Here is a 137,365-nt window from a genome sequence, read left to right as displayed (position 1 = left end):
GACAGCCCCAAGTTACAAAAGTGGTATAAGATAACACTAACAAAATAACACGCATATAAAAATATAATCACTATTTAAATATTCTTCAATTTTACGTTTGATATGGTGAATAACATGTTAATTGGTATATAATTAGCATACATCAAACATGGTCGATATCGATTATTGAAACACTGGAATAAAAATAATTCCGAATTAATTATTTTATTAGTTATCACGAATAAGTGAATAATTCTTGTTATTTTTTGTATACCTATACTTATTATTATGCTCTATAAAATAATTACCTATAGGTAACCCCTGTAACAATAAAAATATTTATTGATTAATAAATGTCAAAAAAAATTATTTTTAACTTGTATTAAAATAGGTAGATTGTAAGTAGCTCCCTTATACTTACGTAAATCACCCACGTTCAATGCCAGTCTAGAGATATTATTAAGTTACACAGTACTCACTGTAGTGATTAATAGGTACTGCTCAGAGCAGTCAGAGCAAGGTTAGAAAAAATTTTTATGAAATTATTTATTTATATATATATTTGTATAAATGATATAATTATTATATATTGTATTTTATTTTTTGTTTTTATTCCTAGGTATATTCGATTTGTGAGGTTTGGTTTAATACCAAAGCGAGTTATTGACTTATTATTAAATATAAAGGTAAGAAACTAACAACATCATCTATATTAGTAGATAGCTTTGTACGTACGTAGGTTTTTTTTTATGATATTTTAATTATTTTTAAATGAGTTACGAGTATGACTATTAGTTATTACAATATAGTATTGTTGGTATTGGTACATTGGACTATAAGTTCGAACTTGCGTGTATAATAGTATAACAATATTTAAAAATGATAATAACTTGTTTAAAAATTTAAATTATCATAGTTTAAACAACAACATACAAACACAAATTAGATAAAATTCTTACTTTGAGTAAATTCACTGTAATATCAAAGTTAAAAGAATTAAATAAATCTTTTTTTTTTTCAAGTGCACATCTAGCTTACTCAGTCGCACTAATTATACAAAAATGTGCTTTAGAATAAACCCTGAATAATTTAAACTAGTGATAGGAATAATCGAATAATTTTAATAATCGAATGATTAGTAATCGATATATTTTTCTATTTTTCTATTAAGTTATTTTATTTTAAAATTAATAGGTAACAGAGAAACACTTCGTATTCGACTAATGCCAGAAATCGCAATGTTAATAATTTAACCCATCGTATACGCATTTTGTACGAACATTTTAGATTTATCGACATTACTTTATCTACGTAGGCCGTTCAATACTGGGGTTTTTTCTATTCCACAATAACGTATTTGTTATAAATACTTAACAATTGTTATCTTTTTTTATGTCTTTTTCAAATTATTTTCGACGTATATTTCAGTCAACTACCGTGTCTTCGTCCGATTATACGAAAAAAAAAATGTATAAAAACAAAATATTATATAAATAAGATTAAAATGTTTCCAAACAATGTTTGTATTAAAAATTATTTACTTATCCTTCATTGTAAGTAAATATATTTGAAAAACATTCTGTCGTATAAAGTATCCCGCCTGTTCGTATAATACATATTAGCACGCCTATCGAAAGGTTAAATATAATAATATATATATATAGGTACTACTTATTAAACATTTATACAATAGTCAGTAGTATACGGATAAGAAACATGACATGTTTATTTTGTCATGATTTTTATTTTTACTATTAATTTTATCATTCGATTATTCCCATCACTAATTTTAACCAAATTATGAAACTATTACCTGATGATAAATGTATAATGATAGATTAATATGTACTAAATAGTAGTAGCTACTTGAGCTACTAGATTAGTATTGTACTATTGTAGTATGCCCAAAATATGACCTACTATAGGAGATTCCCAGAGGTGTTCCCAATATTTTTTTTGAGAGTATACTAAGACTCTAGTCAAGGTGAAGATCCATGATTTAAACAAGGGAGGGTAGAATGATACAAATAGAACCTTTTTTTAAGTATTTAAAAATACTCATAAATCTTTTTAAAATAAAAGTAATAAACATGAATATTTAATAATATACAAATATTTTTACTGTGGTCTATAATTATAAAGGATGTGTTAAAAATATGAAAAAAAAAATCAAACTTTTAAAAAAAGCTTGAAATTACCTTTATAAGTCAATAAAATATGAAAATATACAAATACTAAAAAATTTAATTAAATAAATTGTTAAAAAATAATTTCTGCATCTTATTTTCGTCGTCTATTTCTTTTCTTTCTTTACCTCTAGGAGTGGAAACGGCAGAACGGTGATCTCTTAACCAAATTTTAATATAAGGTCTAGGATTAAAATCTGCAATTGAAGGGCCATTGATAGAGATGAACATCAAATCTGACACATTTTCAATGTTTAAGCTAGTCCTTAAATCAGTTATTGTCAAATTCATATCGGAAAACCCTCGTTCACAATCAGCTGTTGAAGTTGGGAGTATATTTAATGCTTTCATGAAACTAGAAAAAACATTTCTTGAACGGAAGTCAACTACACTTTCAAATTCAGAAAAACCTAATGTCCGTGATACTCTTTTAACTTCATCTTCTCCCTTTGCATCATTAATTGCTACTTTGAACACTTCATCAATTACCTATAAAATAAAAGACGATTTATTAAATATTCATTTATTCTGTTTAAATAATCAAAATATTGAAATAAATTATCAAAATAATAGTTTTTTTCTTTACCTGAATGTCTTCTAGCATTGTTTTATTTTTTGAGTCATCAAATAAGCGTTGACGCATTCTGTCTACTAAATTTTGCAAAAATTGTAACCTGTTAATCCCTCCTGATTTTGTCATTGTAATATTGACACCTTTGTTAATTCCTTTCTGAATAGCTTCTATAATTTCCTTTTCTTTTTCCCCAGGTTCAGCTTTCAGACTTTCTAAAATTCTAATCGTTCTATTTATCTCCGACTGGGCACGCATTAGAGTTGTTTTTCTGGACTGTAATATACAAGATAACATTGCAAGCTCAGAAAGAACATCGTAAAAAAGTCCAAGTTCCTCCAAAAAAGAAGAGGATTCTAATTTTTTTTTTATGCCATTTGATGTCACATCATGTGTTTTACTAACATGTAAATATATTCCCGGATAATTATTCCATATGGCTTTTATAGTTCGAAAACTGCTTGCAGACCAGCGTACATTCAAAACACGACCTATTTTTTTCATTTCAATGCCTACTTCAACACAAGATTTATCTAAACCCATTGAATTTTTAGGACTTTGATGATAGTAAGCGTAGAGTTTGTCCATTAGACTTTGGAAACGAGAGACTCCAGTACAATCTTTTATTACGTCATGTACTGAGAGTTCGAGGCGATGACATAAACAATGCCAGGTAAATAGATTCGGAATTTTTTCGCGTAGTTTAGTAGCAACTCCAGCTTTCTTACCCGTCATTACACTTGCTCCGTCACTGGCAAAAGCAATCCAGTTGTTTAATGCAAACGATGTTGATATCCCATTACATTCTAAACTTAACCAAATAGATTTTTCGATAGTTTCAGCATCTTGTCTATCTAAGTCAATCAGGTCTAAGAATGCTACAACCGGCGATTCTACGTCAAAATATGATGAAATATACAAAATTACTAGCTCGTGTGAACTAGTAGCACAAATGGCAGTATTAGTCGCATTTTTAGGTTTTTTTTCTCGGGGCATAAAAAAACTATCAAGTGTTCCGCTTTCACGTTTAAAATTCGAACTCATATTTTGATAAAAATTTAAATAACACTTTATACAGTAAAACAGATTAGGATAGTTAATTAAACTCAATTAAATAAATTAATAAAACTGCTCAAATAAAATGAATACGTTAGTAAATAATAATTAATAAAAGAATTAAGAACTTATTCACGGTAAACACAAACGGTAGATCACACAACGCACAATCGATTTATAAAAATAATAAAATGTTACAAGTCGGCGGTAACGGATGTACTGATTAAATTAATCGTGTTCAGAGTCAGACGCATTTCCATCATCTAACGCGATAGTTCGTTTCTTGTTTTCTGAGAATCTAATAATAGTTGTAAGATATAAGTGTCATATTTCCGTTATCAGCGTCATAAATAATAATTGACTTTCGTAGCATTTTCTGAGTAACCAAAACCAGTTTTTTTTTGTATATAATTTGAGAGTATACGCAGTATACCCATATTTCTGACAAAATATCTTGAGAGTATACGGCGTATATGTAGTATACCCTATGGGAACACCCCTGGAGATTCCACATTACCTCTTTTAGGAGAAATATAGACCTATACCTACGTCCTACACGTTTCAATGTATTCATAATTTAGAGGTTTTTTTACTTTTCTTCAATCATAATTTTGAAAACATACTTGAATTTATTATAAAGTTATTTTAAATCCTTCGAGTCGAAATTATATAATAAAATATCAACAGTATTTTTTTCAATTGACATTTTTAAAAATGCAAGATTTTTTTTCTAAATTCCAAGTAATATTCTTTTTTTTTTAATTAATCGATTTATTAATTTGGATAGGCAAATACCCCATGAGATGACAATGTAGTATGAAAAAATGGTCGAATAAAGTGTACAATTTACTAACTTTATTTCTTATACCTAATATGGTTATTATTTATTTGAATTATTTAAAAATACATTAATTACATCAATAGTTTTACATGACAATAAATCAATATGAAAATATTAATTAATTGTACACATTTGATATGAGTATTTCGATGATAATTCGTAAATTGGAACAGCATATACCTAAATAAAATTTAATTTTCTAGGACCAACTACGAGTCTACGATTAGGAACCAAAAAGTTTAGCTTAATAGTAAATTTGGACAATAAACCTCTCCATTTAGTAAATTAAAAATAAAAGAGAGATTTAACCTTATTTTTAGTATCTCCAAAAATTTTGTGCATAAAAGGGATAATAGTGACTGATCAGGGCCATATTTACCATTAAGCAAGATAGGCCTATGGCCTCCGTTTTAGAGGACCTCGGATTTTTATGAACCTTATTTTTTTTTTAGAGTACTACTAAATATAAGAAACATATAATATTTCAAAAAAATAAAATAATTAATCCTTATCAGCTTAAAATGTAAATGAAAATAGTAGGTACAAGAAATCTGTAGAGTCTACAGTGTAGACTGTAGAGATAAAAAAATATATAACATTATAATTATGTTTATGAAAATGTATAAGTAGGTAAATACTAAATTGTAATAAATTATGATTTTATTTTATACAATTCATTTGTGAAAGGGGGGCTATGGCTATATGCCTATATACGCTAGTGTTGACAATAAGGAGTCACATTTTTTATTTTGCCTAAGGCCACAAAATGCCTACATCAGGCACTATGACTAATAGAAAAGTGAAGTTAAATACCCCTAGGTAGATACTGAAGGATAAAGTTCTTAAAAAAAAAAGTGATTTAATAACTAATAAGTAATAATTAAGTGCTTTTAATGTATGCTTAGTGCTTACTGTTAAGAAATAGTATTAATAGGTAGGTACTAAACTACTAAGTAATAAGTAATAGAAGGTATAAGTAATTTACTAACATTATGATTGAATTTTACTTTTATTAAATTTAATGTTGTTATAATATTTACTAAAATTGTACTTCATTTTAAATAATTAGACTGCGTTGTTATTACTTTAATACATACTAAGATTTTTAGATAGCTACGTAAAATATTACTTAAGCAGGCATAATCTAGGTATTTAATGTTATTTTTTTTACACTAAATATATACTAACTTTATAATGTTATTGTTTTCAATAAAATAAAATAATTTAAAAGTTGAAATTGCACTAATATCAATACTAATTAGTAATTAATAAATACCTAGTAGTGGAACTTACACTGTGTATTGTCTATTGTGTAAAATAAACGCTTCATTTGCACAACTTCACATTTATTCTTAGTCTTGCAACAGTTGCAACATATACTTATCTTTCAAAAATCAACACACGGCATCATGTCTCGACCATTGCATTTCAGGGTACACTATAGAATTTTACTGAGTTTATATTGTTATTTTATATATTTTAAAATAATTTATAAATTGGTTGAAATTTAAGTATGGTATGAGGTATGAGGTTGTTTGGAATATTTATACAATTTTTGTAGACAGTCATTAGCTAAAGAAATTAGCTAAAAACCATGATGATCAATTTTAGTTTTAATATAATTATCTAATCAAAAAAAAAAAAAAAAACTAGAAACAAACATTACTGCATTAGGTATTTTGAAAATTACTTAAAACATTGTTTAATCATAACTCAAATAATTGTAAATAATATGTATTTTAGTAATACTATTATTAAATAATAATCTATAAACTACCCATACTTATCTACCTTGAAAATAACTGGTGTTCCTGCAGATATATTTAGTAACTAGTGAGCATTCAGATAAATAGCTAATGCTATTTTGAGAAATGACCTATAAATATTTCTCAAACATGCTAATGTCTACAGAAATGTTGTATTGTCTTCTATTCAACTTTTGAAAAAGTTTTAGTTTCACGAACAAATCTGCTTCGTATGTATAATATTCCTATATTCATTTTATAATTTATAATGTGTCATGTAAATCATGGTAATTATTTTCCACTGATAATAATTTTTATTGTTTTAATTTCTTAAAAAAACCATGTACAAAAAGTAGAAATAGGTACATTATAAATCATAATTCATGTATGAGACAACATTTAAAAACAATTTTCATTTGTTTAATATGTAGTAAGAGAGCCTGAGGACACTGTAGTATGTGCATTATTTAGTACTCACCCAACTATACATTATAAACCCTTACTGGCCTCTCAACATCTGTTTGTGTTCAATGTTTAATGGTTGAAAATGAAATATGCTGGCAGTGAATATTCATTAAGTAATGTGAAATTAAAGAGAAAAATTAATTTTGTTATCTATCTTTGCCTTTAAATTCAAGAACCAATTATCTGAGTACAGTTTTCTTCCAGCATTTTTCTTTTCTGAAACATCTTGATAATGAAATCTATCAACTAACTTATATCTGAATTTTTTAACATTACCTATCGGCTATCATACTATTTATATCTCCACTGGTATTCCATTGACCATTTGGTCCAGTTGCTTTTTTTTTAATCATCCTAAATGAATTCTATAAACCATGTTCTAAAGTTTTCTTCTCCAAGTCAACGCTTGCATCCTCCTAAGTCTTAAGTTATGAAAACAGTAAAATATTGTTTTTTAAGACTATAATATACTGCAATGGTAGTTTTAGGAATCAATTTAGATTAAAATTAAATTCTTATACACCTTTCTATATTATAGGTACCTATAACAAACATAAACATGTTGCAAAAAATAGCTATTAGCGACTATAGATAAATATTATAAGTGATATAGTATATGTTTATTAGCATGTCAATGATAGTAGCCGTCTATCAGTTTATGATAGTTTGTTTCCTAAAACAGGTTTTGACACAATGTACTAACATTATTACACTTAATATTACTAAATCTTTGTATACCCAGATTACTTGTTACATATGGCTTGAATGATATGTGATATGTTCATGTTTGTAGCATTGTGGTATTGAATCAATTGCACTATATACATTCACGAGTATATTTATGATCTTATTATAGCGTAATTAATTTATGCTATTTGTAACCTAAGTCGTGAAATTATAAATCGTATTACAATAAGAATTATATTTTTATGTAAATTTTAGATAAAATAAAAAACCAATAAAACGTTTGGTCCAATATTATACCTATCAGTAACTCAAACACAATTCTTTAAAAACATACAATGCATAAAAAAAAAAAATGTTCCTGTGCTATTAAATTAATTTATGTATTTAAAAAATAAAGTTTTTCATGTTTAAACATTGAATAGGTGTAAAATTGTATTTGAAGCTAGTCTCATATTGGCTTAGCAAATAATAAAGCTTACAATTTAATTTGTTTTTAAATTAATTTAACATATTAACAAATTATGCAAACCTTGTTATATGGTAACAAGTAACACTTAATATGTAAAACTAAAAAAAAAAAAACACATACAATTAAATTAAGTAGTAATAAAAACATATAACTAAAGGTATTAACAATTATATTGAATTTAAAACAGCAATAAAAAAAAAAAAAAAAAAAAAATTATAATAAATAAATAATAAAAATAATAGCAATATCTTAAAGATATTAAGGTATCGTAAGTTAAGTTGTAAAGTTATCTTTATTAAAATAATCGTATAGGTATTTTTACACAGTCTTAAAAAAATTTAAATAAAACAGGACGTAAAATAATGTTTAAAAAAATAAAACAATGATCATTTGTTAGTTACCTTCATGAAAAATTATCATTTAAATAAAATAATAAAATATAAATAAATAAATATATACTTTCAATTTAAAGATTTAAAAGATATTGATACAATTTATAAGCGGTAGACTATTAATGACACAGTGAAAACGTATTGGCATGATATGATATAAATATTGGTGAAGTGTGTATATTATATACTGATGATTTAATAATAAATACACTCATACCTGTGAATAAAAAATTAATAAATAAAATAACAATAACTAATTAACAAAAATATTTTAAGCCTGAAAGAAAATGTAACATTTGATTTATTTCACCTCTGATGATGAGCCATTTTTTTCTGAACTGTTGATAGAAGTGTTTTCGATAGAACTTTCAGTTTCTAAAAATAAACAATTTTAAGTAAATAATATTCATAAAATTGTGACAAGGAATTATCCCTAATTAAATAGTTTTGATGAAGTAAAAATATATTCATTAAATAAATAATTACTATTATTTTCAGTATTAGTAGATCCTATTGATTTTTCTTGAAAAGCATGTAGTCTTTCCCGATATGTCTGAAGTTCTTTACGTAAGTCTTCTTCCAGTTTACCATGTTTAGTAGTTGATATCTAAAATAGATAAATATATTATTAATTAAGTGAATACTTTCAACAATAACCATTTGAATATGGTTGTTTATTATTTATTCAGAGTACAGCATATGAAATATTGTGATTTTTTTTGATTTTTTACAGTTTCTTACCAAAAGTTCTGTAATTTGAGAATTTAAAGAAGCTACAATTGGTTTAACTTTAGTGAGCCGAGACAATTGTGTAGCATAAGCTTTATATAAACTACAATTCGAAGTTAAATTTGATGTTCCCAAGCTAGCAGCAATAGCATCGACATCAGTCATACTTAGCGATTCATTTAATACTGTGATGATTTCATTCCCTAAAATTTTAAAAACATTAAATGTTGTAATAATATTAAACATAAATTATTAATTATTAATATACCTTGAGACACTGCTGAAAATAAAATTTCATTTGGCTCGTCTGAAATGTTTTTATCTTGACCATCAGTTTTATTAGAGACTGATAAAGGCATTTTTAATATATCAGCAACTAATTGTAAACGTTCATTTAATGCTTCTTCAATTACTCTATTATTTCTTCGTAATTTTTCTATAAGCAACAATATTATTAGCATTATCAAATTCACATGTACCATTAATTTATCAATATTGCATACCAAGGTGTGTAATAACTGGTTCAGCTTTGAGTACAGAACTTTGTGACACCAAGACTTCAGATGGCTCAATTAGTGGACTTTTTTGAGTTTTGGATAGCACAGGAGTGCTGTTAGTGATTGTCAATGTTTCACTATTTGGAAAGTTTTCATTACCTAATTTAACAAAAATATATATAAAAAAAATCCTATTGATGTCAAATAAATTATTTTTATTACCATGTTTAGATGTATCACAATTATTAGAGTCTAATGAAGTGGATAACTGGGAACTATTTAAACTATTATTATTGTTATTATTAGGAGGTTCCGAACTTTCAGTCACCCTGAAATTATAAATGTTAAAACATAAGACTGTAGCATCATAAAAGCAACTTAATGTTACTTACGACTTTTTTTTAGTACCCTGTATTATGTCTTCGTAATCAATAACATGATGAGAGGTCTGTTCTTGTTTTTTTACTTTTCCTTCACGAGCTTTATAGGATTCAGTTGCTTCAGAGATATGTCGAAACCATCTATACAAAGAATTATTTTAAGTTATTATAAAAGACAGTAAGAGTTACATTATAATGACTTACGTTTTTCGTTCATTCGATGAAGTTGTTACTAAATCATATATCTGAGCACCAGCTAGTGATGTGTTTACTAAGAACATAGCTTTTTTGTCTAAATAAATTAAGTTTACAATAGTGAATAAAAATATATATTTCTTTAGTAAATAAATAACTTTTGATACTCACCCACTGCATTATGTCTGACTAAAGCTGTTGACATTTTAATAATTGGACTTAAAGTAGGAGTACGATCTTGAAAGCCATAATATTTTAAAACATATTTATCATCTACCTTGTTCAACAAAATAATTAAATCTTCTAACAATAACACATGTAATTCAATCATCTTTTGACGAGTTCCACCAATTCTTAACCACAGACCACCTTCATGAATTAATCTATGTTTTGTTAAATCTAAATTCTGCAATAAACAATAATAAAAATAAATAAGGATAAATTATATTGTACTTAAAATAAACCTAAATTGTTTTAAAATAATAAATTATATAATATATAACTATTAAATATTTTCTTCACCTTAAAGTCAACACTGAGAGGATGATCAACTTTTTCAAATGGAGAAGCATCTAACTTTTTTTGAATTCCAGATAATCTAAGTTGATCTTCTGCTTCACGCACCGCTTGATTTACATGGTTCAAAATAATTTTACTTCTTTCAAAGGATCTTTTGATGTTCAATAATTCTTCTTCATTTGATGTACATTTTACCAAACTTTCAAATAATAATGGATATTTAGTCAATCTAGAATTAAAAAAATAGATATATTAGTATTTATAAGTCTTGTGATGATGAAACAATAAGTAAAATTACCTAATCATGCCAGTAGGTAAAATATCTTTTAGTTGTAAACGTTTGCATACAGGATTACCCTCAGCTTCATTTAAAAATATATTTAATTTTGTATCTTTTTTTCTTTTTTCTTTTAAAGATTCTAAAGCTATTTGTTGTCGAGCACAAAATGTAGCAGCAGCTTTTTGAAATACTTCCCCAGCAGTTCCATCAAACTATAAATTAAACAATTAAATTTAAAAATATGAAATATCCTACTTATTTGATAATTAATTAATATTAGCAACTACACCAACCACTAACTAGTTACTAACAATTAATTATCAATATTAGTAAATATTAACAAAAATAAATATTTAAATAATTTAGAAAGGGTTTATTGTTTTAATATTATTAAAAGAAAAAATGGTTTAATGTATGAAATAATCTGTGAGCTTATTTAAATTGAATATTAAAATTAATTATTAATTTTAAATAAATAAATAAATACATACAGTGTTAAGTAAGACATGGCCAATATTTTGAACAACTTGATTATCTTTCCTGACTGCTTTCATGGCATTACAAAACTGAGAGTGTAATTCAAACATTTGTTCAAGGTTTGCAAATAATAGTTGAAGTTGGTCTTGTGGTAATACTTGCAGTTCTCTCATAGGTCGATGAAAAACATGCTCCAAAACTTTTAACCCTAAAAATTATACAAGTAAATTTAAATATATATTATATACACATATAATTCTATATTAACAAATTAATAATATATATTTTATATTTTAAGTAAAGATTTACCTCGAATATGAGATCTTTCAGTATGATAAAGTTCGTTAATAACTTCTTGACGTTTTTTCTCTTTAGATGATAACTGATCCAATATTTCAGTTGGAACATTACTAGCCCAATCAGGTAAATCTAATTCATCATCAGAATCACTATCTAAACATGATGTCATCTCTCCACCTTGTCCAATGCCTTCCAAAGATGTACTACGACTGTCCAAGCTTCTAGTTAAAAAGTAAATAAAGTAAGTTATCAAAGTTTATAAATTAAATAAAAACCAAACAATTACTTAGTTGATAAATTAGAATTTGAGGAGCTATCGGAACGTGTAAATGAAAACTGCATTTCGTGTTCAACATCACTAAAAATAAAATATAATTATTAATAATATATAAATTAGTACTATATTTTTGAATCCACTAACTTTTTATATTTTGAAGGCAGATTGGGATCACTAGTTTTTCTTCTTTCACGAATTTGGCGCTGGAAATAAAAAGTTAAAATTATAAATACTAGTAATAATAATATACAATTGAGTTAAGTTAATCTATTAATCTTAGTCAAGTTGCTGTCTCTATCTTTATACACAAATACAATAATTGTTTCAACATAAGAAATTTATCTTTTAAAGATTAAATTAATTGAATTAATATAAATCTAAACTTGATTGATTGATTAGAATATAAGATCAAAAACTTACAAAAAATATAATGTAACTGAAATATAATATAAAAAATAAATATATATATTTCCATACTTGTTAGTTAAAAAATATAGTATTCATTTAATAAAAACATAATGTTTTGATAAACTAGAATCTAAATATAGTATATAGAAAGAGACGGTAAATTTGTTATTAGTAATTATATATCTTGTAAATAAATTATTAAAAAATAATAATGAAAAAAAAAAATGTAACTTGTCTAGGTTTGAAATATATACCTTTTGGTGAATACGTTCTTTATAGCTTTCAGATCGGTTTATGGAGATTCCTGTTGGTTTTAATTTTGGACAGTGAGACCTAAAATATAATGTTCTTTATTATAGATAATATGTATTATGGTGTGAAAATAATAAACTTACATTTCTTCAATTGTACTTGTATCTCCTCTGTCTGATTTAAAACTATCATCAGCTTTAAAATGAAAACTACTACTACTTAAGCTTGTTCGATCTGAAAAAAACATTTTAATTTATTTAAATAAAAATAATATTTAAGTACAATTATTTAATAAACAGTGCCGGATTAAGACAGATCATAGCCCACTGTAAAAAAAAAAAAATGTGAAGTCTATGTGAAGATTTTGAAAAACATCATCAAGCTCTTTAGTTTTAATGATGACATTGTAAATGTCACTGAATTTTCAACTTATGTAAATAATTGTTCTTTAAAATGATGACAATCATCCAATAATACATCTGAAATTAGAATACCCGCCTGAAATTCTTTTGTAATAGATTGACAATTGTTTTTGATAGTTTGAACTGAATCTGTTTTGTTTAACACGGGGATACATCCAAAAATATTCAGAATCTGAGTAAGCTTCAGATCTAATTTTTAATTGAGTTGTTAAGGTATTAATAATGATATAAAATGTATTTATTTGAAAATTTGTTTTCCACTATGTTTAGTTTCTGATTTGGTTAGTTCATCAGCTCTTTGCCGTAATAAAATAATAAACACATAAGTTATTGTTTTTATTTAATTAAAGATTCAGAATTTAAATAACATAATTTTCTCTTTTTAATACGTTTTTTATCATATGCATATGTTATACAACCACACAATAAAATTGCTTCATTTTCTAAATTTTCAAAGTCATCTTTCAAATTATCCACATATTGTTTCAGTGAATCATATAATTTAACTACTGTTGATAGGTCAATAAGTGTAGATTGGACTTTTTTTATTGACTTTGTCGAATTTTGTTAAAAATAATAGCATAAGTTCATAAGCAAAAAAATAGCCCCCTTCTGACAGCCACTTTTATCTAGCTCTAGGCATGTGCTTAACCTGCCTATACGTTAATCCGGCACTGTTAATAAATAGTTAATGTAATTAGTATGTAATTGAATTGTTACCGGAATCTTTTTCAGGAAGGGCTCCAACTATGTCACCAGAATCTTCAGACTGTCTCTTTGATTTTTCAACTTTAACAGATTTAAATAAAATTAATTAATGAATATGTTAAATAAAACAAAAAAGAATTATTACTTTGAACAAAGTTCAAACCAGGTTTTCTTCGAGTTTCACGTTCTGGTCTAATTTTATCCATAAGTTTACTAATGCGATCATTAGCTTTATCTTTTTTTACTATTGGACCGGGACAGTTTTCATCCAAAACTTTCACACAAACACGATGAATATTTAAAATACAATCTAAAAATAAAATATGTTTATTTATAATATTTTTTAATCGACGTATTTTAAAAATAAATTTGATGGTAATAACATACTTGTGCATTGATAACCTTGTGGTCCAATTCCCCAAATAATTAACTGACAATGATTGCAATAAGTCACAGTGAAATACTGATGAGCCACAAAATGATGTCCTTTGTTAGTAAACTGCAAATAAAATTTGATTAATTTTACAATAATATTTCAAAAAATAAATAAAATATAATTACTTTTCGACATTTTCCTATAAGTTTAGCTTTAAGAGATTTTTCTTTAGAAACAAATGTAGGGCAGCGATCTAAAAGAGAACTAAATTGAGTTCCCCGAAGCCCAAATATTTTACTCATAACTGTAGCCAGTGCAGCTGCCATTGTAAATCTCCTATCATCTACAATCTCTTTGTCCATGTCCTCTCTGAAAAATAATATTAACATTAATCTAATGATATTAATATTACATCATGATAAATACTTACATAAATGGTTCCATATTAGGTATAAGAATCATTTCAATTATTTTCAATTCTTTAACTTTATCATTAATACTATCATCAAGTTGAAAATCGGGTGGGCCAAACAGAGTACCCAAACCAGCTGTTCGTCTATGACGAAAATCACTTAACTGTTCATTTAACTCTTCTTTGGCTTTCGTTCGAGCTTTCCAAAACACCTAATATAATGATTTGTTGTAAAAATTGGAATATTTATTATATTCAAATTTTTATTTAACTTACTTTACGTAAAATTTCTTCACGATCCGAATCTTTTTGTAAAATATCATCAATTTCACGAACAAGATTCTCTTCAATATTAGTCAGTCTCAACGGCTATAATAAAGAAATAATTTAATTAAATTTATTTTAAATACAAAATGAGTTTAAATATTATAAAACCGTACAGCACAAGGCACTAGAAAACTGGAATGGATTTCATATGCCCATTTTTTCATTTCTTTGGCATTGCCCTCTTTAAATAAATTTGTAACTAAATAGAATAACTATAAACATAAAATTTTATCAATTAAATTTTTTTCTTGAAGTTGTTTAATGATTTTTTGTGTACATACTAAAGCCGAGGGATCACTATTTGATATAACATAGTTTAAAAATACTGCTAGATGTGCATTATGTTCTACTAATTTAGTAAAACTTTTAAATGGGCCATGTTCTTCTAAATGGCTCTGGAAGAATAAAAGATTAATTACTTTAGAAGTATTGATATTTAAAAAACAAAATATAACAAAATACTTTTATAATTTTCAATCAAACTTACAGATTCTTGATCAGAAATTTCATCATCCTCCATTGAAATGATTGGAGTTTGAGTTAATTTAATATCTGAAGAATCAACTGAACATCGATCACCACCATATTTATTCTAAACAAATTATGCAATAACGTAACTGTATAAAAAAAAAACAACTAGTGATATTACCATTTCTATGTGTGGTTTATCACATGGGTTTGCTACATCAGGAGATCTGTTAGGAGAATGTTGACGAGGTGGTGATACTACATCCCAAGCTAATCCACCCTTGGAGTGTTTAACAAGATGCAAATCATTGAAGGATTCAGATAAGCTTAACTTTTTACTACCTGTAATTATTAATATACATTATGATTTATAACGCGTGCAATAAAAATACATCAATTCTAAGTTGATATAATATTTTCAGATATCGGATAATTCAACATATAATAAAATAATACAATTTATAAGATACAGCGATTTGGAGTAAGATTTTGGTTTTGCTGTAAAAGGTATGTATTTTATTTTAAAATATACTATGTTAATAAACTAATTCTAACTAGTATTAATTTAATGTTGGAATTTATTTTATTAAATTAATTTTATAAAAAGTAATTAAATATTACTGAAGCTATAGTATTTGTTATCCATCTTTAATTATTTGTTTCTAATATCTATTAAGATATTTTAAGTACTAACCTAATGGTTTACCTTCACTAAGTTGATCAGGATTTGACTTTGTACGTTGATGACACAATGAAAGGTTAGGAGAATCCTGTAAGAAATATTGATAATTAATTGCGATGAAAATTGATACACACAAATACAAGGATAATTTATTATACATTATCCAAATGATAAATAAAAATATATCAAATAGAGTTTAAGAAATAATAACCCATATACCTAAAAAAGTACTACTAATATTTAAGATCTAAATATATTTATAATAAGAGATTAATCTTATAAAAATCACATTTCAAACAGAACAAGAGAATACACACTCACATTTTTATAAAATTAACATGCAATATTAACAGTTTAAAAAAACTTATTTATATTTAAGTACCTACCTCCATTGGTTTTACAAGCATAACTTGTATTGGAGAGAAAACATATAGCTAAAAATGTTTTACCTAACATTGGTGTGATATTGGGTATTACTTTTAGATATGTATAATAATTAGAATATTATAGAGTAAAATAATTAGTAAAGTGGTTATTTTATTTAATTCAACCATACAACCATTTTAGTGTATTAAATTATTAATAGTACTCTTAAATCTGTACTTAATAATAAAATATTTTATTTTATGGTGTTGTGTTATATAAGCACAAAACGTTTTACATCATTAATTTATATATTAAAATATATACTCAGCCTTATGCAATAGTATTTGTACTATTTCCTACTCTAATTGGTAATAATCAACATTAAATAGTACATGCAGATAGAGCTTTTAATAAACATGGGGGTAGTGCAGAAATCACAGCGGATGATAGGCACCACTAAATTTCATTAATAAGTTAGACAGAGTATATTTTTATTGTATTCAAATTATAATAATTGTTGACTTAAAATATGAATTCTTTTATAAACAATTTTTATTTAGTGCATTTATAAGGTTTGTATGATTCAATTTAAATAAAATACCATTTTTAAATAAAATTTAGAATATGAAATATAATATGGGAATATTTTAAGGCATAATAGGCTATTAATTGTCTTAAACAATTATCGCGTACTTACAGTTTGACTATTGTTAACACCAGTGATATGTGAATTATTCGACTGCTTATCACTAATCAAAGGGGCCGTTGGATTTCTAGGAGGTAGTGGTGGTGGGTTTCTTGGTGGTAGTGGAGGAGGTTGAAGTGAAGATGCTTGTGCAACAATATTACAAAGCTGTCAACATAATAAATATGCATACGATCGTGTTAAACAAAAAAAAAAAAAGTACAAAACACGTAGAATTGGAAATAGGGTATTAAAGGTGTAAAAATAGAAAAATAGTTTGGGATGAAAAGGAATAGGATTAATATCAAAATAAATATCTTAAGCAAGTGCTAATATCAATTTAAAATAAAATTTATAGAATGCAGATATGTACATTTAGTTATACTTTTAGAGCCAATGACTCAACAAACAGCATACAGTGCTTTAAAAATAATGTTAAACATAATATTAATCTAAAATATTTTCTCAATATCATGTTTATTCTATCAATTAAATTAATTTTAAGATGAAAAAATGCATTATAAAATATTCTTTAATTTTAAATCCAACTAGGTAATTGTAGACACATATTGAATAGAATAAAAATGCAATGTAAAAAGGGACATTAAAATATCTTCCTTTAATTTATATTTGTCAACATATTTCTATGGCACTGGCAGAATGAAAACTGACAAACATTTTTTAAAACAACAAGATAAATTAATGTTTGTAAAACATGTTAGTACTTTCAATAATTTAAACACATATAGTCATCAAAACACAAACCAAAAACTAAAATTACTGTACACTTCAAACTACAAAATGCAATATAATCGCAAATTCTAAACACCATAAAAATACACATATTTTCAGTTTTAAATTATCAAAAATTTGCAGATATACTAAGTACTAAATTAATAGTCAACACCAAAAATTTAATATTTTAATTTTCTATAAAATAAATCATGCGACTGTATTTAAATATAATAATAGTCCCACTATATTACACATAACAACTATTAACAGTAGTATATTTAAAGTAAAAAATTGTACAATACCGGTATTTCATTGAACGTAGTTAATTGGTCTTGCAATGTTTTAACTCGACGCTCAGCACCAGTCAATTCTCTTTTCAATTTATAGTTATCACCATTGGATACATCTGATGATGATCTATGAAGTTCTTTTTTTAATACCTCTACATACCTCTGTTCTTTTTCTAACATTAATCTAAATGTTTGCCATCGTTCTAGTTCAACATGCCTCATTTGTTCCACCTTAACATTAAAATTATTATTATTTTTTAATTTCTTTTCTTTAAAGTTTTTCATAACAAAGATATTATCACTAATTTCAAATAAGATTTCTAAAAATAAAATAGAATACAAACAACACTTATTGTTTTGAACTTTTTACCAAATTCCAATCCAACGCCATTGTTTTTAATTTAAATAACAGTTTATATGATAAGTAATTAAGTACCATAGTCTTAAATGATTCATACTTGAATAATTAATATGAATACATTTATGTGCCATTCTTACATAAATAAATGGGTACTATATTTTAAGACTGGAAACTAAAGGTTAGTGTTAAAATTATTTTCATTCAAAATGTACCAACTTAGTATCTTAGACATTCATCATTTAAATACTTCTAAAGAATATAATACATTTAGGGAATTCAAATTAATAATTTAGCTTAAAATACATACATCAACAGGCTGAGGTCCTGTAATTCGATCACGGGCAGGAGCTGAATGATGGTGATGCAAAGGTCTAGTTGGTGTTACTGAGGAACACGGTGTTACTGGCGATACAGAAGAATTCATTGTTGGTAAAGGCAAAGGTGGTAATGTTAAATTAGGATTTGATGAATTTATAAACAAAGGCCTTTGTTGAACTGTTAATTCAACTTGGGTAGAAGCTGAAAATGGGGTACATAAAATTATCATACATTGGCCTTACATACATCTAAAAAGTATACATACATTTTATAAGTTCAACCACTTCTGTGTGTGTAGAATGTGTCACATTAACACCATTCACTTTAATGATTTTGTCACCACTATGTAAGCCTGCTTTTTCTGCAGCTCCACTTTGTTTAACAGATTGCACAAATACTGGATTATCTCCAGAAACTTTCATGCCATATCCTCTTTCATCTTTAACTACTAAAACAGTTAATGTAGTTGTAGATGGTAAATTTGATGGAGTATCTAGAGCCTCTGCAATCAAGGGTTGAGGTATATGTTCAGATGGCCTGTAATACAGAATATAATATTAGACTTGATGAATTTGATTTTGAAGATTTTTAATTAGGTAATTAAATAAATTGGATTTAATAAACGACAAAAATATTTTAAGAAATATATATTAAGTAAATAGATAACTATTTATTTACATTCATTTTTTTATTAACTTGAAATAATATGATTTTTTACTGCAGAGAATAGATTTATTTAAATTTAATTAATTTGAATATATTAAATAGTTCAGTATAATATTTCAAGAAAAAAATATAATTTATTATAAAAATGTAATCTTTTTAAATTTTTTTAATTTTAAGATAACATTTTTAGTAAATACAAATATAGTTTGGAGGCACTATATATATTTTTACTCATATTCAATCAAATTAATAATATAGTCTAATTAAAAGCCATTAACAAGATTCTAGTTACCATTTTTTTCTATATACATATATAAATTACCAAGTATTAATAATTATGTTGAAAACATACTGAGCATAAAAAAAATAACACATAAAATAATTCATTTATCATATTATATCCATAAAATCAAATTAATATTTAAGAATGATTCTAACTAGTATTATGTATTTAATTTAATGAAAATCTTAAGGTATTGAGAAAACTAATAGTCAACAGAAGTAATTCTGTAGGTAATTAGTTGTTATCAAAGTTTACTTAAAAAATAACTTTTATATAACATTTACATAGACATTTTTAGATATCTAATTAATTTAGCATGATAATTAGGATTGAAGGTCAGTTAAAACATACAAATATACAATAGTCAGTTATACTAATTTTATTTCCTGTTGCTAACTTATTATTACTATGTAAATTATAAAAATATATTTATTTCAAATTAAATTTTCTCTAACTTTAACACTACACTAATAATTTTTCTAATTTACAAATTAATATCACTGAACCTTATATCTGAAAACATTTTACAAGAAAAATTTAAATTATTTGACTTTCAAAATTATATTATTAATTTTTAATTTGGTAATACTTAAATATACCACATGATAGATCTACAAATTTAAATTTATTGAAATTAAGTAAATATAATAATAATAAAGATACATGCACATGCACCTGAACTCCAAATGCTACTAAGTAGGGATAAAGGGTAATAAAAACAAATGCAAAACATTACCATTCATGACTTTTTTTTAGCCAGAGTCCATCTAAATGCTTTGATATAACCTACATAACATTTTTCAAATTAATGTTGTTATTACTTATTAACAAGTGTTGATTAGGCTTATCAAATGTAAGTCATCAAATGAACAATTTACTAAAAGATTTTTTTAATTTCTTAGATAAAAGGATATTCTTTTTTTAAATGCCTACCTACCATTTTAATGAACATACATATTTATAATTATATTTTGTAACAATATGATAGAAAACAATCAACAAATATATACCATAATTCATAACTTATTTGTATTACTATTTTTTATTTATACATATTGAAATAGGAAATAAGATTCAAAATCTGTATTAAATTATGATGTAATTTGTAATCATTATAAATGATAAAATGAGGAGATATATTAAAAATAGGCATAAGTTGTAGAAATTAAATAGGAATGTCTTTAAGTTTTTTTACTATAAGATGAATTATTTTGTGAACAATTTTTATAGATTATTTATATTTACAATATCATGTTCAACTACACGGGCCTAGGTAACAGACACAGAAAAAAATAATAAAAATTTTATTTGGTATATTAAATATATAAATTATATAAATTGATTTATTTTAATTTTTAGTTATTAAAATTAATATTTATTTTGAAGTTAGTATTATATTTATGTATTTTTTTTAAATAATTTATCAATACAATCAGTGTAGTTTAATGTAATAGTATATCTGGGTTCTATATTTATTCATAAACGTAACATTGTAATGTTTTAACGAGGTTTTTTGTGTATTGGTTTTGTAAATGATTTCTACTAGTATGTACATTAAAATTAATACATTTTTTCTCTTTAGGTCGCAATGAATATGAGGTCTATTTTTATAATTATGGTTATTAATTTTATATCATATATAATAATTTCTAATGTTTACTTGTGTATTTATTTGTTACATTTTTTTTAAATTTGGCATGGGAAGCATTTTAATATATATATATATATATACTTATTTAGGATGTATTAATATGTCATCGCTAAAAATGAAACTTAATAATAGCTCTAAAATTTCTAATTTTTTTTTGTTTAATTTTCCGTTCTTAATCTACTCTTTGAGTAGCAGCTTTAGTATTTTTAATTAGCTTCAAAGCAAATATTGATGTGTATTGATTAATTTTACAAGGAAAACATAGTTTTCTTATTTTCAAGAAAACGTAAAGAAAATATGTTTTCCTGCTGTAGGTTTATTTTTAGAGCATACTAGCATACCCCAGCATCATATTTCAAATTATTTAAAGAATATACCTAAATCCAGATCCTAATTATAATAGATACATAATACAGTGTTTTGTCTTTATTAATAATTTTATTCTTAGCAAATTATTACTATATTAAAATGCAATAATCTTTATTTTTACATATTTTTTTTTGTTTATTTTAAATGCAATTATTGTACTAGAAATTAATTTACTTAGTTTGCCAATAATAAATTATTAAAATTTATTGAGTTATTAAAATATTTCTACATTTTTGTCATTAGTAACATGGAGGATATAGATGAATATTTTCATAATAAATTATAATACTGGTTACTCATATTTTTTTGAAATTTGTAAGTAGGTATTTAGACTTAAAGTTGCATGAAAAATTGGTTGAATGCTAATTTGTGTATTCAACAATATATGAGGGACATCTAATATTAATTTCATAATTAATCCTTAAAAGATCCCAAAAACACCAAGATATGTTTTGCATACATTTTTTGTTTTGTATCAATTTCCTATCTTATTTTTATTAGTTCCAACTTAGAAAACTTTACAAATCAACTTTTCATAGCCCCTCTCTCTTTTTGCCTGTATAAAAAATAAAACAGTATTAAAAAGTTAGTATCTATGTTATATGTTTAAGTCGTAAATAATAAATGTAATAAAATAAAAATTTGTAACATTGCACCCCACTCAATAGTCACATAGAAATGACACAATAATTTAGTCATTCCAATTTAGATTAATAGCAAATGTGTTGATTCTCTATATATTAATAACAATAACAATACACACATTTTTCATAATATATAAGAGTTAAGTAAAAGCAATTAGTATAATCATTAGTTATTATAAGTAGCTTTGGTTTGGACTGAACCAATTGAGTTAAGCCTCATAAAAAATATTTTCAATCCAAAACCATCAATATTTTACATATTATTTTAATATGTAAAATGTGACTGTATCAATATTAATTTATACAGTAAAAAAAACATAAATAAATAAAATAAACTAGGTAGAACATGTACATATACCAACCCAATCACATTATTTAATAAATAGATAAGATAGAATAATTATAGAAATAAAACAAGTGGAGATTTCCTAAATATATAAGTTCCTATATTATGTAGGTAATTTACAAATTACATGTTTCATTTCAACACATCTATATTTTCTTTTTTTACCACAATTTTAGAATAATTTATCATACTAAAATAAAGGGTCATAAATTATTTTAATGATTAAAACTGACTCAACTGCAAGGTTTACTTAAGAATTGATTATTATCTAATATTTCTAATTGAACATCAATTTGGGTATCTAGTATTTATACTATATAGTTATTAAGATATTAAATAAAATATCTATAGTAAATCCCTAGTCTTGAGTATGAAAAGATATGTACACTATATTTCAACATAATTTAAAAATCAGGATTATAGAATACAGAGATGTACATTGTGGAAATAGATACTCGGATAGAAGTTTTGAAACAAAAAATATTATTGATATTTAAATTTTAAATATACTCTAACTAGGTAGGTATATTCAACAACTCAGAACATAAATGTATACCGTATGTAAATAAATAAATATTAGTTATCTGTTACTCAAAATTAAACATTAATTTGACGCCAATAGTCTGGTAGCCAGAAACTTAATGTGATGAATTCTAAGTTATTTTTAGAAAATAACAAATGGATTCAATTGTTTACGTACAATGTAAACTTTGTATTTTTTTTCAGCATAGCTCATTTGCAAACCAATTTGTTTACCTTATCCCCAAATGCCCTAAATTATAGACTTTTAGTATACAAATTTATTTTACCTAGAAACATTTTAAAGTATTGAACATACTACCATTTAAATTTTCAATGCTTTCAAAACATTTTTCAGTAACTATTATCCTTTGAATAATGTAAGACAAGTAACATGAATCAATCATCAAATAATTGAATACTACTTAGTTTAACTACTCATCAATTATAAGTTATATCTTTCAATGTATAACAAATGAAATGCATTTCTTACAAACACACAATACCTACCTAAAGAATTTACTAAAGCAGACTATATAGTAAAATAGAAACTTAATGCCTATACATTTTGTTTAAACACATAAATAAATCATAAATTTAATGAAAAATTATATCTTTTTATTTTTCCCAGGATAATTAATACTAAATGCCTTACTACCTAAAATAGAGTAGCTTCAGTTTATCAAAAAATAAGTAGGTAGGTTTCCTATCCATAATTCTTATAACATATTTATTTTTTGTATTACTAAATTACATTTTTACTCATTAAGTTACTATAAAATGTTAAAAATAACAATTAATAAAGAACCTACTATAGGTGACATATTAAAATAATAAAATTAAGATAAGTTACCTAAACACAAATATGAATCAAGTATCAAAGTCAGTTAAGTGATTCTAAGTTATTGATGAATATCTGTTTAAATATTTTTTTGTTTATGCTCTGAAAATGTATTCATAACTTAAATAAATATTTCGATTATTACCTATTGCTTTTAGTTAATTTTACCTAACCTATACGAAGAACAAAATACGAGGCTACTCGTAAGCAGATGTAAATTAACATCTTAAGCCAATACTTACAGTAATATAATTACTTGAGTAGGTATCTATCTAAACTAAATTGATTGTTATCATAGCAAGGTTATCATTATATTTGTTCTACTTTAGTGACTTAGATATTTAATCTAAAATAATAATTTTGATTATGTCGAGTTTTATTGAAATGTTAAACAAGGATCATACAATGTAAAAATACTGTCAAAAGGAATGTTTCCTATAATACAGATAAATAAAGGCAACCGTACTAGTTTTACCCAAATCATTTTTTATATGCAAAGGTGTTTGTTAATATTTGAGAAATGAAACAAAGCATTGAAAAATCATGAACTCTTGATTGAAGTCCATGTATTTCAATCAAATTTGAATTTAAAAAAAAGTAAATTAACGGGGACGACAACAATAAAATATATATGTATATTAACAGTGAAATAGGTACTGAGAAAGTAACGCTGGCTAATTTGTAAACAGGATGTGCCGTGAAATGTATGACGAAAGAAGGCAAAATAGATAAGCAGATGGTTTCGTTGGGTCGACCTTGAAAATGAAGAAACACAAGCGGACAACTGGACGGTGAACGTTGGCAACGGAACTCGGTCGGCGGGTAAACCTCTGATCACGAGGCACCGGTACACCCAAGCGACTAAGCACAAAGGGGCGACCACGATCGAAAAGCGCCGGCGACGGGAGGACGTCAGCCGAACGACGCACGGTTAAGGCCATCGTCGAGTGGACGACAACGTTAGCGACATTATAACGCCAAACGCAACCAGTAAAGTAAACATAACGTTATTATTGTTGTAATTCATATTATAGGGCGACGACGGTCGCGGCACATACCTTTCGTTAGACGTGTGGACCGCCGCAGCCGAATGGTCCATGGCGGCTGTTCAAGACGACGGTGCACCCTCGAGGTGGAGGTGGCCAAGTGGTATGGCGGCTACGACGACGGCGACGGCGACAATCGGCCGGCGGATCATGTCGATCATGACGTCTACATGTCGACCGTCTTCGCATCGGTGTCTCGACGGAGTCTGTGGCTGTGTTCGGGGACCGCTACTGCATCCGGCGGAAAAGCGGGCTGCGCGATTATTTTGGCATCCGGTCCGTGAATGTATGCGAGAGCGACTGTGCAAGTGTGTGTGCGCGCGCGCGCTCGCGTGTGTGAGTACTCGCCAGTTACGTTCCCGTATGTGTGTACGTATGCGTGCGTGTGTGCGCGCGAAGCGAGCGAGTGTGTGTGTGACGCGTGCGAGCGAGATGCTCACGAAACGCGCGACGGACGACGCCGAATCCACTTCGGTAGGGTCGGTGCTTGATGAGGAGGCGGTGGTGGTCGGGGGAAATGCGTCCGGAAAGAAAATCGGGAAAAAAAAAAAAATCAAATCAACAAGTAACCGTCTGGCGCGCGCAACACACACACACACACACGACAATTATTATTATTATTATTATTATTATTATTATTATCGGTCCTGTCTATTATCACCGAGTCCGCGGACGGACGTAAACAACAACAACAAGATCGACGACGACAGTGATCTCGCCCGTCGAATTGGGATTTTATGTTTTTGTTATACCGTCGACGACGACCGTGTGTCGCACCACGGGGCAATATCCGCGTATATTATCGAGATGCGAAAAAATAAGACTGTAACGTTCGAGGTAAACGTCGTACGCGGCCGCCGCTCGCGCTCGTGCTACGGTAGTGTTGCCGTTGCCTGCTTGTGCTGTCGCTGTTGCGCGCCGGGGATGGAACGTGCCCAAACACAGCGGACGGCGGCGGTTGCGGCCGAACACTGCGCCGACGGCCGATCCCCACCACGGCGGCCGTCGTCGTCGACGACTACACAACGAGTACGCCACTACGGCGTCGGCGGTGAGGCGCGCGGGGCACCGGCCACTACTCCGTAAACCTACATATTCACCGCCGCCGTCACCGTTTGCGTGCGTGTGTGTATGATACGACGTCGCCCGCCGCGCAATTATAATTTATCGTCGTCGTCGTCGTCGTCGTCGCCGCCGCCGCCGCACCAGCACCGGCACCGACCGCCGTGTCCGCACCACCTGCAGACCTGACCGTCGCCGCTCCGACGACGCGCGACGTATAGGCGGGCGTGCGTGTGTGTGTGTGTGTGTAAGCGCGCGCACAACAACAATAATAACAATATTATTGTTATTATTATTATTATTATTATTGTGATGATTGGAAAATATTTTACGCGGGTTTTTCTCGTATCGTCTTTTCGACAAAATTTCAACCAAATATTACTATATATTTATTGAAATATACAATTTACTGCGTACAATTATTATTATTATTATTAATAATTCCCATACGCGTAACGTGTTGTATAATATATACAATAACGTGGGCACCACCTGCTAGTGGCCTAGGTGCAGCGTAGTTGGCCGGCACACTGGTAATCAGCGCGGTACGCTGATAACGTGCGCGCGACGGCATAAAACGAAAAAAAAAAACACGCGACGAATCACTATTATGATTATTATTCGTTGAAGATAAAAATAAGATTTCTGCTTTAATCGAAAACCGTGTCGCGCGGTATAACATGTTTGCGCACATTTGGACTCGCAGTCGCAGAGATTCTGTAATATTTTCACCACTCCTCACGAGCATTGTCATTAATTGTACAGTAGGTTAAACTTAGACTGTACGTTACCTCAGTTTTTATAATATTATGCCATGTACCTAAATTATTGTTGTTTTACTATTTGTAATTTATCTGTTATAATTTAGAAGTCAATAGTCGACATTTTTAAAATGCCGTAATTTAAATAATTTATGACTGTGTGAAACCTTGTGATACGGTTTTAAGCTTTTAAACCAACACGAATAAAAAAAAATATTCTAAAAATGTTATCACTTTAAAAAAGTTCTTACATAAATATTTGGTGACAATTTAAAGCCTCTAGGGTCATTTTTTTTTTTATAACAACAAAAATATCAGTTAAGTCGAAACTTATGTTTCTTAAATATTCCCGATTTGTAGTTTTTGATTAAATACTAGGAATCATAAATTTTAAATTTTAATCCCTTAAGACCTAATAGTAACAACTTGATCCATTTTGCTATCAGAACCATATTCAAAGCGTCATAAATTTATTGCTATATTCAGGATTTGAAAATCTCGTGGGCCTCAGAACACTTTCTTGTATACCTATACTTAGAAATTAATTTACCTCGACATTGTAGAAAATCGTACAACAGCGCTTTGTCTGGTAACTGCACATATCTAGCACGTAAAATATAATATTATACTTTTGAATATAAATTGTACATTACACAATAATGATACTTTCGACTTGGCGAAGATGATAAACCTTCAATAAAATTTACATTTAATGTACTTACTTTGTTAATCAATAATTTATTGCTAAATTAGTCTATATCACGGATCTTTTAGGTGATGTATTAAAATATCTTAGGCTATTGGTAATATGTTAATGAAATAATATAGTGGCAAGTGTCATTAATAAAATATAAATATCCAAAATCAATTGCAGCATTTTATTATACCTAAGTGTACCAAAATCCCGATTGCTTAGTGGCTAGTCGCTAGTACAGTAGTACCTAACAAACATTTGACTATCATTAGTTATTATAATTGGGAATTGGGATTTCGGAAAAAAATCCCAATGAAAATTTGTTAGGTATTCTGTTTTTCCATATGTTAGAAAAATATGAATTATTCTATTAATATTTTTTTTAAATCCTAGAAGTATGTGGAGTTTATAATTCCTATAGTGTATGACAATTGAATTTCGAAAAGATTTCAAGACAACTCGTGTTCCATGTACAATAACATAATATGATTATATATTATTTATATATGGAATAAAACTAAATGTGCAAAAATAAAAACTATAGTTAGTTATTAAAAAATATTTTTGTTGTATAAACTGTTTTATAATACCTACTTAGTACTTGTAAACTTACTTTCGAAATCAATGGGTATTTTAATAGATTGATGTTTTTTAGATACATTTTATTTTTTATTCCCTATGTCTTTAGAAAGTGTTTGTATGATTTTAAATAAAAAAGATAGGTAATCTTTAAAATTTAAATACTCGATGGTTTTTTTTATTTCACTAATAGTATGAAAAATATGTTATTAACATGTGGTCAGTATCTTTTATCTAATGATATAGGTTTTCACTTTAATTGGATATTTACAAAATAATCTATATTGTTACTTTAAATTATATTCGCTATATTTTTTTTTATTCAATTCTTTATCTGTGTTATCTTTTTTGATGTTTTGTATCGGCATTCATTAGAGACAATACGTATAGGCAGGTAGTCCTGAAATCGCGTGACTTCAATTCGAAACTAACTTTTATAGTCTAGTCCAATTAGATTATGTTTTATATACAACAAACTCTATAATAATAATATTTATGTACCTTTGATTGACGTGTGAACGATTAACAAAAAAGACTTCATAAACAGATCTTCTATTGATAAATATTTTAGATATAGCTATATTATTTACAATAATATAAAAGTCAGTACTTATTCAATTATTGTATTATTTTGTACTATTTAATATATAAGGTAGCGAGGAGTTAAATCGTTGATACGATGTCTAAATACAGTGTCTAATACACGATGTGGTTTTGAAATACCGTGTAATGTACCACACGCGGAGAAGGTAACTTTTTATAGGTATCTATAAGTTATTTTCAGCTCTATTTCGGGAAAAATCAAAATTATCTTTTGTCTCTAAGATAAACCGTAAAAAAATCATACATATTTAACTATAGTTCAACTACCTTACAGTAATATACTCCATCCGATCCGTAATTTTGAATTATATATTATTGTAATTTGTAATGCATTTAAATGTATGTAAATTATATTTAGGGTAATTTAATCATTTATTACTATATTATATTATTATATTAATATGAATAATATGTAATGGTTAGAAAATTGTTCTAACCTTTAATGTGTAGAATACATAAATAGACGGGAGGGGATTTTTTTAAACAACCGATAATTTATTATATACCTATAATACTAAAAACATCAATCATTCATCATAAATATTCGTATTTATATATTTTTTTATTACTTATCAGATATATTATAGTACTTTTTTCTCTGTTTAGAACCGACGACGACATGAGATCAGATTTCGCTACGCCATCGCGATATAGTACCTACTTAAATCTATTTATCATGAAAATAACATTTTTATATATTTTTATAGTTATTGTGTTTATTACAATATAACTAATTTGTTTAATTGCAGAAAAATAATGATAAGTAAACGTATTACTTATTTAATAAGGACTTGATTTGAAGTTATTAAGAGCTTTGATTAAGTCGCTTCTAACCCCCACCCTCTTATTTGCGCCAATGATAATAAACATTAACGTGGACCATTAATAATTTGTCGTTGACGATGCCAACTCCTCAAATGACCATGTATACTGTTTTACTGTTCTATTGGGCGTTATGCCCATTAAATAAATAAATAGATTATGGTACATAGAACTATGTACCTTTATGTAGCATTATGTACCTATTTGCATAATACAGTGGTATTTACAAGTGGTTGTTGAGAGGGGTGCTATAAAAAACTACTTAATACTAATTTATAATTTATTCTTTGAATAAGTAATTGAAAACTTTTTTTATTTTAATTAAATGACTTAGGTAGTAGTATAACAATTTATTATTATTTTTTTATTAAACATATAATAATATATAATATTAATAGCATATTTGTACTTTGTACATATTATTTGCCATCAATGGAAAGAATTGTGCTATAAACAGTAAATTTGTATTCCAGACCAGGGCCTTCACAAGGAGGGAGCTGATGGACCTTGAGTACAGGGGTCCGTTGAAATTTATTTGTAATTATTATAGTTTTATAAAAGGCCCGAACAAACATTTAGTGGGGGCCCTGTTCCAGGCTATAGATTATGATTTATTCACGTTTCTTACTTTTTCAGTCTGGCAAAGATTTTTAAAAAGATGGTATTTTTACCTGAGTTTAGTTACTTATAAAATAACTAAATAATATGTAATAAACTTATCATGTTTTTAATTTTTAAAACACTGGCACAACTTATAAAAGTACCTTGTATACATATATTTTATTTTTTTGATAAATATAATAAATAAAATAATACTTAAGCAAAATAAATCGTAAAAAGAATTTATTTTTTCACCTTATTTTATTCAATACCATAGTTTTAAGTAAAAAAAATATTTTAAAAATCTCTAAGACTAAAATAATATAAAAAATAAATTGTTAGTTTTTGTCCATATTTCAACCATACCAAATTTTAAATACCAATATGCAATATGCATATAACAATCTGTAATATAATGCCATCATTATACCAATAAGATCCGTAATTATTCAAATTTAATAATTGTTTTAATATAGATAAAATTCGAATATATATAGGTAATGTAAATAATGTGATAATTATTTTAAAATCGTATGCAAAACTGAAGACATAATAATAATTCGAAAGACGGTATTTCAATTTACACACAGAGTTCTGTGTAGAGACGTGAACACTGTAGACATTTTAAAAGTATTCAGAATCGTATTTTTATCAATAAAATTAAGACATATTGTTAGTTTAAACGGTAACTTTAATCATTAATTGGTAATCATATTTCATAACCACTTAACCATATGATAGATTAGTTCAATATTTTCAAATGTTCGATAGGTACATTATATTAAATCACACGGTTTGCGCAGAATATGGACAGGAATATTACAGTTGAATACTGCTTGAATTAATGATAATATTTAATAATTTGTACAATCTGTTTTTTTTTTCATTTTTATGTCTCATTATATATATGTATATATATTATATATACTATACATAATTTATTATAGTACTAATAATTAGGAAAATCACAAATATTTTTACGGCGTTGATATAGGCAAATAATATACATATTGTGAATTACAACAGAATGATGTTATATGTACTAATTAGCTATTTTCTTTTGTAGTGAAATCAATAATTATTGACTATTGTTAATTCCTCATACATGAAATAAAGGTGTTTTGAACATATTCATAAGACATTCCAAGAAATGTACACAAGTGGTTTATGTTTAATAGTTGTATTTTGATTATTTATTGTTCGGTATATGAAATAACAATAGGCAAATAGCAAACTGCAAACGATTAAACACTTACAAATTTGGTAATGTATTACTATATTAGGTATATTCTTATGTAATAATTAAAGCTAAATGTCAAACATCTTTATTTTAATTTAGTTTAAATCTAGTTTAATATTTTAATGAGATTGTGACTCCTAGTAAATAGAACTAATAGTAATAACTAATAACATAGTATATTATCATAGTTTATCCAATATGCAGCTACCTATTACATACGCTACTCAATTAACATGTTATATAATTAGCTGATTTATATACATTTTATTTAAGAATTTGTAATAAATTATGTTAACTGCTGTTTTTTATTTTTGTGCAGGTGAATATAATTTACATACCTAATCATAGGCGGAGCTAGGGGGCAGGGGGCTATAGGGGTTAAGTCCTCTTAAGTTTCCGATTAGCCCCCCAAATGTATACCCAAGTTATGAACTTAAAGCTTTGTATCACTATTCACAAAAATACTATTTGAAGGGCATAACAGTATTTTTGTATTTGTAGAAGTATTACAATATTATGCAATGCATTAATACATTTTAGTTTATTTGTTCATATCTGTATTGAAATATAATTAGTTACCACACGCTGAACGCTGGCTGATTTTTATTTTTATGTCTTAAGTGTTTTTACAATGCATAAATAAGATTATTTCTAACTAAATAGGAAGTTATTAATAATTATTTTAATTAAATAATTTGGGGCTTCCCCTCCTTTAACTCAATTTATCAAGCTTCGCCTTTGTAACCTAATATCATATTTCAATTGAATACAAAAGTTCCGCGACTTCGTTGCATTATATTTATTGATGTGTGTTATCGATCAAAAATTAATTTACTTAGGAACCAAAAGACGAACGGGAAATATTAGCGTATCACACGGGCTTTTGTATTTTAGAAATAACAATAATGGTTTCAACTAATAGTTTGCGTTAAAAGTTGTCACTCACTCGTTTGAAATAGATAGGAAAAGGATATGTTGTCTCTACTCGGAAACGTCAAGCAAATATTATATGTACATTAAATTAAATGAGACAATGCCGCCGCGTATATTGCAGAGTGCAGGTACCAAGTCGGAATAGATCGGAATCGAACGTGTTAAAACGGAACATGGCATGGCCGCATGGGGGCTATTCTTGAAATCATACAAATGGTATCCGTATACGGACGATTCGCATACTCGATTTCCGTATAAGGACGAAAAACGGTATTCTCGAGTTTTTATTTTCGCGTGTACGGAAATGTTTCTACGCGCACGGAAAACTTTCATGTAGTGACTACTGGATAAATCTATTATTGGTTTGTCTATATAACAATATAATTACAATAGTTCAGACGTTTCCAACACCGTGTAATTTTGATAAACGTTTAAACTATATACTATCTTATAAATTGCTAAGTTCTAAGTATTTCTTTCTGTAGGTTGAAGTGGTATGGAAACAAAAAATTAAGGTCAACGAAGACTATTGGGATGAGTATACGATAAGTAGTAAAAAATAAAAATTATATTTTACAAAGCCACTCATATCCCTTAAAATAAACCAGTTTTTCATAGCAAAAAAAAAAAATATTGGTTTTTTATACAATTATATAAATTATATTTACTGCTTAAATAGAAATAATTTTTTACTATAAAAAGTATTTTTAAAATAAACGGGTAATATCTAATAAAAATAAAACTACTTAGTATTTTATACTAATTATATAAGAAATCACAAGTTGATATTATATCACAAAATAATACATTATCTAAAATTCTAATATTAGTACAGAAATATGAAAAGTTAGTTCGAGGTCAGTCGATACCGAAAAAATGGTTAATGGTTGGATGGAACCACGACGAATTCAACATCATTATTTGTAACCAATAACTGAGTTCATCATTATTTATACACATTACGTCATTGGTGCTAAGCATAATACAAATAATACGCATATGAAGGGAAAATAGACAGTGTTGAGTTTAGATTCTTAAACAATATTCAATATCTAGTAGGAAAAAAGTTAAAAATTATTTTTTAATATTATAAAAAAAAAAATTCAAGCCAGTGACTAGCAAACTTAATAAAATGGTTTTTCGTGTCATCTATATGCAATTTATACTTAAACTTTAAATAAAATAAAAATATGTACGAGGTACGACTATAAAAAATTTTTATCTATACGAGTATACCTATAATAAATATTTTTTACAGTTTTATTATCACTATAGCATCGTTATTAGTTAAGTGTGGTTCACCACGCACTTCTTTGCGAGATTTTCAATTGTTTTTTTACTTTAGTGTTTTTATGAGTTGAAGATGACCTCTGACTACGGATGATACATTTCAAGCATTTCAAGGTAGGTACATAGTTTTTGCGGATAGTTATAGTGATTTTTAAAGTTGAATGTTTATCAGTTAGGTATTATTATGTATAGACATTAGGTATCTGCATAATATTATGTATACGTGCCGTGATCTAGCACCATACCACTCACCACAAGTATATTACTGTATAATACACCATACCTATGTATCTATGTAAATAATATTACATTTATTATTTAAATATAAAATGTGAAAATGTATAATACAATGTCTTTTCACATTATATATGGTAAAAATAAAATTAAAAAAATATTCGGTAGGCTTTGGAGGAGTGGTCCAATGTTTAACACATTAACACTGATAATTGCATAATGGGTCCACGTAACAGTGAGGCGCGTAGGTAGATCTAAGGACTATACAAGGTGTTCGATTTAAGTGTCTACATTTATTATTTTGAAAAGTTTTAAACTTTATTCAAATACTATTTTTACATAATTTGTTGTCATTGCAAAAACATTTTTTTAAGTTTTTTAATTTTATTAAATATGAATGGCAATAAATGTACATATTTATTTTCATATTCCGAAATAGAATAATTATCAGAGTATTTTAAAACAAAGAAATTAATTTTGAAGTTAATTAGTATTAAGTAATAACACTAATAACTAATAGGTACTAATAGGTAAGTTTAGATAAGCAGAGTAATGAACTAAAATTATGTAAAGTATTTCTGCTTGACGTGTACAATTTTAGTTTCGTGGATCCTTGTACATTACACCTAATTTGGCTTTAAAAATAAATAAATTGAATACAAAAATATTTTTTTCTTTTTAATTTTACAGATTACAGACTTAGGACTACCAGTATATAATATGTTAAAAATTATGGTTAGGAAATACTAAAAAACATAAAAAAATAAAATATTAAATAATTATTATAATAAAAATAATTAATCATTAATTTAATACATAATATGTATTTTATTGCAAGTTTTAAATGGTAAACTATTACTCTATTATTACAAAATACATGTTATTTTATAATTATAGTAAGTACATAACACATTTAAAAATACTTTAATATCAATAGCACTAGTTATTTGGAATTATAAGGCCATAATATGTTGGGAGGCTCTCCATATATATATAGGACATATAGGTATACCTATATTCCTAACGTAAAACGCCCATGCTTGGTATAGTGTAGTGTCTTAAAATTTGTACAATACCTAATAATGTAAAATGATTGTAATATATTTGAATGACATATTCAATAAAAAAAATCACTTTTTACAGTTTACTGAATACCAGTGAAAAAAAACTACACAATACATGCATCATTTCAAAAGCTGAAATGAAATGATGTTTAATCAATACGATTGAATAATAAAATGAGTATTCTTGGAAGTTCTGACACACCCATTCAAGCCATTACTTCACACTTATTAAAATCAATCAGAATTATGTTGGCAGTTGCATACGAGTTTATGCATTATACATATTATATATATTGAGTGGGCTATATCTCACTATTATTTTTGACATGGAAGTTAGAAAATTGACCTTTTTAAAATGTTCAATTTAGAATATAATATGTATAATATATATGTAGAGGTAGAATTGGTACATAAAACTTTTCGAGGTAATTTTTCTTGAAAAATGTCAACCGACAATTAAAAATAAGAAGAAAACATAAATACAATGTCTTTTGTAAATGTATATAGATAGGTATATATAGTACATACCTATATTAAACATAGAAATTAATAATTTACAGAAGGTAAAAAGTTCATAGTTCACTATGATTTATGGATGGCCCGACTGAACCTTTTGAATACGCTCGTAAGGTCAGTTTCAGTCAAGAATAAATATCTAATTTGTATATCCACCAATATTTTGTTATATCGGCACTTTAAAAGAACCTTTTGCGATTTTTACGTAGTGATGCAGCATAGTGATTAAAATTTTTGACCATAAAAGAATTCAACATTTTTATTTTTCCTATTCACTTTTATACTCACTATTCTTTAAAATAAATGTATTCTTTATCGTACATAATATTTAATTCTGTCTACAAAAAATATCATTTAAGTTGAAATTTAAATTTAATAAATGCATGAAAAAATAAATATCTACTTAACTACTAACCTATTAAAAATAATTATATTTTGAAAACAATTTTAATGAAATAGAATCCTGAATTTTGTTCATTTTTTAATTGGCACATTAAAAAAACTTCAATAAAAAACGTTAGTATAAAATATATATATTTGTTGACTTGATAAATATATGAATATAAGCATATATTATAGTGTTCATGTCAGTTTTTAAAACTTAATCTACTTTTTGAAAGTACAAATTGTAATATTATTATATAATATGTAATTATATAAAACCATGGTTTTTGATTATATCTTATAATAGGTTGTAAAAGAAAAAAATCTTAATTTTGTTACTCTACTGAATTTAGGAAATATATCTACTAAATGTACCAACATAAAAGCTGTTTTCCTTCTTTTCAGTTTTTTAAATGACCTTAGTAAAAAGACAATTTATTATACGAATATAGTGTCTATAGTTCACTAGTATGGCAGTTACTGAAGCTGTCGCGTCACTATTTTATTGTATTGATACTGTGTAGGTACCTACAGATAAATATTACGTCAATCGTCTCGATATTGACTATTATTGCGTGCACACCAATTGAAATGTTCCAGTTATATTGAGTACAATCAAACCCGTGATTGCTGCAGTGCATTGATATAATAGTCCGTGCGTGGTACCTAAACTGCGGAAACTTGAGCAAAAAATATTGTTTTCAAGGTTTACATGCTTATAAACATATATATATATACATATAATATATAATAATATATATATTAACGTATTTCTTAAATTTATAAATAATTTTATGAGCTCTGTACTCCGTGTTGTGAAACACGTCCGAATGTTTGCCAAGTGTTGGAAATAAATCAACTCTCGTTGCGTTTTCCACACAATTTAGTCGTAAAAATTAAAAATATGATAAGTGCATAATAAGACTTGCCCGCACGTTAAAATCTGTGCAATAGAACTGAAAATAAAAATATTATATTTATTATTATAATAAACGCCGTATTAATGTATTATACAATAATGAATAGCTTCTTCCTCTGTTTTTTTCCACTACCGGTAGAAGATTATAATTTATGTACGGTAGTCACTTTCTCTGTCTCTAAATATATAACTCTGTCTTTCATTATATTACCGCCTATTGCTTGCGCCGTCTACCGGTGACCTATTCCCGTGGCCGGGTGTGTTCCAAAAAAAAAAAAAAAATCGACTTCGACTAAAAGGGTAAAACGTATTGTATTCATCGTTTATTCGGTGGCGGCGTAACTGCGTAAGTATACAATATCGTCGCATATATACACATAATAATATAACAATGTATCATATACTCCCTTTATTATACCGTCCTCGCGGCTTTTAACCGGCCTCGTGTTTGACCTAATAATAATACGACGAATGTAGAAGTAGAACAAGACGTGAGTATTGTGTATATATAGTATATACGGCGTAGGTAGGTAAGTGCAGTGTATGTGTGTGTGTGTGTGTGTGTGTGTGTGCATACATTATATTATTATAGCTGTTGACTCGGCGTTTATGTACGTAGGTACACAATAAGGGAAAATATTAAATTTACATCATTTGCAGACAATTATTATACCACGAAGTTGCTGTACAGCCGATCACAATAATATATTATTGTCGTTGTATAGTATTATAACGTAACCTATGTTTCGCATGGTGTATTTATCGTGTAGGTACTCTATATAATATCGCGTTCAAATGTTTCATATATTGATATATGCGTCTATCACACAACTTAATGTAAAATAAAAAATAATTGATGAATAATTTGTTTATAATGTTTATATACGGTAAGATGTAAGCGCTTCGTCCGGATCTGTGTGTTTATTAGTATTAAATATAGATTATAATCAAATTTATTCGGGAAACGAGCGAGAACGGCAGTTGTCATGAATTAATAATAATTGTAAATACACATTAATTGTTTATATGTATGTTTACCCATTTACTGTAGGTAATTTCATCCCGTAAGATTAAATAATTTAAAAATTCAATTAGCTTAAAATAGCGTCGTAGTGCAGTGTACATATAGATAAAGCAAGTGTAGTATTATAATGTTGTTTTAGTAATTTTATTTGAACATTCCAAGAATCTCGTCTAATATTGCTAATTATTGCGTAGGATAAAATATTAAACTAATTACGTGGTTTTAAACTACCACGCAAGATAGTATATCAACTATTAAAAAAAATATGATGTTGATATTATGCTGTTTATTTTTGAGTACTCTTATTTTTATACGTTATAATTGTTTTCAATATAATATAGTTTTACTTATCTATATTTTTTTATAAAATGATTACAATTTGATTTGTTAGTTTTTTAAAAATATTTACTGTTAAATGTTAAGGTATGAAAAGTCATATTGGTTGATTTCATTATAATATATTCATAATTGTATAGATATTTCTACTATAGAAAAATTGATTAAATTATCCAGTGTTGTTTGCTCATGTATAAGTTTACAGGTGTACATTTAGATGCATAGGTATAAATTATGTTTAAGTTAAAGTATATATACATAGGTACTTCTTATATTAATACAAATTAGATGATGCAGTAAAGTCGTCAAACATGTGTGCATCACACGGTTACATTACAGCATCATGCTAAAATGCTAAACCGACGATATTGCATGACAATTACTATTTTAATTTATAATAGTGTTATTCTAAAAATCGTCATATATCTACTGTCATTAATTAAATGATAATTATTATCAGAGGTATTATTAGAGGTATTCCTACAATTTTTCAAATCTAGATATCCATTATCTTACAATACATTATAATTTCTAAATAATAATTTAATTAGACGTTTACTTACTTATTATATTATTACTACAAGGAACCTGTGAATAATGTATATATTATCTAACTTTGTGCGTCCTACCTCGAACTTTGTGTGCGCCGCGAAATCAACTCAAGATGAGGGTGGCTGCCAGGCCGAAGATCAAGATTCGTTTCATTACAAACCGCAGCACAATATTATATGCTAAAACGGACACAAAAAAAGTTGGTTATAGATCGAGATTCGTGACTAAAATTTTATCGCATTGCATAAAACTATATGTACATTCACACTCGTGGACGCGAAAAACGTATAATTACCGGACAATCGAGAATAATAAAACTCTACAGATGTGGACGACAAATTTCTGACCGACATCTAAACTTTCAGGCATACATTACAATACCGTGTGGTAGTATTGTATAATTTATTTTGTAGAATCTTGTATAACTTAAATTAAATTTTTTAAGGGTGCTGCAATAACGTCACACAGATTCATTATTTTTAGTATTTAAAACAATGTTACACATATATATATTTACCGATATTGATGGTAAAATGAGATTACATTTTGAAGGTTTTCGAGGGTTATACAAAATTGTACGTAATTAATATAATACTTCACAGAAATGAAACGTATGCTTTCGAAACTATGGATATTACCCTCGTCGGGTTAGGTTAGGCTGGGTATCTCGTGGGTTTAGAAGATAGAACTTAAGCAGATTTGTATTTCGTAGACCACTCTTTTCCTAACGTGTCCGTTTACAAATTATATAATATAATTACAAATAAACAGTGAGTTTCCATAAACTACTCACGGTTGTCTGTACGCTGGCAACCGAGGTATGCTCATAACTAGGTTTCCAGGTATGCGGTATATTCCAGCGACCGGATTTCGAGTAATTGTTCGTTTATTATCATGCGCCTTATTATGATTTAAATTTTAAACCGCGGTTTACAGCTATGTCGTCTGACGTGTTGTGTCCAAAAGCTGAGTTCGACCCAACGCTGAAAATGTCCTGGTAGATTATGGTTAGTGAATGATACCAAGATTACCACGGTCAATTTGCAGTACCTATACGATAAAAGCTACATGAAACGGTCAGTTTTACTTAGGGTCCGTCTCGTCATCGTTCGCGATTGCGTATGTACCTCTATATAATATGTATTATTGTTCATTATTGTGCATGTCGAGCACGTGAAACGAAATTTAAACGCCAAAATTTCGATTTATATTCGACTTTTGTAGCGTTTCACCTACGAGTGGGTAGTGATAATGTAGTGATGTATATAGTGACGAGAATCATCTCGACGAGCTTCTATACTACTTCCGGCGCGGCAAAAGCGTAGTCCGTTTTCCAAGGATTACACATAGAACTATTATCGTAAAGGTAAGATGCATAAATCCTATATTATTATATTATAATTCCTTACACGTATAAGTGTTGGGGAATATAATTACTCGCTAGATATAAATGTTAAATTCACGCTATTACCTTCCTTCTAATCTTAGGGGGGCTCACGAGGTCGTGTATTCGAGAATTTGATCAAGTATACATCGTATAATAAAACACTATTTTTTAGTAAGCATAATATTAATATGAAGTATAAAATAATCATGCACCTTACCTGGCTCGCAGCTGCACATATATTGTTCTGTAATATAGTAAGGTGACACAAATAAAGAAATCTCTGAACACATGAATCCAAATAAATACAACACTGATTTAGCTCTTTAAAAGAAGAAGGTCCAGTTGTCGCTCGTAGGATTCGGTGCTGAGAGGTGTTGTTGATGTGACTGGATAGCATGTACTGGTGAAAAGGATGACACGGTCGGTATGACCAAAGTGGCTGGCGGCATTATCAAAGGCCTCTGCATTTCCAAGAAAATAGCTTTCTCCTTGTCGGTAGACCCGATAGAGGCCTTTATTCAGTTTTCCCTTGTTTCTGGCGGCAGATGAGAAAATAATATATATTTTTTTATTGTTACAAACACGTGTTCATTTCTACGTGACCTTACAATGCGAATCATCCTTTTCACCAGTGATGTAGATTTATATTTATATTGAGAGTAATCATTGTATGCGCATGACAACCAGTCTATTTGTTTATTTATTATTTTTAAGTTGTTATTCAATGATATGTGAGCATAATATCATTAAACGTGTTTTAGATTTTTTAAATTAAGTACAATCAATTAATTTATTGTTTTTGGAAAATTACTACCATGAACCATATAGCGGGGTAATACCAATCACACATAAATATATTGAAATGCTTACATTAAATTATCGGTATTCCAACTATATGTATTTGTTTCCTTTAAAATGTGTGACATTTGGACAATAGTTAGATAATTACAAGTATCAACAATTATTATATTATTATAATATTTTTAAAAGTTTGAATCGAGGTAATGACAATGATAGCTAGTTAAAATTAGCCGTCATCATTCAATTAGTTTTTGCTATTATTCTCATATCACACTTTTTTTTACCTAACCTAACCTAACCTAACACATTTAATTTACTTAAAGATTATAATATTTAGGTGAGTTATGAACAGATAATCTTTGTAATATTTAGATGTAAATGAAACAATCAATATTGAAGAAAACTATAAATTCTTATCTTGAGATTATTTTTGAGTTGGATAAGTATAACATAATATATCAAAATTAATAATAAACCCTTGGCGAGAATTTTTTTTTTATTTTATTGAAAACTGGTAATAGGTTCTAATAACAACTCTTATCAATAGGGCACAGATAAAAACTCAAAATATGTAAATATTTATGTTTTATGGTTTTATTTTTGCCAAAACATATGTATTAAAAAACATGAAATATTTTATAAAATATTTAAAAAAATGCATTTACTTCAAAGAAATTCAAAAATATGTGATAAATAATAATGAATACATTATATTTTATGTTTTGAAACGAGCTAATTTTTAATCAGAATTGAGAAATTTGTATTCGAGGCGATTAACTAATTATATACGTATTATGTAAAACTAATTATAGAAAAAATCTAAAATTTATCAGATTTTATAACATATATCATTGGCAATCATTCTCCTATACGTTTTGCCATATATTATATAATAATAATAGGTTTAAGGTATATTGAGAATTATTGTTGCTTTGTATTGTATTATTAATTCTTAGCATTATTGATTTCATAATAGATATATCTATATTCTATAGTCATTAGTCATAATTCACATATAATCTATATACATATGTGTATGTACAGATTGTGAATATTATCTATTATATGCAGTCTTACTAGTTCATCGTGGTCAACTATAATTGTGTGATTGGGCAGGAATAGATGTATAGGGCGTAGACAGGGATCCAGTGCAAAAGTTGGTGTACAATTATTGTGCCTGCATACCCCTTATACGTATATTACATGATCAATTATTTAAAAAGAATATGATTATTTAAATATTTGTATCATTTTAATAAAATAGATAGGTACTTCATAGTTTTATCATAAATTAATAAAAAAAACTATTCTTCTTCTTCTTCTTCTTCTTCTCAGCTTACCGGTCCATTAAGGACCATTGTTGCCTTCAACAGGTCTTTCCATCTCTCTCTATTGTAAGTAAACTCAAATGTCATATTCTGGTCTATGGCTTTCAAATCCTTGGTGACTACATCGATTCATCGGGTCCTGGGTCTTCCTAGGGGTCTTTTTTTTTGTTCATTTTTTCCACAAGTATTTTTTTTATTAGTTGACCATCCGCTCTCCAAGTGTGTCCAAACCACTCTAGTCTTAATAAAAAAACTATAACGAATAAAAATAACAACTTATAAAAGATTAACTTTTTTAATTGATAATTCAAATTTGTTGTATAAATAATTAAACTTTTAAAGTAAGTAAACTTAAATATCCAGAATACAACTTTCAAACAAATTTGTAATAAAACTTGTGGTGGTTATTTGAAATCTAGGAATTTTTAGTACCCTCAACATCTTCTTTCTGTAAATTTGGGCAAAATACAATAGTACACCATATTTAGAAAAAAATAGTGTTTAGATAAAAGACATTGTAGCATATTCTACCTAATATAATATAAACTTAAATAGTAATCATTATATCAGGGCTCGGGACTTAAAGCATTTGCTTATTTTTATGGATTGGATTAAAACGTAGCAGAGTGGTATGGAAGTGTATGTCATGTTAAAACGTGTTCAATTATGAAATTTGAAAATGCTCTTTTTGTTTTTTTAACGATTTTTTAAAATATGCATTTTTCCAGTTTTTCTGATTATTTTTGCTTTTTTGATCAGTTTTTTTACTTTTTATGGTTTTATCAGAAAATTCCTCGAAAAATCTATAAAAAATAAGGCGAAATGTCTCGAAAGTGAAGTTTGATATTTTTATAATATAAAGATTTATTTTTATTTGTTACTTTTTAGTTAGACATTTTTCCTAATCATTTTGTTTCAATATTTTTTGTAGTCTTTAATTAAATTATTTTTAGCACAGTTAAAAATTATGTCTAGTACTCTAGTACCTACTTTATAATGTAAAAAGAAAGTTTTTTTTTTGATTAAATATTTTTTTTCAAATTTAAGTTTTTTAAATGTTTATTTGAGTGCTTATAATGATGTTTTTAAGTGATTTTTTAAGTGCTATTTTAAAGATTTTAAGTGCTATAGTCCCGGGCCCTGATATAATTATACACTAGCAACAATCAAAATATGTGTATCACTTTTTAATTATTAAAAATCATAAAATAGAACTTTTTTCTTTTTTAAATATGTATTATTTTGTTATTATTTAATAATTATTTTTTGTTTCAAAATAATCAAAATAATTAAGACATTATTTAATTTAATAACAATAATATGTATAGATTAATTAACGAGTTAAAAAATTATAGTGTTGTGCACCACTACACTTCAGTACTGCAGTGGGCAGGTCAATAATGCCATTTTAATTTCTAATGCCAACTGCCCAAATTGAGCTTGAATAATAGTGCGTTTTCACAAATTAAACATACTGCCGTGTTATGGGTTGCATCAGGGAACTGAGACATGGCAGGCCGTCGGTCATTCGTTATCCGCCGCCGTTATAATCGCATACTATTATGTTTCAAACGTTTTACTGGTGTATGTTGTTAAAACATCTTATCGTTAATGTTTACCAGCGCAAAAACGATAATTGTGCCACACCAATATTGACATACATACAATAATAGGTAGACGAGAAAAAAAGTGGAGGCTCCAAAGTACACCTTAGCTATACTCACGGAAGCCCCGTACCCGACTGGACGATTCCATTCGTACAAAGAGCAAACATTGCAGACATTATGTGCGTGTAGCTGGCATATATGTGGATATAATGCATATTTATAATATGTATGTTTTGACGTGTATGAGAACATTTGAAATAAATTATAACATAAAGAGCAGCGTATTTCGATAACGGAGCTGTACAATTTATTATTAAATATGCATAATAATATGCTGTACATACTTATATTATATACTAAACAATTCGTTTGTTACAAACGGCATATATAATATATATGTGATAAAATAATCTACGAGTGATCGTATTTAAAAAAAAACATACAAATATAATATAATGTCGGCAAACGGCCGAGCTGGTGATATCGACAAATAACGCGATTAACATAATAACATAATATAAACATCTGCAAACAATGACTTAGTTTAACGGTGAAAATATAAAATATAATCACAAGACGATAACGGCACACAAACGCGTATTATATTATTATTGTAATGATAGCGTGAACTTGAATAAAAAATAATTTTACAAAACAAATTTATATTAATTCTATCATCTTAATTCGCGAATAAAATAATAAACACGGTCCATGTATGTTCAAATACGGGTTCAATACAGCCTAAAAAATAATTTCACTGTTTCAAACTGAATTTTGTTGGATACGAAAATCGCATAATACCTACTTAAAATTAATTGTATTAGCAAGCATATTATGGCGGGCGTATTTCGTAAATTCCAATAATACTCTTTTAGTGTTATTATTTATTGGGGGTTTTCATGTGTATATATTGCAGTTGAAATATTCAGAATACCAATGAAATTATTGTATGAGTTTATGATATCGTATACGATTTTGGTATTTATTTTATATTTGATTTTGAGCTGAGATTTTACTCGATCGTAAACTTAATTTCTGATAAACGTATAGAATAATGTTACTTACGATAATAAATAAAGTCGAAAATCAAGTGTCTATTATAATATGCGTATCTTCTCGTTTACAATCATGCGAAAGGGTTTGCAAACCTTAACACACAAGCACATACGATTACATGTCGTGCTTGTTTTACACACAACGGTGTCAATACCATGATAGGGGAAAAATTAAAGTTTTAAATATACCTATTTTTTTTTTTATTTCTTTTGTCATAATATAATTTTGAAGTTTTAATTAGTAGGTAAAAATGTATATAATTATACTATTTGCTATAGATGGTACTAAAAATTAGATAATATTGATAATGAGAAGTAGCCATAATAGATTATTATACTTAATTATATGTTTTTATGTAGGAAAAATATTCGTAATTGTAGTTATTTCTCATTATTATTACCTATTCGTTTAGCATTATTCATTGATTTATCCTAGATCCAACAGTCTTTCAATATAATATAAAATTTTTAAAAAGTATTCAAGTATAAAATATATAAATAATGTGTGCTTGTTTTAAAAAAACTATAACAAACTAAAAATAATATTATTTATAAATACTTTCTAATAAAGTATTTTTTTTTATACATCCGTTACATAAATCATACTATTAACTACACGAGAATCATATACATTGTACGTTCACTAGCTCTTCTTGATCGACGTAAGACGTAACGTTGGATCGAAAGTTTGGTTATGGAATTAAATATAAGAACACGTCATCATCTATAAAATAGTCGCTCATTCTTCTGAAAGAATGTATTTTAGTTTACTATGTAACATGTATATATTTTTAAATTCAACAAAAATAGAGAGTATATCAATCAAAATGAAAAGTAACTCGAGTATAGATTGCATGTTCGTATTGTACTTATACCGCAAACGACGACGACTGATAAACATATCGAATAACCCTTTTACGAAAAGTCACGCTAAATGGGAACTTCTAGAGAGAAAATCTTTAGTGTTGCTTTTTGCTATAGTAATAATAATAAAATATCTACAAAGAACTTATCGATTAGCAATAAACTTTTCTGCCCTATCAGGGTTCTGCTGTGCATGAGGGGGGAGGGTGAATCGGTGAATGTTTGTTTAAGATTTTCAGATTTTCCGACGCCATACGTAGGATCATACGATTCTATTTGAGACGTATAAAATAATAATATTACCGGTCGTATAGCGCGTCGACGGGAAGGCGAAAATAGGGGAAACCATGACGGGTGTGGTGGGACAACGAAAACTCGAGCTGGCGGTCAATACCGCCCGCAAACGTGAGGTGACGTGATCACACCGTGCGCGTGGGCCCGGCTCCGGTCCCAGTCGATAACCGCGACGTCAGTCCGTGGATCGAATGGTCCGCGGCTGCAGCACGCGAAAGCCCGCTTGACGAACGCCGCGTTCACGCCCACGTCGTTCAGGCCATCGCTGACCATCCGCAAGTACCGCTTGGCGTTCGGCGAAAGCGCGTCATCAACGGCCACCGTCGTACCCGACCCTGCGGCCACCAGGTCGGCCGCCGTTACGCGATCGTCGCTGGCCCGCGCGCCGGCGCAACGGCTGTCGTCGTCTGTTTCCCGCTCGGACGAAGATGACGACGATCGCCGACTGATTTTGCTGACACTGCCGTCGTCCGCAGATGACTCACTGGCGGCCACCGTGACCGTGGCCGCGGACGACGGTGGATCGAATTTGATGTCGCTGACCGTCAGGTGCGTCTCGCTCACGTCTACCACCGTGTCGTCCAACGAACGGGTCTGGAAGAACGTGTTCCGCACGAACTTGAAAAACGGTATGATGACGAACGTGAACATGCGTTTTATGAACGCGAACGTCTTGCTGAACCATTGGAACGATTTGGACGGACCGGAACTGCCAGACGACGTGTCGTCCGGATCCGATTCGAACACCGCTTGTCGTTTGCTGTTAGTCTTTGTCCTCCTGGACGCGGTGGTCGCGTTCGTCGACAGCTTGACAGTCACATTGGTCGCGTCCACTGTTGTCATCACCGGTCCGGTTAAGTACAGACCATACGCTTGCCAACCGTTTCGGCATGGCGCGCTGTCGTCTCCCACTTGTCCGGTGCCATTCCCGTTCAGCTTCCACGCATTCGATGACATCGTCTGAAATTGGTCCAATATTCGTGTAAAAAGTTTTTTTGTTTTTTAGCAGCCAACACACAACCATTGACAGCGTACGCTATCGTGTCAACAGGCACCACTGCAGGAAGTCCATATATAATATTAAGTGAGATATGATACTAAGAGTTGAGGACCACTAGCTGTTAATTGTCATTATTGACTTACATATAGACTGCCATGTGTATTTTTTAAATTTTCATTTTATTTTCATATATGAGCGTGTTACTAAAACTTTTTGTTATTAATTGATAATAATATTATGATAATACAATTTTTAATTTGAAAATAACCTTAAAATAATATTGAGCTTTTAAGATAATTTTCAGGAAATGTCTATCAAATACTTTATTTTAATAAAATATAGTATTTTATTTAATGTATCAAAAACATTAAATTATTTATTTGTATTGAATAATAGGATCATTTATGATAATTGCCAAATTATTTTCATTTTGTTATTTTTAATGTGCGATGCAAGTGTGCATACTTTCAAAAGATCACTTTAAAATAATATGTTGGACGTAATTATTAGTTTATACTCTAGGTGGGTCTAACTCAAAAATATGGTCTAGAACCAAATTTTTTAATCATGTGTCGAATCGAACATTTCATTCAATATCAAACCGAACATGTTACGATCGTCGATTTTGTAAACGATACTAAGCTAAAATAATTATATGTTAGTCAGTTAGTCTATAAATAATTCAATAACACAAGAAATAATCGTTGTTCGGATAATAACATAGTTTTGATTATATTTTTATAATTTTAAAAAGGAATAGAATGAACATTCAATTCTACACTTAAAAAATAATAATATGCCTAAAATATGGGTGTATTTTCGTCGATAAAATAGACGTAGATAAAATAAAAATTTAAAAATAAATTTTTTTTTTTTGAAATATGAACAGTTCGCCTCTCCTCTAACCAATACCGGTTTTTTGTTATTTAATTAGCTTTTGGGGAAAGCTACATATAGAATGTTAGTAGTATTCTCAGTATTCTCCCAAAGTTTTAAATTTGAACAGTGAACACCTAACCTAATCCGGAATACCTATAATTAAATGTATTAAATTTGCTGTATATTATCTTATACACATATATATATATTAATATATTGTTGTACGATAAGGCTGTCACTTTGTCTAAGTATAGTCACAGAACATTAAAAGTATATTAAAAATATGACATTATCGCATAAAATAAGCTAACATCTATCAGGCACGCAAAGAAATTATAACATAATTTAATCGACATTTTATTGCTCGTAATTTTCATTGTCTTTATTTTTATTAATAATAAAATAAAAGTGTTTTTACGTTCCCTATTATATCGATAATTTTTTTTTGTTTAAACGTTATAAGATAGAGAAAATGTTACTAATCACCCGGGGTTTTCGTCTTTCCTAGTATCCTTAAATGCGTTATTGTGTCGTTAAATTACAATAAAAATTAATTAATTTGAGAGTAAATTGAACGTACATAGAGTATATGAGTATATATGATTTATTATTCAAAACTCATCTAACTCATTTAAATATTATCTAATATATTGATCAAACTATTATCTATATAAATATATAATAGTTATAATTAGTTATAATAATTAAAGTTAAGTTCAAAGGATATATAAATATATATACCTATATATATATATATGTATATTAAATCTGGTAGTTTAATTTATTTTTTCAGAAATAGAGAAAGAAATACAAAAAATAAAGATAAAAGCAAATCCGTACCGGAACAAATGGGTCACAAAAATGTGTACCACGTTGTTCCAGAAATGCCATAACCTAATGGTCTGTGTAGTAGTACGAATGATGAAGTTACGAGATAAACACATATTGGAACGTGTCGTTCCGTACACCTGTCAAATGAGTGTATAACTCTCTAACGTATTCGCGAGTTTATTAGTTCTCCTTTGTTGTTGTACATGGAATTCTATTATTTATCGTCATATTATTATATTCATCATCATAAAGTCTAACTACGCAAAATGCATTGTGTTTGTTTTGATTAATTTTATTAATTTAACGGACAATGTAAATTTGAAAATAAGAAAAACATGGGTTTACATACTTATAGGTGATATATACCTAATACTTCTACTATTTTTATTCTATAGGAAGTAAAATCATTTAGTTTGTTCGTAAACAATTGTTTTTTAAATCTCCGAAAAACAATAACTCTCTAAATTATTTGAAGGCAAGTAAAAGTTATTGATGCGTAAATAATATGCATTGATTAAAAAGTTTGATTACGTATTATATAATTAATGGTGTATAATGTTATGATGTTATTATAAATGTGTATATACTAGGTAGTATAAAGTAATGTAATATTTAAAAACCAGAAATTTAAATATTTAATCAAACAACCATATGTGACACAATTACGTTGCTTGTATGCAGTATATATGTTGATAAGATAAACAAATTAAAAAAAAGCTAGTGCGCAGCTGGTTTAGTGTGCGAGTTACTTGAGTTGCTGTTATTTATGCTGTGTTATTGAATTTGAAAATAATCAATAATAATAAACTAATACACGTGAAAAAGCGATTCTGATAAGAGTAGTATTGTATTTAAATTAATTTGTTTCAAACCTTCTCATAGGGTTTTCATATTTGCTTGTACATATTACAAGGATACTAAGAAACTAAGAAATAAAAAAACGACATTTCAAAATAAGCATTAATATTATGTATTTGTTGAAAAATATATTATTTTTAACCCTTACACTGCTATGGACGCACATACGCGTCCTATAATTTTAAAAATCAATAAAAGCTGTTATCAATAATGTGATAATATCATTAAATGGTAAATAATTAGACGAATCCAAAGAGACAATAAAAAAAATATATATGAAAATTATTAAAAAAGTTATAATCAAAAAAATTTATTTGATTTTCAACGGTTCCCAAATTGTCATTATTTGATTAACTGAAATAATAGTTCATTATCGAATATTTGGGAATCAATCACTAACTTAATTAACTAATATGTACAAAAGAGTTATTAGAAAAAATTTTTTTTTATTGATAGTTATTATTTGAGCTATAACAATATTTAAAACAATACGAAAAAAAATATTAAAAAATAAAATTTAATCCCAGCACAGTGCTGTGAACTGGGAAAAAATAATTCAGCAGGGAAAGGGTTAAGAAAATATATTAAAAATATTTTAATATATTTACCAGACATAAAAAGTCTGTATTATAAGGAATTTGTTTACAATGTATCTTTTGAGTATAATTATATATTTATATATCATAGAATTATAGAAATGTGAAAAATGCATGATAAAAAAAATGTTAAAACATAAAATATAATAGCTGTTATAAAGTACTAAGTACCAATTATATTTATTAAGTTGTTAACATTTCACCATTAGTGGATTGGCTATTTATTAATAAAAAATATTGATTGTGTGTAAATTTACCTTGCTTAGGTACCTAATAATACTTAACGTACAAAATGTACCTATACAAATATACAATCCACTCGTTGGTATATTAAGAAATATATAGGTAATATGTATTTAGTTTTAAATTTCAATGGATCTTTTTTAACAAATTAAATGTATAGTATCTATTTTTATAACTTTATTAGTAGTTTTGAAATTAATAATTTTATACTTTTATTTATTATTATACCATTATATTATTATTTTAGACACTAAGCTAAAAATTATATAAAATATAGAAATTATTTATTATATTTTGTACTGCATATTATTTTAAATCCTGTAATTGTATATTTATATGCCTGCATAAAATAACTTTTTAACACAATAAGACTTATTTCTTGTATTTGGGTAAAAGTTTGGTTTTTAATTATTATTGTCTATTTGCTATTAAAATAAATACAAAATCATAAATTATGCTAAATTAAAAAAAAATTGTCTTCTGTTAATAATATATAACATAATACCTTTAGTATAGGTATATTATTGTGTTATTATGAGATGGGACTAATATTGTAATACATTTTTAAGTAATCACTTGAACAAAATAAAAGTCCATTAACTAAAAGCGGGTAATAGTCATTAATAATTTACATCTGACAACGACGTAGGTGACACATCATGGATACATGCCAAATATTCCTAAGCGTTGCTCTCGATTATAGATACCTATTATGTCGAGCAATTTCGTTGATGAAAAACAAGGTTTAAAAATTGTTATTATATATTTATTGTTTTTTATTTTGTTTGTATCTAATATTGAGTAGATATTAGAAGACGTAAAAATCTAAAATTAAAAGCACAATATCTATGTATAATTTTTTTAATTGATTTTTTGGTCAATATAATTAATTGTTATCACTTATATTAGTTAACTATTGACTGGTATAATTTAAAATGTTACGAATATTGCTTTTAGTTTTAACTTTTGAGTGTTTCGTCCAAGATTTAATGTATGTATTTAAGTTTCTTATAAAACAATTATATACAAGTGGTATGTATGTTGCAGCCACTTAATAAAGTTGTTAATTTTTATGAAAAAAATAGATACCTTTTTTCATCATAAACATAATAATTTATACCTATTGTAAATATTATATTAATTATAAATATAATAAGTAGTTATTGTAATTGAAAATAAATTTATTGTAATTTATACAGTTGTATACAATTGTAAAAATAATCAATAAGACAACATCATCATTTTTAAAATCAAGCCAATTTAACTTTTGGACTTTTTTTACTATTTTAAATTGTTAATAATTACCTATATTATGAATTGATGATTTATTAAGTTAATTTAGTTACCCCCTAGTTTGTTATCTTAATTGGCCAAAATAAATAATATTTATTTGTTCAGAAAATTTTGTAAAAGTTGAATTAGCTACAGTTTTATAAATGTATATATTTATAATGTGTAAGTTTAATTTACCCTATTAAAAATTATTTTTAATACGTATTTTTTAAATGTATCAGGTATGCTTATATTTTAATTATTGTTAATGTATTAAACAATTATTGCGAATTTCTGATTGTTATAATTTATAGTACTTTGCCACTTAAACCACATAAAATCTATAATGCGTTCTTAAAATTTCTTATATATCAAAATGGTTATATTACACTTATTCATTTGAAATTTGAATTTAAAATGTATATTATTAAGTTTTAAAACTTTACGTGCTTTAAAACAAATAAATAAAAAATTAAGTATAAAGTCTAACCAGTTATTATTTCAATAGATAATATAGGTAATTTATAATTCTTACTACTAAATCAACCGCATTAAGAGCATTTTTTAAATGCATTTAAATAAAGACTTAAAAGTCTTTAAAAATATGTATTATAAAAAATGAGTTTAAAATTTATTTCTAAGAGCTTTAAGAGTTAATAAATTATATATCAAATCTATTTTTTAAACAATTTTTCAATAATAGTTTAAGTATTTTGAAACATATAATGTATTAAGTATTTTTAGATACGAGAACGGCGGACGACGAGTGTGGCATATCTAATATTATAATAAGCTGCCACTATATTGATAGCCCATTGTGTTTATGGTTAATTTATTACAACATAAAAATTAGTTTGGTAGTTTATGTCAAACTATATTTTTTAAAAGCTTTAAGAAAAATTAAATTTTTTAAAGTTTATCAAAAAATTCTAAATAAAATAAATATTGAAATTATTAACTAATAACTATCATATAATATATATGTTTTTATTGTTTTAATTTCCTGTTGGGAAAATTACATTTTAAAATATCAGAAAAAAATGATATTATATAAAAATACCAGGTATAATAACAATCAATAGACAATGAGTAAAGATGAATTCCCACTAGTGGCTTTTCCTAAAAATCAATAACCTAAATAACGTTTTAAAAAATAAAAAAATAACTAATAAAATAATTAATAAAAAAAACACAAAAAGAGTATATTATATAATTTTTCTCGTTATTTTGAACTATCTATTGAATACATTTTTGTGAGTCAATATTTAATAGCATAATGGGTTTTCAAATGTCACTTTAAATGTCGTTCTTTATCAGTGACGTATATTCGTTTTGACATATATTTAAATCGATTTGATGAAGTCTGTGAATGCTTTTACACTTGTCAAATTATTATCATGTCTCGAGCATAAAAACAGTATGATAATGATACATTCTTGATAAGATGTGTCGACGTAAATATATTCGTATTTTTACTATTTTGCAAAATTTTGATAGAACACAATATATCAAAACAATTTTTAAAATATTTTCAAGTGTTTAATAATTGGCAAAAACTGGGATAATCATTTTGATATACAGTATATCCTTAGGTTGAGTGTCCTTAGTCATTGAGTAAATCATTGAAATGTATGTGTTAAATTTATATTCAATAATTGCGTACGAAAAACGATTCTAAACGGAGACGTCATGTCGCAATTCATTTTTCTATTAGTATTTAAGAGAATTAACTTTTTCCAAAAATAAATCACATAGGTATATTACACAATAATAACTATTATTTTATTTCATATTATTAATAGCTATTGTTAACTCATAAGCCAATACCAACGTACCGTAAAACGGTATGAAAAGGTATCAAGTCCTTACGAATGAATATAGTTTGAATTTCATAAAAATAGATTAAATTGGTATTTTTTCAATTTTTTTGTTTAAATAATACTCAATTTTATCAAAATTTGAACTTCAAATGCTCATAATAATTAATGAGAATATACACTCAACTTTTTGTTTTATTTCTAGTAATAAAAACGTATTAACTTATAAGAAACTATGTATTACATCATTAAACTTTTTGGTCAAACATACATTTTATAAAAAAAATTATCAAATGCTATTTATTCAAACTTAATTAGTATTCCAAAATGGAACTACAGAACCGTAAAACAAATGATATAAATATGATGTTTTATCTTATATATGATTATATGCTGGTATCGATTTCAATCATGTTAGTGTTCAATGTATATAATATATGTCTAATATCTAAGTATGTTTAGTAATTACTAAAAGCTGTTCATGTTTTATTACGGGATATATGATTAAATTTTATTAGTATAACTAGGATTTGTATGCATATGATGAATATTTTATTGGTCGATTTTAATATTCAGCATATTTAAAATGTATATGTACCTATATTTAAACATTTTATAGTTTTTATATTTATAATTCATATTTCATAATTTAAAGGTCATATTTAGTTTTTTAATGATGTATCACATTATTTTGTATATTTAAAGTAACAAGTTTACGTACAATTTTGAGAAAATAAAAATAAATAGACTTAATAAAGACTACTAATTAAGTAAAAGCAAAAAGGATAAATTAAAGTCTACCCACTCAATTATTATTTTCTACCATATTAGTTTTCTTTCTCTATTTTGGTACTTTTTTTTTTTTTAAAAAATTATAATTAGTTATTAATTTATTAATTAATCAATAAACATTCATATAACTTGATTGATATTAATTTAAAACTAAAACCTAAATCATAATTTTGTAAATTTGCATATATTATATTGCATATATATCGGATTCCTATTTTACAATTTTTAATGCATAAACGCATATTTTTATGAACATATTTCGTAATTTTTTAATTTACTTATATAAGCCTTATAGACTTATAAGTTTATATATTTTTTTTATAAACGACTCTATAAATTATTATTGATTATTGTATTATATAATTATATTATTTAGATGATTGAAGATTTAAGTCGACGTCATTAATTTAGTCTTAAAAATGAAGAAGTAAAAAGAGGAGTACGTGGGAGTTGTCGGCAGTAAAATGTTGGCTTCATTGGGTGGAAATACTTCTTTTATCTAATCCGATTCGTTGTCTTGGCACGGTCTCAAGCATTCCGGTATAGCCCCGGCACACTTGAAGTTTGCGTCACGAAGGTTGAAAAAAATAAATACAGAAAAAAATAAATGGAACTCTCTCGTTTGCGCCTAATTATATATTTTAATCTGACAAATGGTTTTTAAAATATCGCGCTTAACAGGTTATAGCAGACTACGAGTACGTATGTATTTAAATAAATATAAATTTTAGAGAGGATTCGGATGTTGTTAAATTGGTAAATTTTTTTAAACATCACTCTTCAATTAATTTACAAGATAAGCTTGCAGAATTTGACAATATGTAGTTAATTAATTCAATTTATATTTTTAAAAAATTGTATTTTTTTTTTTTTTTTTTAATGCACTAGTAAATTAAATTTTTATACTATAATAGAAAATATGGTTGAATATTAAAATACAAAAGTAAAATTATAATAATATTACAATTTTAACAGTACATATTTTTTCAACAGTCTCTTATTTAAACTGTTTTCTGTCTTAAATTAAATATTAATGTCATATAATTATTGGTCTTTATCATTGGACCTATTGATGTTTAAAATTTAAGGAAAAACTGTAATTATATAAATATAATATTATATGACATAATATAGTATTACTTAAGGATGTTTATGAATTTGCCTAAATGCATTTTATATACATGCATCCATATTTTGATATTTTTTTAGTTTTAAGGCTTTTTGAAACTTATTATATATTTCAATTTTTTTTTATCATGCAATGTTATATTATGATAAATAATTTTGAAATATAATTGATATGTAAAATTTGTTTATTTTAGGCCCGCGCATAAGTGCATTATTACAATAGGTTTAGCTATACTTATGGTCTACAGGCACATAGATTGATTTTATTCTATGCTTATATAATAAAAACTTTTAGAGTGCATTTTTCGATATGTAAGTATCTATTTTATGCATATTTTAATATTCATATCGGCTTTAGTGTATAATATATTTCAATTTTGGCTTTAAATTAATGATTATTCAGGTGATTGTTACTCACGTTATTGCCGACTACAGGTATTTGTCCGACCGAATGGATTTTGGCGTTAACGAACGTTGCCCAGACGCCGGTAAAACCTTTCCACTGAAAGCACACGTGGTACCACTGTCCTCTGATTAATTGCATACCTTCCGATGCCACTAGGCGGTTTTTGATCGTCACTCTCATAGTTTCTTTGGGGTGCATGTGCATCCGCCACAACATTAGTGGTTCTTTTTTATTTCCTGAATGTAGATAATTAGATGTATTAAGTACACATTCCACGATATATTAATTCTATCCAGAATTAATTTCTGAAATATCTAAATTAATCTTATAGGTATTCAGGTGTCGATTTATTAAATTTATTCGAGTTTGAATTTTTTAAGAATATGTATATAGGGTATTTATATGATTTACCTGTAAGGCGTATTATTGTTTGCGTGTGGGTGAAATTTAACAGTTTTATCCACGTGCAGATCGTAAAATCCGTAAGATTGAATGATAAGTCTTCAAATTGCAAGTACTGAAATAATAAGTATCACAGATATTATTATATTATATTGTTAAAATTATATAGATTGTTCATTGGTAATTCTCGTGTATTATACGATGAAACAAAATAAATATAATTACTATTATATTTATGTACATAATACATATAGATGTAGGTAAATGCATTTTTAACAAATTACATTAATCTCGTTATCTATAAAAATATTTTATTGTTCATAATACTTCTCGTGACAATCGTCTACCACAATGTCCTGTCCTATTATAATATGACAAATGTATTTTTACAAATAATAATATTTTATTGCACAACCTTATCTATGTAGGCACCTATATAGTTATACTTAACGAATCGATTCATTTTCTGGATTTATGTTTCAGTTACGTATGTGCTCACACTTGTTGTCATTGTGGTAATTGCTATGTTGTTTAAAAAAATGTCAATTTCTTAGCACAGCTATTTATATTTTGTCCCATATCAAATTGAATATTACAACAAAATATAAAACTTCAAAATCACAACTAGAGTGGTGCAAACATTAACTAAATATCGTTAGTCTATAATATAATACGTAGAGCATAACAAAGGCTGTATTAAATAGGTATTAGGGCGAAGACCAAAATTCGAAATATTAATAATATATTATAATGTAAAATATTACTTTAATCTAAATTTTTTTATCATTGATAGTTAGTTATTTTTATATGCTTAAAATATTTAACACTTGAATGTATTGATATGTAAAAATTGTTTTATTTTTAATATTCATTTACTGATGAAATAAATAACTTGTATGTAGATTTTTAAGCGATTCAGTAAACATTATAATACTAACACTTGATATTATACTAAACGCCGTTTGACGTTATAAATAAATGTTTGTAAATATATTTTGTTTTTAAATAGGACGATTTATATATGAAAAAAAAATTAAAAATCATGTATTGTGGTCTACGGATATGTAAATATTTTCATTATAAACTAGATGGCTTTGAATTCTGCAGCTCATACTATTTCCCTAGATGTTGCCAACCCCTTCAAATATTTTTTCAAGTATGCTTTTTATATTTCATTACTCATAACAGCTAATATAATTTTTTTCCGCAGCAAGTATGACTCACTAAATAATATTTTAAAAACTTTTTTATACAGATTTATTATTAATGTATCATACATTATTATTTATTAACATGGCTTAAAAGAAATCATTACTATCAAAAAACTTTGTATGCTATAAAATCTACTCATAAATATTGTTTTACATTTATTTAGGCATCTATCAGTTCATAAATAATTTAATTATCAGTATATAATATATTTTATATCAACATAATATTAGTACACGGAGTACTAATATAAAATGATTTTTTTATAAATATCGTATATTCGTATGTGAATTTAATAATACGACTTTTCTTGGCCAAGAAAAGACGAGCTTTGTAAAGCTTTAAATCTGAATCCATAATTTGAGGTTACGGTGATTTAGAGCGTAATAAAAATTCGTATACAAATTTCACATGAAACGATATGCAAATGAGCTGCAATTTCATTTGCTGTTTAAACGCCAAGCTTCAAAATAATTTAGCATTTCAAAGTCGACAATAATTATATAAGAAAACAAAATGTCATAAACTTTAATCATTATTTTGTTAGCATATCTGGGTGGCACAGTCACACAAAGGTGTGTTATGTCTTAGTCCTATGTGTTTATTATACTATCCAAAACAATTTTATTAATAAATTAATTCTTATAAAATTTATTTCATTTAAAATATGTGTAAATATATACAATTTTTTTTATTATTAAAATTATATTGTTTTACATGGTTTTTATTAAGGTAAATGCATTTACTAGCAAACTGATAGGTATATTTGTTTCATCAAAACATTCAGTAAATAAAGGCCATCATTATAATATATTTTTTAAATGTTTGATTCCACGCCAAGTTATACATTAGGTCTTGGGACGTAAACAATAAATATAAATATAAACATAATATGTTAGTCTTTAATATTATAGAACAAAATATCCAAGTATAAAATTCAAATATATATTATTAGGTATTTATTTTCCTGGTTTCCTGGATTCTAATATTATTAATGTATGATTTGTTTAATTTTCAAAATAATTTGTAGAATTTGCCGATTAAGAATCTGTCGTACAAGGAATGTAAATAAGACTACTAGCTTTGATAAAATAATCGTAAAATATGTGTTCATTTTTAACGAATTGAATTTAAACCAATTTGTAAATCGTTTAAGTTGAGAAAAATTAACTATTTTAAATTATGTAATAATAGTGTGATTAAAATCTTATAAAGTAATATTTTTTTGTGGCAAAAGAGATTTATTATTATTTTTTAAATTAAAATTGATGTTAGTTAAATTATGATTATATTTGTTTAAGCACTTATAGTATTTTAAAACATCTCTATACTCATAAAATAGTCGTTTATACCGTTCAGGAATCTATAAAAGTAAAAACATTAATAAATTAATAAATTATATTAAAGTATATATGATGGACACGAATATATGTATAATTTAAATAATCGTTATATTCGTTGTATAGTTTTATTGTTTTAAAATTTTATTATTTTTGATAGGGAAAAAATCACAAGTATATAATATTATAGAGCCAACTGAATTATCGGCTGATTAAATAAAAATTAATTATCTTCAGCAAGCTCACTTGGATCGCATTGTTTGGTGTCATCTCGATCTTTGATGCGGTCAAGTCCAATAAACGATCAGACGAGACAGTGGCGGTGACAAAGTACACGAGTATGAACTTCAGTACCATAATGATATCGCGTCGCTAGGCTGATTGTATATTGTTCGGTTTTTCTTTCGTCTCTCCCGGACCGGTCGTACGCGATGTCGGAGCACACACTATCTCGAAGTCTGGTCGACAGTAGCCTCGACGGGCACACGTCCCGCACCCGTTGTCGTTATGAAACGCGCGATAGTATAATATAATACACATTATATTATTATTATTTAATAATAACGTTTTCGGTATTGGCATTATAACTGTTACTATCACTATTATTGTTATTACGATTTCCTCACCACTGCGCCAACCTACAGTACCTACCAATACCACCGCTGCCGCGGTGGCGTATCTGATCGCCAGTGCCCCGACAGAAGTGAAAGCGTTTGCGTGAGTTTTGATTTTTTTTTTTTGATTTTTTTTCTCTCTTCTCTTTATTGGTAAGCATATTATATAGGCAGGTGCGTATATTATAATATATTGTCACCGCGTTAGAACGTCGTGTGTATAGTATATTATTATACATAGGTACGCCCAGCGGTGTGCCTTTCTCGGATGATTATAATACACTAGTTAAACCAGCTATACATTAGAATACACATGGTTATTATTATTATTATTATTATCATCATCCTCGTACGAAGCATGCGTGCCACATGTTTAGTGTAACCGTATAGGTACTTGTGCGGGCAGCAGCCGTTTTCTTATTTTTTCCGAAAAACGAAATCCGCAAACTACATTGTATTGTTTGGGTTTTGTTATTTTTTTAGAAAAAAAAAAAGATATTTTATTATTTGTCACTAATTGTATAGCTATTATCGTGTTGACTGTAGAACGGGTTTCCGCTTGGTGTTTTAAAACATAAGCCATGCTGAAATTGTTGATAATAATATAATATATTATTTAGTGTAGGTATTATGCATAAAGAATAAAACAATATAATTATATTGTACATACGGTATAGACGGTATATATTATATGATGATGACAGCACCATGGATAAAAAAAAATGAGAACGTTATTTTTGGCCGTAATTAAGGTGTATATACAATTGGAATTTGAATCTCCTAGTCTTCTTGATCATACGTTTATATTAAATTATAATTTTGCATTTAATATCTATGGGAAAAACATAATAAAAATAATTTTTGAGTATTCTTACGGTTCAAATATTAATGTTTTGTTTAGCTGCGTTAAAATCAAATCTAACAACAACATTTAAGCTCTACCTAAAGGTTATATGTGTATACTCTATTGAATAATATATTATATATTGCAAGAGATATACCGTCAAAGACATTTAATTACTTGAACTCTTTATCTTTAAGTCTACGATATTTAAACAGAAAATGTGTTTATTTATCACGTGTACTTATATGTTATGAATTATTTTGATTTTTACTAGAACATAGAAACTATCAAACTTTTGATGGTTTTGAGTGGTACCTACTCAATATTTAGTGTATGTTGATTGTTGTAAAAATATTGAAATACCGTTAAAAAATAACGTTTTTTATTTATTATAAGCATTATATTATTGAAATTCAAAACTAATGATGACCTTTTGAAAGATATTAGTGTAGCCAGTGCTCCATTAATTGATAAAATGGTTATTAATACGATCGATATACTCCGTTTTTTGTCTGGTAGATTTCCTATTTACGGTCATTTCATTTACTCATAATTTTATATGTATATATATATATAAATAAATATATATATATATATATATATATATATAATACAATGCACATACTAGTAATAGTTGAAGGTCTTCGGATAAAATAATAAATAAAAAAAAAAAAATCAATGTAAGCTAAACAGTATTAATTTAATTATATATTGTTCGACGTTGTAGTTCATTGTGGTGTTCGTCATGGATAACAGTGATTCGGAAAAAAATAAGAAAATTGTGAGTAAAATAGTAATACAAATTATTACATTCGGATATTTTTATATTATGGATTCGCTAAGTATATTATTTTACTTATTATATAATTACATTTTTGATGGTCATGACATTAGAAAATATGAACGGCGAATAGTATAGGCAAATTTATTTACACATTTATTTAAATTTTCTTCATCATACTCCTAAAATGTATTTCATTAATATTTGTAAACTAGATACATATGTAAACAATAAATCAAAATTATTGTCTTGATTTATATAAACATTTGTTTGAGTTGGTTTTTTATAGGTTGTTGTAAAGTTGTAAATCACATTATAATATGTTATAATATACAACCATAGTTTGTTATTATGTTCTTTTATGTTTATACCAAAAGCTTTATTTTTATTTTATTATGTAAATATAGTAAGTACATTACATGGACTATACTCCTGTTTGTGTACTGTGTAGTCATATATTTGTTTAGGTATAAATTAATTTATTTGTTAGTAATAATTATGGATTTATTGTTGATAATATTTTATTGTATTTAAATAACAAAAGTAATATTTACACTAGATATACTGTTATACGGTGTTCATGATTTTTGCCTGTTCTTCATAAAAAATTTTTTGTATTTCATGAAATTAAGGTTGTTTATTAATTTAATTGACTCTTGATTAAAAAAATAGTAAACAGTAGGTATTAATTTATCGTTTATTTATGGTGAATTAAGAATCAGTTTTATTTTAAACTAATAGGTATAAATTTCACATTGCAATATACATACAATATTGTTAATAGTGTTAAAAGAAACATGTGTTTTTTTAAACATTTAAATTTGTTTTGCGACTTGTTTTTGGCCTAAATTCCATTAATTTTAGAGCTGCGTGCCAAAAATCTACATGTGAATAGCCCATTCTCCCTCTCATTCAAGACAAATACATGTAATTACTATTAATGAAGACATTATTGTTTTAATTAACATGGTAATTATCGATTTATAGTTATATTTATGTTTTGAAATTAATCGCAATCACAATAAAACATATTTGTTCTAAGAAAATTGTTTGGGTATATTATAGTAAAAGTGTTTTTAGAGTTGTACATAGGCAAAAATTGATTAGACTGAAAAATGGATATAATAATAGTTTATATAATATATCGTTTCCACAAATGTTTTTTGCAAAAAACCAAGAACTAAACAATAAATACTCCAAGATACTTAAAATTAAGACATAATATATAATTTAGAACTTATGATTTTATGAAGATACATTAATAAATTATAACTGTTTTTTTTTATACTGTTTTAAAATTTAAGTTTGCCTAAAATCTTATAACCAATGGTAATTTAAAAATTCTTAATATTTTTACCGTAATCGTGTTAATGTTTATATCAAATTTAAAAATAGATGTTTGGTATAATTGATTAATTTAAAAAATAATGTATTTTATATACTGATTTATAATTATGAATAATGATGATAATATGGTTACATAGTTTTATTTTTATAAGAATCATTATTTAACATAAAAGTCTAAGTTTTTAAAATTGACATATAGAACGCATTCATATAATATAGTCATCTCAATTGAATATGATACTATGACGCACTCGCCAATGCGATGTATATTTTCGGCTTTTGCAATTTATTTCGAAAACATTTCCACATATATTTTTATCAACTGAAAAAAAATGAGTTTTTATCGTATTATAATAATATAATATTCTATGATATTGATTTTTGGACTATTTCTATATAAATAAATAAATATTATTATATTATCGTGATTTTTATAGAATGAAGTTGACTTGGACGAAGTCTTGCCAATCATCGGAGAGTTTGGTCGCTATCAAAAGTTATTGTTATGGCTTGTCTGCCTGCCCGCATGTATACCGTGTGGTTTTGGAGCGTTCAACCAACTGTTCATGTCCGACGTTCCCCCACATTGGTGTTCCGAACCGCAGCTGTCTAATTTCACTGCGGAACAGAGAAAACAAATTTACGAACAAGTAAATCCAACTTGTTTAAATCTAGCGTTGAACATACGCGGACACAATATTATTATAATTATTGATAGTATGCAAAATATATTATACGAGTATTCTTAGAGTTCCGAATTAGGTTTATATTATCAATATTTAAAAGCAAAATAAATAATAATATGGATATTTTGGATGCAATAATACGCATGAATAGTATTAATCGAATATTAGCAAATTATTTGATTATTAATAAATTTAAAATTTTTAAAAATAAATTGTGGTATAGGTATACAAAGTACATAATCGTTCATTTTTGTAGTAATTTTATGTATGGTACAGAACTGAAAATTTTTTTTTCTATTAAAAATAAATAAATATAGGTATAAATGTATAATACATTTAAAATTTGTAAAATTAAATACAATTGGTAACATTTAGCGTGGAATTACAATAAATACTGTTTGACATGATTTTGTGACGTAAATGCCCTTGTAACATTAAAAATATACCTATATTATCCACTAAATAAAGGAATATAAAATTATTTTTTATACGCATAAATTGTGTATTTTTTTATCGACTGAAACATAACTTTGACTTCAAATGATATTATAATTTTTTACAAGTTTTATTATTATAAAATTATTATTTTAATCGGTTTATTTATCATGTTTTAATATTTGTATTATTAAATGTAAATATGTAATAAAACAAAATAACGTGATAATTATAATAATGTCACTATTGTGTTATATCATTAAATGAAGACATGTAAGCACATAGTTTGATCACAGCTTGAACCTCGAACGTGAATGGCTATCAAACGATTATACTTTTTCTTAATTCTAATTGCTAACCAAATCTATTGTTTAATTTTAGAAAGAAGTTTAATTTCTTTGGGTTTCTTAATAATTTGTCAGGTAATCGTTTTTGTGTATTTGAAGCCCATTATATATTGTGACGATCACAATGACGAAATATTGAGTATAGTTGATTAATTATAAATTTTTAGTTTAATGTGATAAACTAATACGTTGATTGGGCAAACTCGTATGTCTTGAGGATATGAGTGTAATGTATTGTGCACTTTGAAGTATTTTTCGTATGAACAATATGTGTGCAGCAATGGTTTTGCTTATCTCGTTGTAAACTTACACGTCATAATTTAATTATAGAGTAACGTAACTCAAATAAAAAATGGATGTATGCGGTATGCAGTTAATTGGACAGATGTCTTGGTGTCTTCTTCTGAAGTTCATGGAAATTTGGAACAGTTGGTAAATGAAAGTTGGCCGTTGGAGAAATGTAACAGTTGGGAATATGACACGAGTTTCGTACAGTCTTCAATTGTAATCGATGTAAGTAATCGAAATAAGTACATAGCATTTTTATATAGTTAATGATATAAGTAAGTGTACGTGAATTGAAACAATTTAAATTACAACACATTAAACTAATAAATAAATAATAGATTTATCGTTATCATGATATCTATATTATAATGTAACATTAGTTAAGAAGATATTAAATATAGATGGAGATTAGAACGTATGGCTATAAGAATTTGTGATGTATTGTGTGGAACAATATGTTTTAAAATTAATTAAATCATACGATTTTTTTATTTGAAGTTAATTTTAAAATTGATATGGTAAATATTAATAAAATATATTTTATAAAGATTATAAAGGATTTTTAAGTGATGGAAAAACATATACATCATAAAAACATAATCGTGGCTAAAACATGGAATTAATTATTAATTCAAAACACAATATTATGCATCGCAGTGGACTCACACACATATAGATACGATTGAATAAGACCGCAATGTTATAGTTCTTATCGTTATTATTATTTTTTTATGTTCTCGATACTCCATTACATAATAGCATTACAGTAGCCCTTTTACCGATTATCAAAGAAGTTCAATTAGTCAATTGAAAACATCGCGGCGGTTTATTAGCTAATTCCGTCCGATGAAATAATTACCCGTATATAGTATATAATATTATTGTATTATATTATTATTATTGTCGGTGCCACTTGAATGGAAAGAGTAATAATTAATTGGCTTTCTCGCTCAGAAACGATTACGGTGACAAAGTACACCGTGAAATTAGTCGGCGCACTACGATGCGTCTGTGCCAATCGTACCAATACGAGTTATTACGACTATATAACTGGGGAGCGGATATTATATTATGTATAGTAATAATAATAATAGTAATATGATATTATAATGTATGTTAACATTGTTAACCATACGATTATAATAAAGCTTAAAACAATCATTGAACGAGTTTTATTCTTTCAAAATATATAAGCGTTTAAATTATATATAATATATATCATACCTATCCGTAAAAGAAAATGAGTTTTATAATTTTCAGTATTAAAATATTATCAGTTGGGTACCTTTTCAATCATCCAAATAAATAGATGTTATAGATAAGTGTCGTAATTGAATGTACGATTATAGGCGATTTAAGCATTTGAAAGAAATGCAGTTAATCATTTAGGTTGAAAAATAATTCATTTATGTGAATTTTTTAAAAAGGTTTTTATGATTAAAGATATTAAAAATAATGATAATTATAATTCGACCATTATAATAAAATGCGTTAAGATTTTGTAACTTAAATAATTTAAACTTTGTTAGTGTTTTACTAAAACTGATCACAAAAATGTCCAATTATCTTTACTAGTTATTTTATATATTTTTTTTTTGTTAAAGAATCATCAAAAATATTGTTGGTTTATCAATTTTTATTTATTAAATAAAGTAACACACATAATTTCTCGGTTTGGTTTTATTTCACAGATTATTATTTTATTTTAATACTGTAGCATGTACATTGGATTTTTAGAATTTTTTGATAAAAACTAAATATGAATAGTTATAATTTAGTTGCAATTTTAAACATGTGTTAAGATCACTCTATTGTTATAACTTATAACTATAAATTAAATATACATTAAGTATAAAAAAATTAGTATTACTATTATTCTTAATTTTTATTATGTTTTATAATGTACGATTGCCCCAATCGCCCCGATAATGTTCAATTAATAGATATATTGTAAGATTTTAGTTCATCAATTCAAACCAACTCAATACGTGCATAAAATACAATGCATTGTAACGGCATTAGTATCAGTCTACATCATGCTGCATAGGATTATCTAAAATTTATAATGAAAATGAAAAAATAATGTAAAAAGAGGGTATAAAATGATAATATCTTTAACATTTTTACCTGTTGAAAATATCTTATGAAATAGTTAATATAATATGTACTCAACATTTTCTTAAGATCTACTTCCCATGATTTTGATTTTACATGTCAACCATATTAGTTATACTATATATAATATCTATTATTTATATTTATAATTATTTACAATTAATCCAAACTGCCGATCCGTTTAACGTAAGCACATTATATCATACATTATATATATTACATAATTATTATATTATGGTACCACGTATGTGTATTCGTTTTCCGTCATCAATACCAGTCGAAAACTCACGGAAAACCACTACGTTAAGGTGCGGTTTGAAATGTTAATGACACACGTCATGAATTGTAGTATTATAAATATATATATATATATATGGGTAAGTACAATAATATACATGTGATGCCGAGTGAGAGGCGTGTAACAACATGGTAGCGTCGGTCTGGGATTCATTGATGGTATAATATTATAATGTGTACCTACGTAATCCGGAAGGTTAACGAAGTGAAGCATAATAATATATAATATTATAATATCGACGGGCGACGGCCACACGCCTGTAATTTGTCATCCGATAGAGCGCGTAATAATATATTATTTTAATGTCATGCTTGTGTACAATTTGTATTCACTTATGCCGTAGGTACATAAGCAATTCGACGTAAGTATAGTGGTATAGTGTAGTATCTATAATAACATTATAATATGGTATAATATTATAGTTAGAGGTACGTGCCGGTGTATATGGAGGAAAAAAATACCACCGCCGACTGGTCGCACTATTACGCTTTCTCGATTTCCGAGTATACCTATTTATAATAATATTATTGCTGTAGTATTAATAATAAACGTTGAGTAAATTAACCCGATACATGACATTACGATTAATGTACTATAATGCACATACAATTATTTACTTAATTGATATACATAAAATATATTAAATATTTAATACACAAAAGATGATGTAATAATCACTATATGTTCAATGGAGTATTAAAGTAATTAGAATATTTAATTTTTAAGGGGTTAGTTCATATAAAATGTGGATACACTGTGGAGTGTAGATATTTATGTATTTATTACAAAATTAGTTAAAACTGAAATAAATGTACACATAGGTAGAATTAATATGATAATGAATATAGTATTTATGAATTTCAGTTGTTTAAACTTTAAACAAAATATATTTTTGACATTGGAAAGGTCGTGTACACCACGTGGAGATATGGAAAACTCGATAGCCATGAATTTATCATTATAATATCATACTGGTATTTTTTAAGCGATAATATGAAATAACTTCAAAATTGAATTTAACGTAGGTAAATACACCTTATACAAAAATATTATGCGGTGATCAAGATATCCATAAAAATTCACTTATATATACGGTATTCAATCATACGAATACAGTATAAAACATTTGACTGAGAATATGAATTTAATTAAATGATAAGCACGTTCGTGTCATGTGAATGACTGTGGTGGTAAATAGAATAATATTGTCTGAATGGTGTTTGGTCATAAAAAATTATATGTACTATCGTTCTATACAGGTTTTAATTATTAATATATAAATGTTTAAAACAACTAATTGCAAAATGAAAGTCCTAAGGTTAAAAACAATTCTCAGTGATTTTTTAATTTTTGTTAATGGTTTCTGTGATTTTATAAAAACACGTTTAAAATGCAAATTTAATTTATTTTTAACTTAAATGAATCGCATGAAGTGTAAATATTAATATTAAATTTAAACATCAATTTTATAACAGCAACGAGTTAATTTTAGTCCGAATAATAGATACTCCAGAATAAAATTCGAATTTAGAATAATTTAAATTTAATTAACTGTATAAACACTTTTCCGAAAATTATAAAAACTTTCAATTATTTTATTATTTAAAATGAATAATGTGTAATAATCAAGCCAAAATAGTATTTATTCTCATTTGAAGAACATTGTTATGTAATATTAAATTTGAAGAAGTTACATACAATATGATACTTAATCAAGGCGTACAAAGCAGGCAATTTACTTTGTTTTAGTAAATCTTATGAAGACTACTTATTTTTTTTAAGGGATTTTGATAAGTATTAAATAATGATTTATTATTATGTGCTATGACACATTATATTTATTTTATTAGTTTGATTTGGTCTGTGAACGTGACATATATCCGACAGTCGGACTAGCAGCCCTAAACTTGGGAGGACCTATTGGAGTGTATTTTTTTGGTGTATTAAATGACAGGTGAGTGAGTAATCTTACAATTCTAAATTTCGTATCATTGTGTTTTTTTTATTATGAGTTATAACAACTAATTTATATTATTATTATTATAACTATTTTCTTTTATAGAATTGGAAGGAGAAAATCGTATTTTTTGTGTTTGGCTACGTTAATTGTCGGTAGCTTGTTGACAGCTTGCGCAATGAATTTTTGGTGGTGGGCCACTTCCAGAGTAATTGTAGGTTTGACTATACCGGCTGTTTATCAAATCCCATTTATTATATGTAAGTATGAAAAAAATTACTTAGTTAATTATCCAAGTATGATTTGAATTTACTCATGTGTATCGTGTAAATACATATACATATTACGGTACATTTAATATATTATGTATTGTAATATATCTTGCATTTTGTATTATTTACGTTTTATAATATAAAATTATTACGTTACATTTATAAATTGTTGTTTAGAAACGATATATTATAATCGATACTTTATCATTTATACATACATATTATCATATACCTATACTCAATAGGCTATAATAGTGTAATATAATATGACGTATATTGCCTACTAAATTATTAACTTGAAATTTGGACAACTTTGTATATTGTTCCTTATATATACATTGATGTACTTATTTTGTTATTATAATATTGGTTTTTACTTATTGTTAATTGCTTAAGTACAAACATCGATAATAGTAAATCAATCTATTTTATATTTCTAATTATATCTATGAAATTGTTGTGCGTCGCACCTAGACCTAATTATAATATTCGATTTTAATACGGTCCAAATAAATAATTTAAATTTATAATAACTATATACTACTACATTGTCATGTTACTTAAATGATTGAATGATATGAAAATGTTTTTTGTTAGTCATAACTTATAATAAAATGTACAGAAGATTTGAGTCACTGAATGTTGTCAGGGTCGGTTTATAGAAAAAAAAACTATTTGTATTTATACCGACAATGTTGCAGGAAGGATAAAACGCATTCCACGAAAGATTGTTGTTGAGCCAATTCTATTATAATATTATTACGATTGTGTTTGTTATTTTACAATAATGATTCTTATTATATTTTTTATGTTAACAAAATTGATTTCAATACAAACAATAACACATATTATAATAATTATGTACATTTTAAAATGATATATACGAATACTCCATATAATAGTGTTTCAATGTCTCCAATGAAAGATACCACCCAAATCTTAATTTTCCCCTACCCACCCAATTTAATCTTATATTTTTTTTTTATAAATATTAAATACTTATCTAATGGATATCAATAATTTGACTTTAAACTAGACTATTAGTTATAATATATTGACGTTCATACAAATGCAAATCGTTTTATTTTAAGTCTGTGTGAAGTAAAAAATGTTTCTAATACATGCACATTTTATTTGAATTAGTTTTTTCAATTATTTATTTATGACGATGATGACTAATGACTACTAATTAAAGATATAAGTAAATAAGAAGAATTTTATCATACAAACAATTTAACAATAAAATAATTGACAGTTAAATTAAATTCAAAATAAAGATTATATCCCAATAATTTACCTATTGCTGCATCCTAGAACATTTTTATCATAAAATATTATCGTTTAGTAATTTTTTTTAAATGGATATGTTCAAATTAGATTCTGGTTAAAAGTAGCAATAATGGAATTGCGTTTGATCCGATAATTCTGTATAATTTATAAATAGTAAAGGTATTTTAGTTGACAATTATACATTTTTTCAATTGTTGTTGGTCGATCGATTTATATTATATGACTTGAATAATTTAGAAATAAATATAAAATCTTGATAAAGCCTGTAATTACTAATTTCCAACGACTAATAATTTTGCATTTTGTCGATTAGTTTTTTTAACGATGTTTACATGTGATATGAAAAAAATTCGTAGAGCTTATTAATAGGTACATGTAAAAGTGTATAATATTGTAGTAGATATTCTTTTTTTCAATCTTTGTGTGATTATTATTGTATATACTATATAGGCTCCGTTAAACAATTTTCAAATCATTAAAAGTGAACGTGGCAATGATTTTATTTAATGAAATACACACAATAATTATATATTTTATATCAAAAAACATGTAAATTAAATGTCGTATTTATCAAGAAAAGTTTTCGGTAATGATAGTATAAATATTATATTTCTAAGAACAAGTGTAATTACTAATTTGAAAATTACATTCTACAGTACCGAGTAAAATTAAATAATATAACTATGTGTAATTCGACCTTACCCGTATAATATTTTCAAAGGTTAAATTTATTCTTCTCTCGTCCCTTCCATGTTAAGGATCAGACACTTTTTGAAAATTATTTAGTTAATCGAAATATAAAACGATTCATATTGATATTGTACAATATTAATATATATATAATTTACTGATCATCAATTATTGGCATAGGTGTAATAGGTGCAATGAGTAAAATGACGAAAATCAATATTAAATACTGATAGTAAGATATTTTCTTCTTAGCTCTGGAGCTCGTCGGGCCAAACTACAGATCGTTTATTACCGTGATGACATGCATGTTCTACACGCTTGGTCTAATGCTGTTGTCTGGCGTTACGTACTACGTACGCAATTGGGTATACTTGGCGTTGGCGACGTCCACCCCGTTCACACTATACTTTATATACTGGTGGCAAGTTAAAACATTCATTATTGTGGTCGAACATGGACATTGTGACTTTATTATAGAATGCACATGTTCCGTGAGCGTCTGTTACACGACCTGTCATAATTGCATACAAGCACACATACAATTTAATTTTGTGTTGTAGGTTCCTACCAGAATCACCAAGATGGTTACTGGCTAAAGGTCGAATCGAAGAGGCTTTGAAAATATTGGAAACCCTAGCTAGAATTAATGGAACCGTGCTGCCAGATACATTCAAACAAAAACTAAAGGTACAACGATACACTCTGTTTTTTTAAAAATAATTTTCCGATTGGCAATTTATACGATAAAGTATTAGTGATATTTTGTAAATAACGTGATTATTTTGTTTTGATTAACAAGATATTCGACACTTTAAACATTTTAATACAATTTTCGCTGAACGAAGTTTGATTGTATAATATCCATAGGTATTACTATAAGTAAAAACTATCTAATAAATTACTATATATAATCAATGTTTAAAGATATGTGTCTCTACTTTGCGAGCTCTTCATGTTATTATATTTGTTTTTTTAATCGCTGTAAAACATAAGTATTAGATAACGTTTTAGTAAGAAAGTAGTAATGTTTACACAATAAGTTTTAATAACAATATGTTTTGTAGAACTATTAGCGTTCGTCTGAGTCTAGAAATTTCTTAATGGAAAAATGAATTCAATTTGTAATTTCCATTATTTGTGTTAATTTACATAAAAATACAGTATACACTATCATGATAACTTTAATTACACATATTATAATCAATAGCACAATAAGCATTTTTTAGATTCTGAAAGGAGTAATGAATGTATTAGTTATTTAATGATATGTATACTTCGTCGTCACATTTTGAAAATGCTTCAAACTATAACACAAGCACTGATGACTATAGCCGTTGGTTGTCATTGACCATTTGACCAGTTAAAGTGTATGCTGTGTGAGAGGTAAACACTGAGAATAAAACATAGACACTATATGCAAATTCGATTGTACAATATATATTATAATTTTATTCAAATCAATTTATCTATTGGTCGAAATTGTAGACCTGGTTATTCTTGTAGAACTTTACCGAGGAAAGTCGTGGCTTTCGTCATCGGTTTATACGTTCCAACTCTTTGGGGATCAGTTAAGGAAGCAGAGTTGATCGAGTCGCGGTTTGTGTCACGAAATGGTGGTTAGTAGAAACGAGCGTAGGTGGTACACGCCGCACTGCAGTGATTGTACTTAGTATTGGTTACTGCTGCAAGCCATGCTACTTTGAATTTTGAATATGATTTAAGGTAGACAATTTGATTTGATTGGTACTTTCAAGAGTTCAAATTCAGGAAAATCTCAGTACAGATTTTTATAATAAGGAAAAACGAATTAAGGAAGTGAAAAGCGGGGGTTTTAACATTTTTCAGATTATTGATTTGGTTTTCCTTGTGGGAATTAAAAAAAGAATGACAGCAGATATTTTTATCATTAAATAATTATAAAATATGAGCATTTTAATATTTTATAAGATCTTTAATTTTCAAAATACTTTTAACTTTTTAATATTTTTTTTTATTTTCCTTGATAAAATTCTAATTTTTGGTCAAACATTTTGAAAATGTAATATAAAGTAGGTTCTTTGACATTTAAAAATTATAGTATACATCATATTATAATCGCGCTTCTTTTGTAATAATATAAGCAATAGTTAAAAATGTAGTTAAAAATTAATAAATGTTTCATTTTTAATATGTGAAAATAATCATGTTTCACAAATATTTTTCTTAATAATTATAAATCTGAATGATTTTAAAAAACAACAAATTATTATAGATTTAAAAATGTATAACAATTAATATTCATCATGTTCTAATGTTGAAGTTAACAAATTTCTTTAATGGTCTGCGCAGTCATTATGTCCTATCGGAAATCAAAATGTTTGCATACAATATATCACACGGCGTACCGTATAGTCAATAGAGGTACACCAGTGCATCAAAAAATAAAATAATAATAATATTGCAATGTTTGATTAATTGATATTAAAGGCAGTAAATTGACTTTAAATTACTATTAGAAAGAAATGCATCTGATCACACAGTCTAATCAATATAAAATAGGCTCAAAAATGCCTGTTGCTTTTCATTGAAATTTATGAAAAATTATTATTAAACTTACACTGGCCATCTGAAGTTATGTAACAATCGGGTTTGGAAATTTAAAATATCATATTAATTTTTATCTGCTTAATAATATATATGATTTTCACATTTCATTGTTTGTTTTTTTATTAAATGGATCATTTTTTAAACATTTTTTAATAGTTAACCGATAACCTCAGAAATAATCAATTAAATTTCAAAACTTTGCAGGGTCATAGTTAATGAAATAGGTAAGAAATTAAAATTTAATATTCATTATTTGGTTATAAAAAGTTTATCGTAAAATAAATTTGGACTTTTCAAAAATTTTAATTTAAAAAGTTAAAATAAAAAAGCAGAAGATCTAGGATAAATAAATATAATTTATTAATTTTATTGAAAAACAGGTACCTAACGGTTTTATTTTATAAAAATGAAATACTTTTATTGCTTATAAGTTATAACGAATATAATATTTGTTACGTATATTCTAATAAACAGTTCAGTATTTTCGTATACTCTCGTATGAAATCTAATAAAATAGTATAATTAACAGTTAGAACACTGGGTCATTATGTACTTTTGTCAGTCCTTAGATTTAAGTCTAGTAAATATTATTTTTTTTTTTATTATTAACTTATAAATTAATGTTATAAAGCGAATCTAAGTGAGTTTAAAACTAACTCGCAAGTGTTATATTAATTTCCAAATTTAACTGTATACTTTTTTACACATACCTTAATTTTAAAACTTTATCTTCGATAAAGAGTATGATTTATTGCATTTTGATTCTCAAATAAGTAGGATTTGATTAATCTTTGTATTTAGCAAAAAATGATGATGGAACGCACTCTGAGTGAAGAAAAACGTTTAAAAGAAGGGCCAGGAGTGTTGGCCCTGTGCCGGACGCCCAACATGCGATTGAAGTCGATTCTGATAACGTTCAACTGGTACGTGCAATAAAATTGGCTCGTTCGAGTAAAATTATAAGTTTGGACACAATACTTTATATTTTATTTCAGGTTCGCCAACGATATGGTGTACATTGGACTGAGTTATTATGGTCCATCGTTGGGACAAAATCAATACTTGAGCTTTCTGCTGTCGTCTGTTGTGGAAGTGCCTAGCTGCCTGGTGTGTTGGCTGCTTATGGATCGGTGGGGTCGCCGGTGGCCCCTGTGCCTGGCGATGACGCTGAGCGGTATTAGTTGCATCGTTACTGTCACCTTGCCACCAGGTAAACACAATGGATATTATTGCAACGTACGTTCATATGTATTTAAGATTCTAAGCGGAGCAATGAATTCATTGATTTTATAGTGATATGTGTTTTGAGTCTTAATATATGATATAAAAATACTTCAATTTTCAACGTTGAAGGTGATTTCTGATAGTAAATTACATCAGTTGGTATTATTAAAAAATTAAAGTTGAAAAATCCTATTTTTTTAAAAAAAAAACAAAATAAATTATGTAAACACAACTTTTGGTCAAAGATTCTTGGACTATTTTGGTCCGGTCTGTTACAATAAAATAGACCTAGAAACAAAAAAAAAATCTATGTTCTAAATCTTATGACATTGCTAAACAATATATATAAAAAATGGCTTTTCTTTAGCTTAGAAAATAAATACTATGATTCAATTTCCTATACCCAAGCATACTACTCAAATTATTAAAAATGACGGTATATCTTTGTATTTTCTCCTTTCATTTCCGTGTGTTCTATTTTTAAGGCTTTTGTATAGTTTGTAATAACTTAAAAAATTAAATTAATATTTTTATTTTTATTCCTAATTGTAATACTATTATTTATTGTACTTTTTTTTTATCCTCTTTACTTTATCGTGACCTATCTGTTTTTTGTCTTAATTTTCATGTAAATATTTATCTCAACATTCTATCTCCAACACAAACATTGCTTAACTAAGATAGATAAATCGCTAGTAATCTTATAAAAATGTTAAATATATTGTACATCTTGTATTTTCGATTAAATAAATAAAATAAAAAAAAATATGAAAAAATTAAACTAAAATATAATAAAAATAATATATTAATATAATAAAAAATACTAAAATTTTCAAAATATTTTGACACTTTTTTAATAATAAATAAACATTTAAAATGTTTAATGATTAATTCAGTAAATATCTTGAAAATTATATACAATTTTCATCATAAGTTTTTATAATAGAATTTTTTTTAAGTTAATCGTAATTCCTTAAATATTTTTTATGAGCATCTGAAGTTTAAATTTTGACAAAATAACAAATTTACGCGTAAAACAATGATTTATCTTCTTATTTATTGTAAGAATCATATTTGGTTTCTCTACTTTATTGATTATTCATTCAAATTAGTAAAATCAGGAAAAATATTTTATAATTAAAATCTTATCAAGTGTTTAATTTTTATAGTAAAAACTTAAAAATTTAATGTAAGATTCCTCATAACAATTAGTTTATTTTTTAGTTTAAAAAATTTAAGTAATATTTACATTTGCGTTCTTTAAAATTATTTTTCTTGAAGATTTGAAACTTTTATGTATATTTTTATATTTTATGATAACATTTTTAATTCAGTTAAATTAGTTGTATTTTTTTCCTATTGATACGTTCCTATAGTAACGTCTGTAACTGTAATTACTAAAACGTACTTCAAAAAAATTAAATACATTTTATTTTTATTTTTTATCGTTCTGCTTGTGTTCATATATTTATACCAGTATTGAATAAACGCTTTGGAAATATCATTGTATGATATTCTAAACAATAAAATACAATCATTATCTTCAATTTTTGGCGTCTAAGCATTAAAACAATGCGACACAGTATCGAGAATTGCTATTACGGTTGCTAACTTGCTTGTTAACTAGAGTGCACTGCATATCTGAATCCTCCCCTATTAATACCCATATTGAATTATTGTTATCGATAAAAATAATTTTCTTTGAAAAGGTATCTAATAAACGCTTCTGAACACAGTAGGCATAAAAAAAATAGTGTATTTTATCAAACGTGTGTAATGAGTATATAATGCAATTAAATATTCAAATTTTTTTTTGTGCAATAATATACAGACTCTAAAAACATGTCTAGCCTAGACATTTATTACATATAGTCTAGCTGAACTGATTGAATTTAATTTCAGATGCTGTGATTACTACGTTGGTTTTGTTTTTATTTTCTAAGTTCACAATATCAGCTTCGTTTCTAATAATCTATCCATTTGCCGGCGAACTTTATCCGACACAATTGCGTGGAATTGGTATTGGAACATCAGCGTACATCGCTGGTCTTGGTTTGGTATTAATACCATTTATTAACTATTTGGTAAGTACATACACGTATATTTAGTATTAACTAGCGTAATATGTATATAAATACACTATTTATACATGATTACATAGATTATATGATGTACCTACCTATTTGCTATAGAGTATAGAGTTCAATTTATACAACTTTATAATAATCTTACTCTATAAGATATAAGAATCTGTCAAGGGGTACAAACAGTATAGATAAGTTATTACATTTTTAGGTAAAATAAAACATTTAACTGTCATATAAAAGAAAAAAATGCTTAGTTTGATAAAAAATTGTATTGTTCGGTTTGGGTTTGTTTAAATAATTATAAGTTCGGGTTCGCAACACTTTGCTAATGTTCGGTTCGAGTTCGGTTAAATACCAACAAAATTAGGTTCGACTAATTTTTAAGTTTACATTTCACAATAATTCTCAAATAATTCATTTTTTATTTATTCATAATTTAACGAAAAAAAACGTTGTGTTTACTTTATAAATATCGCGATACTCTATTTCTATATTATTAATTGATCGATTTTTTATATACTTTTCGAATGCCTTGCTTTTATGATTTAATAAGCTTATACTTTTAAAATTCGAACTACTTTTGAAGTTTGATATATGTAAGAATTATACTTACATTAATATTATTTTCATTTTAAAATAATATAAAATATGTTGAGCAATTTTATTGTATCGTCATTGACCGCATATTTGCAAGGGAAGGTATTAAATTTAATATGATACAACAAATCGACAATTTGTATCCGGTTCGAATCGAATTAGCTATATAATATATGTCATATGATACTCGCGCATTTCGATGTTTTAAGTAATATAAATCACAACATAACGATTTATATTTCTGAACTATACAACGTACACGGTCCAACTTTAATATGTATGCCGAAACAACAAGCGTCAATTTTCAAAATAAAATGTCGACACAATAAATAAACATTCGAGTTGTAGTATATAAATACAGTATTTGATAAACATTAATGAAATGTAAGTTTATTATTATTATTTTTTTAAATTAGCTTCATTGATTTAAAAAACAATAATAAACAACTATAGCAATAATGAAGTGAGGTCAAAAACCTATACTGAAACTCGACATGGATCATAAAAAATAAACAATAGTATTATTGTCAATTTGGATTATTTCACTCATAAAACAAATTCGCACAGCGTAACAAAAAAAAAAAATCAAAATATAAGTGTACCTCAAAATAAACATATTTTAACAATTTACATTTAAGTGACAAATATAACATAATTATATGTATCGCAATTTACACATAATTAACATTGATTTAATTTCTAAATAATTTAGGAGGTAGCTATTTTAAATTTATATAAAATATTATAACAAACAAACATATACATACATTAAAAAAATAAATATCTATTATAACTTAAAAAACATATTTTATATGTGACATGTCTATAAATATGTATCTATATCTAACAAAACAAATATGATTATATATAAAAAAGGATTACACTGAATATATCGCTTTTGGGAAACTATTGCAACGGTAAAAAATTAAACAAATACGATATTTAGTGACTGATAATATAATCTAAGAAAGTTAAAAACTTTTTTTTTCTAACTAAAAATAAACCAAACGACTTTAATACAACACTTTTCTTTTGGCATAAACAATTTTTGATTATGTATAAATATATTCAACTGTTCGTAGTTATATACTTTTACTGCAAATAATATTTTCTATTCGAAGTTAGTGGCCCTGCAGGACGCTCCCTTCATTCACGTGACCATGTCTTGTATTTCTATTACAACAAAAATATGCTCATCAATAATATAGTTTGTAATTATTATTTTCTACTTTTAATAAAAAATATATATATATATATTAATTTCTTTTGTCAAAGTACGGATTTGGAAACGTTTCGTTTTTATTGAATAATAAAATAAAATAAAATGTAATCATATCGTAAACTGTTCAAATGCAGGGACGTGAAAATTTAGTGTTACCACTGTTAATAATGGGTATACTATCAGTGATTGGTGGAATTACCGGTCTCCGTCTTCCTGAGACATTGCATTATAAGTTACCGCAGACGGTCGAAGAAGGAGAAGAATTTGGAAAAAACTGGACTATGGCGGATTGTATAACCTGTGTTCCCAAAAGGTAAATTTTTATTCACTATATAATTTTAAGTTATAGCTGTATTTCAATCCTTATCAAATTCGTTCACATTTTTTTTTTAAATCGCTATTTATCACTTCAGAAAATTGGTAGTTATAACAAGTTTAAAAAACCAGAATATTCGTATAAACATAATAAGTACTATTACTACCTTCTACGAAAAAGTATTTGACATAAATATGATGTTATTTTACCATTAAATATTGCGTTTGAATAACAAAAACTGATACATAGAATAATAATCAAATATATAAATAATAGTAATAAACGCTTCAACAAAAATCGCTATTAACTATATCCTTATGATAAACCTATGTATTATTTGAAATTTAAATTAATTTAGTTCTGAATTTATAAATTAAATTAAACATAAATTGATTTATTTTTAAAAAAAGGTTTATTTTGTTGGTTGTTTATATTTGTGGTATTATAAGATTTCGACTAGTTTATCGGATACATTGCTCTATATTCTTTATGTTTACATTGGCCACATTTTTTTTAATATAATATAAGTTAAGTATCTACCATATGTTTAGATATACTGGAGGTTCTTCTTTAACTATAAAGTATCCATGTGTGTTAGCTTTGTAAGACCAATTTTTAGTCTATTTATTACTGTCTGATATTCTATTTTGAAAATGAGGTATATGTAGTAGTGTTCTAAAAACTTATTTAATATAGCAGTGTTTGTTATAATATTTATATTTATATTATAAACCTATAATTATTTATTTATATTTGTTAGTGATTTAAATCGAATAAATATGTGTACCTTTCTATTAATAGCTTTATTAATAAATTAATTCAACTATAGTATTTATTTAAATTAAAATCACTCGATAGATCCAAATAACAAATACTATGTATTAACTACTAACAATTATTTTGGGCTAGTTATTATTGAGGTAATATAGAAAAATATGATCATAATTATTAACCATTCAAATCACCAATTTTTTTCTAATACTGATTATCGTTGAACATAAAATATTATGTTTATTTACAGGCCTTCAGAGCACTCAAATTCGTACGAAGACCTAACTGAAAAAATGGAAATGTCTCCTACGACTGAAACAACGGCACTTGCTACAGGAAGTGCTAGTGGCAGATCTAAATTCACTAGACAACAGAGCACTATGGAAACACCTCTAGACTCATCGGGCGTAGTCAAAATGACTTGCTGGTTTTAGTAGATTTCTTTGTTTCATTTGATTTATATCATTGTTAATTATTAATATAATATAGATGAACGTGTCAATATGACGCATAGATACATTTTTAAACGTAATTTTTAAAGCAGATAAGTTTTTTTTAGTAAAGTTTGTTATGATTAATGAATATGTTTCCAGCGTAATTTTTACTATAAATGTACTAAAAAAAGTACTAACATAATATTATAACTGTTTCATAGATTACTGAAAACTATTCAAATAAGTGCAAATGTGTTTATTTTTAAATTATAAATTATGACCATTTATTATTCGGGAATAGAACGAATAATACCTACTATTTAAAAAAAAATATAATAATTTGCCTATAAATATTAATAGAACAATTATGAAATATATAATTTTATTTGTTTTTGATAACTGCATAATATACAATAATTATAATTTGTTTATTTACTGTACAACATAATATTCAATATCATTTTAACTTATTTATTATAATTTACAAGTATAAAAATTTATCATTTTAAAATACTTTTTAGAAATACTTTTTTTCAAAAAGTTTGACTTGATTATTTTGATTATTATTGAGTGAATTAAATTTTCTACTTTTATTATTTTGTAGTCTTTCTAGTCCTTTATTTTATGATACTTATAGTATTTTTTTAAATATATTGTTTGTATTATAAAAATATTTTATTACTAACCAAAATATATAGAAAAATAAAATAAAATAATGGTTTATAAATGGTAAAGTATTGAGTTATTTTAAACTTAACTTCTGAATTAGTAAAATATTTAAATTTGTAAATTTTTCAAATATAGTTATACAATTTTCAATTGTAATCATTATAATTATTATGGTGTTGATATTATTAAACTTATAATTGTATGTACAAAATACAACACATCTAAATAATTTAGCTTGAAAATTGAAACAAAACATAATATGTTAAGTGTAAACAATAGTATATAATATTTATTTTAGATAAATCGAATCGTAATTATGGTTATGAATATACAATATATAACTAACTCATTATAACTTAATCAGAAGTCAACATATTACACCATGTATCTTTAAGTTAAATGTTAAGTTAGATATATTTATGTACATAATTTAATTTTGTTCGTATAACAATACGTCTTGTAATGAGTAAATTTGGCGTATTTTTACGTTTCAATATAATAATACTTTATGTTTTCATTAATAAGTAATCATATTTAAATATTGATAGATGTATCAACCATTAATAAGCCAGTTCATAAAATTGGTATTTAATATACCAGCTTAAAATTTAAGAATACGGTTCATACTACAATTTAGTTATTAATATATTTATATATTAATTATTAGAGTTATTTACATAATGACTTTACTTAGTTACAATATACAATATATTTAACAACTTTAAGATAAAAATATTGATTCATATTTAAAATAATTTGAATGGTTATTGTGTTATATAAATGTAATAGTTATTAGTAATATTGTGTTTATTTCATATAACTTTCAATCATATTTTTAATTTAATATGTCTATAAATATATACACACGAGATTATTGTATTTTACGATGTAAAGTTTGATTTGTTAAATAATTATTTAAATTGAAAAATACATTCATATTGTATACTTGTTAGTAAATTAAAAGTCAGATTACAACCTTAAAAGTGAAACATAATTTTTACAAATATAAAAATTCAAATAATAGAGGCACATTTTTGTTCCTAAACTTTGGAGCACCTAGAATTAATAATTAATGATACATAATATTGAAGGGATATAAGACTCCAATGAATTATATTTTACCAAACCAAGAACTTTGGGGTTAAGGATCATAAAATTAAAATACTTTTAATTCGTCTATAACATGTAATTGCTTACATATTTCTTATAGGCATAGTATTTTAAATTTCACAGTTGAAAGTAGTTTTCCTTTTTAAGCAATTTAAAAATAATAATATTATAATATAAATGCTAATATATTCTATACTGGTTTTTTTGTTTTTTGATATATTATAATAGAAGTGTTTTAGTGAAAAATTATTATTTTATTAATTTAAGAATTACGTATTAATCTGAGCTTCAAACATTATAAATGGTAGTATTTATATGAAATGTTATTTTTTTTTAATTTGTTCGTCATTATTATATTATACGATTTCCGAAAACACGACATGGTTCTACAATAATTGTCTCTGAGTTTTAATGTACAAACCCATAATCGTAGATACTTGCAAAATATTGTAAATTTTAAGAAAAACAACGACCTTTATAATGCGTTTATTTACTAGACACTATTATAGGTTTAATGTTGTAAATTTTAATTTTTCACGGATGAAGATGCAATATATTTGAATAGTTAATAACACATTAATATTATACGAGCATTATGAAAGCAACGGAACTGTTGAAAATGATCTAAAATTCAAAAATAAATAATCATAGTACTTAAGTGTAAAAAATATTGTAATACTTATTAAGGTTATCAATAATAATATAAATAATTTAAATCTCAAATTACTTATAAATATTATGATTACCTAAATACGTTTTTAATGTAGTTATCTTGCTAGTATAAACATGATGGTTATACTGTTACAGAGGACTCGTTATTTAATCTAAACTACAAGTTACCTATATAAAATTGCGTAAATCTAAATGTAAATATAATATAAACAAAGTAGCATGTTACTGTATAGTTTCCTCTTATGGATATCGTATTATACCGTACAAGAATACAATAAAACAACGTTTTTGTACAACACCTAACTATACTTATTCGTCTCCATACAATTGAATCAAAAATTGGTTGAAATAAAATGTAGAGTTATTATTATAATTATTAACATAACTATGTACCAATAAACTTAACAGAGGAAATTTTCATCTATGATCGTAGATATGACATAAAACATTAAATATAATAATATAATTATTAAGAAAATGAAAGTAATATCGAATCAGTTCAAATTTTTATAGAATTACAAATACTGTTTTAAATCTTTCAATGTAATACACGATAATTATACGATAAATCGATCTAGAAAATGTTTTCTCACTATACCGATGAGCCTTCTATCATTATCGTCTGATTTCTGTAGTTATAGTTTATACTTCTATAGCTAAAAATTAATAATTTACCTATAATAGGTATGGAGGGCGTGCTTTTATATAAAAAATATACGAGTATAATATGTATTACAGCAATCACACAATATTATGTTACCTATTATAAACAATTTTTTTTTAATTTTATTGAAATTTAATAAAAAATATAAATATTTTAATTATGAAAATCTACAAATCTAATTTTTTTTTTGAGCCACGTTTGATACGGATCACAGCTAAATTTGTAAATCTTTCTTATGACTCAAATGTTCACGCGACCGTGTTTGTTGTCGAGATCTTTATACACCACCTAACTTTTCTCGTACAAGCGCATTAGGCACGGGCTATACGAAGTTTACTTTAATGGTGCCTATTATTATTATACTAGGTATTGTACTTGTATTTGTATGTGATGATTATTATTATGCTGGTTTTGACGCAGAGTAAAAATAATATTCAAAAAACTAACAAGTCATATTTAATTGACGGCAATAAGTATGATAGGTGGGTATAGTATATTATTTCAATCCTACGTATGGAAAATTAAGATTTTCGAATAATAAAAATTAAGTATAAGTTGTATATCCAGACAAGTAATAGTAAAAATTGAGCGTGTGCTGCAACTAATGAATATTGAAGGGTATACGAGTACGCATGTAATCGTGAACAGCTAATATAATACGTTGTTTTTTGCTATTATGCACCGGTATAAGGTCCGCATGTGCCTATTTAATAATATTATAGTCAACTAGAAAAAAAACAAAACAAACAAAATAATATGAAAAGAAAAAAATCGAACAGTGTCGCGTTAATTTGTATCACTATTATAATAATATGTACCTATTATATCTATACGTATTAATCTATTTAACTACGCCCATACGCGACTGTGCAGTTTTACAACGTTTAACATCAATGTTTTCCATCATGTTACCCACTTGACGAATATCGAGGTCCGACAAGGTTATTCATTCGGGGGGTACCCCTATATTATGATGTACATGATATAATATTATATTTTAAAAACATAATTTATATACATACTGTGTACATTTTTTTTTCACGACAAGTGTGCACGTCGCCGCCCGATGAAATTTCGCTCTTTAAATACGAACGCAGGTTCGGGTCAAACAGGTAGTCGTTGGACATCAACAGTTGTGGAGTCTACGCATCATCACTGCAAGTCGACATTTTCGGTGAGTATAATATTATGCAATATATTAAAATATATTACGGCTTACGCTGGCTGTAGTTGTCAGTACTTAGGCACCATATGTATTATAATAATATGTACAATATAGTGTTATGCAATTATTATAGTTTGGATAGTTTTTTATTTCCGTCGCAGGAATACACACACACACACACACACACACACACACACACACACATATAATATATATATACGATACGATATATCTCGAATAATTAGGAAATCGCTTCTGTAGGTCGGGCGTTATAGATATTACGTGTTATGTGTTGAAAAAAAAAAACAACAAAAAAATCAAAACAATAAGGGGGCAAAAACCGTAACATTTAGAACATTGGCATATAAGCAAATACTATATTATTATAGTATTATACAACGGTAGACGTCAAAAACCTTAACAATTGAAACGTATTTCGGTGAATAAAAAAAATTTGCTTGGCCAGCGTTATAAAATAAAAGGAGCTGATTATTATTTTTACTATTACTATTTTGTTTTTATATATGTAAATATTTGAGACGTAAAATCCTGTTGGAACGATTCCGATTAACAAACTAATGACTATCAACGTGTCGAACGTAAATATAACGTGTACGATTTTTTTAAAATTCATAATAGTTCTTTGTGAATCATTCAAACTGGTATATGTGTGTGTGTATTATGTATAATATAGTAATATGCAACAACTCTATATAACATCTATAATTAGTATTGAAAATTAAATTGTACACAATACATAATATACATATGTACAATATCAAGATATTCAAAAGACTCATTTGGGAGAGGGAAATAACAAAATAGTCAACACACGATAATAATTCATGGTCAATTTATTTTCATTGATTAAAACACATTATTGGTGCGCGTCAGCACCTAACAAACGGAATACCGGAAACAAGATTCATCAAAAACCATCGATTTTTCCATCAGACGCGTTGTTTTGTCTTGATAATATTAATATTGTAATTGTTCGAGTAATCAAAATGCGCAAACAGACGCGTCCTAGAAAGAAAAATTAATGACGATTTTAGAGAGAAATAATACAATAAATATATATATATATATATACACACACATCATAAAATATGTACAATTTAAATGTATAATTGAAAGTATATTAGACTAAATTAGTATATTTTAATTAATTGTTCCATCAGCCGCAATAATATCAGCTAGGAACTCCAATTGTAACATAATCATTATTTATTATACGCACAATAAAACATACACGAAAATTACGTAATATATGTATATATATAATTTGATTGTAGTGATTTAGTATCAATTATATATTATTATAATTATCGGTTTTATTTTCCAGATCATTTCTTTATCGAACCGGAAGACGATATACAGATTAATAATGAGTGGATCCTTGACAATTATCGGTAACTATTCTCTGTATTTTATAAAATATGATTTATAATATCAAATAATATACGAAATAACTAATGTATATTATAGATATATTATAAATATATTACCATACAAGTAAAATTTATGCAACAATAAACGAAACGATAAAATGATAATAATATGTATAAATAGGTATTATACATCTAGTTCGCAACTATGTTGCTGCAGATATTTGACGAAGTATATGTATTTATACATATACTTATATTTATACTTATACTTATACATATACATTATAAGTACTTGCATGATTTTAAAAAAAAAATGTTAAAATACTTATCTAACTTAACCGAATAATTAGTTATATGATTCAATAAAATTATTAATTTTATATACGATTATCACAAGATCAATCATAGATAATTTCTATGACTTAATAAATGTAAAATTATTTTAGACGTTAGAAGTACTATAAATGCATATCCATTTATAATTTTAGGCCCAATATACAACATTATAATGGTGAATTAGGTTACCTTTAACCTTATATTTTACAATAAAATTAATGTAAATCTAATGTATCTTTAAATTAATTTTTAATGTTAAGTATAAGATACGACAGAAACTAAAAACATTAAAATGTACACGTGGTAATATTATAAGAATTCAATTAATTATATTATTAATCTCAAATTTATAAAGAGTTTAATAAATATATTTATTTTTAACAACTATTGTTGACTAACGAATTTTTATTATTAGTAATTACGTTTTAAATAGCATGCAACATAAAATGCATTAATGCTGAAAGTATCTTTTAATATTGATTTGATGATTATTATATTATTATAATCTTGATAATAAATAATACAAATAAAGAATATTCACACGGGTATATAGTGTACAACTAAAAACTCCTGATATTGCAAAAAATAATTTAAAATTAATATTATATGAATTTGCTTAAATACATGTTTTTTTTTTACTGGTTTTTTTTTTTTTTTTTTGTCAGTTTCTTTACGTTTATTTAGAGAAACATTCAACATAAAAATAAGGAATAATAGTGCTTTAAAATAAAATTATTAGGTAAATTGTTATGCACTAGTTATATTATGCTTACGATAATTATTCACTATTAATACTGTAACATTTTAATCAAAGGTCATATAATTTATCATTACATTTTTAGCTTAATAAAAATATCGTGTTATGATCGTACAATATAATCGGGGTTGGGTGTTGAGTAAGGGCTATAATATTTGAGGTAATATTTACATAACACTCGTTAAGTAGATAAGTACACAGACAAAATATAATTACGGAAATTTAGATACAGAAAGTTTATTATAATTAGCCTCATATAGTTAGTGTTAGAGTAATATTATATACCAAAACGATTTTATTTAACATATTGCATTATAAGTGCAAAATAATAATAAAATATAGAATACCTTGTACGTACCAAATGTGGCTCGAAGGGTACCTAGAGACCACGTAATCAAATAAAATTGTATGTTGTTGTAAAAAAAATTACAAATTTTACAAACATAAAATAACATATTATACCATTAACTATTAATATAGACATGTCCAAGTATGTAGTTCAGGGTGTATATCTATTATCTATACTGAAAAGTTTGAATAAACTAAAATAATATAAAATATACTATCTATATATATATATATATATATCTATAGATATGATATTATTATAAATATTATGACTTAGCCCCTAATTAAGTCTCTGTAGCTGTCCCCGATATTAACAAAAAAATACTTAGTAAACATGCACGCATTATAATATAGATTATAGAATGGATTTTTCAAACGTATTACTTCATATTTGATTTGCTTCCAAAGCGATCATATATTATTATACTCATAAATTGTCTTTAAAATATTGTTTCATATAATATATAATTGATTGATTTTATTATACTTAATTTAAAATTTAATAAGGTCAATTAATTAGAAATAAATTCTTTGAAATGTCTTTAATTTTTCTAAAACCTTTCAAAATATATACAATGCTATTGCCCCTTTTCTTTCACCAACGGCTCGGGTATCACTGTAATGTCTTGCATGAATTATATTATTCACCAGAATAGTAAGTCTGCATTATAGAAATTCGTTTTCCAACATCGTTTTTAGTAAATATGAAAATATACGAACTAAACATAGTAAGAAATTGAATTTCAAAATATTATCAATAAAATATTGAGAAAAAATTATCGCAGGATTTATTTATTTATTTATTTCTGAAACTTTAATTCGATAAATATTAAAGATAAGTTTATTTTATATTTAAAAATACACATATGATAACTATCAACTGATCTAAAAGTCATTATAATACCACAAGCTTGCGCATTTAAATGAAAATTTCGTATATATTATAATAATCCACAAAATAAGTTGTATTAAAAAAAATACACTTAAATATATTAGGTAATAAATAATAAGACAATAAAGAATTACATAAAAAAAAATCATACGTGTGTCTATAATTAAAGTGGTATCAACAAATTGTTGTTTGAAGGAAAAAAACAAAAACTTTTTATAATAATAGTTTACTAGGAAAATTAGCAATTATTTTTATTAGTTAAATATTTCATCTATATGCCTTTCGTTATTTATATGCAATATTGTGCTGTATATTTTCCTGACAGTATATGCCTAATGTTAAACATCCTATAATTATTGAAATAAGTGTCCATTCTAAAATAAAAATACATAATTATTTTTAATAAACAAACTAACAAGCTATATTAAGAATATTTTCTTATGCATTTATTATTATTAGATTACGCAATACGTATAGATTGTTAAAGTAATAATTAAAATCAATTAATTACATAAATTTAATTAAAGTTTATTTTTCATCACACATTAAGAAAAAAATAAATCATCTATAATCAAACAAGATCTATTCAGATATAGATATATAAAATAAAAAATACGAATATATATTATATCATATATTATATACATTATAAGTATCAAAACACCGTCAGTACGTGTGTATGTGATTATATTTATACATTATTAAAAGTTAATGAGGACGTGACCATATAAATCATAATAATACGAATAAAAAGTATTATAAATGTGTTTTAATTTAATGTTTATCAATAGGTAATCTAGCTTAATATAGGTATTTATTATACCAGCTAGCTAGATTAAGGATCAAGTATTCAAGTATAAATGGTTTTTAAGTCACAATAAAATAATTATTATTTATATATTAGAATCTATTTTTTTTTTTTTTTTGATGGCTTATTAATTACGAGTATTTTCACGCGAATCAAAAAAGAAAGGGGTTATTTATACATTCTTCTAGTGTTTTGTAATATACTTAAAGTTTTACTAAATTGAAAGTCCCTAACAAAATTTGTTCCTGATGATTCTCCAAACATTTATAAAAGTATTTCCACATAAATTTTCAAAATGTAATTCATAAGGTAGATAATTATGTATTATATATTTTATATTCTTGTAACACGAATTAACTAAACGATACTGTCGAAAGTTACAATATTATATAATGAAATAACACTTCTAATAATGATACGCGTACAATTATTATATTTATAAACCTAATAAAATCTATATTACTTTCACTTTTACAGGTTTGGTGTGTTTGCAAATATTGCGCGTAATGTCAATCAACGAATACCCAGAGAAGAAAGTACAAAATATTTGGTTGACCGACATGGACGATAGACAACCCGCATCCAGGATCGAACGCAGTGATCAGTTCGAAACGGCTAATGATGTCATAATGAAGGACGCAAGTGTGTACCCGAAAATTACCCGCCGTGGGTTTGCGGGAGAAGAATTTTTTTTAAAGGCATCGAAGTCGGTGCCCAGGATTGGTCGTAGGAATAACGATATTCAAGAATCACCCAAAAGATCGTTGAGTAAAGTGAGTATTATACCTACGTACACATGTGAGCTCAAAACGATATTGTATAGTAATCGTTACGGTTCTATTCTATCTTCTGCCCAATAATTATTAATAATAATAATAATAATATATAGCTCTATGGAATTGTGAATGTTCTCCAAAAATATTATTACATATATTATTCAAACATAGCTCGTAGGTTTGTTATAAATGCGATGTTTACCAAAATCGTTAAAATAAATTGAATACTTCCATATTTTAGTGAAAACTCTTTATAACGAACCTGAAGAAACCAAGAAATTTCTTTCATTAAAGAGAGTTTTCGTAATAGAGAGGGCTTAAAATAACAAATTTTTTGTTGATAATAAAATGAATATATTCGAAATCGATAATAATGGTATTATTACGATATTAAAAGTAGATAATGAAAGAATATAATCGTTCTTGTAAATTTCGGCATTTTTGCCGATTACTTTTATAGTTAATAACACGATAACAGGTAAATTGTATTATGAAACATAAAATATTGTTTCGTTATTGAGAGTGACTATACGTTATAGAGATGAATTGACTGGGCCGCATATCGATTCCGTCGGCTATCAATTCCACCGACTACTGTTTGTAATTTGTAAATGTATTTTAAAAAATATTGTTCTACATAATATACTATATAATATATATATATTAATAAATTATAGTAATAATAATAATAATTGTATAATAATTAAAAACTAAAATGTATAGTCTAAATTGTATAAAATAATAAAAACAAAACGAGTCAATATATTTTATTTTATTCCGTACGTATTGCTATAACGTATCACGTTACATATAAATGTCAATGATGATTCCTGCTTTTAACTAAAAAAACAAAGTATTAAAAATTTATCAAATGATTTGAACGATAATACAATTTCTAAGATCACTTATTTAAAACATGTGTCCAAATATTACTAAAAGTAGTTACATTTATATTAATTAGATTATACATTTTAATTTTAAATTATACTTTATGCAGTTATTATTACCTATCATTTTATACAGTTAAGACTATATACATTTTAATATTTTATAATATGTTCACATACACGTATTAATTAGAATATACATTTTAGTTGTGAATTATACAATTATTATTATTTTATTCTTATTATATACTATATATTTTAAAATACATGTACAGGGGGAGGGGGGATAAACAGTAGCCGGCGGAATCAATATGTAGATATTATAAACGGTAGCCGGCAGAATCGATACAAACCTTTTTCCTAAACAGGTAGTTTCGGCGGAATCAATAATTCCCCGAATTGACTAGGTTATAAAGCAAACCAACAATTATTATGTAATGTTTACGTTATTTAGAGTTTTTCGTTGTAAAGAGTTTTCACTGTATATTATAGTTTACAATATTGCGGAAATTTAACGTATACTTATGAAAAAAACGTCAGTGACACATAGTCTGAAAGCTGTATTTATTTAAGCCAGTAAGCTTCTATCGCATCAAGACTCGGTTAAAAAATAAATAAATTACAATTTAATACACACTAATATACATGCGATTTATATTTAAAGTTTGATTTCTATGTTGAATAAAAAAGATTATAACCGTTGTGAGTTTTTTATTAACTATACATATAAATACTCTGACGCGTAAAAACAGACAATGTTGCAAATATTGAAGTACATATTATTTTGAATTTAATTATTTAACCTGATGTTCATCATTTGCCATTTGGTGATGAAATTTGTTGTTTATTCCTTAAGACGAAATAGATTTTTTTGTTACATTGAATATAACTATATAAAACTAAATATATTGAGTAACATTTTTATCGTTCAGGACCAAGTGAACATGGTGGAATATTGGCCGTACTTGCAGCCAAACGACATCAACGACATGACCAGGAAACATGACTACGACTTGCCGTACAACTGCCAACAACTGGACGCTAAATCCATTTTTTTGGTAGATATGTATAACTTCGTGTGCAACGATCAGTTCTATTGTTGTGCGCCAGCGAAACGCACCATAGCCAATTCTCTAAACGCGAATAACTTGTGAAAACGCGGAGCACATATTACCACACTATAATAATACTAATAATATGTAGTCAGTCTTAGATTAATGGGGAATATGATTTTGTTTATAATTATAATAATTATTCATATTATTCATCACTTATTTTGAATGATTTTATTTACAGTTGATTAAAAAATAATCAACTGCCGGTATATTAAAATTGAACGTGTGAGACGCGTGATTATTGTGTTGGTACGTTTTAAAATTAATGTATTAAATGGATTTCTAATAAAAATGTCTTTTACTTAATAAAAAATGATAAATTAATCTTTAATATCTTTTTTTTTGTATGTGTGTGTTGTTTTCGAAATCGAATTCCAAAATTTTCCATAGATAAAACAAAATCTGATATTTTTCCCATTGAAAATAAAAATAAAGAATCGCAAAAATGGTATATATAATATTATGAATGATATTATCTCGTTGACACAACAACTTAATTATAATATAATATGTTAAGAACGTGCGACGGAATAAGCTTGCACAAACTTCGATAGAGTAACAGAGAATCAAGAAAATAATATTGAAAATGAATTTTATGGGTGGAGGGGGTTCACATTTTTTAAAAATTATTTTAACAAAAATATATAATAATTCTTGATAAAATTTTCAACATTTACCTACTGCTAAAATTGATATATTTTTTAATAGAGTTTCAGGATATGGGGATTTCTGGATTTCTTTCCCCACAGTTACGGCCTTTGAACGGCAGTATAGGTATATTATTGATAGTTGTGTGAAATGTGTGTTTGTAGAGAACGCAACACTAAATACGTTACTCTTTTATACTGTAATAAATAATAATATTAATATACCGATTTTAAGCCATTTACTGCAGTTACAGAATAAGACTTTGAATATCGATAACGTCAATAATCTTATGTTAAAAAAAAATATTGTGAAAAACGTTGGCGGTAATGACCACAGCGATTAAGCGTGCATCTCCATTGCTTGCAGCAAAGTTTAATTTTAGGTGCAACACGCTGCAACATCCAATGCATTATTTAATATCTCGATTTAATCGACAATAAATCGTGATAATAGTTTTATTTTGTTCGATTTTGGCACTTTGAACTGAATAAAAAATGATCGTACGAATTAATCGATAACGTCCAATGTTCAAAAATAAATTAAGAATAACAAATGTATTATTCTAAATAATTACATATTTTATATCACTTATAAGAGCTTCGATGGTTATTCGTCACACTTGGTAATGAAATTGTATTACCAATTTAATAGAATATGTAATAGTTACGTTTATTGCACAGATTTCATCGTCATTTACCGATATCACACAAACGGGTAATTTCAAAATGCACTCGTTCCAAACATTACATAAGACTTGTTTATTGACGATTATAAATCGATGTCTATAGAAAAAGAATTTTTATTTTTAATATGATTTATTGTTTTTACTGTAATAGTTATATAAGTAGATAAAGCTACAATTAAAAAACAATATTATAAAAATAGGTATATTAACTTTTCAATTAATAATAATAAACATTATTAATATAAAATGAGTTCTTATTTTCCAAAATCAATAAGTAAATATTTAAATGCTACTTACTTAGTTATGATTTCAAAATAATAATATTTATATATGATAGAATAAATATTTACATTTACTTCTAAATCAGAATTCAGTCACGTAAGAACATCATCGTAAAACTAAATCACATACACATTCCACTAAAATGAATATTTTTTATAAGTTCAATGAAATTATCGGATCGAGTGCAATTCAAATATTTTAGTTTAGTTGTTTAGGTTTATAAAGTGAAATTTGATGATTACTCACACGAATGACTGTAGCAGGGTTATTTTCATGTATAATTAATTTAAAAATCCTAAAAAGGGCTTAAAAGTTATTGAAATTACAGGTTTTTTTTTCAAGCAATTAGATTTATCGCTAAGAAAGTCAAAAAGAATTTCTAGATATTTCGAAAAAACTATTAAAAATTTAAAAGTTTATAAATTATAGTGCTGATTTTAGAATAGGTATTATGTGATTTTTTTAAATTTTAAGTGGATGTTTCTTAATTTTAAAATTGGTTAGAGAATTTTAATTAATGATTAATGGTAATAATACAATTCAAATATTTGCAAATTAAAACATATACTGCAGGTACATTAATTTTATTTATCGTATACAATCGAAATTAATATGCCAATATTCCACAAAAAATCATTTTTTTTTTAGGTGTTCAATCACAGGGACTCACGTTTGGTGTTTATTTTTGTATCACGCGTTCAACATACTCTAATATTTGTTAAAGGTCATGTGATTAGGTATGTATTATTGCGGTATAAATTAAAATATTTATTATCGAGGCGCATTCACAATACGATTTTAATGTCCTATATATAGATAAGGGACGAAAATTTAACAATATATAAACGACACACGACGAGTGAATCCCGAGTAGAGAGAGAAAGCGAGTGAGGTTCTCCTCGCACATACACCCTTATTATTATTATTATTATGGTACTACATAGTATAGCTGTATATACTAAATGGAAACACGTCACGGTCCACGGATGACATAGTGGGTTAATTATAAATACGTGATTTATAAAGCAGCGTTCGGCTTGTAACTTCAGTTATAATAATAATTATCCGCGTGAGAGTGCGTACGAGTTTCTACCCATCGAAAAAAATCCAAAAGGCGAAGTTGGCGGGACTAACAGATCGACTACAGATTTATTCGGACGAATAATAAGAGATGTCTTAAATGGTCGAAGATTTTATAAGATATATTATAATATTATAATAGATGTATAAGGCATAAAGTGTAATACAGCAAAATCTGAACAACTACAAAAAAAAAAAGGCAGGCAAGTGTGCAACGCTCTATTTTAGGTACATTAGGTGTTAAGTGAAATTATTTAAATTGGGTGAATTAAATTTATATAATTATGTACGAAAAACGATTCTGAACGGAGACGGTCTGCCGCCGCCTATATTACTTACTAAATATTTCATACGTTTTTTATAACGCTGTTAAAGTAATTTACTTTACTATTAGTATTACAGTAGATTGATTTATTTATTGCTGAAAACGTTGCAATTGTTATATTGTTAATATTTTTAATCATTATCATTATACAGTATATATTTATACCATTTTGTATTATTGTTATTACCTATTGAGTTATTAATAACAACTTGTTGTAAATACCATAAAACTGGGTGAATGTGTTTATATTAAAATTATAGATAATATCATAAAGTTCATATATTTATTTTAAAAATGTCATTACGTATAGCAAACTGTATAAAATAATTTTTTGAACTACAACAGAATAATGAACATAATAATACAATTCATCGTTAAAATATTAAGTAATTTTATCCAAATTTGATTTCAAATGAAAAATAATTGTGATTGTACCTATATTTTTACTTATATTCTTAGTACCCGATTACTTATGAGGAGCATTATATTATATTTTTAAATCTTAGCTGTATAAATTGAACATTTTATAATATTTTTAGTTTTTACTAAAAAATGCTTGTAGTTTTGTAAAAATAATTTGAACTTCAAATGCATATTACGTAAAAAGAAGTTGTATCTATGTATTTTTATTTAGGTATAAGACAATTGTGTGAGATCTTATATTTTATTTTAATAACTGACTCAGTAAATATTTTTTTACCTACTATAATAATAATAATAATAAAAAAAATCGAAAATTCCTAATACCTATATAAATAGCTCAAAAGTTGAAAAAACCATCATGTATAAAAAATAATTTAAAATTTGATGAACATTTTAATTATCTTTAGCTATTTTTTTAAAGTATATTAACATATAAAAATCATTTAAGAATAAAAAAAGTATAACTATATACAGGTAAATATCAAATGTTCAAATTTAAATTTGAAACAGCCACTTTTGTTAATAGGTAGAAAAATTTTTTTTAAATTTTGTATTACGTTTTTAAATATGAGATATAAAAAGAATAGTTTTTATAAATTTCTAATTAAAAATAATTTGTACATTTTCATGATTTTGATAATTTTTATTATAATTCTAACTTTAAACGTATGCATATTTTTTTTTTAAATATGTATTTTTGATCATTTTTAAGTAATAAATAAACAACGTATGATAATCATACTTTTCGAATTTAGACATAACAAATAATTTTTAACTGACATTTTTTTAAAAAAATATAAGATTTAAAATTTTAAATATCTAATAAAAATATTTTAAAAATAACTACTAGTATATGTAGGAAATAATATAAACATTTGTTAAAAACTGAATTAGTGTAAAAAAAAATTATTTTTTTTTTGCTTTTAATCCACCAAAATATCAACTAGATTCAATTTTCTACCAGAAACTACCTCAAAGTTGAAAATCCAAAAATTCCTATACTACTCCGAAAAAAAAATTTACAAAAAAAAAAAAAAACACATACATCATTGCAAATTGTAAAATCAATAGGTTCATTTATTGTTTCACTAAAAATCTAAAATCCCAATGCCTCTGATGATCTGAGTATCGAAAATATACATTATAATTTGTAAGTATATATTTAGCCATATAGGTGCTTAATTAGTAACTGTTATCCAACTATAATTGTATGGATGAGTGGTTGACGTAAATTTAATTAACATTGTGTTATACAATTGTTCAATCGCTTCAGTCAGTAATTAGTGTATAATATTACTTACCTATAGCTTTGTATTCAATATAGGTCCAAAAACACGTGTTTTTTAGTTTTATGGAATTAAAAGAAAAAATACAATCCGAATACCGCGGATTTGATTTTGAATTGTTTTTTTGATAATTTTAATAAAGGTTCCTATTGATAGTAATTCCTCCTATCATATATTTTCGTGTAAACGACCTCACACGAAAAATCGGTATGACAATTCGATATAGTAAGTATAAGTACATATATATATATAACGTATGGTTCATCGTATGTGTATTTATATATATATGTACATGATATTATAGTACGTATTACGCATAATGTTATAATACAATAATATATTCAGCGTTAGAGTACCTAATTATTGTTTTTTCGCAGTGTGTTGTTTACAATAATACAAGAAAATTATGTAGTAATTTAATATCCAGCCGGAATAGTGGCGTCTTTGCCGGTAAAATTGCTCGTCTTCGTGTCCATTTTGCAATAAATTTAATTTTCTCACACTTACTTCAATGAATCCTGGCAAAAAAAGTCGTTTACGTGCGTGTGAATTTTTTTCAGTGACGTATTTTTCTGCAATTATTGTCAACAAATATACGGTACACACACTGATATATTCATACATAATTGTGTTATTATACTTACCACTTACGCATTAAATATAGGTATACATTATTATACACAGTAACATGTAAACGCGGTACTACACTGCAAGTGCGATTGAAATAAAATATCATAATATGCGGCTGTTTCGAAATGTATAATGCAAGTATAGTCAATATCTTTGTATTGTGTTAAATATGTGACGAAAGCAAAATTGCGTATAATAATAAAATATAATATCAGATATGGATTTCGAGTAAATATAATATTAGAAATGATGAGAATTTTATATTATTAACACATTGTGCTGTAGTCGATAAACATCAAAACTGTCTTGAGTATACGTTTATTATTTACACACATCGTGTGTTGCGTGAAAAAAGAAACCAATCACGTGACTCGGAATGTTCATCTGTACAGTAGTATAAATGGTGATGATGATAATAACTATAATAATAATAATAATAAAAAACTGCTTTGCAGCATTTAGTCTTACATACGACTGTACTGAGTTTCGAATGATAAAAGTACACGAAAATAAAATTCTTTCCGTTGCGGTTAGTTTAAATATTGGTGCGTAACGTACACTAGGACTTAGGTTTATGCTATATATAGTAATTCAGTAACGTGCACTCATTTTCTATAAGAAGTGTCGACGTTTCTTACGACAAACCGTCACGCCTATTAATATACCAAAAAAAAACGTCTTAACCAATAGGTTCATCTCGTAAGGAAATAATATACCAGTAAATTTATTAGTCATCCGGCCATCTACTTATCTTCACTCATTCCGGCATGTGCGTCAACCGCGATACCATCGTATGTGCTTCAGCAGCGGTGCACACTATAGTCACATTCCGGAACTTTCCTGAAGTTTCTGAAAAAATTTTTTGAAATTTTAGTCAAAATTGACTGAGCAGTAGTCATTACATATATCTAAGTTACGAGTACACATTAATATAACTTTTTATGTATGAAGATAAATTAAAAATTTTGAAACTGCTCAATAAATTTAGATCTTGGTGAATCGACACATTTATTGATTTAACAACGATATGTTTTTTTTGTATATGAGTACACATGATAATTTATCAATAAAAACACGAAAATGTTCGATTTTAAACGCTGAGGGTGGTTTTGGACAGAAAATTGGCTCTAATTTGTGATTTAAGAGATTAATATTATACATTTATAGAATTTTTTTTATAATTGGAAATTTAATAATTAAGGAAAAACAGAAATTTTTTTCATTAAATCAGCTAGATTTTGACTAAATTTTTATTTTGTTTTAATTCAAAAACAAATAACTACAAATACTTAAAACTTTCATCAAATGTTTATTTTCTATACAATATATTGGTATATGGTAATAGTATTTTTCAAAACGTAGACTTTTTTAGAGCTTTTTATGGACAAGTGTAATTTTTAATTTTGTATTAATGTTTGTTATTTTTTAATAAATGTCAATAAAAAAATAGATATTATAATAAAATAATATAACGAATACATAAGTATTGAAAATCAACTCAAAAAGCACTCGAGAACTATACGATATTGGCGTATATATTTATTGTGATCCTTCTGTCACTCAGATGTGATTTTTTAATATTTTTTTTTTTTTATCGCTTATGGACCCCACCTATATATTAATTATTGCGTCCTGTTCATTAGGAGGCAGCTAGTATGGACCTTTTGTTGCAAAATCCAAAGAATATAACACACTTAGTGACTATATAATGCCATATTATGATTGGTGTCTCCTTAAGTGTATACTGTTTTTGTCGAAAAATGGTCTTAGTCGTTCTCGTTTTTAACGATGGACAAGTCGTGTGTTAAGTATATTTTTAACAACGTCGTCGTCCCCCCACCGCCATCTCTACTATCAGTCCTTTTCGTTGTAGGTCTACGGCGAGTATGATATTATATTATAACATATCGACTAGGCGGTTATATTATATTATAACATATCGACTCGGCGGTTATATTATGTATACGCTATATCTGCTGCACAGCTAATGGATAAGAATTTATTTTGATTTTACGCGCGTTTTTAGACGTTCAAGTCACATATCAGCAGCGGACCGTTCGAAGCGGACGAAAACGAAACGCCGCGTAGTTACGCGTATAAGTATAATATGTATATGAAAAGGGTTCGTCTCGTCTCCCACGCGTCGTAACGGGCACAATAATAACATATAGTATAATACACGAGCGCGCGGGGGCTGCGCTGCAGCGGGGACCGTGACGGGCGCGGGTTCGGCTAAAGGGAAATTCAATCAAATTCAATTCACCGTGAAATATACCGATAGATTATCGTGATGCCGCGTACGACGTTAACGTACCACGTGTATATATATATATATATATATATATATATATATATATACGCGTGTGCGTGGAAATTTTCCGACCGTCGTCGTTTCCCGCCGCGCCCGCGGGGAGGGTTTGACGAGATTATTACGATATCGCACACAGCACGATGATCGGTTTCTCGAACCGCGTTTCTGGACGGCACGCCATCACTGTGTGCACTGCACGCGTGTATATATATATGTATTATATTATTATTTCGGCGTGCGACTCCGCCGCGATACTTGAATAGGAACGCGAAGACGGTACATGGTGTACGCGTGTAACGTCGTTTATAATACGGTACGACTTTGACGGGAAAACTTAGCGTCTGATGTCGCCGTTTGTATACGGACGAAGAGGTACCCTCATCGTCAGACTTAAGGTTTACGCGCTCTTTGTGCGTACCACAAGTCTATAATAAACCGCACATCACGCACGGAATTATAATTATTGCTGAGAACGGCCGGCGCGCCGAAAGACGTCGGGATATTATTATTATCGGTGTTGCGTGTATATAGTGTTAAATAATTCCGCGATTCTACACCCGAAACGACACTAGCTCTATATCAATGATTATGTTACGTCGTATTTGAAAAACCAAAAAGGGACTTTTATGTTTCTATAACCCCGTCAACGACCGCCACGAACACGCACACGCCATAATAATTCCGACTTGTTCTCCGCGTTAATTTTAACAATATCGTTTGATAATTTGAAACATAATTCGGGTGATGGTCGTTTGGGCGAGTGAAATAATTTTTACCCTCGTGAGCGGTATACACTTTGGTGCGCGTGTGATTTTATTTTATTAATTTTGACTTTAAAATTTAAATAACTATTTACAGACATACACGATTCCACACGATTTTATGCAACGCCGCGAATACATTTATTTATACTTATTATAATGATAATTGAAAAGGATGATAAAATATAAATGATATTAATATAATTGTTTTAAGTCCATTCTCGAGTACAATATGGATTATGCAGACAGTCCATCGTGTTATAACTTGTTTAAAATTTTCCTCGATAAAATTAACAATATAATAATAAATAGGGTATAATATAATGACTTTTAAATGTTGTTTCTGTGAGTATTAGGCCCGGGGGCCGGAAGGTAAAAATGTATCCCAAACAAACTTAACATAATATAAAATTATTATCGGGTTTCTATAACGTGGTTATACATCATTCAATAGGTACTCTTCGATAAGCTAACCGACTAGAAATAAATAAGACAATTGTTTTTGCATGGTTTATCATATATTGGATTAAGTTTTTACTAGCCGCGCTGTTAAAAGTAATATTTGATACAAAGCGAGTGGACACAAGACACGTGTTAAATTATGGATGTGTATACATTTTATTTCGATGTATATTGTACAGCCTTCGTTGTAGACGTTATACGAAACTAATAATAAACGTCATGTATCGCGTCCATTCATAACATTGTCGAGCTATTAGAACTAACGATATTAATATTAATAACAATTTAAAAAAATATATACATACTAATCATGTATACATCACAATGTCCTTATCGAATCGAATATTTGGTTTATGTAAATTTATCTACCTAAAAAAATCGATTAGATAATAATACTATACTATTTGTACACAACTGATTTCGAAATGTACTCTCCAGACAATTGTATTACTGTGCAACACACAATAATACATTTATAGTGATTTACAATTTAGTAAATACTGATTGTATAGTTAGTTACTTAATTGTAAACTTATGTTTTTAAGTTTATCAGTAATAGTAAAATCAGTGTCAACATCACCACATATAGCTGAATAATCATATTCAAATATAGTTGTAGGTAACAAATATTAAATTACAGTTATGGTGAAATAAATGATTAATTAACAATCACATATTTCATTCAATTGTAATAATATTTTTAATGATTGATAAATAATATCTTAAATAATCATCATGTGAGTCGGTTCACAATTTATTTTCGTGACGGAATATAGAAAGACTAAATAATATTTGAAATCAGGGTAATTTTTCAAAGAAAAATGCGTATGAGTGTGAGTATATACAATAGAGGTAATCGCTATACTGATAGATAAGCAAATTAAATTAATCAATGAAAAATTAAATTATAGTACACTACTAACTATTGTAACACTACATTATACCTATACTCGTATATTTGATGAACAAAAAAAAAAATGCCGAGGCGCACAATTTAAAAATAATTTGTATTACTATTATCAATAAAGTATTAAATGGAAGTAGGTAGATCGTTTTACATAAACATAATTTTAATTTAGTATACAATGTTGTAAGCTATACAATATGCATATTATTATATATTTACATTTATTTTGTATGAATGGTCACAACGGGAATGTATCAATTTGTGTATTTTATGTTTTCACTATAAATGTAACGAGAGTTATTTATCGAATACAAATATAAAAAACGAAGCTTGCGTATTATAAATAATAAATTATATTCATTAACAACAAACAAAACCACGCGATAAATTAAAACTTTAAGTATTAAAAAATTAGAAAATTTAAAACTGTAAAACAATCACGGTATAATAAACAACGTTATTTTATTTTATCAGGATAATTTTTTTACATAGAATCGTCACTTTGTTTTACACGTCAGAGATAATTATTCGCTATACTTACAATTGTATGTAAAAAAAAAAAAAAAGAAAAGATAACTTGAATTTTTATGTAGTAGTCATTATATTATAAAAAAAATTATCAATTATCAGAAAACTCATGACGGATCATCATAATCGAAAACGATCATAAATTACTGCAACTGTAGAGAGACGGTTTTAAATAATAACGTTCGACTTGCCCAATAAAGATGAAGTTGGAAACGACATATACCAATATTATATTTTGTTCGCGTTTATTCAATTGCTTTTCAAGAATTTATCAAAAATTACTTTGTTTTTAGTTAACACAATATAATCGAAAAGAAACCTTTCAAGTTAGAATCATCATTGATCGATATGACGTGTAACTGACAGGATTGTTTTAAACGTTTTCCAAATGGTTTAAAACGATTAAAATATATTATGTTTAATACAGTATAAAATCCAGGGGAATATACCTTTACTTATTGTACTTAAAACACTTTTTTTGATTCTCTCATCGAGTGAAAATAATATCCTATCAGATATTTAAAAATCAATAATTTAAATTTGTGATTCTTAAATTATTCGGTACTTGTTAAAGCTATTGTATTCCGATTTTTATTATCAATATCCAGCATTTATCTACAACGTATTTGAGTTATGTATTATATAGTATCTACACCTAATACATACATCGGCTACATCTTTAAGGTTCCATATCACCCTCAGTATCTCAATGGATAATTACTTTATGTATTTTTTTTTCTATTACAGTAATTAGAAAGACAATTATAATTTGATGCCGTAAATTTCAATTCATTTGTTTCAAAAATTAAAAACATTTTGTATGTAGTTTAGTTTTTAAATTTTTTTTTTAAGATTGTCATTTTAACCGTATATGTTTTATATATAAATTAATAACAGTTAAGTAAGTTCAAGAAAATTAAGTTTTAAAAGAAAAATAGTTACGTTAGCGAAGCATGAATCGCATGCTTTTATCAACCTCGATTGAAATGCTGATTTTTTTCATAATAATCTGTAAACATCTTATTATATGGGGGTTTTAATAGAGATTATAATCATAAATAATTACAATTAAAAACAACGGTTTTAATCTGTATTGTCGATTAGAAAACAATTTTGATTTTATGCCATTCAAATAGAATTTTCTTACTAATTACTGTAAATAACTGCATTTGCATTCGTATATTGATCTGCAATTCAAATACTCAAGGTGAATACTCATAGATTATTGTATTGGGTTCATGACGTTTATGTGGCCATATAGGTTAATTCGAATATGCTATAAGTGTTATGTATATCAAAAACACATACCGTGAAATATAGTTTGTGATATAGGTTGATAGGTCGTTTCCGCTCAGAATCGTTTTTTCGTGTTTAACGATTTATCATTGAATTCAAAATTAACATTCCAATAAAAGTGATCTACTCGACATCTGATTAATGTATAGTAGTCAGTCAGTGGAGCGGTATCTACTTTCCTACCTTTTGTTTTAACTGTATTTAATCTAATATATATTTCACATTAAGTCCCTTAAATATATAAAAACATAATACAACTATTATAACACTATTCACTTATTTCTTATCTTATATTATATTTTAATCGGATACTGTTTATAATCAATAAATATACTTTAAGGTAATATTGATTTATCATACCATTAAATTATACCCAATTCATTATCACTATTATTATTATTATTATTATTATGATAGGTTTAAATATTATGATCAGTTTAAAAATAATATTTTACACAACTTAACGGTTTCGCGATGCAAAATTGGAAATGTGAATGCAAATTTTAATTTAGAAATTGAAAAAATGCAAATAATATGAGTGAAGATAATATTATAGACTACATTAACCTCGATTGTCTTTTCTCAATTTAAGATATAAGCACTCTTAATTATACTCTTAAACTCGTGGGATCTGATGAAAAATATCACAAACTACTGGTAAATGTTTGTTTTATGCTTGTTTTAATCGTCATTTTTTAAAAAATATTTTTATTTTAGAAAAATAACCTATTTGGATATGGAAGAAAATAGTACAAATAAATATCGAAAGAATGTAAGCCATATAAGGGCTCTTCAATTTTTTTATTTAGAGACTTATTAAATAATTATGATTGATATTATTTTTTCGTTGTTTAAACAGGTTGATTTTAGCGATTCTGGACTCGATTTGAAATTTTTATTTTGCATTCATACCATATAATGATTTAATACAGTTTACTACCTATATTATATTTACTATAATAACCTTGCACTTCCACCAGTTCAATATTCATTTTTTTAATACCTCACGTGCGTAATCAGATGATAATTTTCCTTTGGTACATTCAACTAATGAAATAATATGAAGTTAATGAATTCTATTTTATACTTTTTGACTTATTTCATAATATTGTAATTGACCGTTATTTTTGAATTTTGAAATACATTTTTTCATACTACTTCGCTCCTTACAAGAAATTATTACAACTGTCGTTTAGAAATGTATTTAAAATAACTATCTAACTTATTTGAAGTAAAAGTTATACATATTTACTAGTACTTATAATTTTTCTAAAAAATTATTTTTTAAGCGGCCTTTTCTAATCATTTCCTTATGTTCCCGTGGACACCCCTGAAAAAATATATTTTAGTAATGCAAGCCTTTGATAAAATGTGTGTAAAAATCTAATCAAAAGAAATTAACTAACATTTATTTTTATTCTCTTACTTATAACTATTAAAGAACACTATATACAGAGTGTAACAGGACTATTTAACAAATATAGTAACATTTGTAATGGAAGTCTTGTTACACCTTATATTATTATGAACGATATCGTGTTTAATTTTTTTTTTTTTTTGCTCGGGTTCTATACCTAAAAATGTTAAATAACTTTAATTATAATAATAGCGCCGATGACCGAAAAGTAAAAATATTATTTATGATATTTATTACTAGCTTATCGCAAACACCATGTAATTATCAAGTATTTAGTATTAAATATACAAATTGCCTATGTATAACATTGTAATATAGTTTTGTGATAGTCTGTTGTGTGTGCAATATTGTATTCGCAAACGGTTGTACTATACTTCGACCGTCGTTTTTACACCGTTCCCGCATATTATATAGGATTTTCGATAAACGAGTCGACGGTATACGTACACATCGCTCGCGGGCCCGCAAGAACACTACCACACCCGCCCACAACCCACGACACGTACACACACACGCACTACATCCGTCAACAAATGGTACCTACGCAAAATACATATAGCGAAAACACTCGCGTGCACCATCCGGGCGCGCCCGCGAGTTGTGCTTGTGCAGCAGGCAAAGTGCGCAATCGGTGTCGGGTGAATGAGTTTTGATTATTTAATTGGCCGCGGTCGGCGGGCCACAGGAGACCGGAATACCGTTTGGGGGGCGCGGATTAATTGGAACCAGGTACACCTCCGCCCGCCCCGCGATAACAATTACTTAACAACGGGTTAAACAATAACCCTCTTGATTGTGTGTGTGTGTGTGTGCGCGTGTGCGAGCTCCCGTTTTCGAGCCGATTTATTTGACCGAATCCGAGGGCGCGCGTGTGTGCGCCCGCCACCCCGCGGCATAGCAACCCTCGGCCGGCGAGGCGTTTCACCCTGCACACACATCTATATATCCAACACGTATGCGATATAATATACGCCTTATATATATATATATATGTTTCCGTCCGCTACAGCTTCATCCCCTCCGCGGGGTGCAAGTTTTCCGTCCCGTGTTGGTGAAAATGTATATATATATGACTCGATGACGCATGTGTATATTATAATATACGTATTGTGATTTGCAATAAAATATTGTGTGTTGGCGTCTATATTACACTCGTACAGGTACACGGTATCGTCGCACACTCGATCGACGGCCCTTTTAGTGTATATAAAAATAAAATACACGAATATTATTTTCGTTCACGGTGCGTACAGTGTGCGATGGAAAGTGTATAGTCGTCATCGTTACAAAATCGATGTAAATACTGAACATGTAATTTTGTTACCGGAAATCTGGACTATAATATACTTGATATTATATCAACGCCCATATCATCTGCTATGAACGACGAACGGTGTTTCGGGATAGAAAATACGTGTTCGTTTGCAATGGTTCCGATGACGATAATAAATGACACGACAGCATAACTCGCGTTATTATACAAACCGCGTAATAAATAATAACGCATATACCTACGCGAGAACAAGTCGCGGTGTCGCTGTGCGTGCTATAGCGCTATGCGTGCGTCTGTTGTTTTTTTGTTTTTTACCTTAAAAGTTGTACTTATATTAAGAAAAAAAAAAACCATTGAAATTTATTTTCCATTAACAATATGCGTACGATTGAGTGAAATTTTATCATACGATAGTAGTAAGTAATCCGGTGCTCATCGCACTGTGCCTTTGTGGTCTTATCTCTCTGCGTCATCTGACCGTGCTATTGTTACTGACATTGTTTTATTATAAAATTAATAACAATTGCTGTACTGCTGTAAAATTCTGGCCACGCCTGTGCACAATGCGGAGTTATTACTAGGGCTTGAGACTTGAAGCACTTATATATATTTTATTATAAGACTTGAAATCGCAGCGGAGTAAAATTAATCAAATGGTAAAATGAGTTGAATTATGATAAGATATAATCGTAGATAAATGTTTTTGGTGCCATATTTGGTCAAAATTCTATATTAAAAAATTCGGTCTAGTTTACGTTTAATATGGAAATATTAAATATTTGGAATATTGTTTAAAACGGAGGTAAATTCACGCGCGGGTGTTAAATTCGTCACGGGAAACGTCGTGGCGAGATCAACTAGTACTATATACCTATTATATTATATTAAAATAATAAAATGCTCGAACGCAGCGACGTGATTTCGTCTAAACGTTGGGGAACTCGTGATGTACGGTGTTAGTAAATTGTATCGGTTCGACTCTCGAAGGTTGTCTAACATGTTATAGTACTACAGAATATATATGAACTTTAGCAGGTGTTAAAGTACATCCATTGACAATTTATTACTGACACGACAGAAACTCGCAAACGCCTAACTCGAATGATTGTACTGTATTATAATATCATTATAGTAATTACGTTCACACACGTGGATTTTGTACCGGAATAGACGACTCAATTATTCGAATCATTATGATACACTGATATCTAATTTATTTAAACGTTTATTGAGTCACACGGTTTGACTCATTAATCCTTTTATTTAATGTAAATTACAAGTAAGTTATAAAGTAGACTTTATCATAATAGGAGAGATCGGTTGTTTTTCGGTGGCGTGTATTTATTTGCGTACGTTAATAATAATAATAATAATAAAGTATACCTACACGAACACAGCAAACAATTAAGTATATTTTACATTTTTTCGAGATTCTATTTTTTGTTTTTGAATTTAAACTTCTATAGAAATAAAGTCTAAAAGTTTTAGAACAATATTCCACATGTGTTTATAAGTTAATAATACATAATATTTTATTTATGTTAAAGCCACTCAATCTGAATAAATGAAAACCGACCAAAGTATTGATAAGTACAGTATCATAATTTTTGATTTTTTTATGCACTATATTATTTTGTAATTATTGGTAGGCTTTAAAACTTTATCTTATGGTATTTATTTATAGTCAATGAATCGATAAACTATATTACAATATATTAAACGCCTTTTTAAAAAAAAAAAAATACCAAAAATAAATGGTTATTTAATTATCTGTATAAGTAATAATAGTAACACTTTTAGTATCACTGCTAGTTAAAATGATGCATTGTTTGGGTAGATATAATTTCAAATATTTTAATAGTAGCTGCTTACACATGCAGAACTATTCTGAATTTAATTCCTTATGAATTAGATTCTACTTAGTGTTGCTGTATGTTGTGCTCTTATCCACAGAACATCTATTGAACTTCCAAACTCAACCATACAGAAATAAGCAATCTAATTAAAACAATCATATAATCATTAAATTATAATTTAATACAATATTAACCTAAAATGCACTCACTTGTTATAAATTATAATGAGGCAAGTAATTATATGTAACGTAGCTCATGAGCATAGTTGACGCGGCTACTTTCATAGTAAAAAAAAAAAAAAATTATAATAATAAAATATGATAAAATTTAAACTATAATATAATATAATTTAATATTACATTTAAATTTTAATAAGACTAAATAGCTATTTATTTTAACATTATACAAACAATACAAGACATGTCCAACTTCACAGATAAAAAAGTTTCAATTTTAAACAAATATATCAACATTTTAAATATTATAAAATAATTACAAATGTTGGCTAATTATATAAAACATTTTTTATTAAATCAGTTAACATTAATGAAATATTCAATACTTAGATTTTTTTTTTTTATTGATATAATAAAAGTTTTATACAATTATTTTATTTCGGTTTTAAAATTATATTTTGATATGTAACGATCATTGTATCTGATTTATTAAATGTAAAAAGAAAATAACGTATATTCTGAAATATACGTAAAAAACTCAAAAATCAGTAAATATTATTACTAGTATCATGCACTCTCTGTTATGGTTAGGTTATACTGTAATAGTGGCAACGAAAATTCGTGCTTTTAACGAAAATTAAAATTTTTTTTAACATTTCATCAATTACAGAACTTGTATGATTCATTTTTTACTTTAAATCAAAGTTAATAGTTATAAGTCAAACTATATTTTTTTATTGATATTATTTTTTCTAATAAGTAATTTTTTAATGTCTCTTGGTAATTGAATTTTATTACAACTAATTTTTATTGTTATGTACGTTAAATATTTTAATTAGGATTTCTAATTTATTACAGCATTGATATTTCTCTAAAAATGGAAAAGTCTACAAAATTTAGATTATTTATAGATACGAAAATTTACATATAACGACATTTATGCTCCAAATTATCCCTTTTTTGTAAAAAGTATATTATATTCTATAACATAATAATATATTAGGTATTACTAATTTTTGATAAGAAAAAAATTCATTAGTTTTATTGATTTGAAAACTTGTTAAATGAAAGAATACAAATTAAGGGTAATATTGATTGTTTTATTGAAAATAAAAAATAACGTAAGAAAAAATACCATCATTAATCAAAAATAAATCGTTTCGGTTCTAAGATAAGATAAAATATATTCAAAAATTAATAAAAATAAAGATACTTCTATTGAATTTTCAAACTACTGAGATATTTATAGCTAAATACTTAACTGTAGTTTCTCTGACATTCGGTCATACTTTTGAAGTTTACAGCTGAATAATAGTTTGGCGAATCTCAGCCCAGATATATATATATATGTGTAGTGTCAAACATGAATAATCAAGATGTATGAGCTTGAATAAACGACTTCGATAATCTTTTAATCTAGTGTTAACACTTTTTACGTCAGGTGGTTAAATAAATTACCCATGCTGAAATATTATAGGTATATTAGTGTTTTAGAACTAACAATTTTAATTTATTGACATTTGACCGATTTATATGGATTCCGGTAGTCTAAAATTTCAAAGTAGAAATCGAATAGTACGTTAAATGTTTGCTCTTGTGTGTGTATGTTTTTTATTATAATTTAAGTTGCTATAGTAATCTATATTTATATATATATATAGTATATCTACTGCATTCAAGACGATGACACCGTGACCCATAAACGCTGTGAAGGACTTCGTGTTGAACGTGATGAAAAATTATCCGTACACTTATTCTCAAAAGAGGGGTATGAAGTGGCTCTTCACAACAATTTGGTATCTGCTGTAACTTTATATTGTATAGCACTTCCCCCAACGATTTGTCGAATGTATTAAATCATTTTCAGTATTTTCCTTCATTGATTATGTTACGTGATTAAAAATAATAATACATTTTATGCGTTGTAATCGTGACATTACCTAAATGAAAATCAATAATCTACTTTATGAAAATAATTCACTATATATAGAACTATTATTTACCTATGTGATAATATCATATTATTTTTCCAGCAATCTGCTCTATCATTATTATTTCGAAAAATATTTCCTAATATTCTGTCAGAAAAAATTACGAAATCAGAATCATACAGTTCTAAACATTCGAAAATGTTAGCGGTTTCATGCCATTTATAATAAAATATAAATTATTTAGTATTCGATATTTGTAGTAGGTTAAATAACTCAATTATAAGATACTGACCTCGGAATATTGCAAAAAAAAAATATATCATAAAAATGTTATCAATTATCACTGTTTAAAATAAAGTATTAATTTATAACATTTCAGAGTTTCAGAGTCATTTATTTTCGCAATTATTTATGTTTGAAAACCGAAAATAATCTCATAAAAAATCAATTGAATACAATATTTAATATTTGGTTTTTGGAAATGAGTACACACGCGTGTAACGATTGGATCAAGACGTATATTGGTCAAAGAAGTTGATCACATATAATTAAAAAATTAACATCACAGTAAAACCATGTAGTATCTCTCTCGCTGTACTCAAAATCTAAAAATAAAGAACAAAAATATTTTTGAGTAACCAGTAGGTACGTATATAATCCTTAAAGCCCAAAATTATTAAAACGTATCATTCATTAAAATGGACATTAACCCCGATCCCCCCCCAATACAGATACATTTGTATATATTTTTAAAATTAATTAAAACCTTTTTATAAACTTACCGTAAATCAATGTTATAAGAATTTTAATTAAGATTTATTTGATAGACATTTTTATTATATTGAATAAATTTTAAGTTATCATAAATCTGTTGTAATATTAAATAATTGTACATATTTTAATTGAAAACACTAAGGGTCAACCAACTGGATCATATTTGATTATTATTTATCTTAATATTATCATTTGATCATTATATTTTGCAATGGGAACATTTATGAATACCATTTAAGTACCTAATTATAAAAAATAGGTTAATTATGATTAAAAAATAAAACCAATATTAATTAATTAATATGATATTTTTTTTCATTAGTTTTAAATAAATATTTTTACAATAATTTTCTGCGCAAAAATATCATAAATATTCTATTATTAAATTGTTTTTTTTATGTTTGTACAATTATAATTAGTAAAATTTCTTTTTGATTATGTTTGAGGTTTATTTTTATTCCAAGAAAATTATATTGATAAATCTATTTACCTACATCATAACTATTAGGATTATGATAATGTATACCTAATAAACTTAATTTAAATATTTGCAATCGAATATAATATATAATATGTATTATAAATCGAAATTAAAGAATAATATATTTATTGTTTACTATATATAGTATTATACTATTATACTATATTATTATTACTCATATGTTTTACTAATTGGAGAAACTTTGACGTTTATATTGAGCTAAACTTCTGCAATATTCTTGGTTAGTGATTAGTAATTAGTATAATATAAATTGTTTCCGCTCACTTAACTACAAAATATTATTATACTATGTATTTAGCAATAATGTATTCCTCTGTTTCTCATTAGCTATACTAAGTATAAACGATATTCACAATATTACAATGAAATGTATAGACTGATTAAAAGTAACTGAAAGTCTGTGTAATAAACTGTACTGGATTGTAAGAGTAGTATATTCGAATACACACGTGATACATTTGAAATTTAATACATATTTTCCGCATCTCTTAGACATTTAAGTGAACAAATATATAAAAAAAAAATGGTTGAAATTAGGAAACAAGTGAGATTTTAACTAGATATTGACAATAGGTGTTAGTTGATTAAATCTTGCTGAGTTTCAAACGTAACAACTGTTTATCATTAATTTTAAGTTATGTATTTGTGCTAAAATGTGATTGTTTACAATTAATAGTGCAGATTATGAAATATGAAATTCTACAACAGTCGTTAAAGAAAAATATGCATCACAATACATTGAATCACATAGGATAAAAAAAATCCCTAAATCCTAATTTTGTTGTTCAAATTACTAAAAATAAATGTATATATTTTTCGATTATAATATCCTCTCCTCATTGATAGCCTAAATAATGCCCCTACCTTATTTACTAGCTCAATGAATATACAACTAGGAACTTGAAAATATCAACTTATTAAATATTTTAAGAACTTAGAGATGTATAGTACTATAGTGTATACATGGGCATTATTAGATAACTTTTTTATTTATTGTATCCAAATCAGTTGAAATTATTATATTATTGCTCATAAATATAATAAAGTATATGATACGAATTTCTCAAATAGCAAACAGATAGTGGCGTTTAATTTTACAATATAATATTTATTTACGTAATATAAATAAATTTATTTAAATCAAGAATGACATTAACTAACCAACCATTATAAATTGCAATACATAATTTATATTCATAGCTACTAATAATAAAAATAAAACAAAAATTATTATTATTCAATGATATTTAAATTTTAAATTATTTTTTTTTATTGCATCAATCTAATTCGTTTTAAATACTCAAATGTCTCAAATTGCATTATTATACACGTTTGATATGGTAAATTAACTAAGATTTCAAACTCAATTTATCAGTTGTATAAAATCGAAAATTATTACGTCAGTAAATCTATCAAATCAAATACACAATATTATAGATACATATAACGCGAAAAAGTAGCGTGTGTGTTAAAAATGTAAAAGTAAATACGTTTTTATTATCAAACATGATTCACATTCGATATCTAAAGACGAATTCGCTGTTAAATATAGAGTCATGGGATAATCCGGTGTACACATTACGTAAAGGTATAGTCTTGGTAGTGCGATTATGCCGTGTGTATATATAGCATGCAGTAAGGCAGAGAGAAACATTAAATGTGTACTTGGGTACATGTGTATGTGTTGCGAAGGTTCCTTCATAGAAACAATTGATTAGAGAACCAATTCGTGAAAAAAAAAAAAATTCGTAGTGCATAGTTTGTATCACGTACAATGTTCATATTCTATCGATATCTATTTAAAAAATAAAATAATAATAATAATAATAAAAACTGTATAATTAGGTACTAGGAATTGTTTTCTAATGCATCTAATACTTTGTGTTTATAGATTTAATTTGTATGGTGTATAAGGTCATTCAGTAAACGGTGCGTACACACACGTGCGCGCACGGCATAGGTACTCGCATAAGCTATACATATTATATAAAGACTACGATGCGATAACTGTAGAGGTAGGTTATAAAGATTATAGGTAGTAGGTACTATTAAATCGTACACTTAAGATTGGATTTTATTTCAAACGCTATCATAAAATTATTATTTGAATTGACATGTGCGGACGAATATATAATACATAATATGATGATTTTTGCGCATATGAACTTAACATATGAAATCAAACTATAGTGGCGTACTCGGGATGTGTCCACGAAGTGAGATAAGAAAAATTAATTGAAAAGTGATCCGTGATGTCGCAGCTCTCTCCCGGTATAGCATTACAGAATGTACGTTAGATTTCAATAAATATTATGTTTAATATAACATGTCCAATATTAAAAATAATTTTAATTGCCATTAAAAAATTGTATCAATTTTTCTTGATTTTTGAGTCATGACGTTAAGAACTTCTTCGGGGTCAATAACCACCATAATCAAGTCTGTATGGATAGCCAACAATGTTAATCTATTTGCAAGGTAATTAAACATGACGTTTGAAAATTCATTACATTATTCTTCATAGTATGTTGTTAACACTAAAAAAATTCAAAAAATAAGTTGAATACCTATACAATATTTTTTTATGGACATTTGAAATTATTTTTACGCAAACCAGATTTCGACGAAATTGATAATGATTTTTGATGAAACTCAGAAATTAATAACTAAAGAGATTCGAAATTTTCACTGAATATTCATTTTAACATTTACTAAATATAAAATAATTTTCGAAATATTGTTTTTTTTTTTTTTTGTGATATTTACAAGTATTTTAGATTCTTTTTTATTTGTGTAGATATGTTTTTTTAAATGTATAAGACATTGTTTATATACTAATTAACAAATATTGACAATATTGAAATTGAATTTGTTATACATTTTTAAGTTGAAATTTTAATGGAATTTAAAAAATTTATAAATATAAAATAAGATCTCACATACGTTGTTCTTATAATCATTATTTAAATAAAAGTTTATAAAATGCATTGGAATGACATGGAACAACCACATAATGAAAAATATTTGTCCATATTAACCGATAAATTATTGGGCGATTGTAAATTACGCTCATAGTGAACAGGTAGTGAAAATAGTATAGTAAATTGCGCCCGGTATTTTTTAGGTATACATTTTCATGTAGTAAAATGCGCCCATACTATTTAATCAAGTGACCTTGAATTCATTCGTTTTAAAAACTTTTGTACATGTATTCGTCGGGCGCAATTTACCAATTTACATTTGCCCAAATTATTTTTAGAATCCTAAGCTTATCACTCTTAGTAGAAAACATTAGAAATACTAGAAACTATGGAAACAAAACTTCAAATTATTTTAAGTATTATTTGGTAGAATAGTTGAATAAAAATAAAAACTTTAGTATAAATGGCATTATTTGAATTTGTAAGTGTTTTACAATCAAAAATGTTAATTTTCAGAGATTTTTTTTTTAACTTTTTTGAATTTAATAAAACGTATACATTTCTTATTTATTTCTATATATGTTTGTTAATAGCACAATAAAATAACTTCAAAAAAAAAAAAAAAAAATATATATAAAAAAATTGAACAATTTTTGAAGATACATTAACAAGCTTGTGGTAAGTTCGATTTATTTAGAAAATAGTTAAATTTCCCATAACTAAACAAATAAAAGTTTTATACCCCTAGGGTTTTTTTTTATAACTTATTGTATCTTATCATATGACACTGACTGGGATACTTCGAATTTATTACTTTTTTGATTATTAATCAAGTAAGTATAGTGATTGAAATGAAAAAAGCTGAATTTTTAAAACTTCAAGAATTTTTTGTTAAATAGGAAAATGATAAAAATGTAATTCAGTTGTAATGAGTAGGTGGATAATTAAGCTAGCTTTAACATAAAATATTAATGAAAGAGATCCGAAATCATACCCTAGTGGTATAAAGATTTAAATCTCCAAAAACGCCGGCGTGAACAGTCCCAAAATTTCTATTTTGTAACTTTTCTCTAAAACTATTATAGTTAAATGTTGGTTGGTAGTTCATTAAAAAGGGATTATCAAGTAGATACAAAATGTGAGATTAAACATTTTTAAAAAAAAATTATTTAATTTTTCACTGTTAAAAAAAATAGTTATTTTCATTAAGCGTGGTAGATTACCGAAACTGGAGAACGGATTTTATTATTTGGGGTCTTGTTAGAATCACATTGGCTAGGAGAAGTGCAGTGAAGATTTTCAGAACTTTATCTTCAATCGTTAACTCGCTACAAAGCTATAAAGCTGAAAAACATAAAAAAATGCCCAATAAAATGCGTTTTTTTTTTTTTTTTTGAAGCTCTGTAGTGAATTAACTATAAAAGATAAAATCCCGAAAATCTTCACTGCACTTCTCCTAGTCAATGTGAATCTAACAAGACCCCAGACAACAAAATCCGCTCTCCGGTTTCGGAGATCTACGTCACTAAATGAAAATGAAAATAAAATACATTACACTACGTACATACTGAATGCAATTAATACATTTCTAAAAATTAAAAATCAAGAAAGTTTACATGCCGATCTCTGACTTGGCGAGCGTTTTTTTTTTTTTTTTTATCAAACGTATATTAATCGAGCTGCTGGAGAAACTTCATTGGAGCGCTGCGGCGTCGCGATTTCCGCGGGGTTTGTCTTAATACGTATCAATAAGCCCACGCGTTTAAAAACCGATTCGATCGGGAACAGAAACGCAAATCGCCACACACAGGTACTACCGCACAAATGTATGTTGCGAAAATCACGACTCACACGTGTAGATATAATATTTATATGCATATACACGTTTATAAAAACAGTACACTGTATGAGTGATGCGCGCGTGTGGGATTCTGAGACGGAATGAAATGATAATCGTTGTGATACGAAAACGATTGTGATGGGACATAAAATACAGTGTAAAGCCGCGGCCATTATATTATCTACATTATTATCTCGGCGGAGACGGTTCGATTGCGAAAACTATAGGAGAAAAAAAATTGTACGAAACCACACGCACACATAGGTATATGATGATGATGATGATAATAATAATAATAATAATAATATAATATATATAATATCGTATACTTTAACGCTCGCGTAGGTATAATATATACGTCGTGCGTTGGGAGGGAAAAAAAAAATGCGTAATCGCACCGCCGCCCGCGATGTCAACGACGATGACGGCGATACGATAATGATAATAACATTGTATACATAAAAACGTAATAACCATATAATATATATATTGTATTTTATTTATAATACAATATATAATAATACATAAAATGCGAGATAATACTATTATGCGTGTTTGTAAGACGGCGTCGGTCGTCGCGGGGTAACCGCTGACGAGGTATTTCACAGGGCCCGCCGAACCGCGTCGGTCGCACGACGCCGACACGTTGCAATACGACGTATATAACACTATACGAACGCATTATTATTATTATTATTATTATTGTATTATCGCGGGATGAAAAACAACACGCTACATAATTCGAATATTACATATATGTGTGTGTGTAGAAAAATAACATCACATTATTAAATATACGCGAGAGAGTCTTGCTGATTTCACAGAACCGGGGCCCAGTGGGAAGGCGAGTCACTGGCCGGCCGTGGGTAGACGACGTTTTGTTTTTTATTTCTCGAATTTTTTATTATTATTAAAATTAAAAAAATATGTCCCCGTACACGCTCGCACCGTTCCCCACACCTTTTTGTCAATTATTTATTATTATTATTATTGCATAGTTGTTCCGACACGGTTGTTCCACCCCACCACTCGGCCCCGGATCGAATTTTGTGGTGAATTTTTTCTTCTCGTCCGTCCCATATCGCAAAGACGTGTGAAATAATAATTTTTAATCGAATTAAAAACGGTATCGTTCCAACCGCGTCGAAAACTCCGGTGCGGCGCCGGCCGAACGACGATTCGAAGAATTGATTAGCCTCGAGACGAGATAAAACCGTTTTAGAGGAGAGCAACAGAAGCGTTCTGTGCGACTGCATAATATCATAATATAGCTGTGCATAGTATTGTTATTATAGCCGTGGACCACTTCGGCATTTCTCCGTAATAGTGTGATCCCAGAGAGAAATGTTTCGAAGTGTGACGGAAACGAATAACAGCTTTCCTCCGGATTTATATCTATTTTTTTTTTTTTTTTTTTGTTTATGAGCGCAGCGACGTTACTTAATTTTGAATGTGATGTAATTTTTTAGACCAACAAAAAAGCTTCGATCTTCAACATTGAGTAATGACTTTTGGATAGCAAATCGTGTCTAACTCTAAGCAAATGATAATTATGATTATTTTTATCACAATGTGGTATTTATTTTATAAATGGTGTAGTGCGAATTTGTATACAATTTATTATTTACCGTGAGATTTACCAAGCTTGATCAACTATCCCACTCTTATTTTAATAATGTAGTTATATTTACAAAATCAATTTTTCAGAATTTTTAAACAGATCTTATTTTTTGTAACATTTAAGGAGCACCCTGCATGTAGTAATACAAACTTCAGTAATTCAAATATCATACATTCAATACTTTCATACTTTTAATTATTCACTAGACATGTATATTTTTTGAACATTTTCATGTATCCAAATCAAAATTTGAACGAGTAGTTGCCGATGTATTTAACTTCTAGCTCGGGATAAATAACTCGTAGATAGTAGATACTTTACGTTACGTCTATGCGTGGTGTAAGCATATTACAAATTATTCTTAGTACAGGATAATGTTTAATAGCTCAATTACTTAATCGAATTTTGATTTAGTTACATCAAAACTTTTCAAAAACATTTTTGTCGAATAATTTAAAGTTAAATCAGCGGCTATAATTTAAAAAATAAAAGCTTTTATCGTCATATTGAACACTTTTTGAAGGGACAGAAAACTTTAAATTTCAAAAATTATATTTTGAATAACTCCAAAAAAAAAGAGGAAGTGCATATTTGGTGAGACGACTTGTACATACATCTTCTAACCTCATCTCTTATTAACTTCAATATATTGGTCTTTTATAAATTGTAGTTTAATGTCAATACAAGAGTTAAGCGATTCAATATTGTTGTAGCACTAAACAACGGGACAGTAATATATTTTTAAAATTAAATCATATAATATATTATTATCAAATAATATCACACGCTATTAGATGTTTTTTAATGCCACATATAGCATTGTTGTATGTACAATTTATCATATTAATGTTTCGGTTTATTTTTATGAAAAACCATTGTCGATAGTTTAATTGCCAAATGAGATGAAATAAAAAAAAAAAAAAAAACACAACTAGCGATTATAATAAATAATTGTATTAATCGTAATTGCAATCAAATGTATACCATACACAATGTAACCACACACATCCAACTATTTAACGATCAAACCACCGAGTTTTCCTTTACAATTTTACAGTTTAATAAACAATACTCAAAGTTCATATTCATCGTACATGTACCTATTATAAAAAAAATAAGATAAGATTCGATATGCTAATTTATTAAATACAATTTGAATTCGATAAAAAAAAAAAAAAAAAAAAAAAAAAAAATTATATAATATTATGATATGTGTTCTACACATCAGTGAGATGTCGTTTATAGAAAAATTAATAATTAGTCAATAAGCAAAATAAATTCAAAAAAATGTATCTACGTGGTGTAAAACGTACCACAGAGTTAGTTTATTAGACAATTTTGTGACAAATCTGTGTAAATTGAAAATTTTCTAGATAAATTAGTTGAAACGTATCTCGTGTGAATTTGATTAAACTGTTAATGATAATATACAAACGCCCCGCTTATGTAATAGTATTAAGCAATTCTATATATATTATACATAATATAGTGGTTATCGGGACAGGCGTGTTCATACACATTTCAACCGTAATATAATAGAGCTGTGCGAATTTACGCACAAAACATTATATAGGTCAATATAATTTATATACTTCTATAAAAGCGAGTAAATTTCAATTATTAATTGATTTGTGTACATCATTTATATATGTATATATATATATGTTTACATGCAAGTATAATATCAGTGTATTATAAATACTTAAACTAAATATACAAACGCAGTCGATCATTTTTGCCTAACTCGATTCAACGTCATAATAATATCATAGTTTATATTGTGTTAAAATGTCTTAATTTATACTTCAACCACGTGAGTGATAAGCCACTGTTTTATTATTTTAAATTTTAAATATCATATAATATATTCGTATATGTGTAATAAAATATTATACAAAGTGATAGTTAAAATTATTTGAAGATCTGCTTATGTGAAGTACCTACAATGGTATAGGTATGCTATTTTAATTTACAATTATTAAATCATAATAATAATCTATATATGTATTTATATTATACTGAGTGATTCTTTTATCGCACTTATTATTTTAATATATATTTAAAGTTTAGTTGAGTGGAGTGGAGTGGTATGGGGATACCCCACAAAATATTAATCTATTTCTCTGCTCACTAAAACTTAGAGTACTTGTCTTGACTAGTCTTGTAACTCATAAACTACTCGTCTGAATTTCGATTTTTACATCTCGAAATACTCTAAAAAATATTCAGCTTCGGAAAATAAAAATCAGAAATGTATATTGTCATTTAACAATATGCATTTAACTTAAAAAACGAAATAATATAATGATAAATAAATATAATTTTTTTTATAATGTTCTTTTTATTTTGACTGTAAGTTATGTAAGAAAAATATTTTCAAAAATATTAATAGATTTTAAATTATGAGTATTGTTCAATAAAATAGTCATCCTGTATAGTAACTATTATGTGCATGTATACCGACATATCTAACAATTATTTATCAAGATTCAAAAGCTGAAGTTAATAACAAAAAAGCAAATACATTTTTTTTTTTTATTTTATTTTATAATGAATATTTACAATCTGTATACACATATAATACAGTAAGTAAATTTTGAAAAAAGCAAATACCTATGAATTTCTATAAAGGTGCTTTTTTACACAAACATAAATCCGACTAACAGCTTTTAAATAAAACTCATTGACATTAAATTTAAGTGATGAACATTTTAGAATTATGTATTAGGTTGTCTAAGTAGAGAACGTCCAACGTCCTATCAGATGGACAAAAATATTTCGTTCTACGATTTCTATAGATTAGTTGATTAGCGAATTCGGCATTAAATCTAAATATGAATAATATATTATAAATTTTAGTATAAATATTTTGCTTTTTAAAATTGCATAGATAGTATAGCCATGTAGGTAGAATAATATATAGGTATGTAAAAATTAAAATTAAAAAAAAGTTATATTTAATATAATAATTTACACTTAGGTACCATGGTATTTCCATAATAGAATTATATGCAAATGTATGGGTTTCAATAGAACCTGTTCATATTATTTTGTACATAAAGAGTACACTACTATAGGACGATTCACCAAGCATACTCACCCTTCGCTTTTTCCTTTAATAACGGCTAGTTAATAACTAACCGTTTCACAATTTAGAGTAAAAATAGTTCATTCTCGTTTGGAAAAAATGTAATCGTCTTTCGATACTCCTTTGAATGTGTAATAAATCTAAATAATTGAAAAAATTAGGTATACTTAAAAATTACAAAGATCATTATTTGAATAAATCCATAGTTAAAGGAAAAAATGTTAATCAGCATGCTTAGAAAATCACTCTGTACATACAAATATATTAAAATGTGTTAAGGGATATTTACAACTAGCATTTGACTTATCTCGGTTTTGACCTCGAGACCTTTTTGCTCTGGTTTTTATCTACAGTGAGCTTGGAAATGAATCATTAACCTATTATATTTTTATGTGTACTTACCTAGCCTAGCACTTGCTACCATAGATCACTCTCGAATAATTTTAGTTAAAACTTTAACTTAACAGAAGTGGTGTCAATGAGCACCTTCTTATAACACGCCGTACAGTTGTTTCTAATATCCTACATCAAATTGACTTATTGTTTTTCATTTTGCAGATTGTATCCATTTTCGTATTGATTTCTAATACAAGATTTTATACTTATACCGATATACCGTTATAATTGTGGAAAAAAATCTGCGTAGGACACTTTGTTATTATTACAATTTACGTGTATAACAAATCGTATAGACCAACAATAATATGTACAAGTATAATTCGATACGAAATATAATCTGTAACATTCTCTAATAGATGCTATCTGCCGGTACTTCAACCCGATAATTCAAGAGCGCTATTAATTTTAGTATAGGTTGTTCACCCAACCGTTATTAATTGATATCGAGCCTACGAACTTTAATTTTTTTATTTTAACTTTGTGGTTATAGAGCCGTCTCCGGTTATTAGGTAAACCCAGTTTTACTGGTTAAAATAATAATAACCATAATTTAAACACGTAAAATAATACTAACAGCTTATTGCTGTGGCGTGATCTACAATCAGTAAACACTAAAAACAATAACCACATCACCGCCGATATAGGTACCTACTTAATGTTCAATAATTTCAAACGGCGGTACATATACAAATTAAAAGCACCAATAGGTGCTATATACAAGGTGATGATAAGCCAACATACACCGCTGCTGCGGTATGTAAACTGTACGTTCGCCGTGCTCGTGTGCGGCTAAATTCGTTTGCGGCCAATTTATGGCAAGTCGGATTGATAAGGTTAGGTAACCCATGCCAATTATTATACACACATATACATTTATTAAATAGGCTTATTATTTATGGCAAAGAAACGATTTTCAAAACGAACTTCACTTCCGAAAAAATAAAAATAAAAGTTATCAAGAAAAATGTTATCAATTACGTCATTAAAATATGCACGTTGCACGTGCCCGACCTTTATTGCACTCCGCATAGTAATTAGATGTTACATAGTTATCACACTGTGCGTTAGGTACGCCTTATCTGCCAAAATATTCTATGCGCTTATTTATTATATTAGCGCATATCTGCCGATTAGAAAAAAAAAAAAAAAACAAGAAAGAAAGAAAAAAAAGCGAATTGAGTCACTGTTATGAAACACTTCTAATACATACATTCGCGGATTATTGTGTACAAAGTGTGTTAATTCTGTGTATATATAATTACAATAGTGTGCTCCTAGAACGTATTTTATTGCAATGTTATTTCAATGGCAACTTGAAATGGCGAATTAACTAAGAAACTCCATTGAACTTATAGTAAGTAACTTTAATAATATTTAGATAGTTTATTGTGAGCATGCATGAAAAAAAATCGTAGTTGCATTTTTTATTTTTTCGTAATATTATCAGACATTAGATAATTAAGCGACAGGTCTCCAAAAAACTGTATATCAGTCATTAATGTGACGGGGTCATTATCACCACACTGCAGTGCACACGGGTTGTTACATAACGCGGGTCTGTTTATTTCTTAGAGAAGGGGAATACCCCTTCTCATTTAAAAAAAAAAGTGGCAACAACCAACAGTCGCTAACGTCTTCTAAAAATAATAACACCATAATGTTTGGTAAAAACAAATTATTTTATATTCTTAAATATGAAAGGTAACAATTTTCATTAATTTTACTTTAATAACCATTACTTTGTAAAGGTTTATCATAAATACTATAAGTATATAATATATACATATATATAAGTGTGTGTGTGTTTTACTTATAACCAGAATACTAAAGATAGAAGATAAATTCATTTCCATTTTTGATCATTTAAATATTGCATTAATACGTATATAATATAATATTTTATTTTATTAAATAATGTTTTTATCTGTTGTAAAACAAATAAAATTATAATATATATATATCACATAATTATTGCAGGAAAAGTTTTTTTTGTTTATTTAATTTAATTAAAAATGTGTTTTAGGTAATTTTTTAATTGCTGCTTAATTATTTAATTATTTTGGTGAACTTTTAAAAATAATTTACAGAAAATAGTTTTTATTAAATTATATCAAATAATAATATATAAAGATAATGAATACATTTATACCCATTTAATTAAAACTCGTTTTTTTAAAATTTTATTTAAAATAATAATTTTAGTGTACCTATTAATATTTCTATTCTAAAAGGATAAATTTAAAAATAAAATAAATTCTATAATTGTGTAATTGTCTACTTTTTATACCTCAAATGGAACGACAATTATTGGTTTTACAATGAAAAAATAGTGTTGTTTTCATTTTTTTTGAATTGTACTTACAGTAGGTCAATAGAAAAAAAAATGCTTAATATTTTTATTTTGATTTTCGAGGGTAGTTATTAATTAAATTATATTTTTGGTATTTATAGATTTCTAAGTAAGAAAAGGTAAACTTTTTAATTACTAACAAAAACGCAACTTACATAAGTCGAATAAAAACGAAAAAAAGTTATAAATTTGAAATGCTTATAAATGCTCGCATTTCAAAAAATGCAAAATATTTTAAAATTGTTATTATTTCTTAAAAATTCAAATAAAAATATTTGGTGTAAGTCTCAAGTCATTACAATTATTTATTTTTTAATTATAATAAAAAAATAAAATTGATATTCAGTATGAAATTTCCCGTTTTTCGTAATATTGCTTTTATTTTTTCTTAATTATAATACTTTCAAAACACAACAACATTTTTACTTTTACTTCCCTCCTCCACCAAAAATAATCCATATTAGTCATACTGTTGATTAAATTAAAAATGTTACCAAATAAAAATCGAAAACAATTCGCTTTTCAATAAATTATTACATTATTTAAGGTTTGTTTAAACAATAATATCATATTTATAAAATAATCAATACCTAGACGACAAATTTAGTTAAAGTCGATTAAAGTTTTTTAGCATATTATGAATAAACATGAAGTATCAAAAACTACCTTGATCCTTAATGTACAGTTTGTTTGATCCAAATTAATATTAAGACCAAAACATTTTTTTCTTAATTACCTATTAATAAATGTGATTTTTAAAACCTGTACTTATTTTTATATTTTAAGTCATTATGAAATATAATATACTTAGAAACCTTATGGAAAATAATAATTCCATTTTTAATTTATTGTAGGAAAATCATATAGAACGAACTATCTAGTTTTTTAAATTATGCAGTTTTATTAATTTACTTATTTATATCTATAATATTGAAATATAGGTTTAAAAAAAAATATCTGAAAATGGTTATTAACTGGGCCAAACACAGTGTTGGATATGTTGTAGTATACACCCATGAACAACCTACCCCATACCTACGTACACAATTTAAATGAATTATTGCCATAACGAACGACCCGAGACGACACTGTCCAACACAGAAACCACTGTTCCAGTACTTTTTAATTTATAAAATAATGGATTCTTATAGGAATATAACAGATTCGGTTACTTTTTACAATTTTCTGAAAAAATCAAAATGTAATTGGATAATAATTGTTTTAAATTCTTCAACTTTAACGGTATTAAAAAATATTTAATTTGGCATAGGAAATAATTGAATTTTTTTTAAAGATTATAACATCATACGATGTTATCATAATTAGATGTTACCTTAAATTACCGTTGCAGTAATTAAAACTATTTGCTAGTTTTGGGTTCATAATAAATTATTGATTTTTAAATATTAAAACGCCAATAATAATAAATTACAAAAAATATATTATTTTAAATGCATGATTATTTATGTAGTAAATACACAAGCCACAAAGTAAAATTTTATCAGTTAACAATGTACCGTAAATTTAAATGTTATCACTCAAAATGTGACCCTTTTAATCTAATTTCAATTAATCATGAATCGTATTATCATTTTTTGGCAGCTGTCACAATATTGTTTTTAGCTATCACTAAACACTTAACCACATACCTAATATACCTATATATTCTAAAGTACTTGTAATATTATTACGTTATCCTTTAATGGACGAATGGGTCTAGGTCAAAATTATCACTATTATATACATATAAATATTAATATTAACTAAGGAATATTTCAATAACAGTTTTTACTTCTTCTATTTTATATCTACTAAGAAAATAGTATGAGTTATCTTCACAACAAGTTACAGCTATTTTATTGTTTTTACAATTAATCTGTAAATTTAATATATATATATAATATTTTTTTTACATAAATTCTTCTACTCCAACTATAATATTACACAATAGTATAGTACACATAAATATATATAATATAAAAATTTCTAAATTACGAAGTCGATTTCATATATTATAAATTAAAAATGTTGTATCACATCTTGAGATAAAACTAAGTACGTTCTTATAAAGTGTTTTCAATCGCGACATTTTTACGAAATTGTAATATTTTTTTCATGTAAACTGCTTTAGACATTTACAACAATGACCCGTATAAAGTACCAACTGCAGTGTATCTTACTTCCTGATCGATATTGGGTCTTTCAAAGTACTTAAAATTACTACCTCAAAACGTTTTTGTAGACAAAAAAACACACCGTTGTAAAATCATTTTAGTTTCCACACTAACACACGGAACATAAAAACTAAGTAAAAAATAATACATATCTATGTTATAACTGATTTTGTTGAAAACAATTTAATTTATATTTGGTTTCGTTTAGTGATTTTGTTAGAACTTTTAACATGTGTGGCTAGTAATTAAGGCTATGATGTTTATTTGTTATATATTTATCCACCACTTAACCAGCATATACCTAATATAAATACTATATAATACTATGTTAAGTTTGTTCAATTAAAAAAAAAAATCACAGGTTATTGGCAATAATCTAACTATTAAATAAAATAGCAATGGTCTGATGTATAGTACACATGTATTATTACCATCATTAGGTATATGTACTGAAAAAAAATTAATTAAAAAATAATGTTTTTATTATTTTAATTTAATTTAAATAAATTAAGAAGAGTATAAGTAATATATAAATATAATTAATGTGTGTTCCTAAACATTATTAAAAGCTCATGCCTACTAAATACTTTGTAACATTTATCGAAATGTTGACAAATAAAAATTTTTGATGGTTATAGAGTATAACTGTAAAATAAACATGTTACGAGTAATATTTTTTTTTTTTTTTGCGTCAATATAAGATAAACAGGGCAAACATAGAGGTCTTGAGGTCAATAAAATATTTTTATAGACGGGGACGTGTTTAACAATAACCCTCTTTCGTTTTCTGACGTCACACCAACCACTAACCTATATTATAACTAACCGATAGTTATATTTCATTACAATACCTAAACATACAATATTATCGATATAAATGTATATTATGTATATATAGGGTGATTTTCTGAGCATGCTTACCCATTTCTTTAATAATGCAGTTATAAAAAATTTGATGTTTTTGAATTTTTAAATAAAGTTAAAGGCCATATTTTTAAATTCTTGAAATTTTTTGTATTTTAAATAAAAACTACTTTTCTTCTTTAAATTGTTGAACGAAACATTTTGACTATCAAAATCAAAATTTGAAAAAGTAATTTTTGAGCTATTAACTAGTGTGCTACCATGAATAATAGGTCCATGGCAATTTATTTGAATATTTTACTAATTAATACGAATATTAAAATTTATAATTTGTAAAAATGTTTCGAATATTATACTAAATAAACTAATCCAATAAATAATATATATTTTAATATTTGTATAAAACTATTTATAAGAACTAAGTATAAACACTTTAATAACTGAAAACCTACTTATTTAAATTTTAAATTTGTTTAACATTTTTAAAAAAAATATCTACAAATGGTTTTTAATATCTAAAAAAAAGTTAGCTCTTATTTAAAAACACGAGTTTATTACAAGACCTCTGTCGATAGTACAAAAAATCTACCCCAAGAATTAGAAATTATGGTCTTTAAGTATATTTAAAAATTCTAATAATCAATATTTGAGTAAATTTTTTACTAAAAGAAAATAGTAATGAATATTCTTAGTAAAGCATTCTGCATATTGGATGATTTTATAATCCGTAAGAATTGAATATTGTTAGTTGTTGTACATAGTTAAAAAATAGGTTTTAATTTTTTTTATTATTATTATTTGTTATTATTACCATATTAAAAATAAATATATACCATATTATCAGTACTTTTAAAACATAATTGTATTTTTTAAAGGAACAATAAATTTGATGTACTCGATAAGATAACTTAAGTTCCTTATTTTTTCCGAGACTTCGTTGTTATTATCAAAAAAAAACACATAAATATATTATATTATATATGATTACATACTAGTTTTTACTAAATACTAAATACTAAATTGTATCATAAAATATATAACAATAAACTATTAAATCGATCTGGAAATAATTGTATTAATTACGCATCAAATTGAAACATATCACTAAATCAGTTTTTTACTCGGTCATATTTATATCCGTTCGCCCATATTATTTAGTCGATTTTTTATCTGAGCTGTTGTATTATAGACATAAGCTCTCCGCCATTACGGTGACATGATTGCATATTTGGACTTATCCCTTCTTATCATAAGAAAAACAACCAGACGGTATTTTTTTTTATTTTATTTATATTATACGACTTTATCCCCTCGCTTTACCCTCGATGTGCGCAACGACGGGTATGGAGAGTTTTTTTTTTTCGGAATGCCTTACAAGTAAAAGCCGATATAGTCTCACGCGACCGTTTTCCGGGTGTGCGTACTTGGACACATTGGCGAGGAATATTACGCCGTGTCCAGGCGTGTACGTCAGTGTGTGAAAAATTATACTAGAAAGTGTGTGCTTAACGCGATTTACGAACAAGGCTTCAGCACCTCGTCGTACGGCTTCGCGGGCCCACGCGCTCGACGACCCTTTTTCCCATCCCGATACATTTCCGCACTGTTTAATTATTAACAAACTAGTCAGACCGTATTGTATTGTACGAGTACGGGCAAAAATCAAATCGACCCCTTCGCAAATAAGAAGGACTTTCAACAAATCTATGAAGAAAACACTAAACACTGATAAATACGTCTCGTAACTGACGGTTAAAATAATCCAACTGACATATTTTAATCAAACAGGCATTGTTAAATGTTAATACACATTCATAATTATTATAGTTAGATAATTACTGCTGAAATACTTTGTAGGCTTATATTTTTAATTTGAAATCATTGATTTACTTTAAATTTCTAGAATTATAATAAAAAATAATATGCGAGTGTCGGAGGTTCCCTATAATTTAATATTTTGATATTTATACATTTACAGGCATATATTTAAACGTCTATACTCAAACCCGACAATTACAACACATAGGTGTACCTAATTGTGCTCTCATAAAAATGGAATCGGGTTTCTTCGTGTAATACAAATCTACTTGAATAACAAAAATAGAATTCAGTCTAAGCACATTAATAGTTGCAGATTATCTCCAAAAAATAAACATTTGGTATAAATTGCATTAAATACAAAATATACGAATAGAATATTCAATCGATGCATTTTATATACCTCGGTATAGGTACCAGTAATGAGTATACTCGACTGACGGATACACGACAAGGCGAATTTAGTATTTTTTTTACCGCACACGTTACTGCAGCAGCTAACGTGTTTACTCGTATATAACACACGGACAATGAGTTGTTTTATGATTTATTATTCATAGGGAAAAAAGCATAAAAAATAGCCGGAACGATACAGCTCAAATAATCGAAAACGATCGAAAAAATGTGTGGTCGATATTGTAAATATTTAGTCAACGCAGACAACAGAAAATTCACATATACAATGTTGTAGACCATCGTCATTATCGTTATTTATGCATTCACTCTGACGTCGCCGGGTAAAAGAACGCGTGCGAACAATTACGTTCCGTTGTCTCCGACACCATATAGTGTTATTATCATAATACACTGTACTCGGGTTCGTATAATAGTGATAATTGTGCGGGTAAAGACGGCCATACGCATAAATAAAAGGAGAACGACCAATAAAAACGAATCGTACAATGGCACAGCCCGTCGCGTGCCGGTTTCAAAATATTATTGTATGTAATAATACGTTATACGTTTCGTGTATACATACAGTATCGTTACACAAGCGAAACAGCTACGGGGCCCTAGCGCATCGTCGTCGTCGACGAACAGTATTATAAAACCAGAACGTTATGGTTTTCGCTTATCCGTGCAGAAAGGGTCGTAGACTGCGTGGAGACGAGTGCGGCATAGACGCAAATGATACGCGACGGTGGTACGCGCGCGCGTTATTATAAAAGTCTGGGAAGAGCAGGAAATTCAATCGGTAAATTCGATTTGGAAATCGTGCCAGTTATATAATTAATCATAATATACGCATAATAATGTTATGATATTGTCGAGTACATGCGGTGTGTCAACCGTCGTCGCGTTTATGATTGCAGTTTTTGTTTTTTTATTTTCCGAACAAAAATCGTTTTTCAATCAATCGGAATACTGCAGTTATAATACACGCTAACGTAATCCATCGGAAGTCATTGTACTTCTCGTCTGGCTAAACTTACATATTTATATTGAAGATCCGGTTACTCCGCTCAATGTTATATAGGCGCACGTGTAAGACCACGGACGGAGATTTCGAAGAATAGAAATCTCAAAATTGAAAACCGTTTAATTTAATAATAATAATAACTTTACACTGCAGTCAAATTATTATCTTCCGTGAATAAAACAAAAAGCAAAAAAAAAAAATATATACAAAAACCATTCGGTCCCCGCGAGGGACCATATTATCTAAATTTATCTCGTACAGTCGTATACATATAGTGTATATCATGTTAATCTCAAACAGTCGAATGGGTGTCGATAGAACTGTAGAAGCCATATAATATATAAATACCTATAGTGTTAATGTATACCTACGTAATATAAACGATATAGTGGTGTGGTGTGGTATAACACTTTATAACACGTGTAATCCCTCCTTTTACAAAAAAACAACATGTTTTTAACATCAATTATTTGCTTCAGTTATTCACTAAATATGCATAAATATAATGTGTGTGTGTGTTATTTTAAAGGATTTAAACCAATAATTTTCCGAGAGATTAAAAAATAAATAAAATACACGTGTTGTTGAATTTATCGTAGTACATACCTGTATAATATAATTTATCGTTAAACTGTTTTTTTTTTTTTTTTAACATTGAGTTATGAACTTTGAAAAAACTGACGTTATACGTTTTAATGAGGCCATTATAGCACTTAATTATTGGCCCACTAATCCTCAAAAATAAACCGCTTTTCAGTCATAATAAATCTATTCGGCTATCTACAAATTTGTTTCACAGTTGGTGTTTAATGATTTATAATATCCACCTAATTTTTATTTGGTTTTTATTACCTACATTTTTGTATTATTGACACTTCGCGTTGTAGTTAACTTATGTACAAAAAATGTATAGTTAAATTTTTATAGATTTTTTTCGTCATTTTCTTTTAACTGTTTTGCGAAGTATTAGCTATTGATATTGTTTTAATATTTCTCTATAAATGTGCCTATTGAATTGTTTCTTCTTTAAACATTATTACCTGTAGTTTGTACAACGGGTATTAATTTGCATTTCCAATAATTAAATACAGTTTAAATATTGTTTATTTTTAAAATCAAAAGCTCATTCTATCTAGTTTCACAAAAAAAAAAAAAATATATTATTAAAAGTTTATAGTTGTGAAAATAATTCAATTTTTAGATAATGTTTTAAAAATGTATTTTCATAATTATAAATTGTCGGCCATATGAAGGATTATTTAAAACATATCATATTATAACTGTAAGTAATTGCAGAAATATTTAAGTGTAGTGTATTTATGTTTTGCAAAATGCTTAAAAAAAAAAAAATTTTGTTTATTTTAATTTACAGATTACATAACCAACAATACAGTACAACCCAGTACATGAAAATGATACTTACGACCTACCTTTATTTTGGTATTGATATATAGAAATTTTGTAACGCATGATTTAATAGTTGTATACATCTATTATATAACATGAATTGGCTTTTTTAAAGTTTTAAGTGTTAACCGTAAAGTTAAGTCACTTAAAAAAAATTAGTGTAAATGGAAATATTTTACTTACATAATTTGAAGTCTTTATAAAACAAAGTTTTTGAAAATAAAATAATATTTTTTAGTCGTTGTAAGTTTCTTACTTTTTGAATAATTGTGTACATTTTTAATTTCCTATTTTAAGCAGAAAATTTTTCTCAGAATTTTCATCTAACATAATCACATTTTACAAATTGTAATAAAACGAATAATACCAAGTCAATAAGTAAGTTATTAAGTTTTTTCGTCAGTGTTGTGGAGCAGCACAGGGGGTAACTAACCCACTGATTTGCTCATATAAACGTTATATACCTTTATTAATTTTTATACATTGATATTTTTAAAATAATATTTTGCTTTGTAATAGGAAACTCAAAATGTTTACTCTTATTAAAAAAAAAAAAAAATGTATTTATCTTTAAAAAATTATTACGCTACAAATATAAAAAACAGATATTTTTCCAAAATGTTGTTTTATAATGACTTCCAATGATGCGAAACAATATGTTCTTTAAAAACATTAATGATTTTAAATACAATGAGTGCTAATTGTTAAAAGAATCGCCCTGCAATGTATGACCTGTACCTATATCTATGGATTTTTTACATGATAATAATATGTATTATAGTATTCGTATACATTTCATCGCGTGTGTATCATATTATCCTATATAATTGAATATTTAGTATTTTAATTTTGAACAATATCAAATTGCGATGAAATAATCACGGTTAATAACAGGATATAGTAATATTACAAGAATAATTATAACCTAAGTCTGCATATGTAAAATTTTATAATAATATACCTGTAGTACACTCCGATTATGATACTGCTACATAACAAATTGTAACAACTATTCATATTATACATCATTATTTGACGTTTGCTTATTTGTGATGACTATATACACGAAAAATATTCCCATAAAAAAAATGTAGGCGATAAAATCGTTTAGAAAATCGACCGGTAATTATTACAAGAAAAAAATTAAATTTTTTATTGAAAAAAATATTTTTTTCCGGTCTCTCTTTTCATGCCTTTTCCGTCGTATGCTGGACACATTGTAGTGTGAGTGTCTCTCTCTCTCTCTCTCTCTCTCGATATATATATTTATATTATGCTAATAATGTCTGTATATTATATACACACACTTAATATTACAGACGTCCGACTGTACATCTATATAATAATATACAATATGTATGCGGACGTTCACATTAACAGTCAGCAAAATACGATTTTCGAGACGTTCGTTTATTGGACACGCATCGATGTTGTCATTTCCTGTAGTGTTGCGGCCGACCATTGTACAATAGGCCCGTCGAACGGACAGCGCCAAGAAAATGAGTTCTTTATTTTTATTATAATAATAATGCATAACATGTAACGTTAAACCCGCCGTGCAGAACGCCCATAATGCAACTTTGACTACTCGACAAACGATTCGTCAGCGAATTTACAATGTCTGGGGTTTGTTTTTTTGTTGTTTTTTTTTCTCCTTTACGAAATCAATGATTAAAAAATATTAAAAAAATTGTTTTCCCTCAGACACACCGCGCGTAAGTCCTCGGGCGGTGAAAATAACTGCCGCTTTACATTATAATAATATTATATACGTGTGTTATTCTTTGAACTACTCGGCGAGACAATATTATATACATACACACACACGTACATAATTCACACATTATTATACATACAATAATAAACAATATAATAATAATATATATTCATAATATAATATAATAACTCATCACAGCCGAGTGATGTACATTGTGATATTTGCACACATCACAGCACCGTATATATATATGTGTAATATATTTACACATAACATTATATAATTGCGCACTATTATATCGTTATTTACGCACGTATACCTATAAATTTATGTTATTATAAATTACATTTAATGTCATTTTTCTATCGCTTCGTCCGATTACACGCGATATTATTACGGATTCGAAACGAACTAGTTATATTATATTATAGGTAATATACACGTAAGTGCGCTATAGCTTTCATCACATAAACAAGCCCGCGAAGTTCGGCCGGTTCGGGTAATAAATATTCATTTCATTTACAAAAGTCATTAATAAATTACGATTAATTAAAAACTGATATCAAAGAACATTAATATTTTATCAATTTATAAAGCGTAATAATAATAACCAACTAGCTGCAAAATAATAATCAAGAAATACTATAATAATATGATTAATTGAAAATTGTATTCGTATACGCGAAGTGACTATTTTAATATAGTATTTTACTTTTTTAAATTAATATTGACAGTAAAATAAGTCAATTTTTTTATTTTGGTCATTGGACAAGAGATCTTTGGTAGTTACGATTAGGTACTTTTATTTATATACAGTTGGACAACCAGTTTTATGATATATGAGCGAACAAGTCAATTGTCAGTACACTTTTTGAAAAAATATAAAACTACTACGGCGATAATTAAACAATGCATTCTCGAATCAATTATAAAATTATTTTAGAATTTATATTTTTGTTAATTCAACAAAATAATAACCTCCTAGTGTGTAAACTGTAGAGTAAAGTAATTTTTAATTTATTTTTTATTAACAAAAAGACTAGATTAATATTATTTATATTATATGTATATATATATTTTTATAAGTAACTTAACTTATAAATTTATAACTATAATACTATACTATGTACATTTTGTATTTTTACGGATTTTATTTATACTAGATAAGTCATAGATATAGACTCTGATACATTAAACTGTAATTTTATATCTAAATGTTATCACATTTAATATATAATTTAAAAAAAACATAATTATAAAAATTAAAATTTCTAAACAAATAATCGGCGTTATTCGTGTATCATTAAATTATTCTTAAATCTAAAATCATTACACAACTATTATATAATTTAAACTAGACCCCATAAGGCCACATTCCATTGTATGAAATTGAAGCGTTAGAAATTGCTAATGACGATGATTTATTGTGGTTCTAGAAAATATTAAATTAAAAAACTAACACAAGAAATTAAACAATTATTATTTAAATTACTTTTTAATCAGTAAAAAAAAAATAAACTTAATCTAATTTGACCTAAACTCTAACATCTACAACATTCTAATTTTACGTCATTATCAAGAAATATTGGTCTGTATAGTCATATGTTTTGAAATTTAAAATTGTTCAATAGAACTGCTTTGCTTAATAATTTATCAATTTGTTTACTTAAACTATAAAAAATGTCAAAAAATTTGTATTTTATTAAAATGTTCTAATGTTGTACAGTTTACACCTCCAGATAATAAATAAATATAATAAATCAAAACACGTTTATGCGTTTATCAATGATAAATTACTGTAGTTAAAATTGATATCAAGATCGAAAATAAAATAATAAGAAGAAAATTAAATAGATTTTCTTTTACCCCGACCGTAATAATATCTGTCTATTTAGTTATATTAATATATTTTTATTTTTACCACACAGTCAATTTTTATATTATACCTATTAGGTATAAGGTATATAAGTATATTGTATACCTCAGCAAAAATTATGTCTATGAAAAATAAAGAATATAAAATATGTGTATTGGGTTTTGTCAAACATGTTTTATGAATACAAATATATATATATGTTATAATGTATCCATTTCTATTTTATTGTACGTTCTTTTAATTTATATTTATTGCATCTATTATTGTTTTTATAACCTCAAAGTCTTGTATATTGTTTTTAAATTTTAATTTCTTTAAAATCAACAAAATAAAAATTGTTATAAAATGATTCACAACAATAATCGGTCATTTGTTATAACTTTAAATTTACACGTTACCTACATAGTTGGTGAAAGTATTTATTATCTTCATTTAAATATTTTTTCAATATACGATCAAAAAAAACTAATTAGTTTTTATACTTATTGATTTTATTATATCAATATTAAATCATCAATGTAGCCATTTTCAACTTCTTTAGATGATAATAAAAATAAGTCAGAAGTGACTTTAACATTTGTCATATTTTGAAATCTATATTTAAAATTGATTCTAAAGTCCCATTTTTATTTTTATCTAGAAAAAATGAAAACTTCATCTCTCTAGTTGAGCTTAGGGAAATACTTCAGTTTCTTACACATGACACGTTCAAAGTCCATGTAAATTTATCTGACTTCAATTCGCAGTAAGTGAATTGATTCCCAAGACCTACTTTATGTATTAGTTAATTCCCGGGTCATTCATAGGTATGTACAAGTTGATTCCCAGATCATTAAGAGATATATGCGAGTTGATTCCCCGTTGTTATATAGTATATACTAATAGATTAAGCTGTTAGAAGTTCAGTCGAAAACATATATTAAATGTGGGAGCGATGAGACTAGAAAATCTATGAAAAACCGAGAAAAACAACGTTTTTTTGATAGATGTGATGTTACGGTATACTGGTTATCTTATTACCAGATACCAGTTTTTAAAAACAATGTGTTTTACATTTTTACCTTACTACTAATTTTTTTTATTAATAATTTTTTTACTAAACAATAAATTATTATATAATACAATGAATAATTAATAAATACAAATTGAATGATTTTCAAACTATGAAAAAACTAAAAAGAACAACATTTTTGAGAAACTTGTCAGCCAATCTCCTCGTGGTGTCTCTTGGATTACACTAATAGGCTGAATATTTGACTAAATATTGAAAAAATATACAACGACCCGGGAATAAATTCATTCCCAGCCCTGCAAATAACTTTTGATTAAAAGAAATGAATGCGTTTATATCAGTATCCCATAGTACTAGGAGGAAACACGTATTCATATTGTAATTAATTGTACACTATCTATTGCAAATAGCTGACAAAATAATTTTGGACAACTTTTGGATTTATTATTCATAAACAATTTTTCGCTTGACTCAATACTTCTAAATATTACTGTTACAAGAAAATACTATAATGGTTGGTTGAATATAATTGACAAACAAAAATTTTACACGAAAATGAATTATGAGTAATGAATTTCATTCAATGTTTTACATAATATTAACGATAAATGTTACGACTGGCATGTAAATTTTTCTGATTCTCAAATAAATTCGTACAATGAATAGTATGAATATCAGATTTAGCCAATATATTATGAATTATTTTCGTCAAGACTTGGATAAGATCTCCTGAGCTTTAATTTTAAAGCTATTGATCAATATTTGCCTGTTTAATGTTTTATTTATTAAAATATATAATTTATATAATTTTTTTTATATGTTTTATTATTTATGTTTTAGTTTTTTCATGATTATATACCTACAAGTGCTATTTCGACGATAAAATTAAAGTTATTTAATTTTAAGTATGACTTATAATAATTACTTTTAATAAATTTAAACCCTTCAAACACTATATTAATTTTTGTTTTATTAGCTATTCATAAGTTATATTCCTACTAGAACTTGAACACTAGTATTTTAAAAACATAAAAGCCTGTTTGTGTCAAGTATATCTATATTAATAGATTATTATATAATTATTATAATAATATATTAATATTTGGACGAAAGATCATTTTTGGGTAGTCTTGCTCAAATACATATATAACAAATATTCAAAATAGTTTGGGACAGACGACAAAAACCACAAAAAATATATTACTTAAACATTAAATACTCGTATATATTAAAATATTTTTTTTATAAATTAAAGAATATTTTGTACTTTAGGTAGGTAGTATATAATAATTTAAAATTATATTAACTTTGGAAAAATATAAAATAAATGGAAAATTGTTGGTTAATACTTGATCGCGGAAAATTTTAAAATAGCGGTTTAAAGTAAATTGAATTAAATCTACACATTCAATCTTTAAGTGTCAAATTGTAGTAACTCCGTGTCCTAATGTTACTCTCAATAGTATCCCAATTCCAACTTTACCAATCGAAAAAGACCAATCTTGGTATAATTATTATATGTTTAATTTATGCTCTAGACCTACTTAGTACTTACGTTTAGATTGGACTCAA

The 137,365-nt window shown here is 26.7% G+C and overlaps 5 protein-coding genes across 7 annotated transcripts; 2 read left to right on the top strand and 3 right to left on the bottom strand.

Annotated features, from left to right (window-relative positions):
• Window positions 1-2,130: 2,130 nt before the first annotated feature.
• Window positions 2,131-3,649, bottom strand: LOC113556301 (E3 SUMO-protein ligase KIAA1586-like). The gene is made up of 2 exons (XM_026961158.1): window positions 2,752-3,649; window positions 2,131-2,654 (listed from the first exon to the last, which is right to left on the bottom strand). Exons 1-2 carry the CDS (start codon window positions 3,469-3,471, stop codon window positions 2,223-2,225), a joined length of 1,152 nt encoding a protein of 383 aa, XP_026816959.1. The 5' UTR covers window positions 3,472-3,649; the 3' UTR covers window positions 2,131-2,222.
• A 4,630-nt stretch (window positions 3,650-8,279) lies between these two features.
• LOC113556838 (rho guanine nucleotide exchange factor 12) lies at window positions 8,280-26,161 on the bottom strand. Of its 2 annotated transcripts, none has more exons than XM_026962012.1 (34): window positions 25,233-26,161; window positions 19,121-19,392; window positions 18,845-19,056; window positions 18,189-18,407; window positions 17,164-17,319; window positions 16,113-16,188; window positions 15,600-15,760; window positions 15,438-15,542; window positions 15,232-15,345; window positions 15,064-15,162; window positions 14,900-14,992; window positions 14,642-14,835; window positions 14,397-14,580; window positions 14,223-14,334; window positions 13,981-14,145; window positions 13,848-13,916; window positions 12,849-12,939; window positions 12,708-12,786; window positions 12,190-12,248; window positions 12,055-12,126; window positions 11,778-11,989; window positions 11,483-11,676; window positions 11,010-11,203; window positions 10,715-10,940; window positions 10,364-10,598; window positions 10,202-10,289; window positions 10,010-10,138; window positions 9,840-9,946; window positions 9,624-9,776; window positions 9,389-9,556; window positions 9,133-9,323; window positions 8,878-8,998; window positions 8,702-8,766; window positions 8,280-8,608 (listed from the first exon to the last, which is right to left on the bottom strand). In XM_026962012.1, the coding sequence occupies exons 1-34, from the start codon at window positions 25,271-25,273 to the stop codon at window positions 8,603-8,605; spliced, it is 4,662 nt and encodes a 1,553-aa protein (XP_026817813.1). In that variant the 5' UTR covers window positions 25,274-26,161; the 3' UTR covers window positions 8,280-8,602. The 2 variants fall into 2 exon arrangements, with proteins under 2 accessions (XP_026817813.1, XP_026817814.1); XM_026962013.1 differs by having other exon boundaries at window positions 11,778-11,986.
• Window positions 26,162-33,747: 7,586 nt separating this feature from the next.
• Window positions 33,748-80,382, top strand: LOC113557140 (carcinine transporter). Of its 2 annotated transcripts, none has more exons than XM_026962471.1 (12): window positions 33,748-33,918; window positions 62,966-63,178; window positions 64,327-64,509; window positions 68,548-68,651; window positions 68,760-68,914; window positions 71,159-71,327; window positions 71,467-71,593; window positions 74,294-74,415; window positions 74,488-74,702; window positions 76,619-76,800; window positions 78,757-78,935; window positions 79,960-80,143. In XM_026962471.1, the coding sequence occupies exons 1-12, from the start codon at window positions 33,895-33,897 to the stop codon at window positions 80,141-80,143; spliced, it is 1,857 nt and encodes a 618-aa protein (XP_026818272.1). In that variant the 5' UTR covers window positions 33,748-33,894. The 2 variants fall into 2 exon arrangements, with proteins under 2 accessions (XP_026818272.1, XP_026818271.1); XM_026962470.1 differs by lacking the exon at window positions 33,748-33,918 and adding an exon at window positions 61,146-61,181 and having other exon boundaries at window positions 79,960-80,382.
• On the bottom strand, window positions 44,250-59,441 carry LOC113557141. Its single transcript, XM_026962472.1, has 4 exons — window positions 59,189-59,441; window positions 56,403-56,508; window positions 56,004-56,227; window positions 44,250-47,129 (listed from the first exon to the last, which is right to left on the bottom strand). Exons 1-4 carry the CDS (start codon window positions 59,297-59,299, stop codon window positions 46,263-46,265), a joined length of 1,308 nt encoding a protein of 435 aa, XP_026818273.1. The 5' UTR covers window positions 59,300-59,441; the 3' UTR covers window positions 44,250-46,262.
• Window positions 80,383-84,318: 3,936 nt separating the features above from the next.
• On the top strand, window positions 84,319-91,892 carry LOC113558462. Its single transcript, XM_026963918.1, has 4 exons — window positions 84,319-84,432; window positions 85,769-85,835; window positions 89,433-89,728; window positions 91,551-91,892. Exons 1-4 carry the CDS (start codon window positions 84,325-84,327, stop codon window positions 91,770-91,772), a joined length of 693 nt encoding a protein of 230 aa, XP_026819719.1. The 5' UTR covers window positions 84,319-84,324; the 3' UTR covers window positions 91,773-91,892.
• Window positions 91,893-137,365: the final 45,473 nt, after the last annotated feature.

The sequence above is a fragment of the Rhopalosiphum maidis genome, chromosome 3, assembly GCF_003676215.2.
Source record: "Rhopalosiphum maidis isolate BTI-1 chromosome 3, ASM367621v3, whole genome shotgun sequence".
Taxonomy (NCBI): domain Eukaryota; kingdom Metazoa; phylum Arthropoda; class Insecta; order Hemiptera; family Aphididae; genus Rhopalosiphum; species Rhopalosiphum maidis.
This window is presented reverse-complemented; position numbering and strand designations above follow the sequence as displayed.

What these genes read in the sequence shown, in the direction of transcription:
- LOC113556301 (XM_026961158.1), bottom strand. Translation starts at nt 3,471, where the DNA reads ATGACGGGTAAGAAAGCTGGAGTTGCTACTAAACTACGCGAAAAAATT. An exon ending in CAATGCTAGAAGACATTCAG is followed by an intron (nt 2,655 to 2,751) that starts GTAAAGAAAAAA and finishes TTTATTTTATAG; the next exon opens with GTAATTGATGAAGTGTTCAA.
- LOC113556838 (XM_026962012.1), bottom strand. Translation starts at nt 25,273, where the DNA reads ATGGACCATTCGGCTGCGGCGGTCCACACGTCTAACGAAAG. An exon ending in GTTTTCTAGTGCCTTGTGCT is followed by an intron (nt 14,993 to 15,063) that starts GTACGGTTTTAT and finishes TCTTTATTATAG; the next exon opens with CCGTTGAGACTGACTAATAT. An exon ending in CTCTCAGTGTTGACTTTAAG is followed by an intron (nt 10,599 to 10,714) that starts GTGAAGAAAATA and finishes TGTTTATTGCAG; the next exon opens with AATTTAGATTTAACAAAACA.
- LOC113557141 (XM_026962472.1), bottom strand. Translation starts at nt 59,299, where the DNA reads ATGGTACTGAAGTTCATACTCGTGTACTTTGTCACCGCCACTGTCTCG. An exon ending in CACCAAACAATGCGATCCAA is followed by an intron (nt 56,509 to 59,188) that starts GTGAGCTTGCTG and finishes TTATTATTTCAG; the next exon opens with TACTTGCAATTTGAAGACTT. An exon ending in AACAATAATACGCCTTACAG is followed by an intron (nt 56,228 to 56,402) that starts GTAAATCATATA and finishes ATCTACATTCAG; the next exon opens with GAAATAAAAAAGAACCACTA.
- LOC113557140 (XM_026962470.1), top strand. Translation starts at nt 61,146, where the DNA reads ATGGATAACAGTGATTCGGAAAAAAATAAGAAAATT. An exon ending in CGGAAAAAAATAAGAAAATT is followed by an intron (nt 61,182 to 62,965) that starts GTGAGTAAAATA and finishes TGATTTTTATAG; the next exon opens with AATGAAGTTGACTTGGACGA. An exon ending in TACCATTTATTAACTATTTG is followed by an intron (nt 76,801 to 78,756) that starts GTAAGTACATAC and finishes GTTCAAATGCAG; the next exon opens with GGACGTGAAAATTTAGTGTT.
- LOC113558462 (XM_026963918.1), top strand. Translation starts at nt 84,325, where the DNA reads ATGAAATTTCGCTCTTTAAATACGAACGCAGGTTCGGGTCAAACAGGT. An exon ending in ACTGCAAGTCGACATTTTCG is followed by an intron (nt 84,433 to 85,768) that starts GTGAGTATAATA and finishes TTTATTTTCCAG; the next exon opens with ATCATTTCTTTATCGAACCG. An exon ending in TGGATCCTTGACAATTATCG is followed by an intron (nt 85,836 to 89,432) that starts GTAACTATTCTC and finishes TCACTTTTACAG; the next exon opens with GTTTGGTGTGTTTGCAAATA.